The 144179-nt window shown below is 44.8% G+C and overlaps 1 protein-coding gene across 1 annotated transcript; it reads left to right on the top strand.

Moving 5' to 3' along the window:
• The first annotated feature begins 26783 nt into the window (after positions 1-26783).
• On the top strand, positions 26784-135974 carry IP6K3 (inositol hexakisphosphate kinase 3). The gene is made up of 6 exons (XM_086923191.1): positions 26784-26958; positions 61467-61862; positions 85452-85656; positions 92616-92794; positions 129682-129857; positions 134074-135974. The coding sequence occupies exons 2-6, from the start codon at positions 61658-61660 to the stop codon at positions 134533-134535; spliced, it is 1227 nt and encodes a 408-aa protein (XP_086779317.1). The 5' UTR covers positions 26784-26958; positions 61467-61657; the 3' UTR covers positions 134536-135974.
• The last annotated feature ends 8205 nt before the right edge of the window (positions 135975-144179 follow it).

Raw genomic sequence — 144179 nt, 5'->3', positions numbered from 1 at the left:
TGTAGCCTCTGTAGCAGCCCCTATCCGAAAGGAATGGGTCCCAAACTCGCCCGGGTTCAAGCCCGCAGCTGTAATCGACATTGCAAGCACCCGCTGAAACTGAAACCTTGTCAGTGGGGTGGCGTCGGCGTGTCTCAACAAGGTCCCCCCCCATGATGCCACCCTTCGTGTTAAATAATCCTCTAAACACTTCACCGGGCACATGGAGGACCCGGGAATCCTGCGTATGATTATGCAGTCACCCATCCCACTCTGATCGGTCTTGGACCTCACAAACGAAGACAGTCATTGTCTCCCCTCTGATCTGTACGTGTTCTGCGCACAGCCCTCCCGTGACATCCTGCTTGTTCCTCGCCACTAATTCGCTTACCCGCATAGCCCCATGAAATGCCAGCGTAAAAGCGGCCCGGAATAACACTGTCTCAAACTGAGATGAACAAGTTGCAGGGAGTCTGGATAATAAATGGGCCAACCTATCCAAACCTATCGGGCGCCTTTCGTCTACTCTGCGACCCTCAAGGCGTTGCCACCCACGTAGCGCTTTTTGTACAACGAAAGACGCTGTCGGGTCCTGGATCCCATGAGCCCTAGCAACAAAGGAAATGGCCGCCCGATGCCTCTGGGCCGTGGCCACCGATTTCCCAGCCAGATGTAAAGACATCAGAAAGTTCACTACCCATTCCTCCTGACCCCAAAGCTCCTCTCTAGCAGTCCCCAAGAAGGCAAAATAGGACCGGAACGCCCCTTCATATGCCTTCCTTGTCCTGGGTGCTAAACTCTCTCCCACGAGGTTACGAAGTTCGGGGCACCGAGAGACCAGAGAGCTTCGGGAAAGGGTGCCGGCTCCGGGTCCGCTGTGGGAAGAAAACCCCAGAAGGCCTGCATACGAAAACGAGAAAGGGCGTCAGCCGCTTGGTTCATTACCCCAGGGACATGTCTTGCTTTGAATAGCACATTCAATTGCATACACAGTAATACGATTTCCTTGAGCAGCCTCAAAATCCATTTGCATCGTGCTGCCTGGCTATTGATACACTCAACCACGGTCATATTGTCAGACCAGAATACCACAGAGTGATCTCTGAACCCTTCAGGCCATGTTCTCAGGGCCACCAAAATGGGGAAAAGTTCCAGGAAAGCAATGTTACTTGTCATTCCACTGTCATGCCACCATGCCGGCCACTTTTGTGCCGACCAACGAGTGCCAAAAATGGCACCAAAACCTATGCTCCCAGCCGAATCTGTCCACAGCCCCAGCTCCTCAGAGGACACGGCCGGTTTGCTCCAGACGACTCGACCATTGAAATCCGCCAGAAATGCCAACCAAATGCGCATGTCCTGGCGGACCTCTGCCGAGAGCCTTGTGCGATGATGGCCCTCTTTCAGGCCGACCATGGCTTGAGCGATCGAGCGGGAAAAGGGGCGGGCCATTGGTATAACTCTCAGGGCAAAATTCAACTGTCCCACTAACTGCTGTAATTGATGCAGCTTAACCTTAGATTCACTTATACACATTTGCAGGGATGACCTGAACCTTAACACTTTGTCCCCTGGTAAACGGAAACAACCTTCTCCGGAGTCCAACTCGATCCCCAGAAACTCGAGGCAAGTCGAAGGACCAACAGTCTTACCTGGTGCCAATGGCACACCAAACTGATTCATTAAGACACAAAATGCAGCCAAAGCCTGCCCACATTCCGGATCCCCGGCTGCCCCCAAGAACAAAAAATCATCGAGATAATGCATCACATGTTGGAAACCCGTCTTCTTTGTGAAGACCCATTGTAGGAAACTACTGAATTTCTCGAAATAGGCACAAGATATAGAGCACCCCATCGGCATACACCTATCCATGTAATAAAGACCCTGAAACATGAAACCTAGGAGACGCTGATCGTCTAGGTGTACCGGGAGCAACCGGAACGCTGACTCGATATCAGATTTTGCCATCAGCGCACCGGGCCCCAGGCGATTCAAAATGGCTACGGCCTCATCGAAGGATGCGTACCGCACCGAACACACTTCCGGGTCTATCGCTTCGTTTACGGAAGCACCACGTGGGGCTGATAAATTATGTATCAGCCGAAACTCCCCCGGGTCCTTCTTGGGGACCACCCCTAAAGGAGAACAAACAAAGTTAGCCACCGGGGGTACACTAAACGGACCGGCGACTCGACCTCGAGTAACCTCTTTCCGGATCTTTTCCTGTACCACGGTCGTATGCTGCAAGACCGATATCTGATTTTTACATTTCTCTATTCCCTGAAAGTCCCCCACTGGGATGCGGAAACCATATGTAAAACCGTTTCGTAACACCCCAGCGGAAGTACGATCCGGGTATTCACTGAGCCAGGGAATCATTGCCACGGTATCAATCGGGGTAGGTAAAGGCGCCCCTCGGACTATGTTAGACCTGTTTGGCGCTTCCTCTACCCCCGTTATCACCCGTTTTGGCTCTGCACGTGGACTCAGGATGGGATGATTGCCCACACCCACTACATTCGTGTCTAAATTTGCACGACCCCTGGGGCCTAGTACATTTACCTCTGTTAAAGTTCCAACAGACCCCCCTTTTACCTGTATTGCCGGTAGGCCTCGAGTGACTGTCGGTACCCGTACCTGATCGAAAGGGCGTCCCCGCATATTGGCGGGAGGGTTCGCCAACGCTACTCCCTACCAATGGCAATTTCAACATACCAGTATCCTCCATTTTGGACCAGGACACAGAATCATAACAATCCCAAGTTAAATTCTTATCGTGTTCTTTTGCCTTTCTGAACAGATTATCATAGCAGAACCAATGATTACCCTCGTGTGATACAGAGTACCCCATGATCCGTGACTGATAAATCGGCAATTCGGGTAGCAATTCGGGCCTTCGTTCCCCCAAGATCGATGTAAATATCCCCCACGCTTTGCCCCAATTGCCAATGTTTTCATTTACCTTAAAGGCGGCCATCTTTGCGCGCCAAACACTCGGATGCATGAGGTCTTTCTGGCCCTTAACATGCTCCATCTCATAATGGTCAGTAAGCAACGAGAAGATGTTTACATACTCCCCTGCCCATATCTTTTCCTTAATAGCTACAGGGACATGCTGACCCAACTTTTCCCTTCGAGAGGGTGCTGACTCATCCCTCGCAATCGGCAATGGCCGCTTACCTGAACCGGACACTGTCTCTGCGACCGAACCAGTCCCCTGTGACTTCTCTACTGCCGCAGCCGGCGTGGATACCTTCGCTGCTTCCCGAGTTTCACGCAGTTGCTTCATCAAGACCTGCGCGTCGGCAGCCGTGGCGCCCTCGCTACCTTTACCCAACCACGCTGCTAATTGTGCTGCCAGTTCGGGCGGCATATCTTCCCCGGACACGGGAGTGACCACTACGGGAATCGGGTTCCCTTCTTCCGGCACGGGGGTGGGTGCTTCGAGCGGGGTACTGGGACCCACGATGTCTCCCCCAGTTGCTCCCCTCCTGGGCCTCTTGCCTTTTCCTCCCGGGGCTGCTCCCGCCAAAGGACGTTTCGGCCCCCCTTCCTCGTTTTTATCCATTCGCCTCTTTAGGTCGGTCATCTCTTTCATGAGAACGCGCAGCATCTGGTCGGTAGTCATTCGCTTTCCCGCCTTCTTCGGCATTCTCCGACAGAGTATCTGAAAAACAAACAAGAACGATTACAACGCTCAAAATTGGCTCTTCGTTCCGTCTCGAGCTCACGTGCAGCGAGGAGGTGCAGCTTCAGAGCACAGGAACAAGAGGATGCCTTCTGGTCTTACTTCTCCTTTTATCCGTCTTCAGGGCGGGCGTAAACCCGCCCCTGCCTGCCCAAGGGCGTGGCCAGCCGCGTTCGTGTCTAGGCCAACCCACTCTAGGGCGGGAAAAAGGCGCGCCCCGGCTACGCCGCTTCGGGCATACCAGCCGAGACTCGCCTCCCGCCCAAGATGGCTTCCCGGGGGGATCGTGGTACTCTGCCATACGTTCGGGGGGACCGAATGGTCGCCCCTTTCCAAGATTTCCAGATACAAACATGGCAAAAGAGTTAAAATCCCACTCGTCACATGCCTCCTGCCAAAGCAAACAGGCAAATTGTCACTGAAACAAAGAACACATTTTTGAGCACGAATCATGTCAAACCAAGCAACCACTTTTCAAAGGTCACTTTATTGCATTAATAACAAAGACGTCTGAAATCATATAAATATGACTTTAATGTCTTTTGTACTGTCAACCTGTTCTGAATTACTTGTTGCCCGTCCCATAAATGCATTGCATGCTACTTCGTAATTCAATTTTTAATGAAATGCCAACATCTTCCCTACACCTTAACAGTTTATGCGAGGGAGGGGTGTTCAGTTTCTCTAAAACATGTGGGGGCACAATCAGATATATGAAACAATGCGCTGGCATGGACCACAAGCATGTTTCTAACAGACAAAATAAATATTTAAAATACCCAAATGATCTATTATACACTTATTGGAATCATGGGTGTCCCCAGGGGGGGGGGCAAGGGGGTGCACTCCCCCCCCCACGGCCCCCTGGATCGCATGTGCGTCCAGTGTGGGCTCAGTCAGGGCCGGCCCTAGTCCATCATGCTTTTGAAATTGTGCCATTGTTCCAGGTGGCAGCCCTCTCCATTGGGAGGGAAGGGTGCAAGGGGATGGCCGAGCAGGGTGCAAGGCAGAGGGGAGAAGGGTGCAAGGTAGAGAGGAGAAGGGTGCAAGGCAGAGGGGGAGAAGGGTGCAACGGGGAGGGGGAGAAGGGTGCAAGGCAGAGAGGAGAAGGACGCAAGGCAGAGAGGAGATGGGTGCAAAGCAGAGGGGAGAATGGTGCAAGGCAAAGGGGAGAATGGTGCCAGGCAGAGGGGAGAATGGTGCAAGGCAGAGGGGAGAAGGGTGCAAGGTAGAGAGGAGAAGGGTGCAAGGCAGAGGGGGAGAAGGGTGCAACGGGGAGGGGGAGAAGGGTGCAAGGCAGAGAGGAGAAGGACACAAGGCAGAGAGGAGATGGGTGCAAGGCAGAGGGGAGAAGGGTGCAAGGTAGAGAGGAGAAGGGTGCAAGGCAGAGGGGGAGAAGGGTGCAACGGGGAGGGGGAGAAGGGTGCAAAGCAGAGGGGAGAATTGTACAAGGCAAAGGGGAGAATGGTGCCAGGCAGAGGGGAGAATGGTGCAAGGCAGAGGGGAGAAGGGCGCAAGGTAGAGGGGAGAATGGTGCAAGGTAGAAAAGGGTGTAAGGCAGAGGTGGAGTAGGGTACAAGGGGGAGGGGGAGAAAGGTGCAAGGGGGAGGGCGTGAAGGGTGCAAGGCAGAGGGGAGAAGGGTGTAAGGGGGATGGTGATGAAGTTAAAAATGTGCCCCCCCCTGGAAACATTTCTGCGGACGCCCATGATTGGAATGTTCCCAAGTACTGCCACTTTGTTCGGAGCAGGAACCTGCCGCCTCACTCCCGTCTAGCTCTTTTAAATTATTTAGCACTTTTGTTGTCAAACAGGACCTTAGAAGGTCATACTAACCTGGCTCCAGACCTTCTGCCACTTTCTGGGCGTGATAAACGAATGCTGGCTCGGGCGCCATCATCAGGGCCACGACGACCGACGGACGAGCCGAGGATCGGATCGGAACTTTGATCACTGGCGGCCCCCTGTCAGAATTTGGCGGCCTCCGGGCATTGGCAGCAACACCTGTGAGCGTTGTTGTTGTTTAAATTGGTTTCAGCAGACAGTTGGGTCCCAAGGCCGTCAATCTTAGCCCTACGACGACGTGACGGCCCTGGGACAGCCCCCCGCGCGCTGTGCGCGGTAATTTACCCGCTCAGCAGTGACGCGTCACTGTGCTTTGGTCACGCTGCTCCGACCCGCCTCACTGGGAGACTGAGTGCGATGATGGCAAATTACTAGCAGGGGTGCCGCACCTGCGACCGCGTTTACCAGCCGCGTTGGGTACGGAGGCCAGCAGAGAGGTGAGTGGGCACTGGGGACAGTACAGCAGAGAGTCAGTGACAGCCAGCGTCTCCTGACGGTTAGAGTGGCAGAGGGGAGGAGAAGGGGAGGGAGTGTTTCGGCTGTTGTGTATTTAAGTTCTCTGAGGCCTTTGGCGAAATCGGGACAGCAAAAGGCACACCAACTGCTTGACAATAATTGTCTTACGCTGGAACCCCGGTGGCTTATTAGGTCATACCACGAGGGGAAGCTGTTCGTGTACGTCTAAATGCAGTGCTTGTGTGCTTTTTCGTTCTTATTTTTGGGTTTAAGTTTACTTTAGTCCACGTAGTGTCTTTATCTACAACTAGCACCTCGGAAAGTAGAATCAGAGCACTCCAAATGGGAAGTTAAGTGCAGAGGAAAAACACATGTGTCAGGTGGCATTTTCGGCCGTGTGTCTTCTGAAGGAGCAGCACTGTGCAAGGGGTCCTTATCATTCCAGGAGACCGTTACCCAGGAAGCAATTTTCTAAGAATCCGTCATAAAGAGGCTCTAAACTGATGTTTTAATTACCACTACTTTACCCACCACGGTGGACAATCTACAACTGACTCTTCTGTAACATATATTTTTAATCATCTTCACTGAAAACCCATCCAAATTCAAACCTTAACCACACGTGAACTATAAATCTTTACACTAAGCCTTGAACAGACTGTAACGTGTGCAATATCACTAACCCTATATTTGATTTAACCCTAGACATCGTCCTATAATGTACCTTATAGTACTACTCTACACACCTTGTACCTCTGTGTCTGGTTGCTTAGTGCTCTGCATGTGTTGCTGACGTTCTTTCTAGGTGCTTGCCCCCTATCGAACCAGGCAGGGTGCAGGATCCTGAATGATTTTGATTTTGTTGTGGGGCACCACAGGAAAGTCAAGCAAGAGCATACCTTTAACATGGTTCTCATGCTCCTGGCCCCCACTCCCCAGACAACATAATGACTGCCCTTATATTATGATGTTCATGCCCAAAGAGCTGAGAGGTCCCATGTACATACCACTTACAGGCTACCAGATTTCCTATATGGATCAAAGTTAGACTTAGCCCAGACTTGATCACCTTGGATTGTGGCTTTATTTTGCACGCAAGAATGTGTCACTCATAGTCGTTAAAATGTCACTCATAATTACTTTGAAATTATGAAAATGTCACACATAGCAATTTGAAACCTTGGCAGCTATGAGGAGCTTTGATTCACTCAGAATCCTTCAGCACAGGGAGAGCGGCCGCGGGAACCCTCTGGTAAGCAAACCTGCAGAGGGTGCATGCTTTCGGGGGTCTGGGGGGCTCCAGCTACAGGCCAGGCTCCGGATTCTACTCCCCGTATAACCCCCTTCCCCATAAAGTACAGGCCCAGTCACATTGGAGAAAGCCTGCTCCGGAATTAATGCATGCACTTCCTGCCGCCAGCGCACAGTGTGATCTTATGAATGTCACTGTGTTACCCCATCCACGGCAGCTGCTTTACAAACTGTGGTTAAAAGTAGTAAACACCACAGAAAGGAAACGACGGCTCTCTTACGTAGTTAGTTACAAAGATTTTGCAATCGAAAGTCTGGCTGAAAGAAGGCGCACACATTAGGCAAAAACATAATGGGTGTGCAAAGTTACAAAGTTTGTTTTTTTTGTTATTTTTGGCAACTGTTCTGAAGTTATGCTTCAAAGTTTTTCATAGCGCCACTTACTAGTGTCGAAGCCGTAACCTTTGAAATAATGTAATTGCCGCACGTAATCCTATCTAACACTAACATAGTTGTACGGAATAAAACATGCCCCAAGTAAACACTTATTATTGTGCAAGGCCATTTTGTTAAAAAAAAACTGTCCAAGAGGTAAACTTGCAAATACATATTCTGCATAGACTTTCTTTCTAGGGTGACTAGTTTGATTAGATGAGAGAGAAAGGTGTCTTGCAGTCTGGTAAAACTTTTCTCATAATGTGGAAATGGGGGGTGTTGGGCAGTGCCGGAAATGGAAAACATTTACTCCAGGTCTGGGAAGCCATAAATTGGGGTTCAAGGTCTGGCAGCGGAAAGGGGGCGGGGTCACGAGAACAGAGTCTGACAGTCAATTTATAATTAAAAAAAAACTCTACAGCAAAGAAATAGTTGACAATAAGTACAAATGTGACTGCGCACCTGTTCTCTGTGAATAACAAAGAGGCCATGTTTAGAAAAATACTTTATGGGTTGGGGCACCTGAGTCTGCAGAGATCTTGTGTGCCCAGCGATTTTCCAGGGCTAATAACGGTAAAATAACTCTGGTGGTTAATGCACTTGCTGAAGAGATATGTGTTTTGTCTCGTGCAGTCATAGTAGCTTATACGTTTAACATGCCTACTGCAAATCAGGTTGTGAAGTCTGCAGATCATGCACTTGTATTTTATATTTCTAGGGAAGTGTGTAACTACTTTCGACACTGAGATGCTTTTGTACTCGGAGTTCATAAATTCCAATCCTTTGCATATTGCAGTGATCTATGAAGCTCCATCAAGGAGTTGCATGTAACCTGCAAGACAAAGATTTAGAACCTTAATGTGTTTTTTCTCAATCTGTCATTACTCTAAGGTTGCTAAAAGGGTTCCTTTGGGTAGCAATAACGTCTTATTAGCATAGATACCCCCAACCACTCTGGTGCGTTCTAAATCCTGGAGGGGTGTATGCAGATGAATAGCAGGTTTCACCATAAGCTAGCATGGAGGGATTATGTGCCTGCTCCCCAGCACAGTGTATAACACGCAGGTGATAGATTTGAATGTTTTTGACCACCGTGTTGCTGCTGTTGTTGCAATAGGTCCTTCAGTTACCTGTTGGTCACAAAAATGAGGGTTCCTGCCATATAATGGTGAGATTAGTGAGTTATGTGCCAGCACCATAGAGCAGCATGTAAACTGCCAGGCATACGCTGGGAAACTCCATCTCAATATGCATGTTCACGTGTGTATGTGTGAGGTGCCTGAATTGCTTTTGAGAAGAGAGTAAGACTGTTCCTTGTGTCACCCCAACTAATGGTTCTGTATAAGATAGACATTAAAAAGGCCAAACTGCAAACTGGAGGAAAATAAAAATGTGTTTTTATTAAAAGGTTTTAGACAAAAAAAACAGACATCATTTTTGTCCAGACATCACCAGCTTGAAGAAACAGAAGTACCACTAAGGTCACTGCAGTCTAGCAATCACATCAAACTATATTTAATAGCAGCCCGTCCCAACGTTGTCCGGGTATGACTTGCTGCCGGCAAGTAGTATATTGTTTTGTAAGATTTCGTTTTGATAGCATTTCCTATCTGTGACAGGCCTGTGAAACGCTCCGATTCACAGTGCACTGCTGATGCACTTAAGAGTGCGCGTTCAGTAGTATGTGAACTCGAGTTTCCCTACTTTATTTTTCCTTGCAAATATGAGAGTCGCATGTCTCCATTTTTTGTAATAACACAAAAGAACAGTGAGGGTCCAATCTGTGGCCTATGGGAGTGTAGAGGACTTTAGAGGAGCTCTTTCTTCGGTTCATAAATTTCCTTCCATAAACATTTTTTGTGTGCCCAGTCCCTCAGGTCGTGTGTCACAATGCCCTCCTCCTCCTAAATTGTATCGTTCTGAGACGAATTCGGAAGGGTAGGAGCAGCCGCTCAGGTACTGGTCAATTATCTATCGACTTTTCTAGACGTATTATTAGTAAAACACCTTCCTGAGCTCCGCCCCGTCTGTACCCCCTCTTCCGGGGCCCCCACCTACGCTCCCTGAACAGGGCCCCCATGAGCCTAGGGCCGGCCCTGCCATCACCTTCTGTCCACTGCGAGATCACAGAAAGAGAGGGAAAGGAGAAAGGGTCACTTAATGCAGGGGAGTCATCACTTTAAAGAGTGCCATTGATTTCATTAGTGTGGCACAGTGGTGGACTAGATGTTCGCTGCCTTTTACTCATGCACACTTAAAAAAATTAAACTAGGTATAATTACTTATTAGTGAAATAATGCAAAGGGCTGGCCTAAGTAAGCGTCGTTGCCACTCATTTTCTTTCCTGCGCTTCTCACAACGTTCTCACATAATGGAAGATAACAAGGCAAAAGCATAAGGATGACTAGACTCGCAGCCCCCAATTTTAGTGAGTAGTTTGAGAGACTGGGTGCTTTTTCTCCTGAAGTCATATCTGTCCCCATGTTTACTGCAGATAAGACAGAACAATGGGTATCGCATTAATTAAGTTTGAGCTATTGGCATTGCTAAATATTGCAACACCAATTGCAACAAAAGTCTATAAATTGTAGGCCAAAAAAGTGTATTTATTTTTGTAGCAATGGTGGCATGCTGCGCTTTAGATGATTATGTTTAAAAGTAAAGTGTGCCATACTGCGATTGCTACAATAGTTAATTGTGTATGCGTTAACAATTGATGTGTGCACTGATGGCTGGTGCTGTGTGTGCCTGTAGAAATTGGGCACTGATGGCTGGTGGTGTGTGTGCCTGGTAGAAGTGTCACTGCCGGCTGGTGGTGTGCGTGCCTGGTGGAAGCGTGCACTGATGGCTGGTGGTGTGTGTGCCTGGTGAAAGTGTGCACTGACGGCTGGTGGTGTGTGTGTGCCTGGTGAAAGCATGCACTGATGGCTGGTGGTGTGTGTGACTGGTGAAAGCGTGCACTGACGGCTGGTGGTGTGCGTGTGCCCGGTGAAAGCGTGCACTGACGGATGGTGGTATGTGTGTGTGCCTGGTGAAAGCGTGCACTGACATCTGGTGGTGTGTGCCTGGTGGAAGCGTGCACTGACGGCTGGTGGTGTTTGTGCCCGGTGAAAGCGTGCACTGACGGCTGGTGGCGTGTGCCTGGTGAAAGTGTACACTGACGGCTGGTGGTGTGTGTGTGCCTGGTGAAAGCATGCACTGATGGCTTGTGGTGTTTGTGTCCGGTGAAAGCGTGCACTGAGGACTGATGGTGTCTGTGCCTGGTGAAAGTGTGCACTGATGGTGTGGTTGTGTGTGTGTGTGGTTATATGTATGGCTGTATGTGTGGTTGTGGTTGTGTGTGTGTGGTTGTGTGTGTGTGTGCATGTGTCGTGTGTGTGGTTGTGTTTGTGCATGCGTGTGTGGTTGTGTGTGGTTGTGTGTGTGTGGTTGTATGAGTGATGTTTTGTGTGGTTGTGTGTGTGGTTGTGTGTGTGTGTGTGGTTGTGGTTGTGTGTGTTGTGTTTGTGGTTGTGTGTGTGGTTGTGTGTGGTTGGTTGTGTGTGTGGTTGTGTGTGTAGTTGTGTGTTTGGTTGTGTGTGTGTGTGTGGTTGTATGTGTGGTTGTGTGTGTATGTTTGTGGTTGTGTGTGTGTTTGTGTATGTGGTTGTGTGTGTGGTTATGTGTGTGTGTGTGGTTGTGTGTGTGTGGTTGTTTGTGTGGTTCTGGGTGGTTCTGTGTGTGTGTGGTTTTGTGTGTGCCTGTGGTTGTGTGTGTGTGGTTGGGCGTGGTTGTGTGTGTGGTTGAGTGTGGCTGTGTGTGGGGTTGTGGTTGTGTGTGTGTGATTGTGTGTGGTTGTGTGTGGGTGTGGTTTTGGTTGTGTGTATGTGGTTGTGTGTGTCTGGTTGTGTGTTTGGTTGTGTGTGTGTGTGGTTGTGTGAGTGTGTGTGTGGTGGTGTGTGTGTGTGTGTGTGATTGTGTGTGGCTGGTTGGGTCTGTGGTTGTGTGTGTGTAGTTGTGGTTGTGTGTGCTGCCTTGGAGAGTGGATCCCATGGTATTACCCTGGCCTCAGAGACTCCTATATGAATTCCTCTGTTCTCCGTGATCTCTTTGGTGTTGCGAAGGATTCAGAAGGGAGTAGGAGCCTGCTTTGTTATGTACATGGTTACCATGATGCTGGCACTAGCAGTGGAGCCAGTATGGATGCATTGGGTGGTCCAAGTCCTTTGTGCCCCCCACTCTTGTCCATCCTTCAGTTGTCCTGACTGTGGTTGCAGGTTTCTAAGCTCAAGGGTTGTTGAGAGTGTGGAAAGTTCGTGGCTCATAAGAAACCAGGCCTTTTGGCAGAAGCTGGAGTGGGCTCTGGGCCCGGGCAATTCCAATCCCCACTCAGCATAAAAAAGATGAACGAGGGAGTTGGCCCCATTAAGGGTCTAAAACTGAGACCAACAAAGCATACAGATAATGGAGAGCAAATAAGATCTACCAAGAGCAAAGGCTCTCCCAAAGCAGCCATGCTATGATGAATGAATGAAGACGAAAAATATCAGATTATATCGACAGTAACAACAAACTATTTTTCCTACATTTTAGGCTGCATATTTGGCAAAAGGCAATGGAATGTCTGACATAATATCGACAGACAGAATATCGAACTACAAAAATATCGGAACAAAAATATCGACATCAAAAATATCGGAAACCTATCTTCATAAAGGTAAGTACAAAAATATCGGAAAAAAAATATCGTAGTACAAAAATATCGGAATTAAAAATATCGTTTTTTAAAATGTATTAATAATAATGTAAAAATAATTTTAAAATACATATAATTTTACAAATATTAAATTAAAATATTAAAACAAAATTAAAACGAATACATATACATTTAAAATAAATAAAACACTTAATAATTTAATGTAATTTTATTTTTTTAATGTTATTTAATTGATTTAATGTAATATTTTTTGTTTTTACCCTGTACGCCTGTACCCCAAAAACCCAAAACTGACCCTGAACCCTAAAAATATCCCTGTACCCCAAAAACCCAAAACTGACCCTGAACCCTAAAAATACCCCTTTACCCAAAAACTGAAAACTGACCCTGAACCCTAAAAATACCCCTTTACCCAAAAACTGAAAACTGACCCTGAACGCTAAAAATACCCCTTTACCCATGAACTGAAAACTGACCCTTATCCCTAAAAATACCCCTTTACCCAAAAACTGAAAACTGACCCTGAACCCTAAAAATACCCCTTTACCCATGAACTGAAAACTGACCCTTATCCCTAAAAATACCCCTTTACCCAAAAACTGAAAACTGACCCTGAACCCTAAAAATAACCCTTTACCCAAAAACTGAAAACTGACCCTGAACCCTAAAAATACCCCTTTACCCAAGAACTGAAAACTGACCCTGAACCCTAAACATACCCCTTTACCCAAAAACTGAAAACTGACCCTGAACCCTAAAAATACCCCTTTACCCAAAAACTGAAAACTGACCCAGAACCCTAAAAATACCCCTTTACCCAAGAACTGAAAACTGACCCTGAACCCTAAAAATACCCCTTTACCCAAAAACTGAAAACTGACCCTAAACCCTAAAAATATTCCTTTACCCAAAATTAATTAATATTATTTAATTACCAATTAATTATTAATTAACAATAACAATAAAGTAAATATATTAGCACATTAGCTGTAATTAATTTAATTTAATAATTAATATTATTTTTCCCAATTAATTAATTAAGAATAACAAAAAATGATATATAAAAAAATTACTATAATTAATGTAATTAACTAATTAATATTAATTATTTACCAACTAATTAATAATTAGAAATATGTACAAAATTATATTAATTAATTAACTAATTAATATAAATTAATTACCAATTAATTATTAATTAAAATATGTACAAACATATATTAATGAATTAATTATTATTAAATTACTTCCCACCCTATTCCCCTATAAACCCATAACCCGCTACAGAACATATTTATCAATTAATCAATTAATTAAAATTAATTAAAAATTATTTCTCAATTAATTAATTAATAATTCCTACTAATTAATAATTAATTTAACATAATTAAATTACTTCCCACCCTATTCCCCTATAAACCCACAACCCGCTACAGTAGTAAAAGACAATATTTAATTAAATTACATTAAAAATAAATAATAAAAGATAATAAATACAATATATTATACACTAAATTTATTTAAAAAGTGATATTAGTAACATCGAAGTTATTTATTTCGATATTATTGACATCGATATTTAAAACTTCGATATTACTGATATCATACTAATATCGATATTAAGACTGTCGATATTACTTACCTTTGATATTTTGTCCCATCGATATTTAAAATTCGATATTATTGTATATCGATATTTAAAACTCGATATTTTGTCTGTGTACCAGGCAATGGCAGAGCTAGGGTGTGCTGGACCCTAAGGCAAGCAAGGAATTTTGGCTACTGTGCCAACTGCTAGATGGTCAAATAGAACCCCTTGGCTGCAGTGTCTCTAAACCTGCTGCACTACTGAGTAGTACTTTCTGTTGTGAAAAGAGCATTTAATTGCGTACGCAAAGCCTACACGCTATGCCAAAACAAAGTGCATTAAATCTGCAAGTCCGTTATTAACATAAACAAAATTTGAACTGCTCACACTATTTGGCTGCAGATATTTTGACGGTTCTCTTTGCAGCCATGTCAATAAAACCCGTCTCCACTTTCCCACCCTTCTGGAGTGAAGTTTTTATGAGGTACTGCGCGCGTGCATTGCGCTAGGAGGAAGAGACCTCATGTACCATGTAAGGCCGTCTAGACAGTAATGAGGCGGCCGCACTCCCCGCGGCACCGTAGTCAAGGTATCCAAATAAGCCTTTAATATTGTGAAACAACATTTTGATCCCTTATGAGAAACTGCTAATCTTTCCTCAGGCAGGGCAACAGGTGGGACATTAAACAGATTGCGTCAGGCGCGACGCCAGCAACGCCAAAGCCCGCAGCTCTCTCTGCAAACCCGGACACAGCTGCCAAGCCCATCTGCAGCAGACAGGCAGTGCAGACATGGCCACTAACCAAGCCCGCCAACCCCAGTCCAAGGACTGAGGGCATTCAGGTACGTTACGTGGACCCCTCGCCCCTGTCGGTGAGGGAACCGAGTGGTGGCTGGACAGTCAGAAAACTGTAACAAGCCTACAGTGACAGCTAACAACCAGGGCTGCACCTCTGCAGAATTGGAGTCACTCAAAACAAACGTGCGTGCCTCGCAGCAGGGGGAGGGGAGAGAGGAGGGGGCCTACGCGATTCACTTGCGGGAGGGAGCGGCTGGCGCCGCGATAATTGCTGGCATATGCCAGCCGCTCGCTCCCGCCAGGAGCTCGCCAAACGTGCACGCGTTAAAATAGAAAGCAATGCAACGCGTGCACGTTTTTGGGGAGAAAAGCTCATCGGTGACATGAGGTCCTCTCCTATGCAGTGCATGTGTGCTGCGTAGGCGAGACCTAAAAAGTAAAGGTAATTTTTCTTACCGGACTGCAGCTCTTCCTTGCATTTGATCTTGACATTGACGGTCCACCGACTGTAGAAACAGACGCAAAACTGTTTGCATCAAGCCGGAAAGTAAAAAGAGAAAAAGGACAATTCTTCCCATTATAGTCAATTGGAAACCGTGGGAAAATGTATTCAAAATTATTTTAAAAATATGTTATGGACATAAAATAAATTACATTTTTATCAAATAAGTTATGTTTTGTACTATTTATGAAAATGTTATACGATTTTTACAAACTATATCTTAAATAATAAATTTATTTTAAAAAAATCTTTTACAATAAAATTATTTAAAATATTTTTACATTTGTAAAAATTAATGTTGATGGTGTTTGTTTACAAATGTTTTACACATTTCATATATTGCTCCTACTTTTAGTGTAATTATGCATGTTGCCAAATGTGTAAAATATTTGTTTTAAACATTAATACTCAGGTATTCAAGTTAATACTTGAGTAATAAATACTTCCCCTCCCAATACCTCTATATCCCTTGCATCCCATCCCTAAAGGTTTGTTTTCCAGTTTAATAAAAAAAATGTTAATCAATTTTAAATTGAAACTCTTCATGTTATAAAACTTAATACTCAGATATTAAAGTTAACACCTGAATATTAAGACACTTTCTTACTCAATACCCCTATATCGCTTGCATACTGTTCCTACAGGTTTGTTTTCTAATAATATTTTAAAAATATATATATTGTATTAAAAACCCTAGAAATTCACATTTTGATATGAATGCTCAGGTATTAAAATAGACACCTGAGCATTAATACACTTCCCCACCCAGTTCTACTATACCCCTTTCAGTCCATCCCTAATTAAGAATATTAAAAACCCTATAAATGTGTGTTTTAAAAATACCTGGGTATTAAAATGAATGCATTAATACACTTCCCCACTCAATACTCCAATACTCCCATACCCCTTGCATCCCATTTCTAAAGGTTTGTTTTCTACTTTTAAAACTATTTTTTAAAAGTATTATATGATTTAAACACCATAAATTCATGTTTCAAAAATAATACTCGGATATTAAAAATAATACCTGTGTATTTCTATACTACCCCACTCAATGTCCATAAATCCCTTGCATTTTGTCCCTAAAAGTTTGTTTTCTAGTTTTAAAAGTATATTTTTAAAATAATATAATATATTCAAAAAGCCTGACTATTAATACACGTCCCCACCCTATATCCATATATAGCTTACATCCCACCCCTAATATTTAGTTTTGATGATTTAAAAATGTATTTACAAAGTTATTCTTATATAAAAATATTCAACACATATATAAACCTATTATTAAAATATATTATGTATAGTAATTTTATTTGTATTTCTTCCAGAGAATGCCAGCATATGAAAACAATGAAAAGGTGGCTGGTCAACAACCCTGTTGACTCAGACTTGGTGGCGCACAACTAACTAAAATTTATAATGATCAAGTAATTTGAACCTGATCTGATACAATTTATTCATATAAATTCACAGTAATTTACATATTTTTTCTTTATACAGTAAACTCTTCACTCTGTTAACTGTCAATCGAACAAAACATGATTCACAAAAATTACACCACTCAATATCTACAGAAAAACATATTCAATCCTGGGTTCGGTTCTTTAAAGCCCAATGCATTTCGGGACGTCTTGTAGGTCCCTTCGTCAGGGGCATCACTGTAAATGAATACAGGCATTTCAATGAATTTATAGGACGAACAATGATGACATTTAACATGATTATTCATTATGTATGAGCTTTTCAAACGAACAACCATCACCACACCAACACCCTTTGTACTAAGTGATACAAATCATAACCATTCTCATGCAGTCACTCACATTGTAGCTAGAGGGCCTCTCCCTCTAACAACTCCATGATATTTGCAGTCGACCGAACCTATATCAGTAACCTGAAAACTGTTCAAAGTAATAAAAAATTGTCAACTTCAAGAAAAAACTTCATGTTGCAGTTCTAACTAGGTTAGAAATTCTCATAATACCTTTTGTTCACAAAACGAGACCAATACTAAATCTTCTCTCACGAAGTGTACTCCAAGCTGGTTTGTATTCAAAGACAACGTGTATCATTCAAATAGCTCCTCATCCCTGGTGTGTCACGTAATACACAATCCTGTGAATTTTAACCAACACAAGCCGATAGTTAACCACTTTGCGAATTATTTGTATATCGCCAACCAAATGCGTGTTTATTGCTCGTGACTCTCTCACCTTTTGATTATCAACTCTTATTTATAATCCACAGTGCTTCTGTTGCCCACAAGGTCTTCCCACTCTCGGGTTTAAAGATGCACCTGCCGAATCCACATAAAAAACCATCAGCGTCTTCATGAGCTTAAAGCATGAAAGACCATTAAATTATTTTCTAGTTCTCTCACCTCCTGCTACCGCTGTCCGCTCACTTGCCGAGTACCACTTTGCACAAACCAACGGAAGCCGAGGTAGCACTATGCACTTTAAATCGGCGCATCCCGGTCTGTCATCGTTCTGAAGTCAAGATTTTAATAAGGGGGGTACTTTTATCTCACGGACTGCCACTGATATTCGCCGGCCGAAGAGGAGAAACAAGATTATGGACTACCGAGGCCGGGGGTGTGGATTTTCTTCCCAATCTTAACGCATGTTTTTGTTTAACTATGGCTATCAGCTTTTTTATAAAGAAAATTGAGGTTTTATTGTTTATAATAGTGGGTCAATCATTGTAATGGTTTTAATTAACTGCACAATAAATTTATTACTTACTTACACTTGCCGAGTACCGTCGAAAACCTCGATCCCGCAATACGCTTTCACCCTGCTGCCACTTCCTGGTGTTTTAACTAACATGCCCGTATTCCCATTGGTAGGCTAACCCGGCGCTTCAACCTATCACCTAACGTGTAACTCATTTACACGAGGTGACGCAATCCCGCAGTGCGCTTTCACCCGGCTGTCACTTCCTGTTGTTAAACTAACATACCCGTGTTCCCACTGGTGGGCTGACCCGGCGCTTAAACCTATCACCTAACGTGTAACTCATTTACACGAGGTGACGTGTGTGAATCAAACTTCCGAACTTTTTCGATTTGCTACCTAACCGAACACGGCAAGAAACAACAGCTTTAACCAAGAGTTCAACACCCACACATCTAGTATAAACAATATAATGTTAGAAAATGTGGAAAAAATAAATAAAAATAATATAATAATAACTTAATACAAAAAAATACCCACACAGTGCACGAGTGAGACAATGAGTCAAACACATCCAGCAAATAAATTGACTGAATTGAAAAAAATGATAATCATGCATAATTATGTCACCATTTACAACATCAATATAGCATCATGACTCAATATGATTACAAATAACTGCTCATTTCAATACGGTCATTAAGACCGCCAGGTGTCAAAGTTCCAAGCATTTTTACCCAATATACCTCTCTCTGCAATAGTTTTTTGTTCATATCAATACCTTCTTGAAATGTTACTACCTCCAAAATTTGAAATCTCAACTGTGCTATAGTGTGATGTTTTTCTTGCCAGTGTACTGCTAATGGAGATGTTGTGGATTTGTTTCTTATCCTACTTTTGTGCTCCGAAATTCGGATTTTAATTTTACGCTCAGTTTTTCCCACATAAAGTAGCCCACATGGGCACTTGATGGAATATATTACTTGATTCGTGTTACAATCTCCCTCAAACTTCAGTTTAATGGATTTTCCTATTTGAGGATGACAGATTGAATTACCTGTAATGGCGTTATTACAATGCACACAATGTGTACATCTGCGCATGCCTTTATATGGCCGGGATGCCCGTCACCCCCTCCCAACACAATCCCCAAGGATGGGAGAAGTCGGACACAGGTTTGAACTTTTGGAAGGCGGGAGGGAGTCACCCTCCCGGCCGTATTTATTAAAATATGAAACAAAATTTAAAACATAAATAAAAGTTTCATTTTTCATAATTATGTACAATTTTACATTCATACATTTCGATGAAGACATGTTCTTTGGCTAACCTTAACAGATCTCTAATACAAAGGTTTCCTAGCCGAGTCTAACATCCTGCAAATGCATACATTCTAAATTAAAATTGTACATCCTAGCATTACGGGCCAACGGCAAGGTCTTAACCGGTGTCAGATCCCTACTACCAAAACTCTCGCCCTCACGGTGTGAGTGGCGCATGCGCAGAGGACTCTACCCTCGTTGCCAACTGGAACTTCCCTTGTCGTGGTGGGGGCCCCCTTTCCACTCGACGCCATCTTAAAGGTCGTCCGAGTTCCCGTGTGAGGTATCTGTAGGACGGACAGCGTGGACTACCCCCCCATCCCCACACTCTCTATCCGCCGTCGCGGATATCCGGCCCCCAGGAAATTAGTAGGAGGGGCATCTAGCCGCCTCCCCCCCTGGGAGGGGCCTATGGCCGTCTCCCCCTAGGCGACCCATCCTTAGTGGGTGCCGCCTCCCCCCGGGCGCTCCCATCCATTCTGGGTGGCGCCCCCCTCTAGGGACCTTGAAATTACTGCTCACCGATCATGACCTTACCGCCACAGGCCGGATAGTTGACCGACAATCCGGCCCCCCCTCCTCCTCCTAAAGGTCATGCTTCCTCAAACCCCTTAGCCATGCTATGAAGTCTCCTATGAGTAAATCATTCCCCTCCCTGGACAGGTGAACCCCATCATTCAGATACATGAGATCACCCCGAATACACCCGTGAGGAATGCTATGCAACTGCGAAGAGCGAAGCAATTTACCAATTTTATTGTTAACCCTTTTCACCGAATGGTTCAGTGCTGACACCGAAAGGCCCCCCTGCCATACCTTCCTGGGAATCAAGTGGGACCAGGCAATCGTGCACCCCGGGATTCTTTTAGCCAACCAGCTAACAGCAGACAAAATTTGTTCAAACAACACTCGTCTACCCAGTGTCACCAAGTCATTGCCCCCCAGGTGTACTATGACTACAGATGGCGGTGACCTTTGCCGCCCTAAGAGACCCTCAAAAAATGATTCGAATTGGTCAAAACAGAGCCCGCCCTTCCCATGGAAGGCCACTCTGTACCCGTATTCCCCAGCTGCGTGAGTCGCGTCACCTGCTTTGAATACGTCCCCGGCGCGCCTCACATATGAGTGGCCCACGACCCATACAACTCTCTCTCCAGTCAGTGATCCTTGACCGCTGGTCTCTTGGTGCTGGGTCGACTGCAAATTCCGCCCCGCGTGACAGGCTCGCAAAACTGTAATTCAAACAAAAGACAAGAAGCGTGAGTGCATGTCAATTGATCTTCTACAACATGTGCAATCGCACATACCTTTTGAAGCAATTCGAGGACCATCGTCCCAACTTTTTCACTTCCTCCGCACTCTGACCCCTGGCTGTAGCCTCAGTAGCAGCCCCTATCCTAAAGGAGTGGGTCCCAAAATCGCACGGGTCCATGCCCGCAGCAGCGATTGTCAGTGCTAGCACCCTCTGGAACTGAAACCTCGTCAGTGGGGTGCCATCCTTGTGCCTTAACAAACTACCCCCCCATGTAGCCGCCCTTAGCGCCAAGTATTCCTCTATACACTTTATCGGGCATGTGGGGGACCCTCGCGCGTGCTGTACGACAACACTATCTCCCGTAGCCCCCTGGTCGGTCTTGGACCTGGCTATCGAGACCACCATCGAATCACCCCTAATTTGGACGTGATCCCTGCACAAGCCTCCCTCAATGTCTGTCTTATTCCTTGCGACCAGTTCACTCACCCGCATAGCCCCATGGAATGCTAATGCGAAAGCTGTCCGGAACAGAACTGCTTCGAAATGGGAGGAGCACGTCTCGTCTAGTTTCGCTACGAGTAAAGACAACCTGTGTAAGCCAATCGGGCGCCTCGCATCCTGCTTGCGACCCTCGAGGAGCTGCCAGCCGCGAAGGGCCTTTTTAACTAAAAAGGAACCCGTTGGGTCTTTTATGCAATGCACTTGCGCCATGAATGAAATGGCCGCCCTATGCCTACTGGCCGTTGCCGCTGATCGGCCTTCTCTGTGCAGCGCTACCAGGAACCCCAGGAAGGATTCCTCCTGCCCCCAGCTCTGACTCCCTGTGGGTCCCAAAAATGTGCAATAGGAACGAAACGCTCCTTCGTATGCCTTCCTTGTCCTGGGGGCCAAGCTCGCTGCCACGAGGTCTTGTAATCCGGGGCACCGATTAGCCATAGTGCTTCGGGGAATGGTGCCGCCACTAGGTCCGCTGTAGGTAGATAACCCCTGAACGCCTGCATATGTGAACGAGAGAGTGCATCAGCTGCATGATTCAGTACGCCTGGCACATGTTTCGCCCTGAACTGTACATTCAATTTCATGCAACGCAGCACAACTTCTTTTAACAATCTCAAGATCCATTTACAGCGTGCTGCCTGTTGGTTAATGCATTCGACAACAGTCATATTATCAGACCAAAACACCACTGAGCGGTCCCTGAAGTCGTCAGGCCATGCCATCAGAGCAACCAAAATGGGGAATAGCTCCAAGAACCCAATGTTACCTGTGAGACCGCTGGAATGCCACCACGTCGGCCATGTTTGCGCCGACCATCGATTACCTAAGATGGCGCCGAATCCCACGCTCCCAGCTGAGTCAGTCCACAAACCTAGTTCTTCTGAAGACGCTGGTGGCTTGTTCCACACGACTCGACCGTTGAAGTCCGCCAGAAATGCCAACCAAATGCGCATATCCTGGCGAACCTCTGCCGACAGTCTCGTACGGTGGTGCCCCTCTTTGAGACCAACCATAGCTTGCACAATAGAGCGTGAGAAGTGGTGGGCCATTGGTATCACCCTCAAAGCAAAGTTAAGCTGACCCACCGTTTGTTCTAACTGGTGCAGGGTCACCTTCTCCCTGCCCAGGCACTGCGTTAAGGCAGCCCTAAACTTGGCCACTTTTTCCATCGGTAAACGGAAACATCCCTCCACAGAATCGAGCTCAATTCCCAGAAACTCCAGTGAAGTAGAAGGTCCAACCGTCTTACCTGGTGCCAATGGGACCCCAAACTCCCTCATGAGGATGCAGAAGTCGTGCAGCGCCTGCGCACATTTCGTATCGCCGGCTCCTCCCAAGAACAGGAAGTCATCAAGATAGTGCATAACATGCTTATGCCCTGTGGCCTCGGTGAATTCCCACTCTGAAAAACAGCTAAACATTTCAAAATAGGCACAAGAAATGGAGCAACCCATAGGCATGCAGTTATCCATGTAATAACTCCCTTGGAATGCAAAACCTAGCAAGCGCTGATCCTGTGGGTGTACCGGGAGCAACCGGAACGCCGATTCGATATCTGATTTCGCCATCAGCGCCCCGGGGCCCAGGTGATTTAACATTGCCACGGCATCATCGAACGATGCATACCGGACTGAACAAACTTCTGGGTCAATGGCCTCGTTCACCGAAGAACCCCTTGGAGCAGATAGGTTATGAATGAGTCTAAACTCCCGTGGGTCTTTCTTCGGGACAACCCCCAACGGGGAACAGATGAACTCCGCCACCGGCGGGCGATGAAAAGGCCCTGCCACTCGCCCTAAGCTGACTTCCTTTGCTATTTTCTTCTCAGCCACGCTCGGGTTGTGCTGTACCGATAACTGGTTTCTACAAAAGGAGTCTCCCCGAAAATCCCCCGCCGGGATGCGGAAGCCACGTAAGAATCCCTTCCTCAACACCCCAGCGGATACATGATCAGGGTATTTGTTCAACCAAGGAGTCATAGCCATGAGATCAACGGGTGTAGGCAATCGGTCACAACGTTCTACCTCACTCGTGCTTAGACCCTCCTTTTCCTCCCGTCCCGCTATTTTTAGATCTACATGAACTTTCCGGGTGTGAGGAATTCCCACAGCCCGCACACACATGCTTGAACCTACATGTTCCCTGCGGTCTGTTACAGTTGCCTCGATTGAAGCCCCAACAGACCCCATGCTTGCCGCCATTCCCGCCGGTCCTAGGCTGGTAATCCCCACCGGCGCCCGCTCGAAAGGGCACCGCGGGCTTTTGGCGGACGACTCCTGACCCACTCCCGCCTGGCGAGGACGTACCTGCCGCCCCTGGCAGGAGCTGCTTGTGCCATGACACCGAGTCCAGGCAATCCCAAGTCAAAGTAGCATCATATTCTTTCGCTTTACGGAATTCCATGTCATAACCTTTCCATTCCTCCCCCTCATACATTGAATAAAAATCCATAATGCGATTTTGATAGCAAGTCAACTCAGTCATCACCTCGGGTTTACGTTCCCCCATAACTGCAGTAAATATAGAAAAGGCCTTAACCCAGTTCGTTACTGTCTCATCCACCCTGAATTCCGCCATCTTGGCGCGCCAAACGCTCGGGTGCCACAAATCCTTCTGGGTTTTAGCATATTCCATCTCGCGATGGTCAGTTAATAATGAAAACATGTTAACATATTTGTCTCCCCATATTAACTCTTTTGTGGCCATAGGGATGTGCTGTGCCACCTTCTCCCGCCTCGAGGGTATTGAACCCTCCCCCGCCATCGGCAATGCGAGCTTACCCGGTTCGGCCGCTGTTCCCGCCGTTTTCTCGTGACCAGCTGCAGGTCCTACCGGTGCCACCTGTGGGGGAACAAGAGGAACATTCGCCTTTGCGACATCTCTCGACTGCCGCAATTGCTCGATTAGTATTCTGGCCTCTTCGGCCGGGTCTCCAGGGGCCACTGTGCCCCCTGCCTTTTTCTTGAGCCATGCTGCCAACTGGGTGGCCAATTCGGGAGGCATATCCTCCTCATTAGCGGGAGTAATCACAACCGGGATCGGCTGCCCTATATCTGGGTTTGGTGCCGGGTTGTCTGCCGGCCCGAGGGGGGCGACTGGGGGTACCTCTGGAACCGGGACCTCCCCCGAAACCGCCCTCTTCTTGACCCGTTTCCCTCTACCCCCGGGGACGATTCCCGGCAAGGCCGGGCCTATTACCTTCTTAGGATGACCCGGATTGCTCAGCGCAGCCAGCTGTTTCTTGACCTCCGCCAAACCTCTACCGATCGATTGGACTTGTCCGAGTTTTCGGTCCATGCAAGCCATCCGGTTCGACAATAGGCGTAACACCTTATCCTGCTCAGAACCCTTTCCTGCTTTCTTGCCAGCCATGGTTTCGAGTATTCCGCTCTAAGTCGACGACGAGGTCCTGGACTCTCCAAACTCCAAGTAACTGAAAGAGAAACAACAAGATTACAAGTTTTCAAAATTGCTGCTTGTTCCGTCGAGGGCTCACGAGCAACGAGTGGGTGCAGCCTTCAGAGCACAGGAACAAGAGGACGCTTCTTCCGATTCCCGCTCCATTTATTCCTCTGCGGGAGGGCGTGTACCCTCCTCAGGTACGCCTACCGGGCGTGGTCTTCGGTGTAGGTGTCTAGGACAACCCCTCTTGGGCGGGAAAAGGCGCGCCCCAGCTACGCCGCTTCGGGCATACCAGCTGAGCCACGCCCCCCGCCCAAAATGGCTTTCCGGGGGGATCGGGGCACCCAACCATACGTTCGGGGGGACCGATTGGTCGCCCCTTTCCATAATCCTTCTTCTTTGGTATAGATGTGGAACTCAGCAATTCCTTGATGTTTTTTGAGCGAGTGTACGCAAATAGTGGTTTGTCTATGAAGATATCCTGAAAATCGACTTCTTGTTGCAACAACTCCCATCTTTTGTTTATGATATGTTTGATCTTTTGAGAGTTCGTGGAATATTTTGAAACAAACACATTTCGTTGTTTTTCCGTTTTTTCTTTTTTCAACAATAAATTACTTCGATCCTCTTTCAATGCTTTTGTTTGTGCATCCTCTAGTAGTTTTTCTGGATAACCTCTCCTCTTGTAGTTCTCCTTGTGCTCTTTGAGATATTCAAGGCATTTTTCATGGTTTGTCACTATTCTCCTTAGTCTTAGAAATTGTGAATATGGCAAATTTTTTAACAAGTTCTGAGGGTGAAAACTTAGAAAGTGTAACATATTGTTTTTATCGGTTGTTTTTCGATGAAGTGTAGTCACAATCTCATCTCCTTGTATTTCTACATTAACGTCAAGATATGCTATTTTGGATTTGTCTATGGTGTATGTCACCTGTATCCGTGGGTTCTTCTGGTTCAAATTCAATATATTCTCCGCCAATTGCATTTCTGAACCAGACCATATCAAAAATATATCATCTATGAACCGGCAAAAGAATTCCAAATTGTCAGTCCATTCAACACATATATAAACCTATTATTAAAATATATTATGTATAGCAATTTTATTTGTATTTCTTCCAGAGAATGCCAGCATATGAAAACAGACACCTGTCCATACTTACATATACTTACCTAAAATGCATGGTAATGGATGTTTCTCCTGCCTGAGCTGCAAGGCCCAGGGTTCTGTGGATATAAGAGAAACTTAAATAGTGGGTCCAGATGATGCACCTGTTCTGTGTGTGAAGAAAACATGCATAACTACTATTTGTGCTTTTCCTGTTGTGTATGTATGAAAGTATTGAGTACCTTGCGCTGTGCCATCTCCACGGCGCTTTATATTTGCACCCTGGAAGATTACATCACTTCTACTCATGCTGTACCTATGGTGCGTGCAAGAGAAGCTCAGTTAAAAAAGAAACTTTTTGTTAATGCTTGCTTGTTTCGATGCTCCTGGAAATCTGCTCTGGCAGCTGCTTTTCACATAAGAGGAATTATAAAATAAATCCACTGTAATAATTATTACAGTAGTTGTGTCATGTTTTATCACAATAGAGTTTTGACGTCACAGCTAGACTGAATTAAACTATGAACAAATCTGCAGTTTTTAGGAAAGTCGGGCCAAATTTATGAACCCAGTTGCATCACGTTTGCACCACACAATAAGGTAAATGCCCAACGCAACAGAAAAGTGAGATTTACCAAGCATCGCAAAGCCCTTTTGGGTGGCCCCGAGTGGCTTCATAAATCTCGAGTAAAGCACTGCAGTGCAAAACGCGGTGTTACCTTACTCTGCACTAGGGAGAGGTTCATCTGCAATTCCCAAGGGTTTTCACGCATTCCCAGACTTACCAGAAGTGGAAAATCTGGGAATGCCCTCAAAATATACACCTTCCAAGGAGAGGCATAACGAGGAGAAATATTTGTATTTCTCCTTGTTACTTCCTCTTTCAACTAAGCCCTTCCTGCACAAAAACAATCCTACCTGCAACACAGCCCCCTTGCACCATGGTGCAAGGGTGTCTGCATTGGTGCTAGGCAGCCAAGACGGCGCCAGCGCAGGGGAACAGGCAGGAATGCGCTGTATTCTTTTAAATACAGCACATTTCTGCCCTTTCGCTGACACTTAGCTCATAAATATGCCCTGTAGAGTGTGCTGTAACAATAATATTATTCCCACTCTTCCTCTGCCAACAGCTGCCATCCCCCTCCACATATGGAAACACACATGCCCTCCCTTTTCTGTGTCCCCCCCCCCCTTCCTGGGTACGATCCAGGATCACTCTAACACCCCCCTCCCTCATTCCTGCCCGTCACCCGTCCCACGGTCGTCTACAGCTGTGAGTGGTCGGCTCCTGCCAGTCACTCCCTGAAAGTCGAGTGACATGCTCTCTCCACTCACACTGGATTGGACTTCTCTGAAGGACGGCACAACTCAGGCACCGGGGGAACGTCACACCAGCTGCAGAGAATTGATATCAAGGATTGCCCCTGAAACCAACACAAACCTAAAGGGATCCCACGGGTGAGTACTATGCGCGGTCACACGTGTTCAATGTGACAGTGCAGACGCATGGAAGGGGCAGCTGAGGGAAAACTAGATATAGCTGAACATTAGTGTTAAATCTGTTCAAGCAACATAGGTAAAAAGAGATTTAAGAGAGACAGGCCAGCAGATACTGGCCGAAAGACTGACTAACAGGAAGAAAGTGTCAAAGGGACAGAAAGAGAGTTAGAGAGGTGCAGAAAGAGCAAAATATAGAGGGAGGGCGATGGAGAGCTATATTGACCTAAAATGATGTGATAGATAGATAGATAAATAGATAGATAGATAGATAGATAGATAGATAGATAGATAGATAGATAGATAGATAGATAGATAGATTAGATAGATAGATGTACAGCAGTTGTGATATTTATTATGGAGCTAGCAATAGTGACTTCTGGTGAAGGTTACATGCCAAATCTGGTCTCTGAGGCTATTTTGAGAGGGCTAATACGACGAATCCCTCCCCACCTTAACCCGTCAATGCAAAGGTGTTTTATGGGTCAAATATGAGATTTGGTGCACAATTGGGGGTGGGGAGAGTGTTGCTCAGTTCTAAGCACACGATGTCACAACATATTTAAAAATGTACTTCGATTTAGCTATAGTCATAGTGATAAGAGGGTGAGACAGTAAAGGAGAGGTGGAGAAACAGAATTTTAAAGAGATTGGGACAGCTTGATAAAACTATCATGCGAAAGAGTCGAAGATAGAGCCGTACAGAATAAAAGTGAGGCAAATATATGAATGCAGAAGTTCACAGACAAAAATGAGATGAAAAATATGGAGCAAAATAAATGAAGGCTACAGAAATAAGTGTAAGTAGATAGTTGGCAGCATGAAAGAAAGAGAAATACCAGACAGATACCTAGAGTGAGAGGCAAAGACGCACAGCTGGATTGACCTACATATACGCATGTAGAGGTCAGCCCACAAAAAAGCATACAATAAGATGAAATGACAGAAAAACCGTCCGTATATTTATGTATTTATTTGAGTTTTGTAAAGTACTAAACCTCATCGTGCAGTTACTTCATAGCATTTACGTGCAAAATTACATAATTATATTTAATCAGTCTATGAATGTGTGAGGGATTGAAGTTCTGTTTCTAGAAAGAGGTGACGTTTCTCTTTTTTAGGAGGTTCATGTCCCCCGCGCAGCAGCCATAAGGCTGTTTTCTCTAAACCTTTTCACGTGCAGTATCCTTGGGCTTTGTCGCTATCTGAAGAGTCTGAGACAGTGTAGGAAGTGGCCTGCATGGGTCTCTAGCGTTACAGAGAAGACAGACAAGGAACACATAAGAGTCATCAGTAGCCCATCCATCCGATTTTTACTTAATTCGCACACAGACCTCCTACCTATAGCGACTTCTCGGTAGAACTGAAGTGGCTGCACCTCCTGGTGAACTTCAGAGATCTCTAAATAGCGCGTGCCTGCTGCCCCACCAAGAACATTTAAATATGGAGCATTCAACTGGGGCTACACGTGTAACATGAACTGTAGCTTAATCCGCTTGTATTGGGCTGGATGACTTGGGAAAGCTCCAGGAATAGTGGGTAACCTTACCCTTAACATGGCGGTAATGTTAGGTATGGCGTGCGTGCTGATTGAAGAAGATTTTTGTTTCTATAAGCCTGTTCTGACTACCCAGTTACTGAGCACATCAAATCTGACTGCTGCAGAAATCAGTTGCCAATCTACAGATCACAGGCTTGAAACAGGACAGGTCTTGCTTAGCCTTTTGTCCGTTGGAAGTAAATAATTTATGTGCCACCTGGGTTGGGTAATAATCACAGGTGCTATTTAAAGTGCTACAAAGCTGCAATACGTGTATTATAAGCAATTAAAGAAATTAAACTTTTGTTATACTTACTACAAAAATGTTGGAAGTGATAGTCTTTTAATGTAATATTTTATTGATGTTCTGAAATAAAAAGTTTTGTACTGAAAGAGCTCAACTATTGTGATATCCCATGGGTAGCATTGTATGACACAAAAACGCATGCATTTACCATGCATGTATTTACCACACAATGCCCTTACCACGCATTGCCTTTATAACACAAGCCTTGACTACACAAGGTAAGTATATTCAAGGTAGGTGAAACCTATATATATATATATATATGAATCACAAATGCCCTTAAGCTTTTCCAGGACACACTCGTGTTTAGCCAGCCATCCGGCCTGTATGGATACTACTCCCCGCTTCCTCTCAGGTAAGCTGTGGTGCCTGACGCGTTTCGGGGCCAGCTGCCCCTTAATCATAGGCGGCTCGATAAGTGCACTTCAAAGGCTCGATTTTATTAGTGACATGTGCAAGCATGCTCATCATTGGTTCATGGTTCGTTTTTGAAATCATGTTGCATGCTGGGAATTGTATTTTCCATTCGAGTCTTGGGGTCACTTACTGGTTTGGAGCAGTCATTCAAATCCCTAAGTGGGATACCTTTGAGTTGTGGAGATACAATTTGATCCGGCTTCACACACTTTAGCAGACGAGTATAGTTCGGTCCGCAGCCCCTCCTCTCAGTTTCCCGCTGCCGGTGACAGGAGACGGTGCATCCTGACGCGGTAAGAGCTCCGCGCTGCAAAAATGAATCACAAATGCCCTTAAGCTTTTCCAGGACACACTCGTGTTTAGCCAGCCATCCGGCCTGTATGGATACTACTCCCCGCTTCCTCTCAGGTAAGCTGTGGTGCCTGACGCGTTTCGGGGCCAGCTGCCCCTTAATCATAGGCGGCTCGATAAGTGCTCTTACCGCGTCAGGATGCACCGTCTCCTGTCACCGGCAGCGGGAAACTGAGAGGAGGGGCTGCGGACCGAACTATACTCGTCTGCTAAAGTGTGTGAAGCCGGATCAAATTGTATCTCCACAACTCAAAGGTATCCCACTTAGGGATTTGAATGACTGCTCCAAACCAGTAAGTGACCCCAAGACTCGAATGGAAAATACAATTCCCAGCATGCAACATGATTTCAAAAACGAACCATGAACCAATGATGAGCATGCTTGCACATGTCACTAATAAAATCGAGCCTTTGAAGTGCACTTATCGAGCCGCCTATGATTAAGGGGCAGCTGGCCCCGAAACGCGTCAGGCACCACAGCTTACCTGAGAGGAAGCGGGGAGTAGTATCCATACAGGCCGGATGGCTGGCTAAACACGAGTGTGTCCTGGAAAAGCTTAAGGGCATTTGTGATTCATATATATATATATATATATATATATATATATATATATATATATATATATATATATATATATATATATATATATATATATATATATATATATATATATATATATATATATATATATATATATTGCTCCGCTTGCACCAAAACACAAGTCACTCCTCAGGCGGGTGCTGTACGGCGCGTTAATATTACAGCTCCTCAATCCTCCCAGGTCCATATGAAGAAAGACAGCCCTCGCAGGGGAAATTCAAACGGCGTTTATTTCACCAAAAGACAGAGGAGGAAGGAGTTATCTCCGAAACGCTTCTGTCTTTTTGTGAAAATAAACGCAGTTTGAATTTCTCCCGTGAGTGCTGTCTTCCTTCATACGGACCTAGGAGGATTGAGGAGCTGTGATATATCTTCCCCCTCCCCCCCGCCCCCCCCCCGGCCCGGCTGGATGAATTAAGAGGGAGGGGGGCTGTATTCGGCCCTTGGGGCCACCAATGCCCTGGGGCTAGGCCAATTATAAAAACAGTGGAGGGGCTGTTTGGGGGCTGTTTGGGTCGTTTTTGGCCTTGGGGACCACCACCCAGAGGGCACGGTCTTATATTTTTAAAAGGAAGGGGGTCCACGCAGCCCCCCTCTTTGAGCCAATAATGGCCCTGGGGACCCCATCCTGCATGGCAAGGCTCAGCTATGCCCCGTGGTGGCCACCCCCGGAACACAGTGGTTGCTCTGCCCTCACTAGTGTGGGCAGCGAAACCCCTGTTTCCTCTTGCTTGGTGGGAGAAATTTAAAGCGCCCACCAAGTGAGAGCAAACAGTAAGTCTGCTCCCGCCCACTGGGTACATACTTTTCATCTGTTTCCCTGCCCGCTGTCAAGCGGGAAGGTAAATAGATGAAAAATTTGATTTTGCATGCAGGGTGCAGCATTTTTTGTGGTACCAGGCATTTGGGAGCAATGCTGGCTCCAGCTGGAGGCAGGGATCTGGCTGGGGCCGCAGGGGTATTGGGCCTCCTCTGTGGCCCCCAACAAAGAGGCAGTGGGTGCCGTGGGTGGGCTCCAGAGCACCAACCATTGTTAGCCAAACCGTAGGGGATGGAGTCCCGGGGCCAAAATCAGCCCATGGAGGGGAATTGCGTGCCCATCCCTTTTTAGATTTTGGCCATGGCCGGCTTATGGGGTCCTTGGGGCCAATATTAGGCCGGGGAGGGGGGCTGCATGCGCTCCTCCCCCTTAAGAATAAGGTCGGCCCTTGGGAGTGAATCTAACTATAACGTCCCTGTAACCTTTGTTTTTTAGTGAATTGTTAAGGTTTTGTTTATTGTATTTCCGAACTATAACGTTGTCCCTGTAACCTCTGCTTCTTTCAGTGAATATATATATATATATATATATATATATATATATATATGTTCAAACAACAATCCAGTGCAGTACGCTCTCAGGAATCAAAAGCTTAGCCAGAAGTATATTGCAACCTTGGTTTATTCACAGGTGTGAATAAACCAAGGTTGCAATATACTTCTGGCTAAGCTTTGGATTGTTGTTTGAACATTAATTTCCGGCGGCTCCGCCGGAGTGTACGCCACTTGTCTACGGGTCACCACGCTGCAGCAGGAGCGGCTTTGTGATTGGAATATATATATATATATATATATATATATATATATATATATATATATATATATATATATATTGCAGAAGGCTCCTGACGTGTAGAGAGCCTTCAGCCTCTCAGGTCGGGGCCCATCACCAATGCTTCAGACACTGAAACAAATTCCATAAGAGAACACGCACATAATTAGTAGCATTCGACAGGCCACACCAATGTTGCTTAATAAATCCTTTTATTTTGAGGCAAAGGGACATGCATAACGCGTTTCTACTCAAGAGTCTTCATCAAATGCAAATGTTCCTGGGGCGGGTTTGTTAGCTTTATAAAACGCGGCAAAAACATTGAAAAAGAACCAATTGCCAACACGATTCATTTAAGGAGGCAGTAGGTTAAAATACTTGGGAATTCTGGGGAAAGTTTGCCTGAAAATAAAAGGATTTATTAAGCAACGTTGGTGTAGCCTGTTGCACGCTTCTAATTATGTGTGTGTTCTTGTATGGGATATAGATATATATATATATATATAAATTAATTGGGAAAATACCACCAAACCCCTAAACCTTAATAATACCCTAACATCCTATACCCTAAAAACACCCTTACCAACCTAAGCCTACCCACCCCTAACCCTTAAAAACACCCTTACCACCCTATACTGCTACAAACCCCTAAACCCTAAAAACACCCTTACCACCCGATACCTTTACCCACCCCTAAAAACAACCTTACTACACTATACCCCTAAACCCTAAAAACACCTTTATCGCCTAAGGCCCTTACCCACCCCTAAACCCCAAAAACACAATTACCACTCTCTACTCCTACCCACCCCAAACCCTAAAAACACCTTTAGCGTCCAATATCCTTTCCCGCCATTAAAACCTAAAAACTTCCTTAACGCCCAATACCCTTACCTACAGCTAAACCTTTAAAGCAGCTTTACAACAAAATACCTTTGCCCAGCCCTAAACCTTAAAAACACCCTTACCACTCAATACCCTTATCCAGCCCTAAATTGAAATAAATAAATATATATATTTATACACACACACACACACACCTACCTTATATAAACGTATCTTGCATTGTAAAGGCATGCATGGCAATAGCTTGGCAAAGTATAGTACAGGCATTGCGCAGTAAAAGCATTGCATGGTAATCGATGCGCGGTAAAGGCATTTCTTTGTAATGCCCACGTAGTAAAGACGGTTTCCTGCACAGTATAAAAATTAATCTTTTTCCCACCAGCCACAAAGATGAAGGGCACCTTCTAATTGAAAGTACTAGAAGAGATATGATCTGAAGCAGACTTGGAATAAGAGTGTTTTCAAGGTGCATTGGACCAAAACGTCTATTCCTATGGGTCACAGGATAGAATAACTGAATGTCTGAAAATAAAGGTATAATAAGGATTCCCCAAAGAAAACGAAACCCTGTAATCTAAGATTGGAATACTTCTTGTGACTTCAAGAACACTCTTACTTTTAGAAATGTCACAGTGGTTACAGCTGGGGTCTCTTTTCCCAACTCCTGAAGTGGAAACAGTTTTAGTTGCATTTTGATTTCTGTGGTAAAAACTTGCAATTGTGCAATTTAAAACAAATTACACGCTCATATTCTAAGCATCACGTTTGTTCAACTGTGCATACGTTTAATTTCTGGGGTTTAAAGAGAAAAAATCTAGCTTCAACAAAACAACAACACTGTGAAGGAAACCAAGTACATCAGTGCCAAAATGCCGAAGAGTAAACTTGAAGGATTGCACTTGCTCGTGGACTAAACTACTGAAGCGAAAATTTATTTTTCAATAGCAAAATTCGTGTGCATGCACTCTACAAAAAATAGACAGTTAATATGAAATTCTTGTGATCAAATCAGAATCTACCTGCTGATTACCAATGTCTCTATAATGTACAATAAGCCATATCCAACCTCTAAACTGAAACATGTTACCCTTCCAGATTACAGGTTATCTGAGGAGATGGTTATGTTCAGACATGGCCGTGCCCTCTAATTGCCCTAACTCTTATAGCAGGTGGGAAGAAAGACCCTGGGGCTTATTTATAAGCCCATTGGGCCGCCGCTGCTTCACTATGTTTGACCCGCCGGCAGCACAGTGTGCCTGTCCAAATTTACAAGGCCAGATAAAGCCACCCTCATGGCTTTTCATGACCTTGTAAATATAGTGGTGGGTGGCATTTATGTGGGGGTGTACGCAAAATAAAATCCACCAAGTAAAAGTTACCGAACGCGACATCCTCTTTTTTTCCAGAGTAACTGAAAGCAGCAACTCCCTTGATCAATCCTGGCACTGCTCTCATGTAGCACGAGAGAAGCACCCTGATTAGGAGGAGCAGCCTCACGCAGTGCTTCTTAGCGCTCTTGGGTTTGTACTTGCTCAAACCCAACCGTTTTAAGACAGCTATATTAGAGATGTTTAACCCCTTGGGCGCGGCCGGAATTTTGCCGCGGTGTGGCAAAATTCCACGCTTGCCCAGATCGGACGGCTCCCGGCCATCCGACACACACGACCACTGCGGTGTCAGATGGCCGGGGCCGTCCAACACATGCAAGGGGTTAAGGTGTGTATGTGGGGCTGGCCAGCACAAGACGTCCGGCCAAAAAGACATGCACACTGTAAAACAGTGCATTGACAGCCCACCCTCCTCCCTGCTGCTGTCACTCAGCTGCGGCCCCACCCTCGTCATGACACTCTGTTTGTGACAGGGTAGAAAAATAAAATGGTAATAAAAGGCCATTTTATTTTTCATCTCTGAGGTTTTGGGGGAATTTCAAGTGGGGCGACGCACCTCTGCTCCAACGGGGGAGTTGTACCTCTCTGAATATGGACCTCAATTGTCCCCACCGGTCCTCGTTTAGTCTGCCACATGGTGGTGCTGTCTGGCTAATTTAGAAGTGACCACAACAACAGCCAATTATTAATTCAATATACATTAAAAATGACAATTACCTGTCTCCCAAGCCATTCTTATAGTGTGGGGCCTGAAGTATCCAAAATCTCACACTTGTAGGAGGAGAGGGATGGTTAGCAGTTGGGTTGTTACTATCATTGGAAGCACAGCAGGGGCAATGAGTGGTGCAAACTGCAGTGGCCTCCTGACCAGGGACCCGGAACTTATTTTTTAATTACAAGTTAAGCACTGGATATGAGGGGCCTCTACAAAGGCATATTGCACTTTAGAAAAACCAAAATATGTACAAATTATTCACCCTCAAGGGATCACCAGCAAAGGCAATGAACCAGTAATGGAATTAGGGAAATCTGGAGAATATACATATGAAGAGGCAAGTAATGCTTAAGAGTCTGTTGATCAAAACTCACTCAGAACATTCACTTGTTGCATACTGACTTTAATACATAAGAGTGACTTTTGGTCACTGATGCTATGGCAGGCGATGAACTATCGATCCATAGCGGCATGTACTTTGCCGAGGCCCATGGTCCTCTGAATACGTGTCTAGGCACATGCGGGTGTTTCTAAAAAGGAATGCTATCTCGTCACTCCACACATACCTAACAGAAGTTGCTGGGGACCGTCATTGCAGGTCACTTTAAAGATACCCGAGGCTTGAGAGAGCTTGAGGAGGGCAGGGCCATGGCACCTGTTTCTCAGAGGCAGAAGCTGTTATGGACAGAGGAGTGTGACAGGGTGTCAGTGACTCAGCTCTCAGACAGGAATTTGTCTCCCAGGCTGCAGCTGACATCGTCTTTGCAGTCCCATACAGGCCTGAAAACTCTCAATGGGACACAACTTACAGCCCTCACAACATGAGATAAACAGGAGGGAATAAGGCAACTCAAAATTATGCATTTATGCATTGCTTTCCTATTTAAAGGTTCAGAATAAAAAAGGAGTGTTTCTCGATAGGACATAACAGTAGAAAATATATAAATGAAAGTTTCCCATTGAAAAAAACATTCAGTCTAGAAGGCAACATTCCACATAGAAAAGACATATGCCTATAACTTGAAACATTTTACATGGAGAAAACGTATTCGAGAAAGCAAAGGTACACTCCACATCGAAAACAAACAACAATTATTTCTAAGGCCGAATTCCCTCACCCACTTATTCCAAACTATTCTATTGTTGTTATTTTTTCAGTACTCTTTACTGAATAATAACTCAGCCAGGTTAAGCCAACTATCGAGTAAACATTCTACCATCTGTATATTTCATCTGTTTTAAGGATGATACAACAGACATTATATTTTTATAGCTTGGATGGGCAATGAAGATGGGCCAAATCCCACGAACTGATGTGCTATGCTCTCATCACCCAAACCTTTTACTTGAAAGAAAAAAAATGTCACTAACTCATCACCACCATCTACAAAAACTTTGAACACCAACACACTGCTGCAAACACCCTCAACGACCTCGCCACCATCTACAAAAACTTTGAACCCCAACCCACCGCCGCTGAACCTCTCAACCGCTTTGCTACCACTACTCCTCATACCACCTACTGGCTCGCCACCTGACACTAGCTCAGCACTTAAGACACCACTGTCATCCTCAACTCCATCCACTCGGGAGCACCCTCAGACCCCTGTCCCCACCACATCTTCAACCTTGGGAGCAAAATAATCAGTAATAAGTTCACCACCATCTTCAACACATCTATTTCCATGGCCAGCTTCTTCAAAGAATGGAATCATGAAGAGGTCAAGCCTCTTCTTAAGAAACCCCTTTTCAAGTCAGGCCCCTTCATGTCCCCCCGGCCGACACCAGTGACCTCAAGAACTACCATCTTAACTCTCTGCTCCCCTTTCCAGCCAAGGTCCTCTAAAGGCCATCAACCACCAACTTACGAAACACCTGGAAAACAACTGTCTTCTGTACACCTCCCAATCCAGATTCTGCACCAACTACAGCACTGACACTGCCCTGATCACTGCAACTGACGACATCAGAGCCATCCTGGACCGGGGAGAAGCAATGACCCTGATCCTCCACGACCTCTCAGCCTTGAATGACACTGTATCCCACCACACCCTCATCAAGAAACTCTACCACACTGGAATCCAAGGAAACACACAGCTTGGATCACCTGCTTCCTCACCGGATGAAAACAGAGAGTCCGCCTAGCTCACCTCAGAAGCCAAGAACATCATCTGCAGCGTCCCTCAAGGCTTGCCCCTCCTCCCTACACTGTTCAACGTCTACTTGATCCCATTGGACAACATCTTTAAAATCCATGAACAAAACATCATATCCTATGCCATCGACAACCAGCGCATCCTCGCGCTATTAGAAGAACCATCCACCACCATAGCAAACTTCTGCAGATGCATGACAAGTTTCACCGACTGGATGAAAGACAGCTGCCTAAATCTCAACACAGACAAGACAGGAGTGCAGACCTTTTAGAACAATATCTCGTAATGGAACGACTCCTGATAGGCATCTGAACTTGGACCCTCACCCACTCTGACAGAACATTCCCACAACCTAGGTATCCTCCTGGACAACAAGCTCACCATGAAAAACCAGATCAATGCAGTCTCATTCGCCTGCTTCCTCACCCTTTGCATGCTCTGCAAGATTTTCAAATGGCTCCCTGTGAAAACGAGAATAACTGTCAATCAAGCCCTAGTCACCAGCCAGGTGGACTATGGCAATGCTCTCCACTCAGGAATCACAGCACACCTCCTGAAAAGACTGCTGACAATACAGAATTCAGCTGTCAGACTCATCCAAGACCTTACAGGACAAACCCACATCACCCCACCTCAGGAAGATTCACTGGCTGCCCATTCAGAAGAGATGTCAATTCAAGTTTATGATCCAATCTTACAAATCTCTGCACAACCTAGGACCAGCATACATCAGCTACCGCTTGAACTTCTGCCAACCCACCCTCCCTCCTCCTCGCTCACACCCCCTGATCTGCTGAAGCAACAGTGGAGTTCACTTCCTCTCCTACCTCGCTCCCAAGTCCGAGAACGACCACTCCTTTCACCTCTGAATCTCATCCTCACTCCTGGATTTCAGGAAAGGACTCAAGACCTGGCTGTTCAACAGAACCCCTCTGCCCCCTGCCCCCAGCGCTGGGTTCACAACACCAGGAGACACTCATGGGTGATTAGCCGCACTTTACAAATCCTGTTTGATTGATTGTTTGACAAACTTTCCAAAGTTGTGAATCATTTCCCAAAACACTCAATATGACACATTTCTAAGTTTGTTTTAAAGTCAAACCTCTTTTGGCCTTGCACTGGGATGATAAGTGAATTATTGAGTTGTTTAAAGAAGAAGCACCAAACAACATGGTTTTGTATATTAAATGGCCCACAGTGCAATATCTATCAATCATTTTATGTCTTGCAATGTAACCTCTGTTACATTTTCCAACTTTAATAGCTAAAGGTTAACACTTGACAGCCACAACTCCTCGCAATTCTTGATTTGTCAGAAAATTGTAAGGTATAAAGGAGACATAAATTACCATGTCACTTTATGCGAATCATTTGGCATGGGCGGTATGCTGTGTCTGCATGTGCTTGTCTAGAGGCAGTTAGTTATGTAAATGGAAGAACGACTCTTCCAGACTTGAAGAATGGGCACCCCAGTTGTTATTTGACTCCCTGGAACTACATACTCAAGCTCAGGCTAAAAGAGAAAGCCTGAAAGAAGACTGACTATTGGTATTGGTAGGAGATTACGCTACGGCAAGCAATATTTGAATGCAGTGCATGTTAAGCACACTAGATGTCGGTTATACGGTGCATATGCAGACAATGCATCAATGAGTACAAGTGAATACACTGGGTATAAAGTTCACCATATTGATGTATTCACTATGCTGAGTCACTGCATCTCTTTTGGATGTTAAATGGCAGCATGACCATGAAAAATGATAACTTGATGAGGCAAAGAATATCATATAGTTCTGCGCCCCCAACTTCTGTTTGTTTTTGTTAGGTCTCAAAACATGGAATTTGTGATTCCAGTCTCTCCTTCAAGTCAGGGACTTGGACTACTTACACAATACTGGTATAAACGTCGCCATTTTAGTAGAGAGACCAGCCAGAGGTTCTGGAATATTTCCATTCTGCCTCCTAAGTCCCTTTACAAAGCTGGTACTTCTGGTGTTTTTACATTCATGCAGATGATCTCAAAATGATCTTCAGCACCTCACAAGGGGACAAGTTCAATAAGGCAGAGATAATTATAAAACCAACATTCTTCTTACAAAAACATAGTCTTACAAATCTGAACTCCTAAGGCTGGACCTTGACCATGGGCGCTCCCTTCTTAAGGACCCATATTAGCCCTCGCCCTGCAAAGCATGTTTGAAACTTAGGGCCCTATCTAAACAGTGATTGGAAATCCCAAGCATTGCAGTCTCAAGCAGCTACGCTTTTTAGATATAGGTGTCTGAAAAATGAGTCCTTACTTTGTATCTTCCTTTTACATCCCCGTAGTCATCTGTTATCGAATCTAATCTGGGAGCTCCTACAAAGCTCTGGGCCAGGAATCGACAGATAAAAAACAAAGCAGGATTTTGGGGGCAACGGTATGTAGCCATGTTGTCCCTATTACCAGAGCTGTTGTTCACTGGCTGACAGGAAGAGGTATTTTCAAGGTTAGGATCATAACGCATAGGGCTGTACATCATGGCTCTTAAAATGTTCCAGTTCTCAACCTCAAGTGGAATCAACTTGTGCATAACCTCCCCTCCTCAGATATAGAGGTGGTGAGCCATACCCAAAATCCATACCACAATTTTTGGCTATAATATTTCTTAGTTGCTACTGTCACTATTTGGAATAATCTCCTTTTGCTGCTGATAGATGAGAAAGGTCTTCTAAAATGCTGCTGAAATTTAAAATCTGGATTTAACTGATTTAACTCTTTTTAGACCGCACTTACTGGGTCTAGCCTTCTTTCCCCCTCTCTTCAGTTTCTTACCGTTTCCTTTGAGGTGAGTTTGTGCTTGTGTTTTTGGTTACTTTAATGGATATTTAGTTCGGTTTTAATTTCTCCTTGGCATTTTGTTACTACTTAAGTATGAAGAAAATACTGAGCGTGTGCTTTAAATATACAGCCTCAAAAGGAACAAATGATGGACAGAATGCTGAACGATGCAATTGCTCACCACGCCAACCCAGCCATATGCAAATTAGTCTTGACTCTGTGCCTCATGGGAACAGTCCAGCCCAAACTGCCAAGCCAGGTCCTCTCTGGAATGGAAGCAGGCATCCTGGGACTGGTTTCGGGGCATCTCTCTCATCAGCCAGGCTAGCTTGAATCCAGTGGCACAGTGAGCACGAGACACACTTCTGGGTATACCCTTCCCACTTACAGTGACAAAAGCAAAAGGAACACAAAGATGGATGGAATGCTGTACAATGCAAACATTCACCCCCAGTGACAAGGATTTAATCCATCGTTCTTTTGCTCACCACGGCACCCAAGTTTGAACCGAGCAATAAGAAAGTCAGTCTTGAACCTGTGCCTCATGCGAACAGTCCAGCCCGAACTGCCAAGCCAGGTCCTCCCTGGACCGGAAACAGGCATCCTGGGACTGGTTTCTGGGCATCACCCAGGCTAGCTTGAATCCAGTGTAGCAGTGAGCATGGGACCCACATCTGGGCATACCCTTCCCACTTAGGGTCACAAATGCAAAAGGAACAGATGGACGGAGTTGTTCGGAATGCTGAACAATGCAAACATTCACCCCCAGTCACAAGGATCTGGGTTTAATCCATTGTTATTTTGCTCACCACAGCACCCCAGTTTGAACCCAGCCATATGCAAATCAGTCTTGACCCTGTGCCTCATGGGAACAGTCCAGCCCGAACAAGCCAGGTCCTCCCAGGACAGGAAACAAGCATCCTGGGACTAGTTTCGGGGCATCACCCCTCAGCAGCCAGGCTAGCTTGAATCCAGTGACACAGACTGTTAAGAATGCTGAGAAAAAGCCCGGGGGACAGGGTCCTTCTTGCAAAACTTCAGAAGGATCGGTCGGACCTAAAAAAACTGAAATGGTCAGTCAAAAGATCCAATGATGACGACCTCTGGGCAAAACTACATTACGACTTAAAGGGTAATAACAGCGCCCAGTTTTGGTCTACAATAAACAAAATCATAAATCCAAAAAACTGTGGAATAACGTCCAACATTACCAAATCTTCTTGGGAATCCTTCTTAGACTCGCATTTTTACCAGCAGGTCGTCACTACAAGTAAGCCCCAGGAAGCCCCAGAGGGCCAACCGCTACAAACAATAACAACTTGGCTAGAATCCAAATCTGAAATCTCCGCGGTTCTGCTTAAACTCATTGCGAAGGGAAGGAAGGATGGTGCAGCAGGACCAAACGGGATTCCTCCGGCCCTGTTCAAACTTGAGCCAGAATACTGGGCAGAAACGCTGACCCCTCTTTTCACGTCTGTGAGCCGATCCAGGATTCTTCCTGCCTCATGGAGGGGCTCAATTATTTCACCAATTTACAAGGCGGGGGATAGAATGCTGCCAAAAAATTATCGGCTGATAGCACTCCTGGACATCGAGGCTAAATACTTTGCGGGGCTCCTACTGACCCACCTGTGCGAATGGGCAACACATCATATTATAATTCCGCCGAGCCAAACTGGTTTCAGCAGAGAAACGGGAACAAAGACAAACTTGCTGGCAATTTCGCAACTTATCGACAAAGCAAGGGTGACTAAACAGACTCTCCACCTTTGCTTTGTCGGCTTCAAGGCGGCGTTTGATAACGTCAACCGGGGCTACCTCTGGAGAAAATTGGCCTCCTGGGGGATCCCCGATCCCCTATTGAACCTTCTGATCAAACTGCACACCAACACTTGGGTCCAGGTAAAGCTCAGCAACGGCACACACCTTTCCAGGCGCATTCCGACCACCAACGGCCTAAAGCAAGGGTGCGTCTTAGCACCGACCCTTTTCAACCTATTTACAGCCGACTTACCACCTGCCCTAGAAACCTGTAACGCGCATGTTCCACGCTTGGGGGGCAAAGCGCTGCCTAGCTTATCCTACACAGAAGACGTGGTCCTGGTCAGCCACACTAAAGTAGGTCTCCAAAATCTCATTAATGCACTGCATGGATATGCCGAAGCGGACCTGTTAGAAATAAATATTGACAAGACCAAAGTTCGGTCTATAAATGGGAACAAAAAGCTGCACACTTGGATCCTTGGAACAAAGGTTGTCGCAAATTGTTCAGAGTACAAATACCTTGGAATATTGTTCGATAAAGGAGGTCGCTTCTCGAACCAACTAGAGGCAATCAAGAGGAAAGGGATGCTGATAGCTACTACGCTTAAACAACTAAAGTCCAATCTGAATGGTCCCACTCTTCTCCCACTGCTTCGTGTGGCACAAGTTAAGCTAGAGTCATCAATTGCATACGGCAGTAAGGCTCTAAAAGGCATAGATGAGAAACTGCTGGACACAACCATTGCAAAGGCATACCGACTTCTCTTTAATCTGCCAACGTACACCTCACAAGCCCAGATCCGGGTAGAGTTTGGACTAACCTCCCAAAAGCTTGCAAGAAGAGGTTCATACATAAAGTGCTGGCAGAACTCGCCAGAAAATTCACTGAACCATCTGCTATGGCTAGACCTAAGCAGCTCTCTTCAACTGCCGGCGAAAACTTTTCTAGAGGAATCCCTGACTGTCACAGGTCTAAAAGAACTATGGGAAACTCCGCTACCGCATGTGCAATTCAAGCGTGTCGTAAACAAGAGCATAAAAAGTCAATCGCACTTGGAAGATAAAGCGACCTTTTCACAAAGGCGACACGCATGGATGACTTTGTCCACATACAAATCGCCTGGGTTACAAGCATACTTTGGACTGGGGTACGGCAGGAAATCAAAAGAAGCCTTCTTAAAACATAGGCTAGGAATTCTACCCTGTATTCCGCATCTGCAACCATGGCTGAGAAGGGACTGGGGGACAAAATGCAGGCTGTGCGGGGCAGAGTGTGAAGACTTCGAACATCTACTATGCACCTGCCCAAGGCTGAAAGAGGAAAGAGTAGCCCTGTTAAAAACTGCCTTCAATGAACTAAAAATCCGCACACGTAGACGAGCGGTTCTTGCTTGTTTCTACCCAGGCCTTCCCCCATTAAATGGGAAGTTGGTCAAATTCCTGAAATGTCTGGAACTGAAACTAAAAAACCTGGAAGACGGCACCAGACCGGATTAGTTGAATATTGGTCAAGACACCACACTTGGACCTCACACCTGCACCAAACTGTTTTTATCAAAGTTCTCTTGTTTTAAAAATAATATATCTTTCTTACAATCTTTTATCCAAAGGTATGAGCTATCAATGTATTTTTGTAATGGTTTTAATTAACCTGAAAGAATAAAAATTACTTACTACTTACTTACAGTGACACAGTGAGCACAGGATCCACGCCTGGGCATACCCTTCCCACTTAAGGTGACAGAAGCAAAAGGAACAAATGATTGACGGAATGCTGAACAATGCAAACATTCACCCTCAGTCACAAGGATCTGGGTTTAATCCATTGTTCTTTTGCTCACCATGCCACCCCAGTTTGAACCCAACCACGCGCAAATCAGTCTTGTCCTGGCAGTTCAGGCTGGACTGTTCGAATGGGGAACAGGGTCAAGACTGATTTGCATATGGCTGGCTCTGAACTGGAAAGGGACGGGGAACACAAACAAAATGGATTGAGGCCCAGATGTCTGTATTGGGGAGAATGTTTGACATTGTGCAGCATTCTGTCCATCAGTTGCTCTTTTTGCACTAAATATACAGCCAACACAGCATAATGTAAAAGAGCTGCTGAAACACATCTGCTCCTTTTCTTGTCCAGCCGCAATCGGTCTCCCCGCCCTCTAACTGATGGATCACACTTCAGAAACTATGCCAACACTAAACAGTTATGCTTTCAATAATAAACCAGGGGTAAGTTAGACATTTAGCCTTCGACGTGACATTATTTATTGTAGCTAGTTTTGATTGTGTACTTTATTTTTAACGGTATTGTATTAATTTTTTGAGCAATAAAACGTAGATATCTGTTTTCTAGTGTTCCAGAGTGTTGGTCACTCCTATTAACAGTGCCACGGGTCACCGATAAAGTCGCAGAGGCAAAAGAAACTCTGAGACGTGATGTGAATGCAATTAGGTTGAATGATGCACCGTAAAGATGGCATTGGAGCATGTGTGTATTGAAATACAGCACAATACTATAAGCAACATGAATCACAACCTGCAAAACGACATGAGATACCATATAACATAAATCACATAACATCAAAGGCAATGGAAAGTTATGTGTGTTTTGTCAATATCTTTCCTCAAAAGCTAAGTTTAATTGTATAATATCGAATCAAACTGTAGCTGTTATACTTGCAGGAATGTACCCCATCGTTACAACGTTAGAGCGTGGGAAACTGACTTCGTTGGGAAAGGGACAGCTGCCCCAAAATGCATGTGTGCAGGTGTTAGATTAGCTTCAACAGAAAACGGAAACACATTTCTTTCTCGCGCACATGATTTATTTCAATTTCAGCGAGTAATTCCAGGAAGTCAAGTTAAAGTACTTCCAGGAGGCTGGGGGGCTCTGTCGGGTTCAGAGAGTTCACTAGCCAGGCAGGAGACTCCCCGGGGCTCAGGGTGACTGGTTCGAGCCCGTCTGTAAAGCGGAGAGAGCCGGTTTATTTCCACGGTGTCGCCTTGCTCTGCTCAGAGTTGGCTGGCACGAGGGGCCACATACCGCTCGGCATGCCTCAGAGGGTGGGTGGTAAAGACTGGGGTGAGGGGCGGGGAGGATGTGTCCATCACATAGTGCCCCCTGCCCCCTTCGTCCGGCCCAAGGTACACGGTGTCCCGTGGCTGTGTCCGTCAAAAAGGGCACCATCACACTCGGCTCTCGACCTGTTGCAATGAGCTGTTACAGGAAGAAAGCACCGGACAGGCCTTAAAAACAGTAAACTTTCACTCTAGATCTCAAACCCGAAACTGGACTGCTCAGAGCGGCGCAGTCCGGCCATCTAACACGCCTCATACTTTGGAGTAAGCACATTCTTGCAGCCCTCTGGCCGCTGCTAAGCTCATCACTTGTGCAAGACCTGACCCATACACAAATCTTACAAATAACAGTATGCTATTAGTACTTTTTTTTTTAGTTCCAAATATGTTTATTAGCATTTTAGGTTTAAAGCATTATATTGACATTTACAAAATTAGAAAACAGTTGTCGCAAGGAATCAGTGCTATGACACAACCATGTAGGAGCGCATTCGGCGCGTAAAGTCTCATCGAACTAAATGCCCATCCGGGCTCACTGCTTGGTGCGTATGCAGCAACAATAACATTAAAATAAACAACCCCCCTTCTCAACTCTCCCCCTCACTCCCACCCCTTCAATCCCCTCTCATCCCCTCCCCGTCCAGTGCTAAATTCGCCCTCCCACACCACCTTCCCCTCTCAGCCAGTTCTAATCTAAGACTCATCGATCAGCTGAATCAGCAGGTGATGTTAATCTCAAAAGTCGGAGGTATCGTGGACATGTGAGTTCTTTAAATTCTGTAACCAGTAGTGAGTGAAACGGTTGCCACAAGTCGTTAAATTGCTCCACCTCTCCCGCCACTGTGAGCGACAACTTCTCCATGCCCAGAACATGCCATAATCTATGCAGCCAGCCCATAATGGAGGGGAGTGTGGTGGTGCGCCAGTGTATAAGGATGTTTTGAACCGCTGAGCCCAGTGCTAACAAAACATCCATAGCTCCGCTAAAAGCCTGTCTCAATGCAGCGGCAAGACTGATCACGGGATCGAGGAAATTCGACCACATATCTCCTCACCTGAAGACACTAAACTGGCTACCCTATGAAGCCAGAATTCAAATGAAGATTGCTTGTATTACCCACAGAGCAGTTCACTTCAACATGTCGAGATACCTTGCCAAGAAAATTAAGCTATCGGGAAGCAACAGACCAACGAGAAGCGCTAAAGAACTGCTACTGAGGCCAGCCTTTTTCCGTAAGAAAAAGACCTACAACCGAGCGTTCTCAGGAGCCGCCCCCAGAGTCTGGAATTCTTTACCTCCGAACATCAGGAAGATTAAAAACTTGATATCATTCAAACGCGAACTGAAGAACCACTTGATGAGCAAACACCTCTCTTAGGAAAGAGTATTGAGTACTGATGAGAATATCCGCACCTAAGAGAGACGGCCTCGACTGGAACTTCTTGAAGATTAATTATCTGTTAACTGATTGATTTCATGTTTATACATTGGCCACACACGTTACTACTACCTTAAATCAAGGGGATCCGATATCTGTAACTCTCAGACAATACGATATACCCTCTACCTCACTTTGTTTTATTGCCTAGGATACCGGTTACATGGCAACACTTTTTACTCCTTAATGCTATTTATACACGATATTTGCACTGTTATGCTATACAACCCTACCTCATTCACCTCCTAATACTAATTGGATAGGCTGAAGAACTATTACCTATAATCCCCTTTACAGCTTACCGCCTTAGACCTTACACTCATGTATGTCTGTTGATACAATTGCCTCCATAATGTTTGTAACTTATCCTACATGTGAAGCGCTCTGATACCCACGGGTCTTGTCCGCGCTATACAAAACTTTATAAATAAAAATAAAAATATTGCAATCTGCCTGCCTCTACGGGATTTTAGGGGGTACATCAACCGGTTGGGTAAGCCCAACAGTACATACGCAGAGAAGCGTGGCAGCTCGATGCCAAAGTGTGTGTCAATCTCGTCCAAGACCTCTTTCCAGTAGGGGCACAGCAGAGGGCAATCCCACAGCACATGCGTAAGTGTGCCTATCTGTCCACAAGCCCGCCAGCATGTGTCCTCAATGTTGCGATTCATTTCATGCAATCTTTCTGGTGTGTAGTACCAGTAAGTGGTTACCTTAGTGAACGTTTCAGTAAGTCCCGTGTGGTATGCGGAGTGGCGTGCTCGGTATGAAATCTGGTCCCATTCTGTGTGACTCAGTGTCCTCCCTAATTCTCGTTCCCAACGTTCCCTGCCCGGGTTATAAGGATGAGAGGAAGGAAGCTGCAAAAATTTGTAGAGGTCAGAGATTAATTTCGCATCTGAGGTGCGTGTCACAAGCCACTTCTCATAGGGTAGAAGCCTCCTATCCGCTGATTCACGCGGCTGCAGCGCCCAGTGGCGCACTTGTAAGTAACGCATTCTCTCCGTTTCAGGAAGTTGATACTCTCGCCTGAGATCCTGAAATGGGATAACGCCATCTGGAGTATATATATGGAACAGCGTCCTGCACCCCGCAGTCCGCCATCGTGTGAAGGCCCCCTGTTCCATCCCGGGGTTGAAATCCGGGTTCTCAACCAATGGATTGAACGGCGAGGGGAACGTGGTGAGACCATGCATGATATTAGTGGCATCCCATATCTTCATCGGGACTCGCGTGATGAAAGACGCATACAGATTGGGAGGACGGTACACCCTGCGCAAAAAGGGCACCTCTTGTAGAGGCCGGCCCGCTACTGCCTGATCTTGGAACAGCCAGTGTTTATCCGACTCCCATCTGCTCCACTCCACAAGATATCGCAGTTGTGCCGCCTGGAAATACTTGCGTAAATCCGGTATACCCAGACCCCCTGCTTCAGGGGCTAGCGTGGATAAAGCCCTCTTCAGCCTAGGCCTGCGGCCCTGCCAGATGAAACGTGCAAGGTCCGCTTGAGTCTGTTGGATCCACCCTTTGGGGGGTTGGAGCGGCAGAGCCCGCAACAAATACAGAACCTGTGGTAGGATCGTCATCTTAACCGCGGCTATCCTGCTGAGCCAAGATAGCGTCCCAGTTCCTCCTTAATTTTCTTCCCAAAGCTGCATAATTGGCGGTTACCATAGCGGGCAGGGTAGGTGCCAATAAGATGCCCAGATAAGGCACCAGGTCCCATGACCAGTGCATGGGGAAGAGGTTCTGGAGTTCGGTTCGCGTGGCAGCGGACAATGACACATCGAGGGCCGCCGACTTCCCCATGTTCATTTTGAATCCCGCGACCGTCGAGAAAGCCTCCAGCTCTGCGATACATGCTGGGAGTGCCCTCCCTGGTTCAGCTAGTGTCAGTATAATGTCGGCCGCGTAGAGGCTAATTGTGTGGGTATACCTCCCCATCCTCACTCCCTTCGCGTTCGGGTTCTGGCGTATCCGTTGGGCAAGGGGCTCCATATATAGAGCGAAAAGCAGCGGGGATAGTGGGCACCCCTGCCTGGTGCCCCTCTCTATCGCAAACCTCTGGGAGCTGCAGCCATTCACCCGTACCACCACAGATGGAAACCGGTAGCAATTGAAGACTAGGGTGCGGAATTTCTCCCCTATTCCCACCTTCGCCAGGACCCGCTCTAAATAAGGCCAATGTACCCGGTCGAACGCTTTCTCCGCGTCCACGGCTAACAGCATTCGCTCTCCGGGAATCCGGGAGGCCTTCTCTAGGATGTGAACCACTCTTTTGGTATTGTCTACCGTCTGCCTCCCGGGTACAAATCCTGCCTGGTCCGGGTCCACCAGTCCCAGCAGGTGAAGTGCCAGCCGAGCCGCAAGGATCCCAGTGTACAGCTTGAGATCAATGTTCAGGAGAGAGATCAGTCTGTATGAGCTGTAGTGAGTCCGGTCCTTCCCTGGTTTGGGGATGACCGACACGGTTGCCTGGAGTAGATCAGGTGGGATAGCTCCAGGAGCGGAGAATGAGTTGAAGAGCCGGGTGAGGATAGGTGCCAACGTGGAGCAGAACGTTTTATAGAAGAGTGACGTATAGCCGTCGGGGCCTGGAGCCTTTCCATGTCTAAGTTTAGAGATGGCAGTAATCACTTCCTCAACCTGAATGTCCCTTTCCAGGTACTCCCTTGTTCCGGAGTGAGGGAAGGGAGGGCGACCGAGTCCTGATAATCTGCCTCCGTATGTGCCAACGGGGGTTCACCGGTGTATAGTTCTGCATAGTATTGACGGAAACCATCCGCTATCTGGCTGTCCTCCGTGAATGTCGCTCCGTCGGAGACCGAGAGCTCCTTCACCAACTGCCGTTGATGCGCTACTCAGAGTTTGTTCACCAGAAGCCGTCCGCATCTGTCTCCCCCCGTGTAATACGCGTGTTTCAAACGTAACGCTGCATACTCCGCCCTATCCGTATCCAAGGCCGACAGGAGTTTCCTCGCTGCCTTGAGCTGCCTCCAGATTCTAGGGGCTCCCGTACGCTGGTGTACCTGTTCCAGCTCACGTACTTTGTGCGTGAGTTCGTCTTGTTTGTGTTGCCGCTCCCTGTTTTCTGCTGACGATATTGCTATAAATTGCCCTCTGAGCACCGCCTTCAATGCTGCCCACTGCGTCGCTAAGGAAGTGTGGGTATTATCATTGTGTGTCTGATAATCGCGGACCGAGTCCGTAATGTGCTTCACTACTTTTTTTATGCAATAGAGTATCCCTGAGGCGCCAAACTCCGCGCGAGGGGGACACCGGCGGTAAGCAAAATGTGCCTGCGACAGGCGCGTGGTCAGATAAGGAGAGAACCCCCATTTCGGAGGCTATGTCTAGGTCACAGACTGGCCCTGTGACCAAGAGATGGTCCAATCTCGCATAGGTCTTATGCGCATGCGAGTAATAGGAGTAGTCTCTGTCGGTGGGATGGAGACGGCGCCAGAGGTCGTGGAGATCCAGGTCCTCCAATTGGGATTTGCCCATCTGTGAAATCTCTCCCGTCTGCGGGTACCTCTGTGTTGATCTGTCTAAAGACGAGTCGAAGACCATGTTCAGGTCTCCTCCTATGATAATGTGCCTATCTGAGGTGGCTGTAATATCTACTAAGGCCGAGTTGAAAAATTGCTCTTGATGTTCGTTGGGGCTGTATATCGACCCAATGGTAAACACCAGACTTCCGGACTTAACTCTATACACTAGGAGTCTCCCTTTTTGTTCTGCAAATTTATGTAAAACCTCCCCTTTAAATGTTCGGGACACTAGGATTGCTACCCCGGCTGTCTTGGTAGTGTTGGAGGAGAAAAACTGTGTTGGGAATTTGTGAGATCGCATCCTATGGCAATCACGGACCAGTAAGTGGGTCTCTTGCAGGAGACAGATATCTGCCTGTGTGTTTTCTAGCAGGGACAGAACCGCCCTCCTCTTGACTGGGTTATTCAACCCCTTCACATTAAGGGTGACGACCTTAAGGGCTGCCATTGGTGTAGGGAAAAATGTAGCGCAAGCACTGAGTCAAAGCCCCGGTGAGGCGGCACTGAGAAATGTAGTGTGCAGGAGCTCTGTCAGGCCAGAGTAGATGCATCAAAAGCACTGGATGATCCCCACTCTTCCCCCCCAACTCCCCCCGAACTGCCCCTGAACTTCCCTTCCCTGTCCTCCCTCCCCCTCCCCCACCCTTCCCTCAACAACCCCTTCACACACACAACCAGTTTCTTCCAACCCTGTCCCTTCTTCCCTTCTCGCACCCCCCTGAAACTCAAACAACCTTTAGTCCCAGTCATGTCCCAAGTGGACAAGTCTGTGGTGAATTACCTGAGTAGACGTCCGGCCACATACTCCTCCCCACGGCCCCCCACCTCCCGGAGCCCCAAACCTGCAATATCAGTAAGGCTGTGATGTTCTTCCCCCGGAGTGTTTCTATGCCGTCAACGCGACATCACCATTGGAAGCCGTGTCTCTGGCCACTTCAGAAACAGCGTTTGCCATGCTGGCTCTAATGGTGGGTGAGTCTGGTTAGGGGTGTAGCAGGGGCCCGTCTCCTCGACACTCTCTGCCAGCCGTCTCTAAGGCCTCGTCTCTGGCTTGGCATAGCTGTATCTTCCTCTTCCGCGGTGATCCCCAGAACCTCGCATGTCTCCTGCAGCGATCGTAGTTGGTGCATCGTGCCATTCCACTTAAAAATAAGGCGGAAGGGGTGGCCCCAGGCATAGGGCGTTTCGTGCTCTCTCAAAAAATCGGTCGCTATCTTAAATGCTTTTACGTTTCTGAAGGGTGATAGCGGATAAGTCCTGATACAGAGCAACAGAATGACCGCGAAAGGTGAAGGATTGTTGTTTTCTTTTTTTTTTTTTTTATTTAATTTGTTTATTATGCAAGAATAGCAGCACATTACAATGTACGAGGAGTCCTTCGCCTACAACCCATCACGGGCCGGCAGCGGACTGCCACGCCACAATCATGACATTTACATGTAACAAGCAGAAGGACCAATAGATCAAAGTTAAGGTCTCGGTAGCAATACGGATCAAGCAGGGCAACCCCCGTCCACTATTCCTGTCTGCGTTGCGGTGTGCTTGCGTGTATACAAACAACATTGTACATTTTTATCATTTTCTCCCAACCAAAGCCCTATCCCCTGCACCCCCCCCCCCCCAACTGGTCCCGTGTGTGTGCTTCTCGTGTGTGGTAGTGTGCGACCCGGTGGGGCATTATGGCCCGTGCCACTCTCCAGTCCCCAGTATCCCTGCAGGAGGCTCCTGGTGACTCACATATGCAGCGGTGTGATGGCCTCTCCCACCTAGTGATATGCCATAGTGCAGTGTGCCGTCCTATCCGGGCTCCATGTGTAGGTCGTTATCTTGGTCGTCCCCCTCCCCCTCCGTGGAGGCATCCCCGTCTGTTCTGGAGGTTAGGTAGGTCTGGTACAGCCCCCAGAAGTTCTTGGGGCGGCTTCTGGGCGGGAGGAGCTCACTGTATGCGTCTGCCTGGGTGTTGCAGTATTTCATGTCACTAGACCATCTCTTCAGTGTAGGGAGGGGACCCCTCATCCAGCACAGTGCCACCACCCTTTTCGCAAGGAGCATGCCCATGCTCACCAGCTTTCTCGCCGCGACAGGAATCTGCTTTGTATATCCCATCAGTGCGAGGGCTGGGCTAAGGGCCAAGTCCTGTTCCACTATACTACTGAGTTCTGCGAATACGCAAGCCCAGTACCTCTGTACTCCTGGGCACCACCAGGCTAAATGTAGGAAGTCCGCCACTGGCGCATGACATCTCTCACAGCGTGGCGTGTCCCGTAGGCCGTATCTGTGCAACCGTTCAGGCGTGTGATACACCCGCTGTAAGAATTTAAAGTGAATCAAGCGGTGCCGCCCGTTCAGGGAAATGCGCCTGGAGGCCGCGCAGCAGTACCCCCACATGCCGTCATCGATTGGAGTCCCTAGGTCAGTCTGCCATGCTAATCTCGCCCTGGTGTAGTGCAGTGCCGTGTGCTCATGGCCTATCCTATACAGCCTAGAAATCAGTTTCTTCGGGTTCTCGGTGTCTATGGTGTATACCAGTTCCGGGACTTCTGGGGGTTCCTCCAGGTCGGGGCCCAAGAGATCCAGCAGCGCGCTCCTCACTCTATGATACTGAAAGCGTTGAAGCGCTGTGGCACACTCCACTCCGTGCGCGAGTTGATCCCACGTCTTCACCTTCCCTTGCAGAAAGAGGTCACCCATGGTGCGTGCGCCTAAGTCGTTGAGGGCCTTGTACACACCAGGCTCCGCCAATGTTGGGAGCCAAAGCGCCCATTGTATCGGCATGTTGGGCGCATACATCAGGACTTTGTCTTGGCGCTGCAAAATAGAGTGCCAAGCGTGGTTAGTGGACAGGAGGGAGTCCAGCACTCCCACTCTGCGGTCCCTGGGTCCGCATATGGTTGCCGGAAGTGGGGTGGGATCCGCGAACAGTCGCTCCAGGATCACATGCGGGATGGCCGTGTCACCATGTATCCAGGTGTGGAGATGGGAGGCCTGTGCAATCCTGTAGTATCGCTCCAGGTCTGGGGCAGCCAGACCTCCCTGCTCGTACGGTTATTGTAGCACCTTCCATTGTACTCTAGGTTGTTTACCGGCCCACGCTAGCCTCACCAGTAGCTTGTTAATGGTCGCAAAGAAAGCCTTCGAGAGGACCAACGGGAGGTTATTGAAGAGAAATAGAAATCTCGGGAGGATTACCATTTTCATCATGGCTATTCTGCCCATCAGCGACAGGGGGAGCTTAATCCAAATCTCCACGTCGTCTACAAGTTTACTGTAGGCTACCCCGTAGTTCTCCCTGAGCATCACTTCTGAATCCGTGTGGAGCATGATGCCTAAATACCTCACCGGTTCCGTGGACCATTGGAGCGGGTAATCCATCTCGAAAGGCTCGGTGATAGGGGTCAGCGGGAAGGCCACTGATTTAGGCCAGTTGACCTTAAGTCCCGAGAGCGCGCCAAACCTCACCACTTCCCTCAAGACCGATGACAAGTTATTGGCCGGGTCTCTGATGTACAGCAGAGTGTCATCCGCGTACGTGGAAATGCCAATCTTGTAAGTAGGGTAGTTGATGGCTTCATAGGAGTGATATTCCCGCATCGCGCACGCTAGTGGCTCCGCCACCAGTGCATAAAGTAGCGGGGAGAGGGGGCACCCCTGTCTCGTGCCTCTGCTAATGGCAATCGGCTCCGAGACAGCGTCCCCTAGCCTGATCCTCGCCGTGGGCATGTGGTAAAGCGCGCCTAGAAGTTGGAGGAATAACTCCCCCAGTCCCAACTTTTTCAGTACCCTACGCATGAAGGGCCACTCCACAGAGTCAAAGGCCTTCTCCATATCGAGGAACACCGCTACAGCCTTGGTGTCATGCCTAGTGTGCTGCATGGCCCCCATGACAGTCCGTATATTATAAGTGAGATTCCTTGCTGGGATAAACCCTGCCTGCTCCGGGGCTACCAACTCCGGGGCTACCAGTGCCAGTCTGGTCGCCAGGACCTTAGCATAAAGCTTAGCGTCCACGTTCAGTAGGGACAGGGGGCGGTATGAACCTGGGAGATCAGGCGGCTTGCCCGGCTTCAAGATTGTGACGATGAGCGCCTCTCTCATCGAGGGAGGCATCGCGCCATACTCGCATATTTCATCAAAGAGGGTGGAGAGGTACGGCAACAACTTGTCCCTGTATGGCTTATAGAATGCCACCGTCAGCCCGTCTATCCCGGGGGCGCTTTCGGGCTTCATGGTGTCTAGCGCGTCCGATATCTCCTCGCGGAGTATAGGGGACATCAGGAATTCCCTCTGCCAGTTATCGAGGAACGGCATCCGAATATAGTCCAAATAGTTGTCAATTTGGGCGTCCACCCCAGTGATCTTGGTAGTATATAGGTCCTCATAGAATCTCCGAAATTCCGCTAGTATGTCATCCTCCGCAGTGACTCTCTCCCCCCCCGGGGTCCGCAGCTCAGGGATTGTCTGCCTGCGCCTAGTGCCCTTCATTATCCTAGCCAGCAGTGCTCCGGGTCGATCTCCTTCTCCATAAGAGCGAGCTGTCGCGTATTTACCCAGGTGCCTAACCTCTCTATCCGCCTCCTCCTGGAACTCATTTAGCAGGTCCTGCAAGGACTCATCCCCGAGTGGGGCCGGGTCTAATAGCTGGCGGCGTTCAGAGGCCGCAATCTGCCCTTCGAGAGACTTAAGCCTGTTCCTAATAGCCTTGAGGACACTGGAGTGTTTTGCCATGACTACCCCCCTGACGTAAACTTTGAATGCCTCCCAGACTGTCCCGAACCTGTCCACTGAGCCTACGTTAGTGGCGAAGTAGGTGTCTATGTCCTCCCCCAGGTCAGCCCTGAACGCCTCATCTAGTAGGGAGTATGGCGGGAAGCGCCACGTGAACGGAGGGATCCTTTGCTTGGGAGTGGTCAGTACTAGCAGCACTGGGGAGTGGTCCGACAGGGTACGTGGGAGCGCCCTGCAGTCCTGAACCATGGGAAGCAGTGTGTGCGAGGACAGCCAGTAATCTATCCTGGTATGGATGTTATGATACGCGGAGTAGTGTGTGTATCCCCCCTTGTCGGTGTGCCTATCTCTCCAGACGTCTACTAGCCCCAGTCGCAACATTTCAGCCTGCATCTGTAGAGCGGCCGCCGCCGGGCGACGGGGGGGGCCCGCCGACCTATCCAGCTCTGCATTAAATGTGAAGTTGAAGTCCCCCCCCCAAAGCATTCGGTCAGCGGGGCAGTCGGCACAGAGGGCCGCCATTGCCGCGTAGAAGTCGGGGGCGTCGTAGTTCGGACCGTAGACGTTCATGACTAGTATGTCGTGGCCCTTGCCCACGCACCTGCTCAACACAAACCTCCCTTCCGGGTCCGCTTTCAGTAGTGTGAGAGACAACTTGGATTTCGGGTTGATCCATGTAAGGACCCCCCTTGCGTGTGTAGTGAAGCCCGCGTAAGTGGCGTGTCCCTGAAGCCCCCTGTGCTTGAGCATGTTGCTGGTGTCAGGCAAGTGAGTTTCCTGCAAGAGTGCCAGGTCTATGTGGTGTCGAAGTAGGTACTGCAGCACCTTGCGGAGTTTTCTGTAATCATTTAGCCCCCTAACGTTCCAAGTGACAGCCTTGAGGGTCTCTGTGTCACTCGGGAAGTCATCCTGTGATGCATCAACCATGGTCCCTAAAGAAGCACATTAATGTCAAGGCCCTGCCATACACCTCTCCCCCCCGTCCATAGCAGCCGTCCATGCCCTCCGAGGAGCACAACATTTCAAAGCACAATCTGGACCCCCCCCCCGAACAGTACTGAACCCATAACCCCAACCTCTCCCCCCCCCCACAGTCCACCACCCCCAACCTGGTGCGACCGAGCCCTCCAACTCTCGCGTCCCCCCGCCTCCCACAGTCACCCAACCCCCAACCTGGTGTGACCGAAATTCCAGTGCCCCTCCCCCCCCCCCACATTCAAACCCATGCAACAATTCCCCATTTCAGCTCTAACCGAGCCGTACTCGCTGTAAGCGCTGGGGCAGAGGTAGCCTGTGTAGTCCTTGTGTCGTCCACTACCCCACCGGGACTATCAAACAGTGTCCTTCAGCTTGCCCCTTCGCCAGCGCCTCGTTAACAAGTGTTAGCAGTGTCCGCTACGTTCCACAGTTCACCATAGTGCGCAAGTGCTCACCCCTCCGGCCCCCCCCCCCCAGGTTCTGCAGTATCCTCCTGTGTCTCGCATATGGGAGCCAAGTACCGCCTAGGGCAGTGCCAGCAGCGCAAGCGCAGCCCCCCAGTGGTCCCAGTACATGACACACAAATCTCACCCACAGTCCAACGAGTACTAGTCCAGGGCCTGTGGCTGTGCGCCCCTGAGCGGCTATCTCCATTAGACCAACGAGGGGAATCAGGGGTGCTGAAGCGAACAGTTACTCGGATTGCACTGCTGACCGCCCTCCGTTATTCAGTCCTGTTCCTCGAGGTCCCCATCGCAGTTCCGTTCCGCCGATTGTGGGCTCGGACTCCCCCGGGCCTCTTTCATCCAGACCTTCAAGGATTTTTGCAGTTCTTTAGGGTCCGTGAAGAAATGCGAGCGCCCCTGCCTATTGATGCGTAGTCTCGCTGGGTATAACATGGCGTAGTCCAGGCCCAGGACTCTGAGTTGCTGTTTGTACGGAACAAATCTCCGTCTCTCCTCCTGGACCTTCGAAGTGAAGTCGGGGTATAGCGATATGTCCATTCCCTCGTACTGCAGTTTGCCCTTTTCACGGGCCGCTCTGAGGGCAGCGTCTCTATCCCTGTAATTTAGTAATTTAGCTATGATCGGCCTAGGGTTGGTGCCCGGGGGGGGCCGCGGGCCGAGGGTGCGATGGGCGCGTTCCACTATGAACATCGGCGAGAAGGTGTCTTCCCCCAGCATCGTCTTCAGGAGTTTTTCAATAAACAGTTCCATTTTGCCCGTTTGGGTCGATTCAGCCACGCCCGTGACGCGGATGTTGGAGCGCCGGGAACGCGCCTCCAAGTCCTCCGACTTCTCCTGGATGACCTGAAGTAGTCTACCAAATTGCTTACGGTCAGAGTCCCACTCGGTCTGCGCCTCCTCCGCCTCAGTGAGTCTGCGTTCTGCCATGTCCAGTCTCTCCGCGTGCTTGTCCACTCTTTCTGTCATCCGGTCCATCCGGTAGGCCAGTGCATCAATCTTGCTCCCAATGGCCGACATACCCTCCTGCAGCCCTTTCTCCATAGTGGTAAGCATCTCTTTGATTTCGGCACATAGTGAGGGACTCTGGTCACCAGTCGTGTTCGGGGACTGGGCTGCCGGTCGTTCCGGTTCCTTCTGCCTTCGCTGCTCAAACGCCAGCTTCGTTTGCGTCCGGTCTCCCTTGACCATCGTGAAGATTCGGGGAGGCAGTGGCACCTCCCGACGGGGAACCCACTGTATGCCTGATCAATGTGTTTGCACCCTCGCTGGCGGTGAAAGGCTGCAGTGGTGCCGTAATCTTGGCTGCGTGGGGAGCGCGGCCTGCTGGGGCCTGGCGGCGCCACTTATGTGATTGGCCTCCGGGATGGCGAGGGGGTCGCCCTCCAGTCTCCCCAATATGGCCCAGGGCAGCAAAGAAGTCCGTTCTCGCGGGGGGAGACCACTGCCCCACACAGGCTGCTCGCTTCCTGATCAAGGTCCGGCACCCCTCAACTGTGGGGATGTATGCCAGGCAGAGGCCCGGGCCGAGCCTACCTTCTGGGTGTTCCTCGGTCGCCACGTGGTCCGCAACCTGCCCTGCAGTCGCACCGGTGTCGTCCTCGCTGCCCCCTCCGGCTCTCAGGGGTGTGTCAGCCGCTCCACTGCTGCTCCGGTGCGTGTTTCCGCCGCGTGGGGCAGTCAGGGGGCCAGCCACTGCCAAGTATCGTCCGACCCCCAGCCGACCGCTCGCTCCTGCCGCACGTCGGGTGACGTCGCTCGGCCTCGCCGGGCAGGAAAGGCCGGGGATTCGGGCCTGGTCCGGCGCCGGAAGGGCAGTCGGTCAAAGTAGGGTTTCCCCGGGCCGATTTCGGCCAGGATCGCAGCCGGAGGTCCGTTAGGGAGAGGGGGGACGCGGTCCGCTGGCCAGTTGTGTGTGGCACTGCTGGTGAAGGATAAATGCCGGATAGTCGGTGGCGCTGGCACGGAGCTCCGCTCTTACGCGTCCGCCATTGACGCCGGCTAGCTCCGCCCCTCTCAAGGATTGTTGTTTTCACGCCTCAGCCAAAATGTGCTCCTTCAATGGGATGTCTGGGAGAAAGGCCAAAATGTCCGGTGGTGGTGCCGACACACGTCTCGGCGGTCCCATTCTGTGCGCCCTATCAATCCGGATGGGAAACTCTGCGGTTTCTCCCAAGATCTCCCTGAATAGGTCTCGTAAGTAACTGGCCACATCCGTGCCCTCTTCTTTATATGGAATTCCCCGGACCCGAATGTTATTTCGTCGAGACCTGTTTTCAAGGTCCTCGTTGTGAGTTTGGAGATCCAAGTGTTGGTCTTGTAGGCGCAACACCTCCTGTTGCAGCTGTATGATTTCATCGTCCAGCCGGTGGTTTCTGCTCTCCACAGTGGCCACCCGCTCACCCAGGCTGTCTACTTCTCTGCGCACTTCTCCCGCTACTTCCTGCTTCAATGTTTGAAAATCGTCTCTGAGGGTGCTGAAGAGGGATTCCAGGAAGGACCTAGTGACCGGCGGCTCCCCTCCGCACGAGTTCTGCGATCCTCCAGCGGAGCTCGGTGATGGTTTTCCCCTGTCTCCTCTTTGCTGGGTCCTGCTGAGCATCTCCGGGAGAGTGCGATCCCCTTTCTTGATTCCTCTGTTGTTAGCCATCGTAGTATGGGTGCGGGCCATATCCCTTGCTCCACCTGTTCCACTACTTCAGGCTCTCTAGACGTCTTCCGGGATCCATTGAGAAATCCCCGCCAGGTATCACTGGTCTGCTCCGGAGACCCTCCGTCGGGGCCCTCCGCTGCGAGGCCGCAGCCGCGACCCCAAGTTCTGCTGCTCTGCTCGTCTCCTCTGCTGGGGCCCGCTGGTTTCCCGGTGCGGCCGACACCGCCTTGTTGTAAGACTCTTGGATAGGCAGGCTCACTCCATTCCGAGGAGGCCTTGCTGGTGGGCCGCAGCTGCGATCCCTGGTGCTGCTGTTCCGCCCGTTGTCTCTGCTGGGCCTTGTTAGGCACCGACTGCGGTCCGACACTCCCGGGCATACAGGTAGATGGAGGCTTCTCGGGGCGTTTCCCTCTGTGGCTACTCCGGCACCGCCGTGCTCCGGTGCCCCCGGCGCAGTAGTCGCCGGCAGATTAGTGTGGGCCAGTCCACACTTCCTGAGCCTTCCAGGTTACACGGGATCTCCTCTGTATCTTCTTTCGTCTTTCAGCCTGGGGGGAGCTCCGGAGGGAGGTCAGCACCTAGAACCAGGGGCGGAACTCCGGGCTTCGCCTCCGTCGGCGTCGGGTCACCCCCAGCGAGCGTCTGGTCCGCTAGGCCGCAGCCGCGGCCTCAATTACTGCCCTGCAGCGACTCTTCCAACGCGGGTCCACTCGCCGGGCCGCAAGCCGCCCTCCGGGCAGTCAGGGCGCTGCGGAGTCCTTCTCTCTCTTCCCTTTTACACCGGGCCGAGGGTTAGCGGTGTCTGCAGCTGGCCGTGTCACCTTCTTCTGTTTCCCGGATGGCGGCCTCAGTCTCCTTTGTCTCCCGGTCCCTGCCTCCGATGCCGCCCGGTAGGCTGTTCCGGGCCACTCCAAGGCCAGTTCCCTTGCCCAAGTCTTCGCTCCGAGCTCCGCTTCCTGTCCCGGCGCTGTTGAACGCCAGCGGGGAGAGAAGAAGCTATATTTCAAGGCTTGGGCCTAGTCGGATCGGGGAGCCGCGAGGAGAAGCGTCCTCTCACGCCGCCATCTTGGCCACGCCCCCCTTTATTAGCATTTTAAAGTGCATGAAGGTAACACAAAATGTGGATACGTGCAGGATTTGAGAGAACAGTGGAGCACAGTAATCACGAAATCACATCAATGGTAATATATTGGGAATGTCAGGGGTTTGGATGTGAGTAATATTGAGTCAGTGGGTGTGGAATAAATATTTGGGCGGGATTAATGGTCTTAAAACAGTTGTGAGTGGTCTATCACAGGAGGGCATGAGGTCTGCGGTTGGCTCCTGGGTACCTAACATAGAATACAGAACTAGAAAGCAAAACACTAAAATGGAGCAAGAAAGTAAGAGAGTAGATAGAAGTGGAGATGGGGAGTAGGAGGGGTAGAGGGAGTCATGTAGGTTAATGGTAAACTGCTATAGCCAGGGTTGCAAATAGAGTCTATGGCGACATTGCTCCTCTGCTATTGGTACATTTTAATTGGAATGCTATCATTTCAGGAAGAGGAGGCCCCAGGGGCAGACAAAAGAGAAAGGTTGTTTTGTGTCCTTCTGATGCATAGTCTCTCATTAAAAGAGAGCCTGTATTATTGGTATGGACTCAGGCTAAATTAGGAAAGCGAACACATTTTGTTGTAACCTCTTTAAACTTGGTTAAATAGAAAACACAATTAATTAAACTGGATATAGTTTTTGATTACGACCCTCTTAAGGTCAGTTGAAACTCCTATAACAAGCTATATATTCTAGGACGAGTGACCTAACATGTAAGAATCTAATACCTTTTTTATGGAAGTGCTGCTGATTTTGCTGGCGCCAGATCGTTGAAGCTATCTGCGGCGCCGGAGGGGATAGAATTTAGCGGTGTTTAACTCCCGCTTTTACGAAGCCCCTGAATAGCTGATGCGAGCTAATTGAATCCTCACATCCAGAAAAGTTTTTCCTGCCACGGAAAGTATACCTGGCCCAGGGAACGAACGGGCTCTTCAACGCTAAAACGTATAGAGACAACGTTTTGAAACGAAGACCCTAAATACAAACAACAACAAACTGTGCAGTTTCTGGCGCTTACTGCATAAATTACGTAAAGGCAGTTTTTACGACACCGGGCCAATTAATTTTCTTGCCGCCTAGGAACTAAAGTGATATTTCTCTAATTTCAGGGAAGCTCACGTCCTGATGATGATCTAAATCAAACTAGATCGAAACGCCGTCCACAAACTCAAGGAAAAACTCCCTCATTTTTTATTGTATATAATTTGCGTGGGAATACCCTTGTGGTGACATCTTTGTATATAAATGTATATAAATGTTTTTTAATATATTCACTAAAGTCACTTTGAGCACTTTTTTGTCACACATGTGAGCACCTGATAAGAAATCTATTATCGCTATCGTTAATTCTGTTTAAATTGTAATAAAATTGACCTATATGGTATTCTACCGAGACCTTCTTCCAGACTCAATTTTATGAATTAATTTCATAATTTACAATATTTCTCTTAGGATCTCGTTGAGGCCACCAAAACCATTGTAATCTTTACAACTAGTACACTTGAAGCATACTAGAAAATAACATAAAAGGGCTTACTTTTAATCAAAATCAGGCTAAATAGACGAAGTCAGCAATGCTGACTACTTTGTGTAGTCTGTCCTCTCCAACAAAGCATTCTGATTGGTATTCCAGCACTCGCGCTTTGCCACAATGTTCATGTTTGCTCATTTTACTTCATTGGACTTAGCTTGTCTGGGCGTTAAGCCAGGCCCAGATAAATGAGGTTATTATTTTTTATCTTTTCTTTCAGTGGTTACTGTCTGCATTTTCTTGACCGATATCCTTCCCACAGTTCTATTGTTTTTTAACATTTTTCATTTCTTTCCCTTTTTCATTACCATTGTAATATTCTTTTAAATCTGAGGCTGTCAATGTCTGTAAAAGTATCATAATTGCAAATACAATGTTATTAAAATGTTATTCCGAGATTAAGAGCAATATTTGTGAAAGACAGGATGTAAATACCTACTATTGTATTTGTTGTATTGTAGAGATGGTGCCAGCGGAATGTTAAAGAATAAGACGAAGCTAGGAAAAGCCACAACGCAGACGGAAGACTGGAGGTGCCGGCTACAAACACCCCCTCAAACAACTGCTTTCCTGAATCCTTGCACCACGGCGGCCACAGAGAATAATTCTGCGTCCCAATTTGCCAACGTTGGCCAGCCGGACCCCGCACGCCATGGTGGTACATGATGGCATGGAGGCGGTGGACACCGCCAGGAGGAAGGGCATAGTGCTGGAGCCTTTCCACCACCAGGTGGGAGGGCACATGAGCATGCTGAAGTATGATGACCACACTGTCTGCAAGCCTCTGGTTTTTCAGGAGCAGAGTTTCTATGAATCGCTGCCAGTGGCCATGAGACAGTTCACGCCCGAGTACAGAGGTGAGGAGGAGAGGGGCCACCTCTGAATGTATGGTGGGAGGAATGAGGCAGGCCAGCTTGATAACGAGAGTCAGCATGGTTCATTGATGGGTGCAGGAGGGGAGTGTCTGGTCCATGGTTTGGAGCAAGCGTCGCAAGTACAACACCTAAGTCTGTAGGCTGCTTCCTCCTGGGACTGCTTCCAAGCCAGTCAGGTGATGCTTAAGCTTGTAACAATGCAAAGTACTCAGTAGACGGGGGCTCTACATTATGATAAACATATATACATACAGAGCAAGTCATTATCTTTTCAGTTGCACAAGAAGCACGCCTACAGAGGCGATGTTCACAGTGGCAGCCTGTAAGGGAGCAACATGAGCCTCTGATACACTCCCCGGGCTTTCATATGACAAAAAGTACCAAGTCAAAGTTGCAACAACACCATAATGACACTGAGCCCTGCAAAGTTTACTTTGATTGTACTGGGTGCGAGAAGATATTACTGGGCAAATTTCAGTAGCAGGAAATTCAACCCAAAAAAGACAGCATGTTCCTATTGGATACTCTATTAAGAAATAAAACACCACTCATATCAACCTCTACGGCAGGTCTCAAAAATTAAATTGTGCTGAACAATTTTACTTGATAAAATGCATGTCACTCAGTGGTCTCATAGCCATATTTGAACTGGGAATGCTGTGTGCTGCAAGCCGCTGTAATGCACTTCCCCAGGCATAGAGGCTGCCCGGAGAAAAGGCAACGCAAAGTAATCCTTTCTCCAAACTATTGATCCAACTCCTGCTCATCTACGAGCAGCAGTATAAAGAGGTGACCTAGAGAAGCTGAAGACACAGAGAGCTATGACACATCCCAGACAGGTTTATCCTTTCGTAAGGTGAGGCCCCAGGAATGTGATTTCAGATACTCTGAAATACGTCCTAGCCCTTTTGGAACACCGGCCCAACAGACTGCACCTCTAGGACGCCTCAGGAATTTATTTTCTGACTAACAAGACATGATCAAATCTATCTGCTATTACACCGAAAACTTCAAATTTTTAGATGTTTGTAAGTCTATGTTATAGTTTGGGCTAAAGCAGACAGTCCGGTCTACATTAGGTCTTTCAGATAATAGAAGAAACCTTCTGGCTGGCTAATTGTTGCATATTGCGATTTTCATGATGGTCAAGAGGCTGGAATACAATTCCCAGAAAGCTATGAACATTGGATTGTATTAAGTGATTCCATGGAATAGTAAGATTAAAGGTTAGTTACTGTATGCTCGCTGAGCATTGTTCCATTATATAATACTTTTCTATTGTAATGGAAAGCTCAGTGGGTTGAGCACCCATTAACCAGATCTGCTTGTAATCACAGCTGCATATCTGGCAGAGGCAATCCAGCCTCTCGTAACGTGGCAGGCAGAAGGGGTGGCATTAGGTTGCATCATAGTATCAGATTTTACATAAATCTGAGGCAGTGAAATCAATCGGCGGTCTCTGCAATATAGATTACTATAATATTTACCCAGCACGTGTTTCTTGTTCTAAATACTTTCCGATATTTCAGGCAATATACAGGGGTAAATGCGAGGAGAGGTGCATGTTTAATGGTGATTTGAAAAGATCCGATCGATTTCTGAACTATCAAGACTCAAAATAAGCAGCAGTTCTCATATAAAGAAAATCCAGACCTATGACTCATGGTAGCGTGACCATGAGCAGCGCAGTAACCCGACCCCTGGCACACGGCGGGGTATCCAGGGCAGCGCAGGTGCTTAGGCACTTAAAATAAGGGGCTATAAAACTACCAGCTATAGCCGGCAGGGACAGGGACGCCTGGACAGTTTATGACCATTGTATACACTCCGAAGTGACTCCAATATCCTTTTAATGTAAAGCAGTGGGTATTGCCTTTCTTCTCATGAATAGTGATACTGTGAGGAGCGGTGGTATTAATCTGGAAGGATGGCAGCCCTATCAGCTTAATAAATGCACTCTGGTTAGGTCAAAACACAGTTCTGAGAGAATCCCTTCTTAACTCCTGGTAGCTATGGCAGAAGCAGCAAGCAATCCCCAGGGAAGTACGTGTTAAGGCCGAGCGGGACTAACAACTTTTAAGTAAAGAACATAACACAATAAACTTCCCAAACCAACTTAGAAAAACAGACAACAGTTTTATGAGCAGAAATGGGTTCAGGGGACCCAAATATATGAATTTTGAAACGTTTAAGACAATAGGGACCAGAAATAGTGACGAGCCAGTCAACAGTCACTCTTCATGGTCGACTGGCATCTAGCTGCAATTTCAGACGACCACAATGGAGTGGAGTTAGGATGAACAAAGCAGACTGTCCAGGTGAAAGTTTTTACTACTGTAATTAGACTCTAAAATGGATGTCAAAATCTTCCAGCGAAGGCAAGGTCTAAGGCTGTGGCTTTGAGACGCAGATGAAGTTGAATATGTCATAATTGAGCTCCCGTTGAAGTGATTGGTTTTAGCACCAACAGCTCTAGCCAAGACAAGCCTGGATTTTAGAGCACACAAGGTCACTTCATGGGTCAGATAGATTTGCAGTCTTGGGTGCGGCCATGATTTTACCTTCAAACATAATCACTTATCTAAAAGACAGAGTTCTCCAATGTAACAAGGCTGGAAGTTGTAGCTAGGCAGGGTTCCATAAGTCGGTATACTTTCGCTGCGAGGTACTGCAAGAACCAGTTTTCAGTGTGGCAAAAGCTCCAAGTGGGAGAAACCTGGTTTTCATGACACCTTGGGTGCAACCTCCCTGGCAAGCCTCAGCAACTTGTCCTGGTCTTCGAGGGGTGGAATAAATAATTAAATCACATTTTCCTTCAGCTCCTGGTTAAGTTCTTCCTGATCAATCCTGCAGGCTCTAGGTCCTCAGGACAGGCTTCTAAGAACCAGGTCTCGCTCCAGCCAGGTCTCCTGCAGGATCCAGTCCTGCACTAGACTCTCTTACAGTCAGTTGTCTTTCTGCATTTTGTATCCCGGAGACAAGCAAACAGAGACCAATCACTTGACGTTCCAGTCCTTGTGTGCCAGCACAAGCCTGAGGCTCTTTCTTACAGGAGGAGTCAGGGATCTCCTTCCAGTAGGGCCTTATTCTTCAGGCCAAGTCTTATTAGGTCTGAGAATGCTCTGTGTAAGTGGTGGTTGAGTTGTCAGATTTATCCTGTGCACCTTCCAGTGACCGGAGAAATTCTTCCAATCAATCCTAACTATTTTCTTGCAATTCCCCCAATTGCTTTTGCAATGACATAGGTCCCTTGCTCACTGTGCCACTGGAAGCAAGCTTCACCAGACTGAAAAGCCTCAATCAGGGCAAAAACGGTATAGGGTTGCTTGTGCTTCAGTTGAGGGAGGACCTGGCCTAGCAGTTTGGTCTGGACTATTCGTATTGGAGCAGGGACAAGGCTGATTTGTATACAGCTGGGGCAAATTTGAGGTGGCATGGTGGGCAAAATAACAGTGGATTGGAATGCTCCCCTGAGCGAATGCCAGTGGTTAGACTTATAGCAAGCATTCCCCTGTCACCTTTTTCTGTATTTGATGTACTGCCCTAATTTGCCAAAGTTATGCCCAGATGTGGGTCTCTTGCTCACTGTGCCAGTGGAAGCAAGCTACAACTGACTGAAGAGCCACATTCAGGGTAAAACTGGTCTTCTTGGGTTGCTGTGTTCCGGCTCAGACAGGACCTTGCCTGACAGTTCGGCTGGACTGTTCCTATTAGACGAGGGTCAGGACTAATTTGCAGATGGCTAGGTCCAAACTAAGGTGGCATGGTGGGCAAAAGAACAATGGGTTGAAATGCTACCCTGAGCGACTGCCAGTGTTTAGGCTTATTGGAAGCATCCTCTTCTCACCTTTTTTGTGATCAATGCACTACCCTAAGTGGCCAATGGTATGCCCAGACGAGGGCCCCTTGCTCACTGCGCCACTGGAAGCGAGCTACACCTGATTGAAGAGCACCAATCAGGATTGGGCCCAAACTGAGGAGGCCTGGTGGACAAAAGAACAATGGGTTGGAATGCTATCCTGAGCAATTGGCAGTGGTTAGACTTTAGGCAAGCATTGTATAGAACTCTAGCAGTGAAAACATACAAAACGCACAGCCATAAATGTCTCCTTCTCCGCTAATTATCCTCACAGTTCAGAGGAAAAAGAGCTGAAAAGCTATCCTTTCTCCATTGTTAATTCTACTTCATGACCAGCCTTAAAACTGTCTACATACTCTGTCGGGATGAGTTCTGTCATCAGAGTTCTAGTTTAATAACTTATTACTGTAAAATAGGTACATAATTTTCTTATTACAGTAGACTAGTGATATCACAACTAGACAGTATTAAAACATTAGAATGTTTTATAGATTTATTTCAAGTTTCCATTAATTATAATGAAAACAGTAAACTAACAACTGAATACATTTACGCAAATGTAAGTGAGCTACAAGAACTGGTGGGCGCTGCATGGTTTCTTCCTTACTTTAATATCATACAAATTTAGTGCTATTGCATCATCCCACTTTGCGCAATCATGCAGACTATGCTACAGTGAACAGCAACAACAAGCATGTGTAATGCAGTAAGTCTTGCATTTGCGAGAACGTAAGCTATTTACATTATAAATGACAATGCCTTTTATTTATGTTTTAAAATCCAACAAATAAATAAATGGCATTGTTATTTATAATCGTAATTGATGAAACTCTTGCAGATGCGAGACCTATTGCATTGCAAATGTCACACACACACAAGCAGACACAGGCACACACACAAGCGTACACACAGGCACACACAGGCAGACACGCACACACAGACTCAGTAAAGAGTTAATAAACAAGCCCTCTTTAAATGGAAAAGTAAGAAAGTAGTCGCACGCAGGAAATGAGCTTGGAGAGTGGTAACTTTTGGAGCAGACTTGCTGTCTCCAAAGCACCGACCTCAAGCTGACATAGAATGCACCAAGTTCTTAGTGCCAATATCGGCCCAAACCCAGACCTTTCTTCATACAACACACCCCTCCACCAATAACCGACACAACACAAGTTGATGGAGAAAGTTGTTGCAGTTTTATTAGCATAAACATTATGCCAACATGTTGGGTTATCTTACGGACGATCCAGAGCAGGCCGCCTCTCGCGACCCGCCCACCTGATGAGCCATAACCCCCACGATGTTAAACCGTAGGGGCGTTGTCAGTTTTGGGGGGAAGGTCTAACCCCTCCCCCGGCGAACCTCTCGTCCGCCCATTACTCACGCCCCTCCCCCTCGGGGGCGGAGCATTGGAAACCCCCGGTTGCTCAGGTACACAACCGCCCGAAGGACTAACGGGGCGCCGTCGGTCCTCCAGGATGCACCGTGGATCTCTCTGGGGGATAATTTGCTCACGCACCCTTCCGGTGCTCCTGTAGAGGGTACCCTTCTGTACCTTCCTGTATTTGATCGCCCTGTAACTCCGCCTGCAACACAAAGACAAGAAATTAGTAGCAACAAACACCCCCCGATCTGCCCAAGAGCAGGGTAAGCGGATGGGAGGGAAAACATCGGGCAGTCACTAGTCCCGCGATGCAGGGTCAGCCTGGGGGTGGGGGCGAGGGTCAACTCGCTGCTGCGTCAGGAACAAAGAAGGCGCTTGACCCTCGCCCCCTGGGCTATATAGCCCTTCATCCCCTCCCCCAAGAACAGGAAGTGACTAGACCGCTCGGGGTCCGTGCCATCCTATGGCACTAAGGGTGGCCGCCCTCGTAGGTGGCCACCTTTGGTGTCCCGGGGCAGCCTATCAAAGGTGGTTTCAACGGCGGAGCCACCCTCGGGGTGGAAATTAACAGAACACATATTTTGGGCTACGCTTTTTGTTCTGGCTAACCTATTGATTTGCCAGGCTTGTTGCTGGAGAGCCGACTATTTCTGAGAGCCCCGTGTCTGCCTTTCATGACCCGCTCAGGAAGAGAAAGTGTGGGCTGAGGTGTGTGGTAGGCTATGGACCCCTCTGAAATAGCTCAAAAACAAACGTCGCCACAGCGCGCCCAGCATGCTGCCTCCTTAATTGATTGCTGAGCGTGCTTTTCACGTGATCCAACAAAACTCGAGCAGAATCACAGGCCCCACACGAAGCATTCGTTCACAATTCGGAAAAATGTAATGCACTTATAACACATTAGCGCCCTCCTGGCACTCGGCTCCATCGAACCAATTTGACTCGGTGCGTCAGTAGGGCATACAGGCCTCTCGATGTTAATTAGCAAGTGATCATCACACACAGCAGAAGATTGCTTTGAATGAAAACGACGCTGTGATTTTACCCCTGGCTCTGCGCTGGAAAGAGTAACAAGAAACGGAAGAAATAACGACACTTTCTTGTTTAAGTAAACAATGGGCACAAGTCCTTAATGAGCGCTGGCGTTCAACCTGCAGAAATACATACTTCTGGAATTGGGAGCTGTCGGAGCAAAGCATTTTTTCCTGCCGCAGCAGCCACCGCAGCAGTACTCCATGGGAGTGAACTTTAAAAAAAAAGTTGGGACATACACCCACCATTAACCATTTGCAGGCTGCGATTTTGTAAGGACACATGCAAAAGCCTATCCAAAGTGTGGGTGGAGTCAGACCTCCACAACCTACCTACAACAGATCGCCTGACAGCGCAGCTCTGTACAGGCTCGACCTAAAAAGGACAACAACAAACAATACTGACATGGATTTGAGTTGTGTCTTTATTCTTAACTCTTACTTGAGGTCGTGAAGCTAAAAAGCAGGAGTTCTTTGGGGAAAATGAACATACCACCAGCTTCTACTTCTAACTTAAGGTTGGAGCAAAATATCCTACAGTAGATAGTGTGGTGCATATATTTTCAATGGTGCATATTTTCCCTACTGAAATGAAGCAAGCAGAACGTGCTTATTTTAGATTACAGGAAAGAAAAGTCACTGGCCACTAAAAATTGAGATTTTTGAGTTTTCAAACATTTGGAGGTTATAGACTTTGCAGGCATAGACAATTAATGTACACAGCAAAGGGCTAAAGAGAACTCAGACGAAAGCTGTAGTAAGTGACAGTAAAAAAGATTGCCAGTGCCACTGTTACAAATTTCCTACAAAAAACAAGCACTACAACACCCAACCTAATTCTATAAGCTGAATTCTATTTCCGACAACCTTTTATAAATTCTAAGGTTTAAAAAAAATATTTGTTTGTATGATACCTTATTGCGACAAATACGTCAGCAATGTTTGCTTGTTGAATCTGCCACATTTGATCCTAGAAGAATGGTTTTTAAATTGTAAAGATATTAATAAGAGGAATTGTGTATTAGATGGTGCATTTTATGGCTGTAATAGAATAAAACAATACTAAAACTAATATGTAAGTGGTAAAGTACCCCCTGACGTAAACTATACGGATATTACAACCGAGGAGTTCCATGACCATACAGGGGAATCAGGCTAAAGATCGAGATTCTGAACGAGGCCGAAGATGGAGTTCCTTTGTAAGGTCATGAAACTCTCAGGAGACTTACAATAATCTTATCATGTACTGCATGTAGTACTTTACTCTTTCATGTTCATTGTAGACAAGAACAAAAGCAGAAGTTGTACTGCAATATTAAACACCCGATAAAGCAGTCAGACATTTTTTTCAAAAATATATTTCAATCAGTTTAAATAAGTCAGGTTAAAAATGCTGTGGTTCACGTTGTGTAAAACAGGCAGAGATTCTATTTTTCCTGCAATGACCATAGCAAAAAATAAATAAACATGTTGCCATAAATAGCACTCTTCAGGTGATCGCTTTTTCTTTTCAGAAAAAGATATCAGAAGAAGGAAAAACCAGTGCTGTTTTCCTTGTTTAAGCTGCAGTCATAATTGTGCTGTTTGACGTCGCTTTCCCTGGTTGCTGGCTCTGCAGCAGGCATTGGGACTTCCGAACTTGACTGTAATAACTAATTATAATTGATCAGCTATGTCATTTCTTTATTACAGGTAACTACAGACAAGTCACGTGTAATAAGGAAATTAGAGGCCTGCTTTTCGACAGGGACAGTAGGTTCACGTGTTAGAAATGTATCAAATACATGTGTTGACTCTGTTCTAGGCTAAATACAAATAACATTAATTCAAAATACACTAGCCCCAAAATGGGGATACATTACTATGCCAACGACAAAGACCACTAAACCCAGCCAAGCATACTCCAACACCACAAACAAATACACTGTAATTAAAAGTGATACTGATATTTTGGGTCATCTGTGTAACATGGTATTTTAGACCGACTAACTACATTTCTTGTTTACATGTCAGTTAATGGTAAGATGTCCAAATATACCAATATTCATCTGACTAGCCTCTCCTAGAGAACATTTTTTTTTTCAAAAGAGGAAATACAAATAAAATCTTGTAACTTGGCTTCGAAATTTCATATAGGGTGTTGATTTACTATAAAGCAAAATAGAATCCTCCACTTTGCTAGGAGTACAGTTCTACGGGTCGATCGATGCATGCAGACCAAAATCTAACTTTAATTGTAATTCTGAAAGACGAAGAACACCCACCACAGATGTTTTTCTAAAATTATCGCATTCTGGGAAAGTTGCAGGAAATGTGATTCCTTGTACTCTCAGAGGCTAAACACACTGGGCTGGACCTGGTGCTGAAGGACAAAAAGGATGAGGACAAGCAAAAGAGGAGCAAGCCCAGGATAGAGAGGTCCATTAAAAACTGGTTGAACGCATTTTGCACTAAGGCTTCCATGTTTGTTGAAACATTTCAGCATGCCACAGCAGTATTGTTGTATGAACAGAAGGTGCATGCAATGCAGCGGAAGCACCTAGGGGAGGCCTGGTTAAAGTATGATGAGGCCTTTAGGGAACAAAATGAAGACATGGCCCATCATAGACTGGGACCATCTGACGTAGCAGGCTCACTGATCACATGGCTGCTGCATGAGAGGGGGTGAAGACACACGAGCAGTCCTTTTATTCATACAGGTGCAAGTGGAGGACAGAGTTGTACCAGCAGGCCAACTGAGAGAAACAGTACACAGGGGGCAAGCATGTGTCGGAATGGGATGTATGACGTTACAACGCATGCTTTTACCACCCATGCCTTTACAACGCTGTTTTTACAACGCATGCCTTTACAACGCATAGTGCTTTGGGGCGCTGGATAGTGAATAGTTTAATTTACTATTCCAACTCCAGTCCCCGTGGATAGTAGGGAAGGTGTTGGATAGTACATTAAACCTATTCCCTATCCTAGAGCGCCCCCCCAGCGCAATGCGTTGTAATGGTTTGCGTTGTAAAAGTTGCGTCGTAATGGTAGTGCGTTGTAAAAGTTTTGTTGTAAAGGTTGTTTACCGTCGGAATGTGACAACTCAATTGCAGATGCGCTCTGTGATTTTCAGCGGGAGAGGTTCCGCAAATTGGCGCCATGGGTAGAGGAGCAGATGACAACCTACTAGCAGACTATGGAACACAGTGGAGCTGATTTAGCGGTAATCATTGACAGGGTCCTGGCACCAAAATCTTCAGCCACCTGTCATAAGTGTCTGGAGTGTTTTAAGAGGGCATCAGGGGGGAATAGGAGAACAAGTGCCAGTAGCAAGGTGGAAGAATTTATACAATGGGCCTTCGAGCAGGGCAAGTCCAGAACTTGGGTGCAATCACACTTGAGTGCCGTAGCATATCACTCTAAAATGTACAGGGGGGTGGACTCAACAACCATTTTTTACTGCTGCATGGTAATGAAGGGCTGGGGCTGCAGGCAACCAAAGAATTGTGACACCAGAATACTGATTGTCTTTGAGAGGCTGATGGTGATCTTACGCGCTGTATTGGGAATAGGTAGATCCGCGAGGGAGACACACTTACTCATGGCAGCATTCGCCCTGTCTTTCTTTGGGGCAATCAGGGTGAGTTAGCTGTACACACCGTCAAGGGAAACCCAGGCTTGGCTTGCCTCCGGGTGGAGTACATACACATGGGGGGACACACGTATTTGGTGTTGTACCTGAGGAGGTAAAAAACCGACCAGGAAGGCAAAGGGAAGGACACATGGCTCGGGCGGCTCGCGGAAAGTGAGCACTGCCCAGTTACCATAACCTGCAGCTACATGCAGGTAAGGGCAGGAGGCACCCCCCTGACAATTCATACACGAGGATGGTATCTACCTCAGCGGGTTTCAATTCACCACAGCCCAGGTGACGGCAGGCCTCTCACCTGCAAGCTTTAGGGCACAATCATTTCCATCGGGGAAGCCACAACTGCTACGGTGCATGGTGGAGGAAGGGGTAATATGCATAGGTAGGTGAAAATCCTCAGTACTAAATTCATACATCATACTGTCATCATACTAATGCAGGACTACTCTCTCATCGCAGGGACCAGAGCACAAAAACAAATAATGTGGATAGTGGGACACTTGTACAGCATGAGTGCACAGCAATGGACCGGTGCCAGGAAGCTGCATGAACCAGTTATGAAAAGAATGCGTTGAATTGAAGTGCAGGAGAAGCCAGAGCTGAGCATGTTAATGACCGATGCCATTGGGATAACATTTGTACCAGCTTGTGCTGTGAATAAACTGTGTCCGTTCTACACCACAAAGGGTCTTGCTGCCCATTATTGATGAGAAAGAAAGGAATAGCGGGAGGGCCTGTAAGATGCTCGCGCTGCTGGGGGAGGGTTGTACTACAAGACCGGTAGGAGCAGATGGCCCTAGAGGGTCGGTGGCTAATCCCCTGTGGACAGCAAACAAAGAGGATGGCAGCGTCAATGTGTTGAACGCGCGTCAAAGCAAAGTGCAGCAAGTGACAAAACAAGTTTCTTTTTAAATGGCCCAATCAGAAAAGGGGGCGTGGCCACATGCTTGTCCTAAAGGAGACTGGGACAAGTGGTCCCAAGCATCGTCGCTTGGAGAAACTGATCCCATCCACACCGGATAATGTGGGCGTCGCAGCCACAATAGGACAAGGGGAGGGGGGAGTCACAAGGTTTTAACAATAAAGACCTTCACAAAAGGCCGCAAAAGAACAATTGACGAACAAGTTCCTTGGGATGCCTCACGGCATGGACACTTGACAGCAAAGGGGTAAGAAATGGTCAGCGCTGGGCGGACATGACACCTACAGCCCAGGCAATAGCCATAGGGCCAAGAACGCCAGACATGCTGTAGCAAAGCAAGCCTCAAAGACGCAACCCACTGTACCAAGTAATCGACAGAAGTAGTTTAAGTTCATTAAATGATTGCTACTTCCTTAAAACCATTGCAATAACATTTTTGACAGATAAAATTACATGATGCAAAGTATTAATAAGTCATTTTAAAAAGCCATTTTAGCCATAAATATGTAAAATCTAAGTTTTAAAATTTGACGTTTAAATACCTAATTAAGGATATCGGTTTTATAAATAAAACTTTTTAAACCCCATGAACTGGTTCTGCCGCCTATTGGAAGGTCACACTATTCATAAGAAGCATTTTGTAAGTACATAGTATGCAGTTTAGATTGTTTTTGTGAGGGAAAAGTGGATCGTCCATTGTCCCTACGTGGCAGATTAGCTCAGCAGGACTGGGAAGTTGTGTTGTGGATCAATCTTTTCTCAGCCTTCAGCAGAAATTTGATGAAGTGACGGTTCAGCTGAGGGTCCCCTGGGTCAAAGAGGCCAGCCTTCTGAAATCAATTCTCCTTTGGCTGAGGGTTCTGGTTAGTAGCTGGCTACTTTCATCTTGTACCGTTTTACAAGGGCAGACTAAAGGTAGCAGGTCTTCCTTCCCAATCCCACAGAGGCAGCAGGCAACAGGGCGATTTCCAGGCAACCCGGGTGCTAGATGGTCTTTTACGGGTAATAGCCCCAGCCGATATCATAAGAACTGCAGCTTGATGAAGTCTGGGTACCCAGTTGCAAAAGATTTTTGTAGAGCAAAAACCTTGTGGTTATTAGGAGTCATCCACTCATGTGCTCTATTTGATATAGTGGTTTTGGACTCAATAACAGACTGAATTGTATGTGTCTTTCATACCAGACACTTAAATGCCAGGAGACTAATTACCTAGAATTGTGTGAGGCCTATGAGGTTGAGTGATTCTTGCAGGTTAGCTCTTGCTGGCGAACTGTCACGATCATGTAGCTCTTTCCATAACATGTGATTCAAAGGATTTGGTTCTGCTTTCCGTATCTTGTTCCAGCATAATAAATATGCTCCGTGCCTGGCTAGCGCTTGTTTCATCCAACCCATTTCCAGCCTTATCCGTGCAGGTGAGATGTAACTTGGCAGTGAGAAGATGATTCTGTAAGTATAACATTGAGGCATCTAAGATACTAGCGTCCCGACCTCTAAGAGACTCACTTCTGTATGAGATTGTCGGCAGAAGTTTCGCTCACACTACTTTGAGGAGGGGCTTCAAGAAAGGGCCTGCAATTGCTTTCTTCAGGTTTTTAAGCGCAACAGCCAGAGCCAGTCCTTTCCTTTGCATCTACTCTTTTTGGGCTGTGAGAGTGCCTTTCTTATCAATAATGACCCTGAGGTATTTGTATTCCTCTGTGCTTTCGAGCCTGGTGTCACCCCAAAAAAGTTCTTGTGTTCGAGTTATCTTTTGTTGTACACCATGGTTTTTGTTTTACCAAAGTAGATCGATAGGCAATTGGCAAGAGAGTAGGCGGTCATGTTGTTCAGCAGCAGTTGTTGCCCCACCCATGTGCAACTGACCAGCGCCATGCCATCGGCATAGAGAAAACTTGATATTGCCTTGCCACTTAATTTGGGAGTGTTAGAAATGGGGTTTCTGGTTGGCTGTGGTATGCACCTAAGCCGGGCAGAACCCACCACTCTAGTCTGGGTTACACACAAAAGATAACACCTGCTCAGCCCCTTTGTAGCTTGGCAGAGCAGTCAGGCTTACCCCAGAGTCTATGTGTAAAGCGCTTGTGCAATACACACACACACCAGTGACACACTAGGCACACCACAAAAAGAGACTCCACACAGGTTAAATAAAAATATCCTTTGTACTTATACATAAAACACATTAAACTGCAAATTGCATAATCACTTCGCCAACCAGGCGATTGTCATGATTCAATGTGTAAAGCATTTGCGCAACACACACACACCAGTGACACTAGGCACACCACAAAAAGAGACTCCACACAAGGTTATATAAAAATATCCTTTGTATTTCTACATAAAACACATTAGACTACAAATCACATATTCACTTCGCCCACCAGGCATTTTTGTCATGACATCACCTAGATTATAAATCACTCGGCCATAAGGCCTTGGTCATACCATCACATTTAGTGCACTGAGGTAAATACTAATAACTTGCACATGTCATACTATCACAATTAGGGCAATAACGTGACAAACTATATAATGCCCAGGTCATACGAACACATTATGCCCAACCTCACGGTCCGGGCAAGTACCCAAATACCTCTTAGTTGCATATGTAGGGAACATCATCATAAAAACATTAGGCCTAACTCCTGTTAGGCCAGAAAGGAAATACCTATAACGTGCCCATATCCTGAAAACACATGGACATGAAACCAAATGCATTAGCGAGATTCACATAACCCACTATATATCACTGTACATAAACCATAACATTAGGGCATGAATTGCAGGTTAGGTTATACATACTTTCTGGCTACTGGGTATACTATCCCATCCATGAATATGCAAGGAAAACAACACACATCCCATGAATCACTGCCTGTCACCCTAGGAAGGCCACAGCGTCACAGCACTTTTGCTCAGTAATTAGGCACCAGGTGCAATGTCTATCACCACCTGCATGCCTCTTAGCTGTAATACAGTACTCCCACAAACAGCCTGAGCATGGTTGGGACCTCTGTTGAGAGTTTCTCCCCCCTATCTCCCCCCCACGTCCTTCCACCAGGTACAATTTGCTCTGGGCCCCTAATTTATCAAGATCCCCGGTTGGGCAGATTTAGTGGGGGAAAGCCCACAGTGCCAAGATCGGCAGGGAGACCTCGCTGGGTCCTCCCCGCAAGGGAAATCACCAAAGGCCAGTGGTGCAGCTGGCAGTCCACTACAGCCTTTCAGCAACTCTGCCCCGGCTTCTTTTGGCCCAGACAACAAAAGATGGCACGTCACTGACAGCCCACCTCGAGCTGTACAAGCTCCTTCAGGGTAGCCGCGCTGGATCTCTCGGCACAGAATGAAGTCTCCATTACACTCTGCCGGACCTTACGGCATGGAGCAAAGTCTTACTCGCGGATGACCCTGATACCCTCAGACCCCAAGTGGGGTGAAACAAGTTAGTTCCCTCAGCAGGTCCCCTGGGCACCTTGCTTCCAATGCGCTGAGCCGCGTTGGGCTGAGCCCTTCTTTGGCTACATGGTAAATGTATTCATCAGAGGCGGCTCTCGGGCTCATGCACGCACAGGTTCTGGTGCGTGAGGCAGTGAACCAGCACACCACAATGAACTTGCCCCAAAGTGCCCTTCCTCCCGGGATACCAGAGATCTACCAACAGGCCCTGGAGAGCCTAAGCAGCTTGTGATCGCCACCTGCTGGATCAGGATACACGCAACACATGCCAGTCCTCCTGCGCTCCTCACACAATTTCTCCAGCTTGCCTCCCAGGCAGGTTAACTTTAGACCCAGCAACGGTCTTTTCCATAAAATCTTTTTTTTACTTGAAACTTTCAACAGGAGGCCAGCACACACAAGCCACTTGGAGATTCTTCCCAAGCAGGATACAACATCAGGGCAAAAAGAGTCAGTCCTTTTCCTCTACCACAAACTGTAGCAGCAACTGCACGCCAACCCATTCCTCACTCAGAAAAGGCAGCGTCCTTCCACTCTTCTTCCTGGTAGGGTCCTCTTGTTCCTTGAAGTAATCTAAAGTCCTTGGGTTTTAGGTGTAATACTTATAGACCAAATTGTCATTGTTTTCTTTGCTGTAAGGGTCTCTGAACCCAGTCCAAACCAGTGTTGTCCTTCTTGGTGCAGCATGACCACAGGGGTGGCAGAGACAGCGTTGTGAAAAAGGAGACACAGCCTATTCAGGTGCAAGCGAAACTCCTCACACCACTGTAAATGCAGACCAGGTCTATTCAGCTCTGCGATGAGTCACCCAGGCAAGGCAAGGAACACCTTAAATACCCCCCAGTGACTGTCTAGAGTGAATGCACATCCCAGCTCCTGTCACACAAAGACCAGACGCTGAATACACAAACAGCCAGAGGCACACAGAATGGTAAAGTAAGAAAATGACCACTTTCTAAAAGTGGCATTTTCTAACACAGAATTTAAAAACCACCTTTACCAAAAGGTGTGTTAATAAATTCTGAGTTCAGAGAGCCTAAACTTCATTTTTCAATCTTGTCACTATTGAAAGTTACACATGTAAAAATGTTACAGTGCAACCACAATGATAAGCATACTGGTAGCCTTTTAATCGTGAAAAAAGAAATATGCAGTATTTCACTATCAGGACATGTCACACACACCCGTACATGTCCTAACTTTCACACACTCCGCACCCTGCCCATGTGGATACCTTGAGCCTAACTTAGGGTTGCCTTATTTGTATGGAAAGGGAAGGTTTGGACCTGGCAAGTGGGTGCACTCCCCAGGACAACATGGCAGTTTACAAATGCGTGCGTGGACACTATACTGGTATGTCTAAGACTTATTTATAGGGCTACTCATGTGGGTGGCACAAGCAGTGTTGCAAGCCCACTAGTAGCATTTGATTTACAGGCCCTGCACTTGCACACACCATGCACTTTTCCTAGGGACTTAACAGTAAATCAAATATGGCAATCATGGATAACCAATCAGTGTCAAATTAATACAGAGAGCAAAAGTGGAGAAGTGTGGCTCACCAGTTAGAGTGGAGAAGTGTGGCTCACCGGTTAGAGGAGGCAGACCCGGACGCAAAGGTCAGACCCGGGACCAGGGTTCAATCCCTGACGCGGCAGGGTCTTGAGCTCAAAATGTCCATGGACTCGATAATTCTTGCCTCGGTGCCTACTCGAATCATGGGTTCAAACTCTGGGCAATAGCTTGCTTAATCTCCACTATGGCCCCACCACGATGGGATGCCTGGCTTTCACCTTGGGGATGCCCTCTAGGGGTTATCTCGCAGGGAAAAGCCAGGACGGGTTCCCAAAGCAAGCGCCTTGAGACCTTACGGTGAAAGGCGCTATATAAGAACGTATGATTTACAATTTATTTATTATTTATTCACTTTAGCACTGATCACCATTGGTAAAATGCCCGGAATCCTATAGCCAACGAAAACAGGTCTAACAATGAGCGTAGGAATTAGGGGCTTGAAGTTGCTCGGTCCGGTCTGCCAACAAAAGGTTGAAGAGAGTCAGGGCCAAGACGCATCCCTGGTTTGGGATTTTTCTGGAGAGATGCTTTCCTGCACCTATTTTGACTTGAACCCATGTGCCCCTTTGGAGCATAATCAGCATCATAAGCAGGTTATGTGGTATTGTCCAGCTTGCTAGCTTCCGCCATAGCTACCCCCGGTCAACGTAGACAAAGGCTGCTTAGAAATCAATGTACCAGAAAAATAGTGCTGTGTTTGAAGCACAGGCAGCATCGATTAGAAGAGAGATTGCCAGAATGTTCGTGATCGTGCCGGATGTTTTTGAGAACCCAGTCTGATTTTATGATATAATGGAGTTGCTGGAGGCCCATGCATTAAGCTCATTAAGCACAGTTCCGGCAAAGTATTTTTATCTGTCACCTCCCTCCAAAATTGGAGATATGTTTGAACCACTCCTTGATGCAGGCATAATACCTGTGCTTTTGATCTGCGTAAACACCAGTGTTATGGTTTCTGCCCAAAAAGCTGAGTCATGTTTGAACACCACTGGCGGTATACTCTTCTGGCCTGGAGCTCCTTCCCTTCACCCTTTACTTATTTGCTTTTTAATGTTCTCTACATCCACTTTATGTGGTCCTTCAGCATGTACTGTAGTTTCTCAGACGTCCATCTGGAGGCTATCGCGTATTTCGTGATTTAGATTTTTTTTATAGATATTGGGCCCATGTAGCTTGGGTGATGTAGGAGTCAATGCCTTTGTGGCCTGGTTGAAAGAGTTGGTTCACAGGGGCCCAAAATCTGGCACTATTGTTACATTTCAGGTCGGGGTGTAACTTTGCCCAGAATTCGTCTTCTTGTGCTCTTTTTATTGACCATTTTAGTTTATTGGTTGGATTTCTATCATGTCGTAAGACCTCAAGAGGAGATGGGTCTGTTGGAATGTTCCTCAGGGTTTGAAGAGCTTTATTTGATTGCGGTTTTGAACTGCCGGAATCTAGGATTTTGTGTTATGTCCGTGTCCTCCTTCGACACTTTATTGGCAGAGTTGGGTTTGTTCTCTTTTGCTTGCGCTTCCTAAAGTGTTTGCTATTAAGATTTCTCACATTGCTATTGCATCAGTTTCTACACCTCTAAGATTTTGAAGTAAAACCCCTGTGATTACAGGCAGTTGCATAAGAAAAGCTGGTGTAATCTTAATGCGTCTGCAGTTTATGGTGTAGGTTTTGTCTGTTGTCTCTATGTTTTTGGATGGTTAGATTTGAAGAAAATAGTACCTCCTGCAGGAGGTGATCACTGCTGGGGCTATCTTTGATTTGGAATGAGCAAACGTGTTGAAATACATAGACAGACACAAATGTATAGTCCAGACATGTGCTGGTTCTGTTGGAGTGGTATGTGGCGGCCGATGGGTTGTCTTCTACAAACCTGTCATTCAGGGTCCTGAGGCTCAGGTGTTCAAGATCTTCCTGCAGGCGTCTTCCAGATGTTGTTTGAAGCCCAAGTGTGTTTTTACGGTGGTCATGTATTTCCCATAGCGTGGTTTGGGCTATTGCTGGTGGATGCGCCCAGTAGGTGTAGGTTGAAGTCTCCCGATATTACGTAGTGCGTAGAGTCTTCTTCTGCTTCTAACCTTGTTAGTTCTTGCACTATTTTTTTGCAGTCTTTGGACTTACTCTTGGGATGAACATAAATGTTGAGAAAAATTATGTTGACTGCTGCATTTTTTATTAATATGGTGCATTTCGTTGCGTTTTGATGTCCAAGGTTGTTGCTGGCTATCAAGGTATAAGTTGCCAGTCCACCTGAGAGATGCCTATGTTTTGCACGTTTCACAGCTGGGGTTCAAAAGTTCATCTAAGCTTGAATGTAGACAGGGTCAGCCAACCTGGTCTACTGAAAGGCCTCAAGTAGTTATCGAAGTCCGGGTAGCTCAGCTTTGTGGTCAGGCCATTTATGTTCCAGCAACACATACAAAATAAACGGAAGTTGGCTCCATTTTAAATCTGGGTCGCCTCTTGACCCATGCCCTGCCAAATTCCTGGCGAAAATGGCCGACGTTGTAAATCCGCTGGCGAATCCACTCCTGAATCTCTCCTTGACTCAGGGAATGGTCCCGCAGGCCTGGAAGCTGGCAATGGTCATTCCCCTTCTTAAGAAGCCGGGTCTTGACCCGGAGGCCTTGGTCAACTACAGGCCAATCTCTCTCCTCCCTGCGCTGGCTAAGATCTTGGAGAAGCATGTTCATATTGTGCTTTCCAATTTCTTGGAATCTCACAATCTGCTGCACTCCACTCAATCTGGCTTCCGCCCCAATTTAAGCACCGAGACGGCGCTTTTGGAGGTGTCTGAGGCCATAAAAGAGGCGCTGGATTCGGGCGGCAAAGCTATGCTCGTAATGCTGGACTTGTCGGCGGCCTTTGACACCGTCCCCCACGAGGGTCTCCTCACCAGACTTCATGAGATCCGTCTGAGGGGGACGGTGCTTAGCTGGTTTACATCATTCCTGGCGGGCCGTCGACAAACGGTCTGGGCCTCACCCAGCTCCGCCGTGATGCCGCCTTTAGAGTCGGAGTTCCGCAGGGATCTGTGTTGAGCCCGACTCTTTTTAACATCTTTATGACCCCTTTGGCGGCACTGGAAGAGTCTTATGGGGCCCAGATTGTATCTTATGCAGACGATACCCAGCTCCTCTTTACCTGCAGGAAAGGAGAAGATTTTGATGGAGAGAGTATCCGCGCGTGCCTTGGGGCTGTTTTTAAATGGTTCCAGCTCAACAGCCTCAAGTGCAACTCAGACAAGTCTGAGGTACTCTTCTTCGGCTGCCCACATGACCCAGACTGGCAGGAATGGTGGCCTGTCAACATGTTTCCTCCAGCGCACTCTTCCCAGCTAGCTAAGAATCTGGGGATCAAGATGGATAATGGCCTGGCGTTAAGATCTCAGATTCTTGGTCTCACTGGGACATGTTTTGGCCTCCTGAGGATGCTCCGTAAGTTTCTTCCTCTGCTCTCAGAAGATCATAGGAAGACGACGGTGCAGGCCTTAATCGGCTCAAGATTGGACTATTCCAACGTCCTGTATCTTGGCCTGCCGGAATATCTTTTACAACGTCTGCAGGTCGTCCAGAACTCGGCCGCGCAGGCTCTTTTTGGCCTTTATAGACGTTCCAGAGTTTCACGCCTTTTGCAGTCGCTCCATTGGCTGCCTATCCGGAAGCGGATAGTTTTTAAGGCCTTGACCCTGGCCCATAAGGCTCTCCATGCCTCGGGAGCTAAATATTTCCAAAGGAGGATTGCCTTCTACCAGCCGACCCGATCGTTGAGATCTGAATCACTGTTCTTTGCGGTGGTACCCCGAGTAAAGAGGGCCCGCATTGGGGGTCGCTCCTTCAGGCTGCTGGCACCACAGATCTGGAATACGTTGCCTCCTGCACTACGCAGCACCTCTAATCTGTTGAATTTTAGGAAGGGCCTTAAAACTTGGCTTTTCGCCCAGTAATTCTTTTCTCTCTGATTTTTGCTGTTTTATTTTTTGCTTGTTCTGTGTTGTGTTACTCTACGACTGGTTTTAATAAAAGCGCCGGGACACTCTCTGGAGTAGCCGTGCGCTATAGAAGACAAAACTAACGTAACATACTATAACATAACATTTTATGGCTCTTGAATTGTTTGCGGTCACACTGTCGTTTGAGAGCATTTGATTGTTCTCACTACGTCCCTTATGGCTTCATTTGGCATTTCTAGGGGAGTTTGCACTATTGCCCGTGACTGCTATATACTGAAGATTCTCTTGTCAAGGAGCCCTTAGCGCCCTTGATTACAGATGTAGTTTCCTTTTGCCACCGAGCTGGCTTCATTTTACGACCTTGGGGAAGAAGGGGTGAGGGATATCCTACCACTTGGCATGAGATGACCTTTATTCCCCATCTTTTAAGGGTTGGTCCTTCGGTGAACAGAAGGTGAACTGTCACAGCAGTTTATAAAAAGTGATTTATGACAACCATTAAAGAGACAGTATGACTTTAAAGATGATGCATTGTAGGATTATGCAACTTATGGTAATTAATATGCAATAAAGATTAAATGTACGAGGTATAACCAGTTATGAACGGAATGCGCTATATTGAAGTGCAATATAAGCGAGCTCAGCATGTTAATGACTGATGCCACAGCGATAACCTATGTACCAGCTTATGATGTGAATAAACTGTGGCTGTTCTACACCACAAATGGTCTTGGTGTCCATAATTGATAGGAAATAAAGGAACTGCGGGAGGACCCGTGAGATGCTTGCACAGTTGGGGGGTTAAGCGATGTCTCTTTGCTGCCGACAAGCTTTACATATACAGTAGGCTCACTCTTAACATTTAAATTTGCCTTCTGTCTCCTGGCATACAATTAGAAATGACTACTGCATTGTACAAACACATGCTGCCGATCAGTCATTAGTGCAGCCTACTTTTACAATGCGACGAATTTGCTAAGTGCTCCTATCTTTTCAAGAGCAGGTCATTATGTCATCATGGCAGTATGCGCATGCGCCACAAAATGGATACTAGAACATCACTTTCAACTGCCAGTTGCTGCTGTGGTGAAAGCATACATCTAATGTGTATTTATTGCTTCCAACATATGCTTGGAAGGCAGCTGAAATGAGTCGGGTAGATTGGCCCAGTTGAACTGTCAGTCACCGTCCCAGAGTAATGGGAGCTTACTGAAAAGGTGGCCATTTAGTGTGCGACAGCTTTGTGTGATTTAGTGGATGGCTTAGAGCGGTCAAACTCTCGAGGCTGAGCCAAATCCAAGACATTCAACCGGGCGCCGCACAGAACTCGGTGCTCAGATGTTTGCTTCATGAAATAAGGTTGTAATGTAGCTGGACAGCGACGATGTCTTGTATGTGCTGCCATCTGCTTCAGATGTTTGGCAGGGAGGAACTGTCAGCACCAGGCTGCCATTACCACCAAATCAGTCAAAACTACCGGTCAATTGTTCATGTTTTGGGGATCTACTACAGGTAGAAACAATAATATAGGAAACAAAGTACTTTGATCTTAATTTTAGCTGTTAGCTATTGGAGAGTTCAGATGATGCTGGAGAAATTTACATAACAAACTTTGTACATGTAGGCTATGCTCCTTTAGGCAAGAATCGCTGTCGCAACTATTGGGCATTTGCAAACTGTTGGGGCACAGAAGCGGATTTGAGATTCGCTTGCTGTTTACTCAGAAAGGCATATGAACTTTCAAAGATGCCAAGGCTTTGTCCCTAAACACACTATTCACAACTTTTGTCCATAAATGTTCAATTTATGGATGTGGTTGTAAGAAACGAATATTAAAATGCAGCACTGCTGCAGAAATCTGATCGGTGATACCCGTTCTAGTTCATAAAATATCAGTGCGGTTTTCTCTCACAACTATTTGAATATGCCTTTTTTAAGGAGGCAAATTATCTCTTTGTGCCCGGATCACGCATTCACTTGAATTCACATTTACAAACATAAACGCCTACTGGCCTCTTCAAAGATGGCCTTCTCTGGTGCCATCATCCCAGACATGTCCTGAACTCGTGTCTGCCCCTTAGTTGCCTCTGTTTTAATGAGGCATGGCAAACACGAGCAGGGAACATGCTGTTCAGAAGAAAGATGAGGAACGACAGGTGGAGGGCAGGCGAGTTACAAAAAGTGTTGTCAGACCATGAGGTTTCAAGTCCGTTTGTGTGGCAGCTGCAGGACACCGTGATGAAATAACCCTACGTGAATAAATAAGAGACCAGCCCGATTTCTCTGCCTGTGTTTACAGGAAACTAAGGAAGATGATACAAAACATGGCTGATGTAGGGACCCAAGTGTAATATTACAAGAGATATAGTACTGTGTGATTAGAAGCATTACCAATTCCCAAAGTACTGGAAAGGATAGAAATGTTGGATAGAAATGTTGGAGCCACAGTTGTGTTGTGCGCCTTCTATCTGTCCTGTTGCTTAATAATGAGTGTTTGTGCTGCCTGTCACACCTGTTCGACGGCAATGATATATCTAACAGTTGTTTGGATTGGTGGTTGTGCATATCAATTCCTTGCTTGTAGTAGCGTGTTGCTACACCTGACAAGTGATTGTTATATGGTATTCTGACCTTGCAAACTAGTCTCAATTCGGCGAACATTATGGAACCATGTTAGCATACTGGGGGGCTCCATGAAATTGGTGTAGAGTTGTGCCTGCTGTTTGTAGACTAACCATTAGCTTCATAGTATTACTGTGTGCTTTTAGCTGTTTTTATTGCTGGTGCTGCCATATACTGTAGGCCATGTAGACTGATGGTAATGCTGTGCACTACTAACCTAAATATTGATTTGTTGTGCAGAATCAATGTCCTGATGGTTGTTTTTGAACACTGACATCCTCTAACTGGATGGTTGTGCCCTGCAGTGCTGTTGATATAACTTGGAGTGCTGTACATGGATGTCCCATGAAAAAAACGGTTGTATTATGCACTGCTGGCACTGTGCATCAAATATAATGTCATCTGCAGCAAATCATAGAATCGATAGCCACATTGTGCAAGGCTGGACCCAGTAGCCAATAGTCACGTGTTGCAGTATCGGTTCCTCGGTCAGTGGTTTTGCTGGGTACTAGAAACCCTGTGATTATATTGTGATCAGCCAGCAAAATGACTCCATAGTAGAACAGACCACATCTGTCTCGGTGGATCTGTGATCGTTAAATGGGCTGCAATTAAGTCCTATACGTGCTGGAATTTTGCAGAGTAAAATGAATTGAAGGTAAGGGTAGCTAACAATCTTTCCACCCAAAAACATCTCTATGGGCCTATAATTTTGGGAACGGTATTCTTCGTGCTGTGAGAGTCTGCTACACTGGTGATGTCTAAGCTAGCATCAGACCCTCATCAAGTCACCTCACCAGGAATATTTTAAAACGTCGAAAGCAAAACAGCCTTAACTAACAATATTTTATGTTACTAAACATTGTAGACAAGTGTCTACCAATAGATAAATTGTTGCTGGTCATAAATATAATTTCAGTGCCTCGGGAAAAATGAAGTGCAGCTGACCATGAGTGTCCTGGGAGGCAAGTCTGCAGGTTAGGTGCTCTGAGTACGAGGTGGAATAGGACAGAGGTGCTTAAGACCCGTTATTTTCACTTATTTGTGTCCACATTAGATGTGTATGATGTGACAGAATGCATCACAAGTTCAGCTGATATATCCATGCCTTTATTAACTCTTCCATGGTGTCCTCTTTCTGCAGGCATTATCTCGGTGTCCCTGATGGAGGACAGCAGAGGCCACCTCACCATGATCGCCAGTCCACAAAACGACATCCCAGGTCCATTGCTCAGCGCAGAATCGTCAATCTCCATCTGGCACCAGTTCAAGTTGGGCAAGTCCAGCGGAGGGGCCCAAACACTGTCCAACTGGAAGCACAGTGCACTGCGGAAGACCATAAGCGAGAGGTGAAAACCACCTGCAAAACATTTTTTCCAGACATTAAGAAACCTTTTTCAGTCACATCTATTGAAATTAAATGATTGCTGTTAATGGACTCATGTGAGTAATTGTACTAATAGCCCTCCTGACCACTAAGCTGTGAAGGCTAAGCAATGAGGTTGTAATATCTACTGGCTAATTTGTTGCCTGTAAAAAAACAAGATTCTTGATTTCTAATCCGGCTATCTCACTGAACTTCTTTGGGTTGCCTTGAACAAACCATTGTATCTCCTTGAAATTCCCTGCCTTTCTCTATAACTGGTAGCACTGGTAGCTACAAGGCAGATTCGAATCAAGCACTAGGTCAAAATTGATCTTACATTATCAATCCATTTGTTATGTACCCCAATCTAGTCCTAGGTAGCTACATAACCTTTTACCTACATTTGTCCTACCTTGCTCTGCATATGGGTTCTAGCACTGACCTTTTACCCAGTGTTGTGCTGAATAAATTACGATCGGTTTCCTTGAAACTAGCCTAATTTATTATACATGAGGATTCTTAGAAAAGTCCCTGCACATGACGTACACAACAGCATGAACATACTCTGTGTAAAAGTCAGGGTCATCTTCATCTTTTGGCGAAATAACTACTTTGCATTATTGCAGATATTGTTCTAGTCTCATTTGCATATATATTGATTGTGTAAAGAACACCAAGGCTATCTTTATGATAGAAAAGAACCATACCAAAACTAGATAAACAGAGGAGAAGCTTCCACGCTGACACTAGACGCTGAGGTCCCAGCACACAGAAGCTCCAGCGCGCAGTGGTCTGACATCCCTTGCAACTCGAGGCCAAGATGGGGTCCTTCGTTCTCTCCCTTCAGGTATGGGGGTTGGCTCTTTCCTAGGGGATTCTTGGCTTTACACCCACATACATGCTAGGTACACTTAGGTAGGGCTTGTATCGTAGGAGTACACTTGATTACGGTCATGTATTTATATGCCTGCATATATTCACTGTTTTAGCACCATGGTAGAATTCTACTTTTAATTTTCTCTATTGGTGCTTGTATTATACATCTGTTACCATCTGATTGTCGCAGCACACATGGTTTATACTCGAATGACGCTGGTTGAATAAATGTTTATTGAAAACGTTCCCATCGTTTATTCTGTGTATCTCTCTAAGACTAAGTGAGCACAAACGACTGAGACTCCTGAAGGATCAAGGGTTCTCATGTTTGATAGTTGCCAGAGACTATTCGCTCCTTGGTAAAGGTTAGGGGGCTTATGGTGGCACTGTGAGCTAGCTGGTGTAAAGGCTAACACAACCCTTGGGGTGTCTGGAATCAGTCTGGACACCAATCCCTTAATTTATGCTAATTAGATGCACAGATCCTATGCATTTTTAGGAACTACACAACACCTAGTGAAGCCTGCATTGATGTTGTGGCCCTGTGGACCTACTTTTGACCTTTGCTGGTTCGAGAAAACACTTGGACGAGGCCGCGATAGAGTGGAACTAAACATGAAGCTACAGAATTTTCAGTGACCTGGACCTAATCTTGCCTCATGTTTCTGAGACAAGTGGGCACAGGACATCTCTTAATGAGTGCAATAGACATAAGTATCAAATTACTTTAAACCTGGTGTTGATGCTGTGTGTGGAGTCCCAGTAGTATAATATCACAGATATTAAGCTCCCAGCGAAGGCAGGAAAGTTGGGAATGTATGGTTGGTGAAGAGACTAAATGCAAAATGTATTCAAACAAGCACTTTGCAGAGGCAGAGTGCGATATAGAAAATCAGGAAACACAATGATTGCCAGTGCCACTCACCGGGGGGGGTGGGGGGCTCGGGGCAGGGTTAGTTACGTCCCCTACTTGTCAGTCCACTCCACCTTTCATCTCACAAGGCACACTCAATAGAGAGGCCAAAGACTGAGTGAATGCTCAGAACCCTTTCACACTTCACAGTTCTAATTCCAATTCTGGAACTCCCTTCCTCCTGTTTTGCGTCGGCCGGCTCCTACTCCAAGTACAGAAAATCCCTCAAAACATGGCTATTTGCCCAGGCTTACTATTAATTCCACTGTCTTTGTCCAAGCAAACGATCCCGCTCAGCGCTAAGAAAACGTTGGTGAACGTGCGCTTAATAAATTATTTTAACATAACCGAACACAGTTAGGTTATGCAGCAAATCTCTTCAGTTTTTATTTCCTCACTGTCAGACCCTGTTCGGGGGCCACAAGGCAGGCATGGCCTCATAAGCCCCTAAAAGGATGGCTGAGGTCGTTTTCCAGAGGCATCCTAGGGAGTGCATTACTATGGCCATGCAAACTTTAAGTACACCCTCTCCGCACTTGACTCTCAGGATAGCAAGGGTGAGCAGTCAGGGAAGTAGTGTGGGCAGTTGAGACCCAGCACTCAAACAATCATACAGTAGATGCAATGATGTAATGAGCAGTCCAATACTTGTATTTCTAGAGAAAATAAGTATTTTAACCACAACAGAACTTAATACAGTAATCGCCTCTACAGGGATGCTCAAGAGGGTTTATGGGGTTCTCTACAAAGTGAAACATGGACGTAATCACAACTATAGTAGGCTCGCTATGTTACAGTGGAGCAACTTACTAGCGTTCTGTGACCCACAGGTCAGTCCATAGCAAATAACTATTCAGCTCTTTTTCAGGAATAGCAATGTTCAATTAAGCATCTATTTTCACACCCATCAAAGAATACCACCAGTTGACACCTAGGTGCTATCCTAGTGATTCATAATTTGGTGGGGGACATAACCATCAGGTCCCATGGCTCACCATCTATGTTTCACGATGGAAGCACTAAGAAGAGGCCCAGATGATGACTAGGGCGGTATCGAGCAGTGACTGATGGGGATCTCCATTTATGAGGAGGTTCTTTTTCACATATACACTTAGTTTTTTAGATTTGGTGGATGTATTTCTGAGGTAGATTTCTTGTTGGACCCGTGGACACTTCTGTTGTAGTACAATTAAGCATCTCACCAAAGTCCGTTAGCTAAAAGTTCACAATCAATGTCTCTCAATTACTTATTGTGGTGTGTACTCTTGATCACTCAGTGGACAGGGCATAGAGAAAGCGGCCTTGTTCACTGGGGCTTGTTCGAGCACCCCCTCCACCTTTTTTCCGCCAGTGGCTCCACAAAGACACCTTCAACAGTTTGTTCCAACGGTCGCAGTGGAAGGATCTTTCTCTTTCTGTCCTGGGCATTGGTGTAATTGCTGACCTGTAATGAAGGTAGAATCAGCATAGAATGTCAGTAGCTTTCTCAAGATCAGCCCCCAAATCGGCAATCTTAACTTTGCGGTTGATCCCGACAACATCTCCTCAGTCAGACTTAACTCAAAAGCAGGGCTGGCGTTAGTGCTGGTGGCGCCTGGTGGAATATTTGTTTTTGGTGACCCTACACCCCATGACAGCCTCCTCGATTCCCTCACTACCACGGGCAAAAGTGCCTCTAATATCTCCAATCAGAAGTTATTGCTGAACATTGCTCACTCAGTGAGGCCAGCGCCCCCTCCATGGGTCAGCACCGGTCACACTGCCCTAAAACCGGCTCTGCTCAAAAGTCATGAGTGAGACTGACGACCATGGGAAATTCAGGAGTCTTGGCGACATTCTCCCACATTTCTTCTGCTCTCTCTGGGTCATTCCTCACACTTTGCTTGGAAACTTGGTTCTCCTCCAGAGTAAGATAAATCCCAGTGGGATGCAGCTTTCTCCTTGCCCTTCTCAGCAGGCAAACACCCACTGGGGTCACTGGCAGATCCTCGGCTTCTTCCAGCAAGGCTTGCAGAAACAAGATGATGTCTCTTCCCCTTCAGAAGACTGACTATTAGTGATACCATCTATTGGCAACAGTGGCCCTTCTCTTATCGCAGTGAAGCAGCCTATACTGGAACACAGTAGGGGAGTTGAGGGCCCACTTTTATAAGGTACCTTCAGATAGGGGATGCGGATCCCCATTCTGGGTTTAGGAACCTGCTTGGCCTGGTTTCTTTTCATAGTTCATTTTTCCTCTGCGGTATGGACAGGTTCTTTGGTCAAGGTGATGGCTCTTCACAGCAAGCAGTGATGATTCTGGCTCTAAGCTGGAGTGTGCCTACAGCATGATACAATAGGTACAAGGTTTGACACCTACCTTTCATCAGCCTTCCAGGGTAGCCCAATCAAAGAAAAACAAAGGACTCATGTTCTCCCCAGAAACTTCTCGTTCATTGGCAGTTGTCTTTGCTGACTCACCCCTATTCCTCTATCATTAGACAAATGGCAGTGCCCAGGAAGGGCTAATAGGCAAACCCTTGATTAACATATCTCCTATAATTTCTAAAGGTAGCCTTGTCTCCATCCTTCCATACATTTGTATCTAGAGTTACACCCTTCTAAGAAATACAGGCAATACACTTCCACCTTCTGGAGGTTGTTTCATAACTTTCATCTCGTGCTATGTCAGACCAGGGACAATCCATGATAACCATATACATACACACACACACACCACTAAAATGGAGTCCTACTAATGTACACAGTAGATGCATATGCACTCAACATTTATACAGGGATGTCAGCACGAGGCCTAGTTCCTGACACATTACTGGAACTTTACTCAAGTGCACTGGTAAGCTTCAGGCTCGTAGTCCATGAGCAGGTTAAAAAAAAAGACTGTTCAGATACTGATCAACAAAATACACTATATGCTGCCACCACCATTCACTATACAAAGACACGGATGGCAGTGTCATGCCCATCCAAGTGTACACTTTTGGAACCTCCATAATCTCAGAGTCAGGGTCTGTGCCTTAATGGCAATTTCGAACCTAGGCCTGCAGTCCGCACACTCAACTTCGTGTGTGCAGAGGCCAAAATAAAGTCAGGATACCAGATTCTCTTGCAGTTTTGTAACTTAGTTAGGGGAACATCCTTTGCCACACATGGGGGACATTTTCATTATAACACTCCCTTTACTTATGGAGGTGGATGACTAGTGAAGAAGGACTTCATTCATGAAAAGATATGGACGCTGGACAATAATCTAAAGCAGAAATGATTGAACATGGATGATGCAAAAAAGATGTTTCTCATTGCAACACCTAATAAGATGCTGTCCAATACAGAGTTATCCATCATGTTTTATCTTATTTTCTTGCTGAGCATTTCATCCAGTTCTAAGTCTGCTTTGGTGGAAGACAAGAGACACGAAACATAGGGACCAGCAAAGAGGAAATGAGGACACTATGATGGGGGAATTAAAAGTCACCCTTGTGAATGCAATGATTTCCCCAAAAATGTGTTTCACTAGAAAGGATTGTGGTTTGCGGTTATTCTAGCTTAAGCATTGGGCCAGAAACAAGGGAGAAGGAGAGAGATTGGGAAGCAAGAGAAGAACCAAATAAGCAGAGAAGGAGAGGAGAAAGAGCAAGAAGTAAGAAAAAAATGAATAAAGGAAGTAGATATCACTTAACAGTGCCTGGAATTTGAGTCTAGAAGAGATCTAAACGTATGATAGAATCTAAGACATAAACTGGAATAAGAGATAGGTTGGAGAGTAAGTAGAAGCCCTCAATGAACTCCACAATGCTGTTTGCAGACTCTCCATTCTTCGTCTCCCTAAACAATACATTTACTTTTGCAGTCCACATTTGATAAGATAATTAAAGAGAAGGGGCTCTAAGTACACTTCCATTAATCTCAGTAGTTGTCATGCTGCCTAGAGGAAAGAGGCATCGTGATTCAAGAAAGAGTCCTCCACAGAATGCTAGTGGTAAGGCCCTAGCACTCGTCTAGGCAAGAAGTATCTGTAATTAGCTTCCAGGGTTCAATACCCCACTATAGGATGCCTAGATGGCTGTTCTGGTGAATCTTCTATCAACAACGGTTTTCGCTCACACGCAGAACATGCTATGCAACCTGTGAATGGTAAGTACGGAGAAACTTTCACAGTCTCCAAAGGGATTTCTGGGGTTATAACAGTAGAGGGATATCATTTTGTGAGTGAGACTTGAATATAACTAAAGTATCAAGGATAAATAATTAGGTGTTTATCCTAGTTTAACTTGGTTGTTGTCACATTATTTTATTGACTTGCATTGTTCCAGTGAGCCAGCCATTTCTTTTCCAAGAACATCTGACTAAAGAGGCTTTGTCATTTGTACAAAACTTGATTATGGTAGAGCTCTGTGTCCAGACTGTCACAGCACTTCTTACACATGTAGCTGATGTAAAACCAGACTGTGTGTTCCATTACTAATACATTAACGAAGAGTTTCATACATTGGCTTCCTGTGAAGTCAAGGGTCATCTTTAAGAGACACTGAGCAAATGAGCCATGGCTTTAATAGGAATATCCATCTCATTCGTTAAAGCGCATTTATTTATATCAACCTCACAATGCCGCTACCTCAAGAAAAGAGTTGGATAATTGTACAGAAGCTCCGCCAAGTTAGAGCTGGTGGGAAGAATTGTTTCTAAGAGGTTGTCAAATGCAAAACGGTTTGCTGGAGGACATTTCTATGATTGTTTCCTGACCATTAGGAAATGGATGAAGGCTTTGTAAATTTAGGGCTCTGAGTCCCTTCAAGTCTTTTTTCCCATTGTTTTCCCATTGTGCTTGTGCGTCTATATTTTGAGTCTTTATTGCTTTGGAAATACACTGAAATGGAATGCAAAATACCTTGTGGGAATCCTATGGGGTCAGGCACTGAAAGGGCAGAGAGACATAATCACACCGTACATGTATAGGACACACATGAATCAGGTTAGGTTTTGGTCTACCTATATATCTAACAATTATAACACAAGGAATATAATTTATATTTAAAAATTAAAAATCTCTTGAATGCCAATGACATTTGATCAATTTTCAGAATGGGAAATGGCTGTTTTTGCCAGAGTAAGGAACTAATACTATGATCACTTTTGTACCCTACGCCTTATAGTTGCCACGGGAGCTCTCTACGTAGGACAGAGCTGCAAGTTCACACCGAACTCACCTGCCACTTGGAAGATTCCAATGGAAACCAGAAAGGAAGAGCAGACTCCAATCCCTGGGCTCTGAAATGTCACCGGAAGCAGCTCAGCCGCATGTCCTCCGAGTACCACAAGAACGAATTGCACCGTATCCTTTCTCTAATGTTGTCAGACCAAAGTTGTCAACCTAAGAGTAAGCCAATGAATAGTGAACCAGAAAGTTAGTGTATAAGGTGTAAAGATATAGGACTTTCTAATGACCCTTTCCTAATACTACTGCAAAGACGAGCCTCCTCAAAAATGTGTATTACAGCAGTCTAAAAGCACAGAAATATTCACACCAAGAGCACAACTCACTTTAGAAAATGATGTACAGAAATGCAGCTTCCTCGGGATGCTCATCACCTAAAGATGACACCTCACATAGCTTTCTGTCTTGTTTGCATAATGTATGCTTCACTCTAGACTTCTAGCAGTTTGGCTTTATTTGTCCTTTGTGAATTGTGCATGTCTGGCTAAAGCTGCAAAACTCTGATTTGCTTTGATAAATCTAATGAGAGTAAAACATGCCAGTAGTTTCCGGTGAATTTCTGGTGGTCTGTATAGTATTTTACTCATCAAAATCACACTATTCTTTATTGAAAATTGGAGTTGCTCATGGCATCTTCTAACTGAGTGTGTATTTAATGATGAAACGCTTCAATACTTTGACAGAACAGAGATTTGAGTGAAGAAATCACAATGTCACTGGTTAATTTCACCTTGATTTGTCGCATTCCAAAATGGAAGTCTATCCGGCATCCTTTTCTCAGTAGTGGACAGTCTGGGTCACTCTGAGCTTCCTTCCAGCAACAAACAATTGTGAAGGAAAAGCAAAAGTCTCATTTTTGATAGACATCAACTACAATCTACTGAAAATCATGCTCTGTATTCCAAAGCATGAGATTACAAAATCTTAAATCCAACAATACACATATTTCCAAGCACCCTAATCCTGTCGAACAGGTCCCATCACCATTCCATAATTTGAAACTCTAGTAGTAATCCTTGCAAAGTGAAAACTTCTACTTTTCAAATGACTGGAGCGTTTACAAGCCTACCCACACATAACTGTTCAGGTCATCAGTACTGGGCTCTCACACTGCTCAACAAAGGTACCACTGCTTTGGCATCAGGTTCTCTAGGAAATGTATTAAACCCACATACAATGCCTGATCCTGTGCCGTGCACAAGTCTTGTCAGGAACTAAGCTACAACCAAGATTTCAACATTTACACCAGACAAAGTGTGTAATATGTGCTGGGGGGATAAATGTGGTGCTGCAAATCTGCACTAAAAGCAAAAGGTTTAATACTAAAATACTTCTGTTCAACTATGTTAGTCACGAACATATTTTTTCTAGCCAACTGTCATGAAGTTAGTCTTAAAATGGGGAGCATAGTTCAGTTTTAAAGCATCTTTTCTATGGAATTTGTTATGCCTCTCCCTCTGAGACCTCTTTAAAAAATGCAACTGTGCAGTTGTAGAAAAAATGCCCAGTTTAGTTTACTAATCAATACACATCAGAATTTAGAAACAAGTGAAAAGAGGTTGGGTTTTGTTCCTCGTCTATAAGACCCAATTATATCGCAAACGTTAAGAAAAAATATTGGTCGGTAAAAACGAGGAAATATTCTGGAATGATAGTTATATTTCAGTGGTGACTGGTTATCAGGTGTTCATGGAAAATGATAGGCTCAAACCATATTTGAATTATATCATAATCAGATATGTTTCGTATGTTATGTGCACATTTATGAACAACTGCCCCGGTGTAAAATTACCAAAAGTGTTGATGTGTTATTTACTTTCGGTACAAAAGGGGGTGGTGATGGACGGAGCATCTGAATCAATCAAACACTCACACCCAGTCAAAAGATCTGGGTTTAATCCATCACCGTTCTTTAGCCCACTCTGCCACCCCAGTTCAGATATGGCTATATGCAAATCAGTCTGACCCTGTGCCTCATGGGAACAGTCCAGCCCGAACTGCCAAGCCATGTCTTCACTGGACCGGAAACAAGCTTCCGAGGACCGGTTTCTGGCATTCCAGCCGTCTTCAGCCCGGCTTGCTTGAATCCAGTGGCAAAGTGAGCAAGGGACTCACGTCTGAGCATACCCTGCCACACTTATGGCGGCCAAAAGCGGTACAAAAGGCATGGCTTGGCAGTTCGGGCTGGACTGTTCCCATGAGGCACAGGGTCAGACTGATCTGCATATAGCCATGTCTGAACTGGGGTGACAGAACGGTGATGGATTAAACCCAGATCTTTTGACTGGGTGTGAGTGTTTGATTGGTTCAGATGCTCCGTCCATTACCACCCCCTTTTGTACCGCTTTTGGCCGCCATAAGTGTGGCAGGGTATGCTCAGACGTGAGTCCCTCGCTCACTTTGCCACTGGATTCAAGAATTATTTTCAAAGAACAAGGGAGACCCAAAGGAATATCACTAGGGACCTTGGGCAGTTACGTATTTCAAAAGACAGTGGTCCCTAGTAGTTCAGGGATTAGGCAGAATTGATGGACATACACTCAATAGTCAGTATGACCTTTGTCCAGCAGGACAGGTTTTTATTTTAAGAGATATGGAAAACATAAAAGGATTTTTTACAAGGTGGGTACAACCAGTAACCCACAGGGGACAAGACAAAACAGGGGGGTAAACTTGACGCAACAAAGGCGGTCTGTGCTAGTATCTCAGTGAACAGACAATGGTAAAGTACAAAGCATCATTGTGAACAATTTTCTATTTGTAGGGTACATATGATGCTACTATGTCGACGGCGTTTCGATGCCTACACACAGATACATGGCATCATCTTCAGGACAAAGAATTAATTTGTTTGTCTTGAAAGCATAACAGTTTTTGGGGCCAATATTGTGGTCCACAAAGTAGTCTGTTAAGCAGTACCTATGCTTTTGGAATCAAAGCAAGTAAGGAAAATGAAGGGTTTAGGAGCACAATAGTATCCAAACCAGGGCAAGGGAGCCTCTAAATACGAGACCGGACCAATCGTGTCTCATTCCTGGTTTGGCTGCTCCTTGTCTATGCAGGATACAAAATGGCGGGAATCGCGATTCATAGTAGCATCATATGTACCCTACAAATAGAAAATTGTTCACAATGATGCTTTGTACTTTACCATTGTCTGTTCACTGAGATACTAGCACAGACCGCCTTTGTTGCGTCAAGTTTACCCCCCTGTTTTGTCTTGTCCCCTGTGGGTTACTGGTTGTACCCACCTTGTAAAAAATCCTTTTATGTTTTCCATATCTCTTAAAATAAAAACCTGTCCTGCTGGACAAAGGTCATACTGACTATTGAGTGTATGTCCATCAATTCTGCCTAATCCCTGAACTACTAGGGACCACTGTCTTTTGAAATACTGGATTCAAGAAAGCCGGGCTGAAGACGGCTGGAATGCCAGAAACCGGTCCTTGGAAGCTTGTTTCCGGTCCAGGGAAGGCATGGCTTGGCAGTTCGGGCTGGACTGTTCCCATGAGGCACAGGGTCAGACTGATTTGCATATAGCCATATCTGAACTGGGGTGGCAGAGTGGGCTAAAGAACGGTGATGGATTAAACCCAGATCTTTTGACTGGGTGTGAGTGTTTGATTGGTTCAGATGCTCTGTCTATTACCACCCCCTTTTGTACCGTGTTATTTACTTTCAGCATAATACTTTATTTGTGCTGTAAAGTTGTTCAAAAGTAATAGAAATTTGCTCTTTGCACTTCTTTGTGTTACTTTACCTCACTGGGGCGTTCCATGGATGATCACAGTTATTTTAATGCTAATCGCCGTTTATGATACTAAGCCACTTACTTCTTTTATGGTTTTTCCATTGTGAATAAGCCGAATAAAGATTTATATATATATATACTAAGCCATATCTACTAACATGTGTAGACCAGGTATTTAAGAATGAGGGCTTTTTTAATAATAAGAATGACATGATACTGTGCCATAGTACTGAAATAAGTTTGCAATATTTTATGGTGGCATTCTGCATCTCGCCTGCTTTGTTTATTAATTATTAAAGAAAACAGTTGCAGGGAGACAGGCTAATATTGGATGTAGTACTTTGGAAGGATAAGGTAGTTTCCGTTTTTCGTAATTTTACTTGTTCCATATGTGTGCAGTTTTCAAAACTGTAAATAATGCACCTTGCTGGGGCTTTTTTTACGGACAGCAATAAATATTGAAATTATTAGTAAGATTGGGTTATATCCAACGAGTGCACTTTTGAACAGTTTATTAATAATAACAGATTGTATCAAAAGAACACAATTGTGAAAGTTATTCAAACCTACAGTACTAAGTGAAAATTGTAACATTTTCTTAAAAAGAACAAGAACATGAAATATCTCCAAAATTCGACATATTTACCACCCAAATCAGTATTAAATATTAATAATAATAATAATAATACTGATACTTGTAAAGCGCGAACAGCTACCTCACAAGGAGGAATCCCGGCGCTAAGTGAGCAAAATCAGAAAAAAAGAAGCCGGAGGCACGGGGGAATAGCTTAGGTTTTCTGCATAAAGAGCCAGGTCTTTAGAAGCTTCTTGAAGCTAGCTTCTGTAGTAGCAGATTGGATGGCAGAAGGCAAGGCGTTCCAAAGTTTTGCCGTGCTAATCGAGAAAGATCTGCCCCCAAGTCTGGCTTTTCTAGCTCGTGGGACGAGTATCTGAAGCAGGGAGTTAGATCGCAAGTACCTCTCCTGACGGTAACGGGGGAGTCTACTTTTTAAGTAGTTAGGGCAGGTCCCTTTTAGTGCTCTAAACGCCACGGTAAGGACTTTGAATTTTATTCTGTTTGTCACTGGGAGCCAATGCAGTTTGCGCAGATGCGGAGAGACATGCTGTCTAAATAGCTCAGCAAACTCCATGACTTCCTCTGGAGTTAGTGACTATTATCATCGTTGTGGAAAAAATAAATACACATCATTCTACAACTGTTACCAAAATGATGCTTGATAACCTTGATAATGCCCATCTTTGTGGCAGAAAAAAATATATTTTGTTGTATTAGAGAATCCTGTGCATCAGTGCTGACTTAGTTTAATGTAGTGCCATTGTCCTAGTTTGGTTGCTTTACATGTTAAAGTACAGGAAAGTGCCAAATAATTACAGTTTATTTCGAACAAAAGAAATCTCAGTACATCTAAAAGTGATAGGACTATCTTTAGTGGCACCACTGTGGCAGCCAAAGTTTTAAAATTTCCCAAAAAGTTTGGAAACTTTGTCTACCTAAAGATGCGTGGAGTTACTAGATTTCATCAAACTTTATCCTAGATTAAGTTAAACTCGCTCAAGCCCTTCTGTTGAAGCAAGATTTCAAGCACGTCCCAGACAGTTCTCAGGAGGGGATTTCTCTGACATCACTGGCCTGGCTGTCTTCTGAAATCCTCCCTACGCAAGTACGACGTGTGGAGAGACCGGAACATTCGGGAACATTCGGTGATCCCTACAGGGGGAATGTGAGGGGCCCTGACAGTGTACACGTGAGGATTGGGGGGCTCGCAGGAGACAGCTCATGCGGCAGAGGGCAGAGTATGAAAGGATACGCAAAGTCAAATACGGAGGAAGCAACACAGGACTTTGCCCTTTGGGGGATGACTTACAGCAGTATAGCTGCCAAGGTTTCAGATTGCTTACCTATGACATTTTCATAATTTCAATGTAATTATGAGTGACATTCAAAGACTCGAGTGACACTTTCCCACGAGCAAAATCATGTAGTAAAGTCCCTGGAAACAGACAAATATCAGTAATTACTCCCATTTCACAGTGAGAAACTCTAAGGAACTATGTAGCAGGTGCTTTTAAACATATTATTTCGAAATACACTCCAACTCGACCTCAGAGCCAGGGGCGGCTGAACCACCAGTAACAAAAGTATCTCTGTGACAAAAGCATTAACACAATAAGCTATCCACAAAATATACAGTTCTATGATATGCTAGTACACGTTCTTTGCAGGAGGTATATTAACCCTCTACGCTACTTTGTGGTGATAGTCAAAACTGACATCAGACAAAAAACTCTGACCTCTCTCCGGTGATAACATTACTACCCAGGTTATCTTTATCAAACCAAGTCTCACACTGCTGGGATTATAAAGTCTGCTGCTTTTGACTGCCACTGTAGCGGAACTGTACGTGGAGTCATAGGCACTGGCTGCAGTCAGCTGCTCAGACAGTGTCACTGTCATGTGGAAACAGGAGTCAGTTGCTAGTTTAGAGAATGCAGGCTGGCACAGTGACAGAGATCATGCTCCTTTCTTCATACTGTACAGTACTGTACTCGTTGCATCTGCTGTAAATTGAAGTCATGGTGAGAGCTCATGATGTGGCACCGTCACTTGAGAGCAGTGCACGTGTTAAAGGCACTCAGCGGCGTCAGCGCCTTCTCTCACCGTGACAGGACACAGCCCCCTTCACCGCCATACACACAACAGGAAACGTCTTGTCCTATAGTTTAACATTGGCGGGAGGCAGCGGTAATTCCTGGGCCAGCAAGATTTGCTATTACTGTGGTCAGGGTTCATGCTATCAATCCATGTACAGCCCCCAGAGTGACCCACCTCTACACCTCAGGCAGTGTCACTTCCATCACCACTGACCATATCTACTGACTGCCCTGTGCCACTCCATCTGCCCGTCCAGAGTAAGTCCCAACATCTCTCTAAACCCCCTCCACCCTTATAAGCAGTGCTTTAAAAGAAATTATAAAAGTACGGGTACTCATTTTTTAGAGTTCCTGTTTGCTTCAGAGAAATCCCAGTTCTACCCCATTACATGTATTGCACAAGTGCTGAGAAGTGCAGGGACTCAGTATTGGACAATACCTGACCATTCAAAGCACTGCTTATAAGAGAAACAACACTAGTCACCCCAGCCCCTCCCCAGGTGCACACAGTAAGGGTGTAGAATCGTTAGGCGGGGAGATGTTGTACTTACAGCTCTGTGGGCGCGGCTCTGGGGTCTTCTCAGGCAGACTCCAAGGTGCCAGCAGGGACTTCTCAATCAGGGGAATCTCAGATCCCGACAGTGGCTCCTGGACTGTGCCTCCTCCTTGCCCCATTGTCAGATGGAGAGAGATCAGGGCAGACTCATCCAATCCGATGAGCCGCTTTGGCCGAGAGGCAGGCGAAACTCACAGAGTAACTGGAACAACATGTCAGGTACCACAGCACTGAAACTGAAAGTAGAGATTGCGTGGCGAAGGAGGGTGACATCAGTGAATCTGATCCAACGGAACACCTAAGCCAACCTAGAGCGCTGAGCTATCCCACACGCCTGCTTGCAAGCAGCATAGACCACGGGCTGCCAGACAGCTTTCTGTAGTGGTGCTAATAGCACTCCGCTTGACAGCTGACGATTTGTGACTTTGCATTTCAGTGCAGTGATGCGGCTCACTATACTGAAATGTGTTAGTCTAACGCCTGATGCGTGGTACTTAGCAGGGCTGCACCAGGGTTCTGCTACCAAGTCCAAGCAGTCTGCCCTTCACTTCAGTAGGAACAGTTTCCCATTGTAGCAAAGGGCTGCTAAAGTTTCTATCTCCGTTCTTCAAAAATCTTTTTTAGCTTTGCAATTTCAGAAGTTTAAAATAAAAATGTGTGAACTTAGTATTGAGTTATCTAACTTCACAAGTTTTCCCGCTTCCTAATTACGTTACAACAATGAATCCAGAAAACACTTGGTGCTTTGCAATGGAGCAGGAAGCCTTACACAAATGCAATTGTAATTAAAGTAAATCTCCACTGTACAAAGTAATTGCAGAGAAGACTTCAGTTAAATCATTGCAACTACGTTTATTTTAGAATTGAAATGAATGGGTTATATTTCTTGCCGTTAAGTGAAGTTAACAATGTTTTTGGTTAGACTTAGTGTTAGGGTATGACTTAGGGTTAGGGATATGAGTCCCAGCCAACTCGTTAGTTTTCTAGAACAACCATAGGCACCAGACTTAGTTTTTATTGCCTCACTGAGCAGACTTCCTCCCCTGTGTTCAAACCCAGTAAAGCTATACAGCACAGTGGTATATACATGTGCATATGATCAACCTACTCCATTAACCTGCACGGGGCACCAATGTCACAAGCATCAGTCCCTCCCAAAGTCAAACAGAACTTCTCCTTGTTGTGGTTACACACAGCCACCTTTGCTGTGGCATTTTATTTTTTCCAAAGTTGTTTTTTTGTTCAAGAATTTTATTAAAGTTTAAGAATAATTAAACACAATATAGAGTGATACAGTCAAAATGCATAGGTATAGTATTATAGTGTACAGTAAGTATAAGAATTCCTGCAAGTAATAGAAAGATGAAAAAATAAAATAAGAAAATGATCAGGGAAAAATCAATGGACTAAAACAACAGTAACAGGTATCACTGAGTAAGAATGAATGAAGGAAGAGAAAAGAAGAAGAGGAAGAAAGAATAGGGCAGCAAGAAGAATAAAAGAAGAAAGAGAAAGAACAAGAGGGGAGAGGAAAGAAGCGAAGATGGGAAAAGAAGAAGAAAGGATCTAAAGTAGTGTCACAAAAACACTTCACACAAATACATCACACAAAAATCAAGCAGCAATCAATCAGCAGAAACTAAAGGGTATTGGGTAACCAACCCCTGTGATGCTAGAACCATATAAGGATCCAAAGCCTTCCAGACATTACCGGAAATAGTAGGGGTAAGATGAGCCACATCAACTGAACTGTGCGCACTACGTAAAAAAGAAACCCATGCCCACCAAGTATGGTATGATACGGAAGAAAAAGACTTCCATTCCATGAGAACAACCTTAACAGCGACTGTCAATAAAAGGTCCATCAGTTGCAAGTATAGTGGCAAAGGCACATGGGAAGCTAAAGGGCCCAAAAGAATCATAGGAAAGGAAAGCTTAAAGTCAGTATTAAAAATCAATATAAGATGTTTATTAATGAGATCCCAAAAGGATTGGAGAAAAGAGCACTTAAAAAACATATGGAGATAATCACCAGACGCCAAGCCACAGCTCCAACAGAGATCATCGTCCTTCAAATTTAATGGGTGTAAACGCACAGGAGTCCAATGGAGGAGTTTGAGAGAGAAGAATTTAGATTGGATTAGAGAAGGGGCAATCTTATCCCGGAGAGAGAATTTGCCAATCAACTGCCAGGTTTCCTGTGAAATATGTTGAGTGAGCTCCTTATCAAAGTGATGTAACCATTTTTGTTGGGAAACAGTATGTGAGGCAGATGACGTAGGGGATAAGAATTTATAAATTTTGGAAGCCACATGACCAGATCGAAGCCACAAGGAAAATAAACGAACAGTAGGAGAATTGGGCTCCAGGCGAATTTTAGCAAGAGCTACTTTAATTTTTAAGAAAGTATAGAAATCAAGATTGGAGAGCGAGAACTGTTTGGCTAAAGAGGAACAGGGTAACAGATCATTATTAGAATCATACAAATGACGAACTAACGTCACCCCTTTAGAAGACCAATAAGGGATTAACGCGGGATCAATAACAAATTTTAATCTAGGATTACGCCACAAAGAAGACCATCTCGATTTATGTATCGGGGTAGTCACTTTCTTATCTACAGACCACACCGCTGTAAAAGTATCTAAAATGATTGAGCCGGAAAAGGGAATAGCCAAAGTGGAAGTGGTTATAAAGGAAGAGAGTTGTAAGGGAGATGAGAGATGTTGCTCAATAAACACCCAAGAAGGAGTGTGAGCAGGAATCGAGGAAAACCACAAAGCCCCTTGGGAAGCTAAGAAAGCTACCAGATACCTCTCCCAATCAGGAAAATTACAATCACCCAACTCATAAGGTTTCCTCAGGGATTTATATGCAATTCTAGCATGCTTGTTACTCCAAAGGAATTTAGAGGTAATGGAATCAATCTCACGAAAAAAGGAGGGAGACAATTTGACCGGAAGCATGGAAGAAACAAAATTAATGATAGGAGTAATCATCATCTTTAGAGTTTGGATCCGGCCCCATCAAGAAATATATTTAGGGGACCAGGTATCTAGGAGGTGACGAACCTTGAGTAAAGTTTGAGCCTCATTATAGCTCACTGTATCAGAAAGAGTGCCACAAAACCAAATCCCTAGATATTTAAGATGTTTAGATTGCCATTTAAAGCCAGTGGCACCCATATGCGCTGGGAAACAATATGCATTCAAGGGGAACATTTCAGTCTTATCCCTGTTAAGCGTGTAGCCAGAGACCGTAGAAAAACAAGCAATAATATCGGTGAGCGCCGGTATAGCTGAAACAATATCATCCGAAAATATAAGAACATCATCTGCGTACGTCGCTGTCTTTAGACAACGAGGACCAAAAGTGAATCCCTTGATATCCGGATGTAAGTCAATTAGGCGAAGAAGAGGATCAATCACTAATAAAAATAAAAGAGGGGATAAAGGACAGCCTTGACGGGTACCTTGACGTAGACTGAAAAACTCAGAGGTAGCACCATTAACTCGGATATTCGCTCTTGGACAGGCATATAAAGACATGACATGTTAACAAAAGAGTCACCCAGATTATGTGCACGGAGGACCGCATGAAGAAAAGGCCAAGATACCTTGTCAAAAGCCTTCTCGGCATCTAATGCTATAGCAGCAGCTGGAAGCGTAGACCGCTTAGCTGTACCTAGAATATGGCAGAAGGTACGAATATTATCCCTAGCAAGTCTACCCTTTACAAACCCCACCTGGGATGGATGAACTAAAGAGGGGATATAAGCTTCTAAACGTTTAGCAAGAACTTTTACAAATATTTTTTGCTTCCATATTAAGAAGGGAAATAGGGCGAAAGTTTTTAGGATCTGAAACATCCTTGCCTTCTTTCGGGATTACTACAATGGTAGCATCCGCTGCAGTGCCCGAAACTGCGTCTTCGTGAATAAAGACATCAAAAACAGCTTTAAGACGAGGAACCATAGAGGGAAGAAACGTCTTGTTAAACATGATGGGGAATCCATCCGGCCCAGGGGCTTTACCAGACCGAGTAGACTTAATTGCGTGTATAATTTCATCAGCTGTGATTGGGCCACCAAATTTCTCTCCATCTCCATCTGCTGTAGATACAGACTGAAGAGGAATAGTTTAAAAAAAATCTTGGCAAGTTTCAAATGAGGACTGGTTAGTGGGGGTATATAGAGAGCTATAAAAATCACGGAACACTGTAAGAATATCTTTAGTCTGAAATTGTTTAACACCAGAACTGTCAGTAATTGAAGAGATTTGGGATGATTTAAAGTTAGACTCTTGGAATTTCAAAGTTGCAGCTAAAATTTTTCCAGCCCTATTTTTCAAGAGTAATCGTTTGGATTTCTGGGCTTGAACCCCGATATGGGCTCTCTTGGTAACTATGGTGTTATAGGAGTATTTTAACGTTTTGATAGATTGTAAGAACTGCTTATCATTAGTACGCCAAAAAAGAGGCTCCTGTTGTTTAATACTATCTGCTAACTCCGTGAGTTGCCTTTTGACAACAGCATTCTTTTTCGCCATAACTTTAATAATGTGTCCCCAGAGTGTGCATTTAAAAGCGTCCCACAAAACAACTGGAGAACTAACTGAACCATCATTATCAGAAAAGAAATGTTCAATTTCATCCTTTATAATCTGAACTTGAACATCGTCATGGAGAACCTCCGTATTAAGTCTCCAAGAACAAGAGTTTTTCTTAGGGACAAGACTTAGGAGAGAAAAAGAAACAGCCGCATGATCGGAGATAAGAATAGGATGAATATGCGGAGAAGAAGAGTGCTGAACTAAAGACGAGTAGACTATAAGATAATCAATGCGAGAAAAGCTAGAATGAGGGGAAGAAAAGAAGGAAAAATCACTGCCTATAGGGTTATGGAGACGCCAAATATCTTGGAGATGCGCATTGTTTATGAGCTCTAGGAGGGCGGAAGGAGAAAGCTGAATGTCTATCAAGAAGTGGATCAAGTGGTAAATTAAAGTCGCCCCCAACGATCAAGCTACCATTATGTGGCGTAAGAGCCAACTTTTTAATGATCTTTTGCCAAAAGGAAGGGCCGTCAGCATTTGGAGCATAAATGTTCAAAACATAAAGATCAACAGAACCATCAGACAATCTGGATAACAACCAACGTCCCTCAGAATCATGTTCAGCAGAAATAACCGACAACCCAGATTTTTTAGAGACAAGTGTTATGACCCCATTCTTCTTGCCGAGAGCATCCGAGCACATCACATCAAGAACCCACTCCTTCCGTAATAGTAAAGCTTCTTTATAGGAAATCTTTGTTTCCTGTAAGAAGACTAAATCTGAGGACAAAGACTTACAGTAATCAAGAACCTTAGCCCTCTTAACCGGATGGTTTAATCCCTTAACATTAAGGGAAACTATATTCAAAGCAGACATAGTCTAAACTAGGAATAAAACCAAAAATAAATCAAAAACATGATAGAGGGAGCAGGACGCCAAATAAAACACGCACCAAAAAACCAACAGCTCTCCATACACAATGAAAGCACTACTCGAGGATCCAAGAAGAGAAAGAGAAAGAAAGGGAAGGAAGAGAAAAGAGAAAGAAAAGGAGGAATAGAAGCACCAGAAAAGAATAGAGAGAATAAAAGAAAAAGACCCACCTTGGGAGGTCTATAGAGGACCAAACTCATACCTGGGAGGACATGGATGCAGGAAGCAAAAGCAAGAGGGCCGCCGGGAAACAAACAGTATTAAATTTAACAACGCTATATCAGACAGGAAGGAAAGGGATAGGCAAAAAAGAGATAAAATAGACAGAGCAATGCACAAACTTAGAGCAAGATAGAGGAGAGGAAAAAAGTTTAAGAAGTTTATCAGTCAAATACAAAACCAGGAATATAAGGGTGCAACATGCCATAAGAGAAAGGACCTAATGAAGAATTATGAACAAGCAAAGGTATTAAAAGTATGTAATCTAAAGAGTAATCAGGCAAATTATCACTAAAGACTAAACAAGGATCTTATATATGGAGATAACGTACGATATATGCAGAGTTAAAGTTCAAGAAATACTATAATAAAGGCATCATGAATACATGAATACAAATGAAAGCCAACCTAAGCATACAATGCATGGAAAATGAAGAAAAATACTGAACTATATATACATGGCATAAACAAGTGATAGTAAATATACGGAATTAATTAGAGAAAAAAAAATACTGTAGCAATAAAAAGGAAATAAATAATAAAGCATTCGGAGAGAGTACACAGTGAGATCATAAATTAATGAAACATAAGAAGTAAACGTAAATTATTAAAGTATGGTTGCGAAATTAACAAAACAACGTATATGAGAACAAATAAAAGACTTAGGGCCAGATGTAGGTAAGTAACATTTACCGAATCTTAATTACCGAAAATTACCGAATTTTACCGATTCGGTAATTAAGATTCGGTAAATGTGAGGGGTTGGTATGTAGGGAATCCAGATGTTCCCTTTTACCGAATCGGTAAAATTCGGTATTTACCGATTCAGTAAATACCGAATCGGTAAAGCCTATTGATTCCTATGGGCTTCAAAGCCCATAGGAATCAATAGGCTTTACCGATTCGGTATTTACCGAATCGGTAAATACCGAATTTCACAAGGGTGCAGGGGGTGTCACTTTGACACCCCCTGGCACCCCCTAAACAGGCGTGGGTGCCATGTGGCAGGCATACATGCCCTAAGGGCAGGTCTGCCTGTCACATGGCATAGGTGTGCATGCACACATGTGCATGCACACCGGAATCGGTATTTTACCATGAGGTTTTATTTCCTGGTAAAATACCGATTCTGTAAGGCCTCTGGGACTCAGAAGAGTCCCACCTACATATGTAAAATACCGAATCGGTATGAATACCGATTCGGTATTTTACAGATTCGGTAACTTTACCGATTCGGTAAATATACCGAATCGGTAAACAAGGTCCCCCTACATCTCATTGACCCATTTACCGGTCGGTAACGGCCGAAATCGGCCGTTACCGACCGGTAAAGGCCACCTACATCGGGCCCAAAGGTACAGAATATGTTGACCAAAAAAAGAATAAAGGGACCAAAAGACAAGAGTCGGGGATTGATAAAACCAGTTGCTATATAAACAGCACAGAAATGAAAACGGTTCAGGAAACATGACGACCAAACGAAGCAAGAACAATTATGAGATACAAAAACTAGAGAACGTGTATCATCAAAAGTTAAAAGGAGGTAAAATAAACAAGCCGAACAAGTAAACCAAGGACCAAGGATCAAGGATAAGGCTGGAAGAACGGAACGAAAACACAACAACCAGGGAATAAGAGGGCCATCAGAAAAGAAATAAATAAAAAGGTGCAGAAAGGGCAACTAAAGCCGATCCAGCATTATGACGCGGAAAGGAAAACGAAAACGAATAAGGAATACAAAGAGAACAACATACTATTGAACAGCAATAGGCAACCGCGGAGAGGAGCCATAATCAACATGTAACATTAAAACAATGACACATGTCACATGTCGGGCTCCCATGCCGGAGGGAGAGCCCCGGCTACAGAAGTCCCGAATGGCGGTAAGTGGGGCTTAGTTGTAGGGGGGAGGGGGGTGCGCTTGTGTGTGTGTGTATTCGTCCGGTGGCGGCGGGAGGATGGGGGTCTCTGTATGTATGTGTGCGTGCGTGGTGTGTGTAGGTGCGCTGGTGAGTGTGTGGGGGGTCTCTGTGTGTGTGTAGGTGCACTAGTGTGTTTGTGTAGGTGCGGCGGGGACAGGGGGGGTGCGTGTGTGTATGCAGTGTGTGTGTGCGCGAGGGAAGCGAAAGCAGGGGCTGTGAGTTGGTCTGCGCAAGCGCGCCTCAGATGCGCGCTCCCGAGGTCAAAACTGACTAGGAAAAAGCGCGCGTCTGACTCGTGTCTTCATTCCTAAATACGCGCCACAATAGGTCTAAAGCAGACACCTTCAATGCTTACGAATTGACTGTAGGTCTGCTCGACCTAAAAAGGCTCCATCCAACTTGAACCCTGCTCCTCCACTCTGCCTGCTGTGAGTCCTGCCACACAAGTGGTGCAGCCCAAGTCCTGGACATTTGGAACTGGGCCTCAAGGTGCTCTGCCATCCCAGAAGTGGTCCCCGTTATAACCGACATGAATCAGTATTTATATAGCACAGATTTAACCTGAAGGTATTGGAGCGCTTTACATGAGAACCAGTTACACTACACAAGGACACATTCATTTTTGGTAGGCACGGGGAGATTAAGTGATTTGCCTAGAATCACACGACATAGAGTCGACACTGAGATTCGAACCTGGTTCCCCAGTTCCAAAGTTGGCAGCTCTGGTCGTTACACTACATCCTCTCCCAGCGATGCAAATCACCGCACAGCTACCAGCCTCATCGGAATCAACACTGAGTGACACAAATCCTCACCACATGGCTGCCAGCTCCATCGCAACAGACACAAAGCCATGCCAAGCCTCGCTGCACAGCTTCATTAGAACCAAGACTGGACAATGCAATGCCTCACAAAGCAACAGCGCGCAGGCTGCGCTCCCTGATTTGAAGAACTTTGTCCAGCGGGCCAAACTGGGTCACTGTAATCATCCCATGCTGCATCGCAGTTGGCCTGCATTTATGACTTGTGCCCGACCACTACACCCAGATAACCATAGTTGGCACTTTGTGCCTTTAGGCAATATTTTCACGAAATCTTTGAAACTGCAAATCTCAGGTTCTACTGATTGGATTTTTGTCCGTTTGGCATCAAATCATTTATTAAATCGTACTCTTTTTTTCTAAATCGGTGTGGGACTGTTTGAAGTGCTACACAAATACTTTACACATTGCCTCTAAGTTAAACCTTACTGCTTTGTGGCAAGATACCAGAAACCAAAGCACAGGTTAATTTGATGTAGTTTGTGACTTCACCCTGGCAGGATTGTGGTTTCTGCTTTACTAGGATTTCAAACCAACAAAGCAGTAACCCCATTTCTTACAACCACCCTCCTCCGCTGATACACCCATACACAGTCGCCATTTCCCCCCCAACGTAACCCTTCCCTCAGCCCATCCGCAGCCTAAGGCCACCCCTTTTAGCATCCACAGATATCAGTGGCAAAACCGTCCAGCCTGTGCTACGTTTCAGGTCTTTTCCTATTATATCATATCATGTTACATTCCATAAAAATAGGCAACCGAGAAAGACAGACCAACTAACCATTGGGTTGTCCTGGTTTATTTTTCCCAGAGTGGACGTTTAGCTGTGTATGTTATATATCTTGAACTTGGAGATGGCCCTAGTCAGACTGGTACCCGCAGTTATATTTCCTGATCTAACTGTTGACTTCCTTCACCGATTATGTGATATGCTATACTATTGTATTGCTGCCCTTCTTTAAAATCAAAAATGTGAAATATAAAAAAAGAGCACACTGCTTAGGAACTAGAGCTTTAATGATATTTCACCCCACTTTGACTTTGGGACTGATCCTCTCACTAGAGATCATATGGCCTAAATATGTAACTGCACTTATCCTAAACTTACCTTTTTCCCTTTTTACAGTAAGTCCTGATTCAGCTAATCTCTCCATCACCTTCCTAAGGACATTGTCATGATCAGTGCTATTCTTTCCAAATATCAGAAAATCATCTTGGAAAAATAGTACCTGATGAATGCCATCTAAAACCTTCTTCTTCACCCTCCTGAAACATGCGGCTGCTGAAGCTAGCCCAAAAGGCATCCTGACATATCTGTAAGCCTCCAGAGGAGTGACGAAGGACGTAAGATGACATGTTTAAACAAACATGCCCCCTTTGATTTTGGGGAACATTGTGGGAAGAACAATGGAAGCTTAGTAACGATGGGCTACAGATAACAAGAAATTCGGGTAAGCTGAAATTAACTTTGTACCTACCTTGGGCTAGTACTGTGTTATATAAGAGTTTTTAAGACCTTTAGACATCTATGTGATAACTTAGGAAAGATATTAAGCAAAATAATCTACCAAGATAGTATACAAATTGGTATGGAAATCAAATGAATGACAGCAATTTCGGCATAAGACATAATGGGCTACACTAAGGAGGAGGATATACTATAGATATGTTTGTGTCTAATTAGAGGCTTGTACCATAGAGTTATTCAGGTACTCATGATAGAGTCTCTGTATGAAATGTAAACCACAGTATCGATTTTTCCCCAATGAGGTTATACGTCACAAGGAGAATGTTAATTTTGTTACATGGGTTTTGTTACATGGGTTAACATTCTACTGAAAGGTTTTTCATAAATATAGATGTTTAAATGTGTATGCACATGTTTTATGTTTTTGTCTCCTTACATTTTGAATTTGACTAGTGATTAATGTTTGTCATTCATGCTCATGATCCTTATTTTGTTGTCTATTTGAATTTTGCATTTATTTAAATGTTTGTCTCTAAGTGTACATTTATGTTTGTATGTCAGCCCTGAGGAAGTCGTCATGTATAAGTACAAAACGGTAAACAGTCTAATTATCGATTTCTTTTCGACCTCCATATGGAGTTGGAAATATCGGAGGGACAAAATATCGAAATCAAGAATATCGACGACCAGAATATTAAGTAATTTAATAGTAATTAAGTAATTATTAAATTTGTATTTACTGTTATTGATAATTGTATGTAAAATAATTATTAATCGGTAATTAATTTTTAATAATTGGTAATTCGTTTTTATTAATTGGTAATTATATTAAGTGTATTAATTAATTATTGAAGTGTTTTGTGATAATATAGGGCAATAGGGTGGGAAGTAATTTAATTGTAAATAAGTAATTATTTATTTTAGTGTTGAGTATTGATAATTAAATTATTGTAATCAATTATTAATTGGTAATAACTTTTTACTGATTAATATTTTGTTTTAATTAATGTATTGTTCCTTAATTATTAATTGGTAGTTACATTTGATTATTTATAATTTATTGGTATTTATCAATAATTTATTTTTAATTATAATTATTGTTTTTGGTATCAAAAATTAATTTATTTTATTTTATTTTTATTTGGTAATAACTTTAATAATTATTATTTTATTGAATTTATTTTAATTGTTAATTCATTATTAATCGGTAATTATTTTTAAATAATTTCTTTATTGGTATTGTTAATTTATTGTAATTTAATAGTTAAATTATAATTTTTTACAAAAAAAGTTATTTTAATTATTAGTAAGTTATTTTAACCCCTACGCTATCCAACACTTCCCCTACTGTTGTGCCTTCTGGAGTTGGAATAGTAATTTTAACCCCTACGCTATCCAACACTTTCCCTACTGTTGTATTCTCTGGAGTTGGAATAGTAATTTTTACCCCTACGCTATCCAATATTTACTGTTTTACTTAATGTAGTGTATCATTTATTTAACATTATTTTTTATATATAGTTTTGATATTTCAATTTATATTATTTTTGTAGGTTATTAGAGTAATTAATAGTAAACATTATTAAGTATACATTATATTTTATATGTATATGTTTATTTTTTTAACATATGTATTACTTATAATTGTAAACATATTGTTAACTATGTTAATTTTAATTATATGAATTATTTATTTAATTTTGCATTATTTTTAAACATTTAAAAAAATAACAAATTTTTTTACAATTATATTTTTTACAACAATATTTTTATTCTATATATTTTTGGACTTACCTTAATGTAGATAGGACTTCGATATTCTTGACATCGATATTTCGGCTCCGATATTTTTGACGTCAATATTTTTGGCGTCGATGTTTTCTTGTTCCTATCTTTCTGTACAGGAAAGAAAGGAATACTAGATGAATTTCCTATAAAACAATACAGATGTTGTGATGTTTATCTCTGTTATTGTGTTGTTGCAGCCTCCACTTGTTGCCGTTTTTGTGAAATAATTACATAGTGTATATACAGTAATAAATGTACCTGTTTGTGTTCCTCCTTTCTTTGCTTGTTAGATAAAGTATCTTGATGTAACACAGCATGGTGACATGCGGATGACAAATCTATAACACTAAACAACCTCGCTCCACCTAACATTACCAATGTCTCTGAAATGTTTGGGTAAATTTGACAGTCATCCACATTTGTCTATTCAAGACTCTAAAAGCTAGACGCTCTTCCTAATACCTTTACCTCTTTGATTGGGTGCCAAACATTTTAATTTATAATTTTATGCAAAATTTATTTCAGCATTCCTAACTCCAATAAAAATCTCTTCATACATGTCGACACCATCGCCCAATGTATGCACTAGTAGAACATGTTCTTACACATATGGGTGCAAAGTAATCCCCATGTCACCTTGGTAATGCCACCTTCACAAATTGTCACCTATTTTAATTTTAGCTACATAGACTTTTCCCACTGTTTCTCCATCACAGAATAGAATTTTAATTATGGTAGATCCAAATATCTTAATTTCCGAGCCTCAACACCCTATTGGATAGATTTCTGATGGAATAAGCTTAACGCTGTCTTGTCCAAATTGTCTCTCAATTTTTGTCACCCACCATAGTATACAGGTATACTGAGTCAGCCAAAACGAACACCATCTTACCATCCAACCATATCTCACACTCCGGTATCTTTACTGGATCTCGATCTACCCAAAATTGAGAATTATTTTTTCATACCTTTGTTAATATTTGAATTTTTCTCCCTCTGTGCACACGGGCATAAGGGCCCTTTTCCGAAAGTTCTTGCACAAAGCACTCCAAGAAAAACAACCAGGACTGTTAGAAAAACGTCCAAGACTACCACATCTGTAGCATTTACTGCATTGTTCTTTGGATTTTCTGCCAATAGGTTTTGCTACACTATTTGACTGTTGGAACATTGTACTAAATGATCTCTCACAAATGAATTAGTGAGATCCCAATAATAACAGCAAGTGTTTTCAGGCACAATATACAATGCCCCACTTTCTCTTTTTTTCTTGGATTCCAGCAAAAGGTTTGTTATTCCCAAAGTGTTTTTCTAACATCATGACAGACATTTAAAAAACAACATGTGGTTCTTCATCTAGATTCTCTATAGGAATGTAATTTAAACTATCATAAATGTTTCTGCCTATCACGCTTAAATTATAAAGCAGAATTTACTGTATGCTTGCAGGTTAAAATTGTTCTTCTACCATTGTTATATGGTAAGCATCAAATAATTGTTTTAATTGCTTCCAAGACAAGGTAAAAGAGGATCTCCCTTCTGCTAAAAAAAGCTAGGCATGGGCCATATTAGCTATTGCCTTCATGAACGATTTGAAGTTATGTCCGGTGCAGTAAATCACACAATCCCACTCAAAATAGTCGCAGTTTAACAAGTGTTTAAAATGTATGTGATTAGTCTCAGAGCATCCTTTCTAAATATATTAAGAATTATGCTTTTCGTGTATTAAAAACAAAACAGGTGATGGACCGAATGTGGATCAATGTCACACATTCATCCCAGTCAAAAGATCTGGGCCCAAATCCATCGTTTTTTTGCACTCCACACCACCCTGGGTTAGACAATGGCAATATGCAAATCAGCTCTGACCCTGTGCCCCATGGGAACAGTCCAGTCCGAACTACAAAAGCCATGTCCTTCCCAGAACGGAATCAAGCTTCCGAGGACCGGACCGGTTTCGAGGTAACACCTCTCTTCAGCCCGGCTAGCTTGACTCCAGTGGTGTGGGGTGCCTGGGACCCACGTCTGAGCATCCCCAGCGCACTTATGGCGGTATTGCAAACAAAACAGGTGATGGACCGAATGTGGATCAATGTCACACATTCATCCCACCTCAAACAAAAAACTACTGGGTTTGGGCTCCCAACAGCACTGCTTGCCACAAGCTACTAAACAACAACAGAGATTGCATGTGCTGCCACTCCTTTAACTCTCTTATTTTGAGTTTGAACATCTGACCATTAAACAAATGTTACTATGACCAAAAAGTGTCGTTTAATTTGTATTTTATTTTGAAAAAAGGTTATTTCTTATTATTGAAATCTCAAAGCACAATTTGTGAATTTTCGATGCAAAATTTAAGACCTTATATACAACAAACAAATCATCATTATTCAAACGAAACAAAACTTTTTCAGGTAGAAATCTTTTTAGACTTTTTAGACAACATATAATACAAAACACTCAGTCATGCTACTCACAAACCACACTATTTACATATATACAAACAATACAAAGAAAGAACATATAAATTGTATCTACAATGTAATCACTTTGATTTACAAAGAAGCCTAGAACATAATCATATATTTACAGAACTATTCAAAAGTAAATATCACACATTTTTTGATTTGTTAAGGCTTGAATAGTCTACGCGTTTCGAACTCATATGAGTGAATGAGTTCTCGTCAGGACCGAGGTCTGTAAAGAGAGAAGGGGAAACTTATTGGTATGCTGTTTTTTATTGAAACTACACCGACTACCCCTACTACTAGCTTGTGTCTCTTACCTCTCAATCACTGGGAAACCAGAAATACAACAACGATTACCGGGACACCAAACCATCTGTCATGGAGAAATGAATCCCATCAATATCTATCAGAAAATGACCATGTTGCATCACACTCATACCACAACTTCTTTCATCATGCTTACATGAATATGGTGGGTCCGGGCTCTCTTTATTGCTCAAGATGGTGGGGCTCCAGCTGTTCAGAAAAAACGGAGTATTGTAAATGATCAGTGGCTCTGAATTTGAAAAATACAGCATGTGGCTCAGAGGTGGGTGTGTTCTCACCTGGGGGTTTGTAACTGTGTCCAAAATAGCCGGTCTGGTGTGGGGTGACGGGTTGTCCGTGGTACTTTGAAATAAATCTGAGGAACCGAGACAGAAAGACCTTGTCAGAAAGCGTGTACCAATTGTCTTCGGGTTTGAGGAAAGTACCGCCAACGGGAGGCTTACCTTCCGACGGGTACGTCAGCACCGAGCAGCGTTCTGTTCTGCCAGTCGTCCAAGTTGCGCGAAGCTTCCGGGTCCGCAAAGGATCCTGGGAGATTGGGCGGATGCGGACTGTTTGGAATTGTCCGTCTTTTAACGGGGCCAGGATCGTTTAGTGGGAGGTCGGATTTTTGATTTCTGGGAGTTGTAGTATCCCGTTAAGAATTTTCGACAATGTGAGTCTCTGTGTTTTATTTAACCTATATTGTTTTGTTTAAAACTTTATTTAAACCACCAGAGCCTCCGTTATGTGAGTTGCGGTTGGACTGATTTCTAATTCATGAGAATTGTGGAGCTCCGATCAAAAATTATCCAATGGCGGTGATTAGGCTTAGGTATGGTCATTTCAAGGACTGCGCATCTTGGAGTTAGGTGGCGGAGTGTAACATGAAGTCCACATGACGGGATTTCTTATAGTGGTTATGGTGTGGTCAGGCTTCAGATATTTTGGGAGAGTCAAGACTGGTGTCTGAAGTACCTGTTGGTAGTTAAAGTTTGAACATTTCTGACATCTCGTTAAGCCCATGGAATGCTGTATTAAATTTAACGATTAGCATCGCTTCCATTTTTGTTAGTTTTGCGTCAAGATTACCGCCTCTAGTGTCGCTTTCCACTTTGGCGATGACTGTCCAAATAACATCTGACTCTTTATGTTGTTTTTCTTTCCAGTGATTGACCAGAGGGGCTGTGGCCACATTGTTCCGAATTCTGGATTTATGCTGTTGTATTCGGAGGCGAACCTCTTGTTTAGTTTTGCCAATGTATGCCAATCTACAGGGACAGACGATTCCGTACACTACATTACGTGATTTACAGTTTGAGAATTTTTCATGTTTCCAGCTGATATGATTATAAGTGAAAACAGCTCCTTCGACTGTAGTATCACAACAAGTACATGTGCCGCATTTGCGGTGTCCCTGGATTGGTGGAAAATTCAACATGGTCCTTAAATCCGGATTCGTTTTTTTGGGCAAGGCTGCTCTGATCAGCTGATTGGCGACACTATAGTTCTTTTTGAAAGCAAAAAGTGGTTCTTGAATAAAGGCTTGATCTAAATTGCGCAGGAGGTGCCAGTTTTGTTTTACCACTTTTTTAAGGCGTTTGAATTAGGGCAAAATGTTGAACCAAACACCAACCTGTCTGTGGCATTTTTTGTTCTTCTTTCGAGAAGGCTTTCACGTGCGTCCACCAAGCCCTTTTAGCTGATTTTATTAGCAGTTTTTTTGGGTAGCCCCGTAGCAGTAGATTTTCCGTGAGTTTGTCTGCATGCTTCCAGTATTCATCTTTAAATTGGCAATTACGTTTCAGCCGTAAATATTGCCCATAAGGGAGGTTTTCTTTTAGACTCCGTGGGTGGTTGCTACGGAAGTGTAATGCCCTGTTACGATCGGTTGATTTTTTGTATAACGTTGTTATTAGTTCTCCTTCATATGGGTACACTTCTACATCCAAGAACGGCATTTTTTCTGATGAATGTTCCATGCTGAATTTAATAGTTGGTACTCTGTTGTTTATCCAATCATGGAATCGTTCAAGTTCCTCTGTTGGTCCACTCCATATGAAAAAAATATCGTCGATATAACGATACCAATGGGTTATCCATTGTATGTAGGGATTGTTATTATAGACGAATGCCTCCTCATATCTAGCCATGAATAACACCGCTAGTTCCGGGGCGAAAGGGCATCCCATGGCCACGCCACCGATTTGGAAAAAGAATTCTCCATCAAAATTGAAATAGTTCTTTTTTAGTGCGAATTCTGCAAGTCTTAAGATGAACTCCGTTGGTATTGGGTGAGGTCTTGGTCTTTCTTCCAGAAATGCTTCAAGGACATAAATACCTTCATCCTGCGGGATTGAGGTATAAAGTGAAGTGATGTCCATTGTCACCATTACTTGGGAGTTTTTTTCAAACTTTATTGACATCAACTTCTTGATGAAGTCTGTGGTGTCTTGTATATGAGATTTTACCGTCAATAAGAAAGGTTTAAGAAAGAAATCAACAAACTTCGCAATAGGCTCCATTAAGGAATCACAACCAGACACTATTGGGCGTCCTGGGGGCGTTTTTCATTCTTATGTATTTTAGGCAATACATAAAAAAGAGGAGTCCTAGGGTGTTTTATTTTTAGGTACTCATACTCTTTTTGGCCAAGAAATCCCTGTTTAAAACCTTCATCAATGATCTTATGTAGTTCATTTTTGAGTTCCAAGGTTGGATCTTTATTCACCTTTCTATAACATGTCTCGTCATTCAGTTGCCTTTTGACTTCCGTTTTATACAATTATTTGTCCCAGATGACAATTGAGCCACCTTTGTCGGCCTGCTTTATAATAACCGACGTATCCGTTTTTAGATTGTTTAAGGCTTGTGACTCCGCTTTTGATAAATTGAATTTGAGATGTTTTTTCTTTTTCTCCATTTCCATCACTGCTGACAATAAGGTCCGTTCAAAAGCAATCACCTCCTTTGGTATTTTATTTGTGGGTGGACAGAATGTTGATTTATTTCTCAGTCCTGTTATTTCGAGCCTAGGTTGGTAGGGCTGCTCTGTGAAGAAGGTTTTAAGTCTTATTTTTCGACAAAATTCGATGACCTCTGTCTTGAGTTTTACAAAGTTTGTATATTTAGTAGGGACAAAGGTAAGACCTTTTGTTAGAATCTTTTCCTCTTCGGGTGTCAAGATTTTGTTAGACAAATTGAATATTGGTGATGGTATTAATTTTTGTAGTTGTGTCGTCTTGTTGACATTTCCCATGTTTGGGGGGCAAAGCGAGTTTTTCCACGTGGTTTGGGTTGGCCCCTGCCTAAAAAAGGTCCTTGATGTTGTTGTTGGAATCCCTGATTTTGTTGGAATCCACCTCTCCTATTGTTGTTTCTCCTTGGTGCGGGGTCGTCTCCTTCGTTTCCACTTGCCGACGACGTGTCTGAGAAGGTTGTAAATTTGTTGAATGATCTTCCCTGGTATTCTTGTAAGTGTTTTCTAGAGTCTGGTTTGGAGTAGAAATCGGATTGTAAATATGGGTAAACCTTTTCCAAGTTGAAGTTTTTCTTATCCTTTTCGAATTGCACTGTTTTTTGGTTGACTGTGTAATCTTTGAACTCTCCAATCTCTTTTTGTAATTTCTCTAACAATGATTTTGAATCTGTGATTAGTTGATTGGTGGATATTGCTGTTTCAAGTGCCTCTATTTCCTCCAATTGTGTTTTTGAGAGTCTTTGAGCAGTTTCTATTGTTAACACCATTAAATCACGACTGCATTTCGTCTCTATGTAGCTGTATCCCTTTTTGTATATAGGATCTTCCGTAAATATTACAGGAACGTTTTTGATCTGTAACCCTGTAGGGATTGTACCTCCTCTCAAGTGCTGAAGCAAAAAATGACCATGCAGGTCGGTACGAATTTGTTTCTTTTTTAAGCGTGTTAATTTATCTATTTCATTCTGGTTCTGGGCTGAGACGCTCAGAGAAGCAGAAGCGAATAGGGGCGGATCGGCTAGTAGATTTTTTATGTGGTCTTCAGTGTACGCAAAAGTTTCATTATCACTCATACTCCTAACGCTAATCAACACCTAACAACCAAATGGACAAAGGTCACTCTAACACATAGGCTACCACCCACAGAAAGCAATACTGACTGCTTGGTGATACACAACACAACAAGGACAACTCACCACTTAGTACCTCTCTAATTTCAAGAGATTAGGGACCACACAGACCACTGTCTGCAAGTGACAGTCCCTAGCTCATTGCACCATCAGGATTCAAGCAAGCCGGGCCGAAGACGGCTGAAATGCCAGAAACCGGTCCCCGGTAGCTTGTTTCCTTCCCAGTGAAAGAATTGGCTTGGTAGTTTGGTTTGCCCTGTTCCCATGATACACTGGGCCAGGGACAGACTAATTTGCATATAGCCAGGTTCTGAGCTGGGATGGTGCAGTGAGCTAAAAAACGGTGTTGGATTAAGCCCTGATCTCTTGACTGGGTGAGAGTATTCTGCTTAATTCAGAAACTCTGTCCATCACCACCCCCTGTTGTTTAATTATTTTGTCCACCATAAGCGTGGAAGGGTATACTCAGACGTGAGTCCCTAGCTCTTTGCACCATCAGGATTCAAGCAAGCCGGGCCGAAGACGGCTGAAATGCCAGAAACTGGTCCCCGGTAGCTTGTTTCCTTCCCAGTGAAAGAATTGGCTTGGTAGTTTGGTTTGCCCTGTTCCCATGATACACTGGGCCAGGGACAGACTAATTTGCATATAGCCAGGTTCTGAGCTGGGATGGTGCAGTGAGCTAAAAAACGGTGTTGGATTAAGCCCTGATCTCTTGACTGGGTGAGAGTATTCTGCTTAATTCAGAAACTCTGTCCATCACCACCCCCTGTTGTTTAATTATTTTGTCCACCATAAGCGTGGAAGGGTATACTCAGACGTGAGTCCCTAGCTCATTGCACCATCAGGATTCAAGCAAGCCGGGCCGAAGACGGCTGAAATGCCAGAAACCGGTCCCCGGTAGCTTGTTTCCTTCCCAGTGAAAGAATTGGCTTGGTAGTTTGGTTTGCCCTGTTCCCATGATACACTGGGCCAGGGACAGACTAATTTGCATATAGCCAGGTTCTGAGCTGGGATGGTGCAGTGAGCTAAAAAACGATGTTGGATTAAGCCCTGATCTCTTGACTGGGTGAGAGTATTCTGCTTAATTCAGAAACTCTGTCCATCACCACCCCCTGTTGTTTAATTATTTTGTCCACCATAAGCGTGGAAGGGTATACTCAGACGTGAGTCCTTAGCTCATTGCACCATCAGGATTCAAGCAAGCCGGGCCGAAGACGGCTGAAATGCCAGAAACCGGTCCCCGGTAGCTTGTTTCCTTCCCAGTGAAAGAATTGGCTTGGTAGTTTGGTTTGCCCTGTTCCCATGATACACTGGGCCAGGGACAGACTAATTTGCATATAGCCAGGTTCTGAGCTGGGATGGTGCAGTGAGCGAAAAAAACGGTGTTGGATTAAGCCCTGATCTCTTGACTGGGTGAGAGTATTCTGCTTAATTCAGAAACTCTGTCCATCACCACCCCCTGTTGTTTAATTATTTCGTGTATTAAAGCTTACTCTCATTTCAGATGCATGCAGGGTTAAAAATACCCTGAGCGTTTTCTGTTTCCTGGACAAACAATGCCACCACTCGGCCATTGCCCTGATATTATAAAAATAATGTATTTCCAATATTTAATTCACACACATATGTACATGGGGCTAATGAATCAGGGCACATAAATTTGCGTTCACTGCACTACCCTTATCCAAGATGGCCACTATCATACTTCACGGCTTTACGCTACATTGTGTGTAATGGTACCATGTATATTGCATCTTTCCTTGATGATGCATGTGTTAGGCACTGCTTTCCATCAATACACTGTATTTCACCTAATGTCTGTGTCACTCTCAGTCATAGTCCATTCTTTCTTCGGTAACTATCTTACTCTCGGTTGTGGTCGTGTGAACTTCGAACTGTGAAAGCTTCGGTGCTGTGCCATTTTCATGCAAAATGCAACAAAATGTTCATTTAAATACCCTGAATAAAATATTCTTTGGATCCTGTGGGGCATCAGAAGGGAGCTGATAGTCCAGTCTGTCGCCTGACCCTTCCTTTAGGCTAAACTCGTTGCCAGTGGTCCAAGTTGCCTTTGTGTTCAAGGAAACACCACTTCAGGTATATTTTGAATGTTGAATTAAACATAAGTAGAAGAAGCAGGACCACCAACCATTGCCAGCAACGCTCTCCCTCCAACGGTCTTTTCAGGAACCAACCATAATATGACATTCTCATATTTTAATATGACATACTGCATGTTGATTAAATAGAAAGAAAATACTGTTGTAACATGTACCCTACTTTAATTAGTCTTTATTCGATATATTTCAATCATAAAAGACATTGTACAAAGAAAAAAATGTGTTGTTTATAGTCCCACCCCCTCCCCCCAACCCCACAGAGGTACAGGATCCACAATGATTTGATACAATAAAAAGCAAGATAAAAAGTCTCCCTAACTCATCCTATTTACATTTTTACATGATCTTAAAATATCTGTTAAAATAAAAGTGAAACAATTTCTTTTAAAAAGAGTTATAAAAGCTAAATTCATTAGTACCAAAATACAAAAATAACAATTACTTATACAGTGTACATAGTTAGTCATTAATTAATACAGATTGCCAATTCAAATAAACGCAGACAATAACGGCAGACAATAGCAATCCTACAGTTACTCCAGACTCATTTTGCGTGCCCGAATTATCCAAATCCAGTGGAGAAATTTTGCCATGGCTATAACAACGGGCTGAGAGGTATCTGTTCTTAAAATCCTAACAGCCTCGTTTGCTGTTCTTAAACCTAACTGGATGCAAATTGGTTTTAGCCATGAACGTCTAGGCATTCTATATTCAGGACAGGCAAACAGCACATGTCCAATGTTTTCATTATGATCCGGACAAAAGGGGCACCTTGAGGTTTGTACCTTATTCCATTTCGCTGTTAGGGCATTTAAAGGTAGTGTCCCCACCCTCAGCTGATGGTACCTCTTCCGGTCCCCTGGGACCGTAATCCAATCCCAATAGGATTCTAGGGCCGGTGTATGCTTGAGCTCTAGGTAATCGTATGTAAAGGAACGATCAATATGATTCCTAAAACACTTAATCTCTAGCATGCTCCAATAGAGTTCACGGAGTGTCTTTTTAGGTGGAAATACATTATTTAGGGGATCATCCCACAATTGAGATAAACCCAGTGCCCTATATAAGAGTTTAACCTCTCTCATCCAGACTATCTTACAGCCAGTATCCAGGGTTCTCACCTCTAGGAAGCCTTGGGCATACTGGGAGAGTTCTGGGGTTACCCATAACCTTCTCCAGTAGGCCACTGTTCTATACCTGGCCATGTCCATAAAACTATAAAATCCCAAATCATAATTTAAAGGTATCAATGGGGTTGACATAGGTAAGCCAGTAATATTGCGGAGAAATTTGTTCTGTGCTACCGTCAACTTAGTAAGATTACTGGACCCCCAGAGTTCAGCTCCATAAAGAACTGCTGCTCCAACCTTAGCGTTGTAGATTTTTAGGACAGGTCTGATTGGTTTAGTATGGGATGAAAAAAGCTCCTTAGTGAGAGCTCCTGTCAATTGAGCATGTTTTGTGGCTAGCTCATTAGTGTGCTGTTTCCAGTCTAGATTGTAGGACAAATTGATACCGAGGTACTTAAAGACCTGGGTCTGTTCAAGCTGGACCCCGTCCATAGTAACTCTACCTCTAATGTGTCTCCGTTTGTGCATAACCATACATTTTGTTTTACTTGTATTAATAACAAGTCCATGGTCTGTGCAGAACGATTCAAAAACCCCGATGGCCCTCTGGAGTCCCTGCTGGGTCTTTGATATCAGCAGGGTATCATCCGCAAACATCAACAGGGGGATCAGTCTTCCTGCCAATTTTGGGGCATCTGTGGGCTGATGTTCGAAGTACCTGATCACCCTGTTGATGTATAGCGAGAAAAGCGTTGGTGCGAGTACGCATCCTTGGCGTACTCCCCTCGCAATGGGGAATTTCTCAGTGGCACTGCCCTGCTGATTCCACCGTACTTGTGCAAAGTTATTTTCATGCATTCTGATCAATAAGGACAGAATTTCTTTTGGGATACCCTGATCTTGTAGGATATTCCACAACTTGTGGCGGGGAACTAAATCAAAAGCTGATTTTAAATCAACAAAAGCCGCAAAAAGCATCCCACCCCCTAGTAAAACTACGCGCCAATATAACAAAACAAATCTAAAAACTTGGTCGATGGTACTAGTATGGCTGCGAAAGCCAGCCTGCAGGGGTGACAATATATCCTGGTCGTCTATCCACCCATGTATTCGCTGTAATAATAATCTTGCCAATACTTTCTGTAAACATGCGATCAGGCTAATGGGCCTATAATTACCTGGATCCGAGCATGCCCCCTTTTTATAGATGGGGATGATCTCGGCTCCTTTCCAGGTCTCAGGGATAGGCGAGCCCTTTGCAATAGCATTGGCTAACAGCTGGATGTAGGTGGCCCATAGGTCCTTGTCATGCATAAACAAGTCTGCAGGGACAAAGTCTAGGCCCGGAGCTCTGGCTTTAGGTATATTGTTCAGAGTTTTTAAGACATCATCTTTGGAGAAGAGTAAGTGGCTCGTTGAAGTATCTACTAGGGCCACACACTCCTCTTCACCTCCATCCTTAACAGCAAACTGGGTAGCATAATGGGATACCCATGCTTCTGGTGACACATGATTCATAGGTTCTCCTCTTATGGCCCCCTTCCCCATTTAACAATGTTCCAAAAGGGCGTCATAGATCTTTCCCTACTAGCTACAAGGAGATCCCTCCAGTAGCCTTCCTCCCAATCCCTTTTTGCACTAGTTTGTACTTTTTTATACATAGCTCGGGCCTCCCTTATCTTGTTTTTATCTTTAGTTTTTACAGCGTCTGACAGGGACCTATAGGCAGCCCTACACGGTTTATCATACCACTGATCCTCCTTTCTTATTGGCCTATGCTGCTTCTTCTTAACTTTTTTAACAAAAAACGGTTTTAATTTATTAAAAAATTCATCATGGATCCTACTTATTTCAGATATCGAAGTATCCTTATCGGTTGTACCCCGAACTTCTCTGATGGCCTGGGTTGTTAAATCCCTCATGGCTATTATGCTTTCCTCGTTGGCTGCACAAGTTGACCATCTAATGTGTCTGTGATCATTTGAGAGATTTATTTGGACATTTTCCCTCTGTTCCTCTTTTGTCACCAGATCAAACAGTTTAAAAGTTAAAATTAATGGGTCATGGTCACTTTCCACCCTTGACTCGATCCACATGTCAAGAACATTAGCCCAATTCTCTTTGTTAGTCAAGATGTAATCAATACGACTATGTGTAGTTCCATTAGAGAAGGTGGGGGCGCCCTGTTTGTCTGACCCTGTTCTTCCATTAGTGGCCCGCAACCCAAACTCGACACATAGGACTTTTAACTGTAAGGCAGCCTCAGACCATTTTTTGATGGGTATCAAGGAAAGCTGAGGGATTTCCCAGATGTAGTCCTCTTCAGTCGTGAGGTCTACGTCCTGGTTATCTAGTGGTTCAAAACAACAATTAAAATCGCCACCAATAATAATGTCAGCATTTAAACAGTGTTGTTTCAATAGGGAATCCAACTGGTCAACCGCCTCAGTAGGTTTACCACCTGGTAGTCCCCTTGAGTAGATGTTAAAAATGAAAAGATCCTTACTGGACGGTCGCTGTAGCTTAACCAACAATATGTCGGAACTATTGGTGCCTATTTGAAGAACTGAATGATCGTTGTTCTGTTTAATCCATGTCACCAGACCAACTTTAGCCCTTCCCCTTAAACTCGGAGTGGCTGGAATGAAAAAATGTAAATATCCTTGAATTGGATCTGGGTCTAACTGCCAAGTCTCCTGGAGAAGGATTATGTCCTTTGAATCCAGGAAAGTTAGCAAGTCCTGTGATGGTATCTTATTTTTTAACCCTGCAACATTCCAGGACACTAAGGTATGTTGGGCAAGGACATTATCATTGGTAGATTTAATACTACTAGGTTGGCCCTCCCTCTGTTGCTGGGTGAGATCATATTCACTTATGTTGTTCCCTATTACAGCCAATTCAAGAGATAAATTTTCATTTAACTCATTTTTCTCATTATTATCAACATGGTCGGAACGTTCATTAAGATGGTAAACATTATTCATAGCACCAAGATCACCCTGTATATTAGTTGCATTGGTCAAAACATCAATTAATCCAGTATGTGACTGGGTTTCCATTTCTCTACCAGCTTGATCACCAGTAAGAGTTGAAAAATCTTTAGAACTTCTACCCAGTCAATCGCAATCGTTAAGCCCTGATAAGGCTTCATATCTGTTGCCTAAGACCATGCCCCATTCATTAGGAGGAGCCCTTGGACCTCTGTTGTTTCTCACGGTATTCCACAAGGGTCCCGGAGTCCTCGGAAAAGTTACATTCTGTTGCTCCCCGTAAAAAAAAATTAAAATAAGGGGAACGACAGATCCTGCTCTTCTTTGAGGAGGGTAAATATGGTTTAGGAGATTGGGCAAAACACCTGGATGACAAAAAGTCACTATAACACAGTCTCCCTTGAACCTTTTCGGTCGATTTCCAATCCAAGCAACCCTCTTTACGGACTTAATTTCAGATGCAAGCTGATGTTTACCTCCCGGTGCCATTTGCATGTTGCTTGTTAACCAATGCAGTGCCTTGCTAGACAAAGATGCTGGCGTTTCAGTTTGTGCATCCGTTGGCGGGGGAACATTAGCCAGCACCAGTACCACTGGGGAGGCTTCTTCGATGAATTGGAGGGGGTCTGTTTCCTGGCAATTTATTGGCGCAATGCCTGTTGGCTTTAGTGCACCAACAGTATTCGAGGGCCGATTGGTAGGGTGAGTTTCATTTCGGGCTGGGCTTACAGGGAGCGTTGAACTGCTCTCTTTTTCTATGGAGCTCCTCGCCTTAGACTCAGTTGATTTCACCATTTGTGTCACCAAGGTATTGACCATATCAACCCCTTCCACAGCCTTGGATTGAAGACCACTCATCCTTTTTACCTCCGCATTCAATTTGTCGATCTTGGCGACTAAAGGCTTAATGATGGTTTTGATTTTAGAGTCAATGATGTCTGCTATCTTCTGGAGCAAATCATCCTCATTATAGCTTTTGTCATGGTAGCTTTTATCAAGAGCATTATTATCACCATCATCAGTAGTTTTTGCCTTGTTTTTTCCTGTCGGAGTAGCTTTTTTCCTCCTGTTTCCTGAGCGTAACCCCGTCCGCTTTTGCTGGGTTTTTCTATGTTTTCTCATAGGTCGAGTTTCCTGCTCAGGGGATGACAGTACGTCAGAGTTGAGAGCCAAGATCTCATGTTCAAGGTCAGTATTGATTTCTAGATCTAGTGGCACTGTATTTGCTACATTGTCCAGCATGAGACTGTTCTGGTCATCTGGATTAGGATTTGGATGGACCGTAATGTCTATTAGGTCGATAGAGTCATCAGGTGCTAAAGAAACTGACTGTTGGGGGCTTTGGCTCGGGCTTAATAGCTGTAGGTTGGGGGACTGACTCAGTCCCAATGATTGTCTTCTTTCGTTGTTAATTTTAGCAACGACTTGGAGCATATAGTTTTCTATAGGCTTGGTATTAGTAGGTGGCTGTTTTTTTGACATTTTTTTAGACATGTTAAGGGCTACGTTGTTGATTTTCCCAGTATAAAGGAGAGTAGCACACGTACACACCTACTTAACAGTCCTGCTAAGGCAACTAAGATTTAAAGAATGCAAAGTGCTATATAGTCTTTAACAGTAGTCACTTGTCACTTTTGCTGAATCGCGGGTGTTAGTAGATTTCAATTAGATGCAAGCAGTAAGCCACTCTATCTGACAGTGCATAGAAGGATGAGTAGAATGAATGATGTTTTCTTACTTGCTTGCGTTGAGGATGTGGGGGGGGTTGCCCAGTCCAGTCCCGGCCAGTCTAGGACTGTCTAAGACTGTCCCGCCCTTGTCCCGGGCGCTTCCCGCGCGCGACTCGCGAGGCGAGTGGGCGGCGTCTCCCTTTCAGCGCCGCCTGTCGCTCCTCTCGCGTCACGAGCGCGTCGCCCCTGGTGCTGCTGGGGGTTGTATTGCGCTTGCACTCAGCGCGTCCTGCCGGTACTGCCGTTCACCTCACGGCTACACTGCCCGATGGCTCTGCTGGTCCGCCTTGCTGTTGTGCCTCCTCGGTTTGTAAATGCTGCTCCGCGAGGCTCCCGGCGGCGTCTCCCTTTCAGCGCCGCCTGTCGCTCCTCTCGCGTCACGAGCGCGTCGCCCCTGGTGCTGCTGGGGGTTGTAGTGCGCTTGCACTCAGCGCGTCCTGCCGGTACTGCCGTTCACCTCACGGCTACACTGCCCGATGGCTCTGCTGGTCCGCCTCGCTGTTGTGCCTCCTCGGTTTGTAAATGCTGCTCCGCGAGGCTCCCGGCGGCGTCTCCCTTTCAGCGCCGCCTGTCGCTCCTCTCGCGTCACGAGCGCGTCGCCCCTGGTGCTGCTGGGGGTTGTAGTGCGCTTGCACTCAGCGCGTCCTGCCTGTACTGCCGTTCACCTCACGGCTACACTGCCCGATGGCTCTGCTGGTCCGCCTCGCTGTTGTGCCTCCTCGGTTTGTAAATGCTGCTCCGCGAGGCTCCCGGCGGCGTCTCCCTTTCAGCGCCGCCTGTCGCTCCTCTCGCGTAACATGTACCCATAACAGGCTGCATTGTAGTTCTTTAGCTGTACTGCCATGTGGTTGATGCGATGGATGGGGGGTGGTCTGATGTTTTTACTGTTCAAGATGAGATGAGGTGGTTTCTAGGTCAGGACCGGGGTTTGACCATCTCTGAATATTGCTTCAAAAAGGCTAATGAAAGCCAGATGCAAAGAGCTCACCCTTCATTGTACCCATGTTTTGAGTACTCCTTGCTTAGAACCAATCCCATTGCTATCTGGTGTGAGAAGCATCACTTTACACAAAGGCTGTGCATGGAGAGCAGCCTGGAAATAACATCTGATAAGGAAGCAACCCAAACTAGTTCTGAATCATGAGACAGCGGGTCCACATCCTCTGTCTAGAAACTCTGCATAAGAGTGGGATCCAAGCCACCTCACTTCACTCCAGTTCCACGTTTTTCATAACCAAGAAAGGGAATGCTTCATATTTAAAGAGCTGATGTGTAACCAGGGTTGGTGTCTGACAGGGTAGATGGGATGACACCTGAAGTCTGCACTTTCTTCTGAAGGAGCTGAGGGTCTACCTAGAAGCCTGTCTTCCTGCTGAAAGTGGGGGTGGAGCCTGACTGGCCCTGCAGGAGGATAGACTGCCAAAAAGGAGACTTCCAGCATGTTCCCAGTGTGAGGAACACCCAGAAAAAGAGGACTAATAGAGAAAGAGTGAGGAAGCCAGGAACAACCTGTGACCATTTCCTAGTCTCTCTCTGCGGTTCCTGCCCAGCATGTCGTCCAATATGTCTGCCTGGTTGCTGCTGTGGACCATGATATGATACTACTGCTGCTAATGCAGAAAGAAGCCACATCCCTGTCGAGGTAATGCTGACAGTAGCGGCTAGTAGAGAAAGGGGTTGGCGAGGGAGACAACGAGGGGAGGGTTGAAAATATATAGTTATTAAGCCACACTTACCTTTTCTCCACCGGCCGCATCGCTCTTCCATTTCTCTGCTCTTCCTGACTCCAGTCCAGAAGAAGCTGCCCAAGCTCCCGGGCACACATTCTCTCCTGAGCCAATGACAATGCTGATTGGTCTGAGTGTTGTGGATCGGTGATCAGATCAAGAGAGGGAGTCTGTGCATATTCCGTACCAGGCTTTCCATTACGGCCTGGTAGAGAATATGCAAGGTGTGCATGACTGTTTGGTTGGCTGTTTACGGCTGGCCAAACAGTTATGCAAACTTAGAGTGCATAGTCCACTCCTCCTACCACCCTGAACCACCAGCACGCAACCCGCCCTAACCCAAACCGCACCAAACAAAAATAAAACAGTAATAACCTGGTTATTATAGTTTTATTTTACCCCCTTTGCTGCTCTAAAAGCAGTGGGGCTATGCTCCTCTGCCTTAGCGGAGGAGCCACCACCGATTGCTGGTCAACCTGGGAAGGCTGCAACTGTCAGGGGTACATCCTTGATGACCAATTGGACCTTTGGGGGCCGCAACTGCTTTGCTGTAGGACCCATCTGCATTCAGTCAGTGGATGCCTGCATCTGTCAAAGATGCTGTGACTGCCATGCAAGAACCGGTTGTGCTGCATTCGTCTAGCAAATCCTATTCAGAAAGGAGGCCACCGTGCACACCAAAGACACAGGCTATGACCAGGCTTCTCCAAAACCACTGCAAATTCAACAAGGAGGTTATGTGGACCTCTACCTGCAGTCAGAACACACTGCAACACATGCTAAAGATTTAAGCCTGAGTACTTGAGACTTTTCTGGTCACGTCAATTATGGGAACAAGAATGTGGCACTGATTGCACATCTGAACCTGTTGGGTCAACATAATGTATGTCTAACTCAAGCCTCTGCCATAGGGCCCTAGGGACTATAATTAATAGTGTCACCCAGGTGGGAAAAAGTACTGTAGAGGGGGAGCAGCACCCACTGGATATCGTTATCAGAAGTACTATCCTGTATTCGCAAATCTAATTGCAATGTGTAATACTTAGTTCTATGATTGATTTAAAGTAGTTTATTTGACCTAAAGATAAGCATAGGGCGGTACATTAGGTTATTGTGTCTGTTGGTAGGCTGTTCTGAGTTCCTGTTCCCTACACTACCTGCCTGAGAAGTTTGTGACTGCTCAACCTCGCTATGCTGAAAGTCAAGTGTTGCACTTTGTCCAGTTTGCAGTGCCATAGCAGGACAGGTCCCACGATACTAATGGCAAACAACCTTAATTACCATGGTTGAGCAAAGTACCCAGTCTGCCTTCTGGCCCCGCTGAACGGGTCTGAAAGCTTCTAACACAGGTTCCCAAAATCACCAGTGCCTTCAGCATGTCTATCCAGACAAGCAATACTCAGTGCTATTCCTAGGTGTAAATCCTGCTTGCATTTGCACGAGAATGGTTTGTTGTACATCTCTCACAATACAACCTTGCTCCAGAAAAGAAATACAAATTTCCAGCGCTTTTAAGAAGGGTGCAGCACCTTACTCTTCTCATTGCTGACCTGCACTTTTAAACAATTTACAGAGAAAAAAATCCGTAATCTGGGAAAAGAGTAAGAATATGTGCTTGTGGCATACACTCCAAGCAAGAAGGGTGTGTAAAGAGCATGTTTGCACAGTGTAGACACTCACCTTTCGTTCTGTGTTATATAAAGTCGCCAATAGCCTTGTTACTTTTTCCTGATGCTCCTTCTTTGATCAAATATCAAATCTGTACTGCATTTCCTTAATACAACAAATAAAGGATTTCTGCTGCTGGAGAACGTGACTTCCAGATTCTACTGGCCATGCATTCTGGACCTGAAGATGGGGAAGCGGCAGCATGGCGATGACGCCACTGAGGAGAAAAAGGTCCGGCACATAAAGAAGTGCGCTCAAAGTACCTCTGCCTCACTGGGTGTGCGCTTCTGTGGGATGCAGGTAAGGAACTCTCCATGGTACCTCCATCTCCAGCTTCCTTATGCAACACCTAATTCAAGCAGACGTTACCATCAGCCTCTGCACGTTTTGTTGCTCTGCAGATGTCCTGGGTATGAATGTGTGTCTCTTTGGGTGTGTTGGATGATCTGTGATCATGCATGTTGCTTTATGACTGTTCAGTGAATGGCTGCTCTGGTCATGGTCATCACTCACTAACTCCTCTGTAGCCTAGTCAGGATAGTATCCTGCGGATGGCCCTCAAATGTTGTGTTTTAAATATCCTGCTAAAGATCCATGGTAGCAAAAATATCGACAAAGTACGTATGGGGTTTACCCTTCTTAAATCTATATCTATTTAGTTTTAAGACACATCTACGTAAAGAAGAATTAATAACCTATACTTCTCAATACATACTTCAACAAAATCTTGGTTGCTAATATTTTTGCTAATCCTATAGCACGATATTTTTGTAGTCAATATTCTATTATACAATTATTTTCCCTGCCAAAATGAGTACAAAGATAGATCGAAGGGAGCTTAGATACCATATTTTCAGTTAAAATGTCCTATACATATGAACTAGGCCTTGTACAGTGATTGACCGTGGTGACATACCTCAGCCAGAAAATCTAGTCTAATACATTACAAGATCCCTCAAGGGATCCACTGGATAGCTACAACTCGGAAATAGGTGCCTATGACCACAATTCAATTTTTGCATGCCGACAACAAACCTCATTCTAAAAGTTGTAGACGATGGACTTCAGTTTCACTTTTCCGATATCCACACGGGGGTGAGAGATAAACTGGGAGCGAGGGGAAAGCAGGTTTTAGTAAACCGATGTGAAACTGCCTATCACGGTTAGAGCCCCGGCTCCCAGGACTGCGTTGTAAACCAGATACCAGGATTGACGTCGAGCTTTACAGCGCTCCTTAATTGAAACTGCCGGCTGAAAGGCTAAGCACATAAATATACTTCACGCGTGTCCCTGAGGTTTCAGACCAAGGCATCCTGAGCACTGAAACCTATCGATCGGCAGTGACAACAGCTCGGGCGCTTCCCAGATGAGAGATGCGCTCTTTCATTTGTGTAAATATTGATCTGAATCTCGCTGGTACTCGAGGTAAACTACTTCGAAGATGCCTGCGTTGATATCACAGACTCTGGGTTACAGCGCCACCGTCTGTTCTTCCACTTGATCCCCGCAAAGCGCTATTAAGGTGAAAGGGGATTTAAATAGCACGTCGGGGCTTGATTACTCCCTTTCCCACCGTTAATTCGCAAATAGTTAAACTCATTTAACATTCAGCACAAATAGTTAAACTCATTTAACATTCAGCAATTCTATCCTCCTGAACACACCGTTGTCTCTCGGAATTGCCACCAGTAGCCTTAAAAGCTTCTCTGTGTTCCTCTCATATCACTGCTTCGCACTTTCATGGCACTCAGTCCTGCCCTCATCCCCCTCTCCTAACTGAAGGCATCCCTTAGGATTCAGTTTTGTGTTTTGCGCCCTCACATTATTTCCTCTTTTGGTTTCTCCAATCATCTCAATCTTGACAATATTCAAATCTTCTATTTCCCTTTAATGCCTCAACTCCACATACAAACCTTCAAATGTCTCGGGGCCATTAGATGCTGAATGGTTCTACCATCCATAATGTTCTACTAATAAAAACGTGGAATCATCTATTTTCCTCTGACACCTACCCATCTTCTTCTCCTCAATCCTCGTGGAATCATCTATTTTCCTCTGACACCTACCCATCTTCTTCTCCTCAATCCTCGTGGAATCATCTATTTTCCTCTGACACCTACCCATCTTCTCCTCAATCCTCCTACGCACACTGTGCCTACTTTTATGCATGCCACCTTCAAGTCCCACTTCATTAGAACGAATGTTCTTCTGCTTGAATTTAGGGCTTATTCATCCCTGCATGCCTTCAATGTCGCACTCAAGACATGCTTCTTCAGCTGTGAGCCACACCTATCCAAGCATGCCCAACTCCATTCCGTCTTCTCCTTTCCATATTCAATCCCACCCTCCCATTGCAAAAAATACTTTTCTACCCATCACAACTTTCACCCTTGCAACACCGTACCCATTTTAAAAACACTTTTTGTGGATGTTAGGCAAGCTATGTCAAAAGGCGCGTTGTCATCTTCAAAAATGTCTTTGGCAGTCCTGCTGTTAAGTGAGGTTTGATTAATGATAATCCAATTATCTGTAACGCTGATAGTAATTTAAGAATATGAGATGACTGTCACCACATAAGACATCTAGTAACTTGAAACTTTTAAAAAAAGGGGCCTGTCCTATGAGCTTTCATTCGTACAACAGGTGGAGGGGCCCTCGGATACGAGGAATGATGGACCAATTGCACCCAAGATATGGGTCTCTACTACTATCCAGTACAGAGGCAGGAGGCCACGTTTTGTGTAGCTTGCAATACGGATCATGGTACACCTGCTTCGTAACAGGTCTGCCCCAATGTTGCAGTTTGCTGACCATGCTGGGGAGCGCCCCTGAAAGTAAGCCATACTACTATGTGAAAGCTCACCCTGAAAGTAAACTACTATGTGAAAGCTCACCAAGTGTTTTGGTAGAAAACTTATAAAATGGTAAATATCAAGAGTTTATCAAGGAGTTTTCAAGCAAAACATTTCATACAAGGGGTTTTAAAGGAATTTGGACAATAATAAAGTGGGTTATCCTGTACACAAGCAAATCAATTTTTCGAAATTATTTCTCCTTTGAATAGGCATACTGCCGAATCAAATGCTACTTTGAGTGACACCCAGCAGAAATTCCGATGCTCTCCTTTCGATATAGTCATTTCTAATTAACAATACAAGAATAATGTAGCCCCAAGAGGTTTTACTCTGGAAAAGTCGAGGTGATTTTAATTCACATTTTTTTTCCTTCTCACTCGTCTCCATGTTAGGATTTACGTTTGTCATCTTAAAAACAATAATACAATTTTCCGAACTCAAAGCGTTCCCTAAAAATGGTGGATTCATTTTTGAAGTACAATCGATGAGATAACTACAACTGCTTACTGTAAACCAAAAAAAAGCATTTTTTCTGGGTTGCACATTTGATTATTATAGCTATGAACAGCAGGCGGCTCCTGCAATTGCTACAAAGTCGGGTCTTCCCATTATGAAAAGGGACTTGGTGTCATGAAGTGGCATATACTAGAATTAGCCCATCCACCCACGAAAGAGTAATGTGCACAAAGGACAGTCTTGTACTACTTTATCTTATCTCTTTGAACGTGTACTGCTTGTAGGAAGACTCACCTTAATCTTCATAGCAGCATTCACCTCTTCTTTCACAAAATTGTTTGAGGTAAATATCTCCTTCTGGTGAAGGCCCCCTGTTAAGAACTTTTGCCAAAATACTCTTTCATACCTGGAGTTACATGCACTGATGGCCAGCCAACTGACTCATGTCTCACGTGTAACTGAAGAGATGTATTTCAATATCCGTCCTTTAGATATACCAAGATATACTTGAACTGTTAGGATAGGTAAGGAAGGCTGTGAAAAGATGAAAGCATGACTGGGTTAACAAATTATTCCATGAAGAATACACCTTTGAAATTCTAGGGCATGCCGTTAACAAATCAATGCATCATGGAATTAGCACACATAAGTTATCTTCAATTAAACCAATTGGACTGACATATTTGATAACAACACAGACTTGGGCAAAGGAAGCATGTTAATGGCAAAACAGAACTCCAGATCAAGTAGCGGCACATTCTCACCTTAAGCATGATTTTCCTAAGGCGTCGTAAATAACTGGATTTTACCAATTGTTTTCAGCACTCGTACAGGTGTGCTCTTCGATGAGACAAGTCTGGGTCAAAAATTGTACTGTACAATAAGCAGTCAGATCTGACAGAGCCTACAGAAGTCTTGAAGTGAGAGCAGCCAGGGTGCAGCCCACCTACAAAATTATAAATAGCCACGCTTGACCCCAACTCAACTCTAAATAAAGGTCTGAACGAATGCATTGAGAATTTAACTAATTGACCATCTATATAGTGAGGTGGCAGGCAGAATTGTTGCTGAGGATAGTCTGAGATGTTTTGTAGATAATTTTGTATGGATTTGGCATCTTTAACAAACAGTAAACACGTATAAATATGAATTGTCAACATGTACATGGGACATTAACAACTGATATAATCTTCTTTTCCTGAAAGGTTTACCAGACAAACACTGGCAGCTACATCTGTAAAGACAAGTACTATGGAAGGAAGCTTTCGGCAGATGGCTTCAGACAAGCACTCTACCACTTCCTGCACAATGGTCAACATCTACGGAGAGACCTTATCGAGTCCATCATCTTCCAATTGAAGTCACTCAAGTCAGTCATTGAGGGCCAAAGCTCCTACCGCTTCTACTCCAGCTCCTTGCTCATAATCTATGAGGGCCACGAACCAGCAGAGCATTCGCCAGCCTCTGACAAGCACCCCCCAGACAATCCCGACTCTAGCTCTGGAAACATCTTCCAGAGAGTGGATGTTCGCATGATCGACTTTGCCCACACCACCTACAAGGGTTCAAGGAACAATCGCACCACCTATGAAGGGCCTGACCAAGGCTATATTTTTGGGTTGGAGAGTCTCGTCCAAATCCTTCAGGGAATCCAGGAAGGAGAATGAACAGTCCGAAGGTTGCAGGCTGTAGTTTTATGTGAAGCTTCCTGCAAGCCATTAAGCGTGGATTGCATGTGAATATTTTTCCTATGAAGAGTTAAAGTTACAATGCCTTTGAAATTTCCACCTGCGTGCATATATCTCATGTACTTATGAAGGTATGTATGACTTTCTGATTCATAAAACGTGCCAGACACAAAATTAGGATTATCTGGAAATGGGGCACTAAATGATAAGGCATAGGAATTCGACTGACCCTGCATAGGAATCGGTCGATCTTCCTCGAGTGTGGCACCTCTACACGATGAAATGGACAGACGGTTCATAAAACAATTAGACACCTTAGCAATACTTTATAAGGCAGATTTCGTTTTATTTAGTGTAAACAGTTCTTCAGAAAACCCAATGGGGACTTCGCAGATGTATGAGAAACAAATGCTATTTCGGCAGGAATCCAGATGGGCATGAAAACGCTGGTGACTTATAAGGTCTTAGCAAGTTGCATCAAAAGCATTCATCCAAGCTCAGGAGACCGTGCCAAGGACATTCATCAACTGCCAGTGACCAAGCCAAGCAAACAACACTCTGATGCTGTCTGATCAATTTTCAAAGGTCAGCTTTTTAGGGCACAGAATGTCGAGCTGTTAGAGGGTTGCAGTGCAGTAAAAAGCTCTTTGCTGGCTGCCACAAGCACTTGTGTAGCCTACGAATGCAACACGTTATGGACACTTTCCACAGTGACGTTCTACATCAGCCTAAAGTTGCTACTGGGTTGTATGACTTTCACCCTGGCATGGGAGCCCCTCTTCCAGCAACAGTCTCCTTTCATACGATCCAGCTGGAAAGTCTAATCTGGATCACAAATCAATGTCTACTTAAACCTGCTCTTAACACAGAGCATTGCTGTGCGGGGCCATTTTATTCCACAGCTACAACATTCTGCAGATCCGTACTGATGGAGGCTGCTTCCCCTAAAGGTGAACAGAGGACATAAACTTATCGAATTTGCACAGCGCCTCACCGCTGTTCCCTTATCTTATTTGGACTGCACTGCCAATCCAGTATCTTTATTGTTCTTTAAAACGTACCTCTCTAATTCATTTAATGGGTCATATATTTCAAGAGAGTTTACCCAGAATGACTAGTAAGCTGTTCAGCCGGAGAGGTGGGAAAGCGCATTTCAAAGTGTTTTCTCGTCATTGATAAGACTGCAGGACGGTCCAATCATGATAGATAGTGGCAGAGTAGTTAAGATACAAAACCAAATGAAATTCTGATGGTGAAATTGACTGTCATCTCGCACCTTACTCAGCATTCTGGGAAAGATGTCACCAATGTTTGCCGTGATTAATAGCTCGGAATGCATGATGAGAAAACGCATGGCATGGCTTATGGGAAAGGCTATGCCCCGTTCTTATAAGGTTCATATCCCATGTGAAAATTTTCTTTAAATAATGTAATAATGTCTCCCTTAGTGCCATCTCGCTCTTAATACCCTAAATGTTTTGCACAAACCACATGTTTCTGCTGGTATTCCTTTTTACAGTCATTCGTGTTTCTCTGTACCATGAACTTTGCACTCGCTGCCAAGTTGAATGTTTACATTTATATCTGTATATATTGAATTCTGTTCTTAGTGATCTTAGTTATTCCTTTTTACAGTGATAAATATGTTCAAAATGTTCTGAGAAGGACCTGTCTCAACGTGCTATTGGTACTTTTGGAGGTACAACAGTGCACTTTGTTGCACACGTAGTGTTCGTGTGAGAAAGTGGTTCCGTTTCATAGACTACCTTCGATTTAAGTGTTTGGGGGGGGGGGGGGGGGGGAGAGTTGAATGGAAAATAAAATAATCACTCTTCTGCCAGCTGCTGACTGTTTTAAATGTTGTTTGTTAATCTTTTTTTAGATCGTTTATGCAGTGCTAGCTAAATTGCCCTTTATTTCTCCGCTGATTCAATCAACCTTAATGAAGGCGTGAGAAAAGCATTAATAAAGGCTTCATAGACTCACGTGAGTGAGGTGAGAAGTAGTGTGTGGTTGTGTGGTATGGACAGGTGGAATGTAAGTGCATGTGGTGTTGTAATGAGGAACGTGGAGTGCAAGGGTAGACAGTGGAGTGGTATTGTGTGTGTGTTCAAACTGATGCTAGTTGCTAATGTCAGTTATTATTATGGTTAGTTCTGTTCTCCTGTCACTCCCTTTCATGTATGCCACTGGAATTAGGCGGCATGGGAGGACCAAATAATGTGGCTGGGTTGACTAAATTATGCAGCAACAAAAGGTACATTATGCAGCATAATGTGACGCTTTTTGGGATAGTATTACTCAATCATTTTGTCAGTTTTACACGTTAAAACTGTCTGTGCAAATGTTTCACCTCGTCAGTATCAATTTAACACCACATACAGCAATAAGGAACAGAGAGCTGACCATTCAACATGTGTGAACGACATGCCACTGTGCAACAACACTCGTCGCAGTGTTTTTAGTAACTTTTGCTTGAGGCAGAATTTTTTTGTTGTTGCTAAAATCTGTAGATTATGCAGCAGATGATGGATAATGTGGCAAATTCATAATTATGCAGAAACGCAGCAGCAAAAAAAATTGAAAAACTCCAGTGGCCCTGTGTATGTTAATAAATCATAAGAATTTTAGTTCTTAATTTGAATTGACCAAACATTGGCGATGGTCAGTAGATGTTGTTACAGAAAAGCAGCAGCAACAGAAAACCACCAAAGGCATCAACCAAACAGAGATTCAAAAATGATTTGGGTCCAGCTAAAACATTTTTTGTGTGGTGTTGGTGGAATCGAGTGGGTGGTCAATGGCTGAATCAGTGTCTAAGTGGTTACACATTGGTGAGGAAGACTGTGGCCTGGTGCACCCAGATTTCAACACCAGCAGCCGCCTTGTCACCTGAAAGTGCACAGATGACCAGTTGGCATCAGCATGCGGGGATCAAGCCATTTTGAGTGTAGTAAATCAGCACACCACAGCCATAATTTATGGAGTGGTATAAATGATAAACATGTGGTTAATTATTGCAGGCTAACTGTGCTTGGTAGACCTGTCGGATAGCACATTGATCTTTTTGAATTGTTGCTATCTCATTTTCTTAGTTTGAGTTCTGTAAGCGGAGTTCGTTTGTGGTCTTGATGGTAATGAACACATCGCAACACTTTGCCAATTTGGATTTTATCTCTAGCATGTTATTTCAGTATCACAAATCTTGTTGAGAGTCCGACTACAACACAACAATACTGAGTGTCTCTGCAGTGCAACCATATTTACGTTCACTCTTTGAATTTGTTGTGTTTAACAGTGATGAATGTTGTTGTGTTCATTTATGTTTACCTATTGCTCATATATTTATTCATGCATGCATTAGTGATTCATTAATGTCTAGGCACGGTAAGTGCACAGTTGCTAACCTCTTCCTTGCTAATTCCAGTAGAGCCATCACATTAGTGAGAGATGAAGTTAGACTTTTTTTAGGCATATGTAGAGGGTTTTGAAAGAGGAAGATTACTTGGCTCAAAGAAATCTCCCATCATTTAAACACTGTTTTGGACCTAGAGGTCCGATCGAAATTAAACCGATAAGTGCCTGAAAGCTGTAAGGCACTGGCATGTGTTTATGTAGGGGGTCCATAAGATAGTAAAAGGGTATGGAAGACGGAATAATACAGTGTTAAAAAATAAAACATTTTCTCAAACGGCCAAGAACAAAATGAATACATTGGTCATTGTGTTGTTGTGCTGAAAACAATAGCAGCCATATAGGACTTTGAGAACAGTACATGAGATCAGATGATAAAGGAGTAGATTTTAATAAAGAAAAAAGGTTAAAAAAAACTTCAAGAAAGTGTGTGACTTTGAGAACATTACATAAGATCAGATGATGAAGGAGTAGATTTTGATAAAGAAAAAAAGATTTTTTTTAAACTCAAGAAAGCTTGTGACTGGCATTGACATCATTCTGTAGGCCACCATAAATATTGTCAGCAGCATAGAACAATTGGAAAGATATATACAGAAAATAAAGTATAAACCAAGTACGGATGTTAATGTAATGTAATGTAAATGATATTTATAGAACGCACTGCAACCCATCGGGCATCCTGGCGCTAAAGAGGCTAAAACAATAATAGACAACTATGACCTGAAACAGTCAAATGTTAAATTCTGGGAAAGAGCCAGGTTTTTATTTGTTTACGAAAAGGCAGAAGATCTTTCATCTGTCGTAGCTCCAGGGGTAGCTTATTCCAAAGTCTTGCAGCAGCAACACTGAAAGCTTGTCCCCCAGCTTAGCTCTTCTAGTCAGGGGTACTTTAACCCAGTTGGCTGAAGAAGACTGAAGGCAGCGAGGGGGGACATACCAGCATAATTTACTCTGCAATGGTATAGGACCCAATCCCTGCAATGCCTTAAACACAACGCAGAGGTATTTAAAATGAATCCTCTGCACTATAGGAAGCCAGTGCAACTCCACGAGGGCCTGAGAAGAGGAAGATTGACGGGAGCATGTCAAAGCCAGCGTAGCTGCCATATTCTGAATTCTCTGCAGTCTTCTAGGTAAAAACTTGGGAGACTCTAACAATAGAGAATCACAGTAATCTAACCTTCTTAAAATCACGCTCCTAACTGCCAAGGAGCGTGTTTGAGCAGGAAGCAGAGCACAAATTTTCCTCAGAACCCTAATGTTATTTCTCTGCAGAGTGCAGTGCCAAGAATAATAACGCATTGGTAAAGCCAACAGGTCTCGCCAATGCAAGAGCTATTGGCTTTGCAAATGTATTTGAGCCATGGTGTACACCAAAGTGGATGCTGTCCAGCATAGCTAAAGTTGATGACGTAGAGGAGAGTGGCATGGAGAGTCGTAGAGTGAAATGTCAAAGAGCGGAATAGAGTGTTGCAACGTGGAGTGGCAGAGAGTATTGTGTATTCGAGTGGCATACAGTGGAGTGGATTAGACTAGAGTGGACTGCTGTAGAGTTAATTAGCGTAGAATGTTCCAGAGTATAGTGGCATAGAGTGGAGCTGCATAGAGTTTAGCAGTGTACAATGCAATGTCATAGGATGTAGTGGCATATAATAGTGTTGTATAGTAGAGTGCAGTGGCATAGAGTAGAGTGGCATGGCGTACAGTGGCATGGAATGTTGTGGTGCAGAGAAAAGTGGCACAGAACGTAGTGGCCTATAGTGGTGCATTGTAGAGTGTGGTGGTGCAGACAGAAATGGTACAGGGTAGAGTAGCATGAAGAGCAGGTGGCATAATGTAGTGTGGCATTAAGTGCAGTGGCATAGAGAGTGGAGTGGCACTGACTACAGTGGCATAGAGTGGAGTGATGCAGAGTGCAGTGATGCAGAGTAGAATGGCTTAGAGTGCATTGTCAGAGTGCAGTAGTGCAGAGTAGAGTGTCGTAGAGTGCAGTGGTGTAGAGTGGCGTAAAGAGCAGTGGTGGAGAGTACAGCGGTGCAGAATAGAGTGCAGTGACAAAGTGTAGTTGGGTAGAGTGAATTAGCGAAGAGTGCAGTGGTGCAGAGTAGATTAGAATGGCAACCAGGGGATTGCCATTGAGTGTAGGGGCGTAGAGTTGAGTGCTACAGAGTAAAATGCACTGGCATAGATTACAGTGGCATAGAGTGCAGTGCTGCAGAGTGGAGTAGAGTGACATAGAGTGGAGTAGTACAGAGTAGATTTGAGTGGCCTAGACTGGAGTGGTGTAGAGTGCAGTGGTGTAGAGTAGAGTGGCCTAGAGTACTTTGGCATAGAGTACAGTAGAGAGGCATAGATTGAAGTGGAGTACAATGCATTGGTGCAGAATAGAATGCAGTGGCGCACAGTGTAGTGGTGTGGAGTGGCGCTGACTACAGTGCAGTGGTGTGGAAAAGAGTGGTGAAAAATAGAGGCGTATGCATGATGTGGTAGCACACTGACATTACAGACAACACATTTTCAATTTAAATGACCATTACTTTTGCAAAGATAAATAATTTTACTAGTAAAACTATACAAAAAACGATAGTGTGTGGATACAGCATCACGTAGTGTAATGATTTGTTTTGATCATATTAAAGAATTTGTTTCCAACCAACACACTTCAGATATAACTAATAAAAGTGCTTCATTTATGTTCCTAATTCTGATATAGTCTGAAATACTTGCACAGTCCATTTAAATGTTGTTGTGTGATAGAAAAAAAAACTTGCCTACCCACAATATCCAGCAAGATTGATTGTCACATAAATCCTCTCACTTTGAAGTCAAAGAAAGAAAAGTAAACTCCAAGCTTCCTGGGAAGACAGAGCCTGACATTTGACCCCGGGCTTTGAATGCACACAAAATGTGACAAAATAAAACCAACATTTATAGGCCTGTTTACACAAAGGAGAACCTGTGGAAGAAGAAAAGGGGAGTTGGTGTGAGTACGCTTTGCTCCTCGGGAGGGACAAACTCAACCTGGATAGGCTAAAATACATAAAGCCAGCAAGTAGAAAGCCAGAAAATGTGAGTTGCAAACCACAAAGCCAATTGTATGCAACGGGCGGAATGCATTCCCATGGAGCTTTCTGAATATCCACAAGATGTCTTTAGCAGACCAAAGAGCTGTGCTGCCTGGTAGGCTTAGCCCTTAAAAGAGTAGTGGAAAATAAATCTAAAAGGGGAATTTATGAATAAGAAGGAAGAAAATTATAACACGTTAGTTTGAACCACAAAGCTTACTCTAATTATCACCCAGAAAACTTGTAACAATTAGGAAAGGAAAATATATTTCAGATGGGTATGCAGAGAGACAGAAGATCAAGTTTAATACACTCCAGAATAACATGGGACATTGGACTGCAGTTTAGATGTTGTTAAGACAAACCGAAGATTGCAGCATTGTATAATGCAGAGTTGATGTGGGAGTCATGGTGGACTTGTACCTGGTATATCATATTAGGTAAGGAATTGTTTAAGAAACAGTAGGATGACAGAGTGTTGTTACCCACTGTTATAAGGCTGGTGGGCACAAGGGCCACCAAATTGAATTGCTTGAGTATCTCTGGGGTGATTTAGATTTTAAAGGGAGAAAAACGCAGGATAACGTACATGTAACATAAAGAGGGAGATTGTTTCGCAGTAGCGCACTCTGAGATGGCAGTATGGTTGAGGTGAAAGAAAGGACATAGAAAAGGAAATTAAACTGGGGAACTATATAAAGTGTATGCACCACATCACCCTGAAGAAGGGGGTAGTTCCTCTGAGCCAAACGCTAAATAAATTGATATTTTCCTACAGAGGAAAACTGAATGATATATTGTCTATGTTGTAAAGCCTGTGATAGAACCAACAGAGTCTTACTTTCTTACAAATGTTATTCAGTTTTATGGTGTAAATACTATCAAAGTACTAAATGAATATATATTTGAGCACATTTTTTACAACATTAACAGATTACATACAATAAGTTACTAAAAACATAATAGAACACATTAAATACTAAACAACATTAAAAGGATACTTCTAAGCTACTTATAAAGTCAGAGCAACCAGCTCCTTAAACATGCTGTATTAACATTAGGGCTCTCAGTTTTCTATTGTTATGGACATTTACAGATAAATATAGAAAACTGTCTATTTTCCTGTCTGTATCTATTTTTCAATAATGAAAACATTTCTTCTATGAATGTTTATCGGTAATGTCAAACACAAATGCCGGGAAAGTGGGTGTGCTGATTTGCAGGTAGGGGAGATGAAAAAAGAGAAAAACAATCCTAATGAAGCTCAGATACATGTAAATGTACAGCTGTTTACTCTGTTGTACAATACAAATGTTTTTAGAGGACTGTATTGTACTGTATATAGCTGAAACATGTTGTGCATTCTAATGTGAGTATACATTTATACGTTAAATACATGTGGAAATATACATAAAGCAGCTATATTACACAAACAAGAGAAAACAATAATAAATACAGAAAAAAATGCAAAAAAATGGATAAAGAAAGAGAGAAATCAAAAAAATAGGAGCACCTTAAAACTTGAAGCGTTAACTATCATTACTGTATAGGGTATCCCAGGCTTATTCTTTTATTGCAGTTTTCATCTTAGATAGCACCCGTTCATATCCTCTTTTACATTCAGTAATGGCTCACTGTGATCTATTATTTTGTATTAAGGGACATCATTAAATCTATGAGGGCTTTAGAGCATTATGATCAACTACCCCTGCTGCATCACTCAAATTGATATCAAAAAGAGGTTTATTGACCTCAATTAACTTTGAAAGGTACCTCTCCTGATTAACCTTATCCCACCTGATGCGTGCACCATTAGTTGTATTCCAACAGGGTCAGTAGATTGGTTATTAACTGTGGTGATTTCACTCAAGAGCGCAGGTGATTTAAGAATATGCATTGACTTGAGTAGTTTTAACAATGGTATATGGTTCCAAACTTCCAGGAAACATTTAATATTTATGTGGTACTACTGTGTTTATCACACTTAAACTTGCAGTTTGAACTTGCTGAAAGGGTAAACATTTATTGGATTTGTTCACTACATAAGGAACTTTCAATACAGCAGAATGTTGTTTGATTGACAAGTGATCCAATAATCTTTCAATGAATTATCTACTATGAAAGATCGGTTTGTGTAATTCCTGGCACTGACTGAATTCTTTGATACTCTGGAAAACTATACAAGCAAAATTGAATAAGGGTGAGCAGAAGTGTTTACAAAGGTTGTTGTCTTGTGTTAGTAAATGCCAGCCATTTACGAGGATGGAGGATATTGGTAAATACTATGTCATATGAAGTTATCTTGTCACAAAGAGAAGGGAAGAAAAAAAACTGGAGTATGATACATTAGTTCAGAGCTTTGAGAACCTGGAGAATAAATGAATCTATAACAACAAAGAGAGGGAGAGGGAGAGAGGCCATTGTTTGCCAACCTCCAAAGTGAGCTTTTTCGTAGGTGAGGTCAGGTGGCATACACTGAATGATCCACAAGGGAAATGTCCAGTCAATGGTGGTAAACCCCATGCATTTAAGATTGTGTGTTCATGATCGCTGTCCTGTGTCCTGAGGCGAGTGTGCACTAGAGAGTCTTTTAGGCCCTTTTGTAGGAGAACAAGGGCTTCTCCCATTGGTGATTATTACTCTCCAAGATTTTCCAGTGTTTTTGATGGCTTTACTGACTGCATTGGAGGCAGTGTTAAAGGTTGTCACACAAGTCAGTGGGATGCTAGTGGAGCTACTTGCCACATTTTCTTCAGATGCTCCGTCCATCACCACCCCCTTTTGTACCGCTTTAGGCCGCCATAAGTGTGGCAGGGTATACTCAGACGCGAGTCCCTTGCTCACTTTGCCACTGGATTCAAGCAAGCCGGGCTGAAGACGGCTGGAATGCCAGAAACCGGTCCTCGGAAGCTTGTTTCCGGTCCAGGGAAGACATGGCTTGGCAGTTCGGGCTGCACTGTTGCCATGAGGCACAGGGTCAGACTGATTTGCATATAGCCATGTTTGAACTGGGGTGGCAGAGTGGGCAAAAGAACGGTGATGGATTAAACCCAGATCTTTTGACTGGGTGTGAGTGTTTGATTGATTCAGATGCTCCGTCCATCACCACCCCCTTTTGTACCACATTTTCTTCCAGAAGCG

The sequence above is a fragment of the Lissotriton vulgaris genome, chromosome 5, assembly GCF_964263255.1.
Source record: "Lissotriton vulgaris chromosome 5, aLisVul1.2, whole genome shotgun sequence".
NCBI classification, from domain to species: Eukaryota; Metazoa; Chordata; class Amphibia; order Caudata; family Salamandridae; genus Lissotriton; species Lissotriton vulgaris.
The sequence above is the reverse complement of the archived record's forward strand: the minus strand, read 5'-3'. Positions and strand labels throughout refer to the sequence as shown.

Excerpts from the sequence above, each read along its gene's own strand:
- IP6K3 (XM_086923191.1), top strand. The coding sequence starts at position 61,658 with ATGGTGGTACATGATGGCATGGAGGCGGTGGACACCGCCAGGAGGAAG. Across the intron at positions 61,863-85,451 it reads GTTCACGCCCGAGTACAGAG|GCATTATCTCGGTGTCCCTG; the intron begins GTGAGGAGGAGA and ends CTCTTTCTGCAG. Across the intron at positions 85,657-92,615 it reads CGGAAGACCATAAGCGAGAG|TTGCCACGGGAGCTCTCTAC; the intron begins GTGAAAACCACC and ends TACGCCTTATAG.